Below are 144,179 nucleotides of genomic sequence, written 5' to 3' on the forward strand. Positions count from 1 at the left end.
GTGCAAAAGGTGCTGTGACAAATACGTGAGACTGCAGTTACCCCGCTTGCTCCTGATGACAGAAAGAGGGCAAGTATGATGAGCTCCATGCTTCAGGGACCCAGAGAATTACAAGTGAATTTCCCAAAGGTACAGGATACATAAGCGGCAGAGCCAGGTTCCCAATCTTCACCTCCCAGATTAGAAGATTGATCTCTGTCTGGGAAGTACAAAGGTTATGGACTCCACGGCTCCTGGCTCCTAAACCAGCTTACGGGTGTGGTGTACTATCCTAAGAGAAGGCTGGTACCTCTTTGGCTGCATACCTGGAAACGGAGAGCAGTTCCCCTTTGTCCCTAGCTCCTCCTTCGCCCTGGGTTTTTCAACTACCTCAGCTTCTTAATCAGGGAGAAGGAGGTAGTCCCCTCCTGTCTGAGGTTGGAGGGAAGAGAACTATGAAAGCTTTCTTCCATAAGGGACACCTGAAGGCTGGGTCTGCTCTGGGAGGATTCCGAGAAGGGTAGCACAGGAACCATTATACGTAGTGCTTACTGATTGCCAGCCACTTTCTTTCTAAAAATTTATTTGTTTATTCTCAGAGAGAAGGGGAGGCGGGGAGAAAGAGAGGGAGAGAAACGTTGACGAGAGAGAGATAGATCGATGGGTTGCCTCTCACATGCCCCCAACTGGAGACCTGGCCCACAACGCGGGCACGTGCCCTGACTGGGAATCTAACCAGTGACCTTTTGGTTCGCAGGCTGGTGCTTAATCCACTGAGCCACAGCAGCCAGGGCATGCTAGCCACTTTCTTATGTGTACATTCATTCCGGTAATAAACATTTACTGAGTACCTACTGCTTGCCAGGTGCTGCACCAGATGCTGGCAGTGCAATGGTGAACGAGAACAGAGGGGCTGGGCGCAGATGGCAAACAGGTGATAATGATAAAGAACACATGGTAATGTTCTCATTTTATAGATGAGAAAACTGGGTCTCAGAGAGGGGATTTAAATCGATCACAACAGACTACTGCTGGGATCCAAAATTCAGGTTTGCTGTGTTAAACTTGCTACTCTTTGCAATACACCTTCTGCGTCCTTGAATCTGCTGCCTCAAAATCATTTCCCTCACTTACCTATCTTAACACTCAGGTGACACCCATACAGAGGTATTCTTGTGAGGTAACACTTGTCTGCAAGAATTCCCTATCAACATGTCATGACAGCATACCGGGAAGCCTGAGAATACATAAGCCGCTATTGGCATGTCTCAGTTTATGAGCTTTAATCTAGTAGTCTGCAGCAGAAAGCAGAGGAGAGTGGGTACCAGATTGTGAGTTCCGATGAAGGGCAGAGGATATAGAAGGAAAGGTATAGTAGCTGGAAGGAGACCCGAAATATACAGAAGTAAATATGGGCTAATAGTTTTATAACCTTGGCAGGACAAGACAGAAATAATAAAATGAATGTCGGGAAAATTGACAAAAATAAATAAAAAATATTTTGTATTGTAAAAATTAAAGTCAAAAGACAAAGGACGAACTGGAGACACATCTACAAGATATTTGGCATATGAGGGACTGATGCCTTTAAATATATATATAAATTTTATATGTAAATAATAAAAAGAAAACAATACCTCAGAAAATAATTGAACAAAAGATATGAACCAATAATTTAAAAACAAATATAAATGGCTAACTTAACATGAAAATACGGTCAACTTCGCTAGTAATTAAATAAATGAAAATAAAGACGAAGGGGATTTTTTTGTGTTTGTGGTCTAGCACATTGGCAAAGATTAAAATGACTAATACCCCAGTATTGGTGGGAACAATATCTCTGAAAATCATCTGGCAATATGTACCAAAATTTAAAATTTGCTTACCCTTTGACCTACTGAGGAATAAATGTAGACCAGTGTGCAGAGATACATGCGTAAGTTTATTCATTACAATGCTATTTGTTATTACAAAATTGAAAACAACCCAATAGTCCTTTGACAGCAGAATGGTTAATTAAACTTTGGTACATTCATGCAATGAAATGCTATGCAGCTACTTAAAGTGGTGAAATAGATTTATATCAGTTGACATAAGAAGATGCCCTTCAGAAATACTGAATGAAAAAAGCCGATTATAAATCAGCATGCAGATAATGTAAGTTATGGTGTGCATGTGTGTGTGTGTTTGTGTGATATTCTGGGTTATATTAACATAAATATCATTTCTAGAAGTTCATTTCTATATCGGGCAGAGTTCTCCATGGTCCAGCTTCAGCACGGCCTGTTTACAGGCACAACCACAAGTAATAAATTGGGGTCTGTCCAGAAGGAAGGAAGTAGGCTAGGAGGGAATGGGCTCAACTCAGGGAAACAGTTGAACCTGAAACTAGAAAAAATAAAAATTACAGGAAAACTGATTTAGGCTTAAATAAAATAAGCTCTTTGAATACCCTAGTTCTCTTGTGATTGAGTAGACTGTCTAGCTAGGTATGGAGAGTGAGTTTCTCACCACTAGAGGTGTGTAAGGAGAGGGTCAGCGAGTCAGTTAGATGGCTTCCAAGTCAAATCCCTTCTAGTTTTTCAGAGTCTCAGACTTGACAAATGTGGACTTCCACTACCTGCCTGCCTGGGGCTGATGGGAAAGGTAAGAGCGGCGGACCCTGGGAGTAAAGCCCTGTTGGACCTACGATGAGTTCAAGTAAAGACCACCCCCATCCTCTTGGAGAGATTTCCTCCTTCCCATGCCGGACCTCCTTGCTGCATCAGCCCCTCCATTGTGCCAAAACATCGGACCAGTGGCAACTATAGGACTGCCAGGAAGGAAAATGACACTCCCATAACTCTTCCCTCCTTTTGGGTCAGAGAGTTTAAATTGGCTCTATTATTAGGCTGAGAAGGAAGGCAGTTACCTAGAGGGTGTTATTATGAGGCCACTAGACCAACCCATCTCCCTGTTTTAAGAGACTTCCTCACTGTCTAATTTTTCACCATTAGTGTTTTGTCCTTTGAATCTTGAATGCTTTCCAAAATTCCTTTGCAAAAATGCCAGTAATTCCGGGAAGGGGATCACCTTAAGCTGCCAGGAAAAGGGGAGGGGTGGAGAAGGGCTTCTGCATTCTGCAGAAAGCGTCTTCTAAGTGTCTAGAGGAAGTTTTGTATTCTGGGAGGCTGAGCAAGGCAGAAAGGAGGCTTTGGGGGAGAACATTTTTTATCCAAGGGCCCAACCTATTCTGTGGTTAAAACTTAGAACAGCTACACTCAGTAGTTCCTAGGCCTGGCTGCATAATAGAATTACCCAGAGAGCTTTTCAAAATACTGAGGCCCAGACTTCACTTAAGCCAGAAGATTCTGATTTAATTGGTCTAGGGTGGGGTCCAGACATGGTTATTTTTGCATATCTTCCTAACTGATTCTAATGTGCAGCTAGGGCTGTGAACCACTAAGGCCAAGAGACACCCAGTCAGATGTAATCCTGCCTGGGGGAAAATTAGTTAGCCTCCTGGTCCCCAGTAGGGCAGGACCACAGGGAAAGGATGCTGCTAGCCCACTGCTCCCCAGTTACAGCCCCTAGCCTCAAGAGTATTCAGGGGCAAGAGGGCTAGTTATTTGTGTAGATGACCAAACTTCCTGGTACGCCTGGAACTATTCTGGTTTTAAAACTGAAAGTCCCACATCCTCAGCAAACCGGAAAGGTTGGTCCCCCTACGGAGGGTGACTGCAAATATTTGAACCATAAGTCATTTGAGCACTGATTTGGGACAACCACTTGTTTTTTTTCTCAGTTTTCTCTTCTATAAAACAGGGATAGCCTTTAAATGCGTGTTCTGCTTCTGTTACTGGCTGCTGTAAAATGGAATAACGTTAGTAAAAGGGCCGAGCCATCTGTAAAGCACTGCACACACCACACTACTGGATGGAATGTTATAAATAACAAGCAGTACCTGCCAGGCTGAAAAAGTCACAGGATTCTTGCAGGTAAATCTGTAATGTTTATCGTGATGGTGGGCTGGCTCTCATTTATTCTTTTCTTCTCTCCCATGGGTTCCTTTACTTCTTTCTTCGCATTTAAAAAATCTTAGTATATCAGAGCTGGAAGGGACCACTGACACCTTTTAGTCTTATTTCACCATCAAACAGAGGGAGAGATGGAGGCAGATTTAGAAAGGCCAGCTTATCCACTGAAGATTATAGGGCTCACTAGTGGCAGAGCCGTGACTAAAACTCAGCACACCTCGATGTTCAACCTCTTTATTCCAAAGTTATGTAACATTGCCCAACCATCTCCCTGACTCCCATAAACCCATATGTCCTTTTGGAGGCCATTGCATTATTTATTATTATTATTATTATTTTACTTTAAAAAAAATTCATTTATTTATTTTTAGAGAGAGGGGAAGGGTGGGGGAAAGAGAGGGAGAGAAACATCAATGTGTGGCTGCCTCTCACATGCCCCCAAATGGGGACCTAGCCTGCATCCCAGGCATGTGCCCTGACTGGGAATTGAACCAGCGACCCTTTGGCCAGCACTCAGTCCACTGAGCCACACCAGCCAGGGCTAAAAAAGAAATTATTTTAAATTATAGTTGGCATGCATTATTATATTAGTTTCAGGTATACAACATAGTGATTAGACATTTATATAACTTATGAAGTGATCACCCCAATAAGTCTAGTTATTACAATATTATTGACTATATTCCCTATGCTGTACTTTATATTCCCATGACTGTTTTTTATAACTGGTAATTTGTACACCTTAATCACTTCCCCCTTTTCACCCGATAGGATGCATTGTATTTAATTTCTCCCAGAAACACTGAGTACAAATTAAAAAAGAAGCTCAAGAGACTCTGGGAGCTCAGGGCAGGGGAACCAAATTTAGCTGGGAAAGTGGCGATAGTCAGGGAGGACCTCTTAGGTGAGGTAAGCTGATACTAGAAGAAAAGTAGTGGATTTTCAGGTAAACAGAGGAGGACACCAGCAGGGGAAGGACATTTTAGGCAGTGAGAACAGCATGTCTAATGGAAAGAGGAGTCAGAAAACATGGCTTTTCAGTTTAGTCTACTGTTCGGTGTGAGTGCAGAGCAGGATGATGAATAGCTGGACAGATGAGGGTGGTCACATATGTCCTGTTCAGTGTCAGCCTGTAGGTGTCAGAAAACCACTGAGGAGTTTTAAGCTTGGGTCAAATACATAGTTAAGTCTCTTGAACCAGGTACAACTTCAGGACAAACAGAAAGGAATTAAGAAAAAATATGCACAAGTTAGTTATCCCCAATCTCAGAACAAAGCTTACACTCACTTTCCTGGCCCAAGCTGCCGAGTAATAGAGCTGACTCCTAGCCCTGACTCATCACTAGGAAGCCTAGCTCCTGTGTGGAGGTTCAGCCCCACCCTACCCTATCTGGGCTGAGTCTAGGCTGAGACAGGTAGATTCTGGGCCCAGGCTGGCAGGCCTTCAGGCCATCCTTCCCACAGTGTACATCCCAGGTGGCTCTGGGGCCAGGGGCTCCTCTAACCCTAGAAGGTACTGCCCTTGGCATTGCATCTTCAAGATCTCTTCTTTGGCTCTTGTTCCCATCTGCATAGCAGAAGTTTTCCCCATCTGTCTTTTGTGTTTGGTGTAATTACCCCTCCTACTCTCAGGTCTCCAAAGCACAAGGTTCTCTTTCTTTCTCCCCCATGGACTTTCCCTGTTGCATATTCATTAGCTGACAGTCTAATGGGGAAGGCACACAAAAGTAATTATTGGACAGTGCGAGAGTTAAGTGTCAAAAGCATAGTGGGAAAACAGAGAAGGAAGGGAGTTTTTGTGGGGGTGGGGAGGCTTCCCAGAGAAAATGACATTTGGCTTGGGTTGAATAGAGTTGGTGAGGTAGAGAAGGTTTACAAAAGTGATGAAATAATAGGCTCGGAGGAACAGAACTTTAGACTTACCTGGCGATGATTAGGTGTGGTTCCAATATAGAGGAAATGGTGGGGTGAAGGAGGACAGGAAATGTGGGTGGGAATGTTGAGATGAGACTGCTCAACTGCCTCCTCTCCATTTGAATGATTCATGGTACCTCAGATTCAACATGTCCAAAAATGTCATCATCTTCTTCTTAACCTACAAACTGTTCTTCTTCTAGGACTTCTAATCATTAATTTTATCAATTCTACTTTTTTAATCTCTCTCTAATTTATCCTCTTCTTTCCATTCTTAATACTACCATTCTAGACTTCCATCCAAGACAGAGGTGTAGACAGACGCGCTGCATCTCCCTCCACAACTAAGAAGGAATACAACTACCTCAAAACTAGAAACAACCAGAGGTTCCAGAAAAATCAAACTACGTGGAAGTCCAGCAAACAAAGATATAAAGAAGAAATACTCATCCAGACAGGTAGGAGGAGTGGAGCTGGGGCGGAGAGGATGCAGGACACAGTGTGGTGGTGGCAGCAGCAGCAGCAGCGGCGGCGGGCTGGCGAAAAGCGCAGTCACAGGTTTTAAAGAGTCAGGAGGGACACCTGGGGAGCGTTCCCAGCTCCTCACCGCACCTTGCAGCTCACGGTCCCAGCACCGGGGGAAATCAAGCCTCATTGCTTCTGACTGTGCAGACCAGTAGAGGTTGGGGCGGAGGCAGAAACTGCTGGTCTCAGCAGAGTCTGCTTGTTTAAAGGGACCGAACGGTCCTAGAACATCCGAAGATCCACCAACTCTGGGAACGACAGCCAGGGCAGCAGCTAGAGTCACCAGTCTGGTGCGGAAGTGGGAGAGGTGCCTGGAAAAGGGGTGAGTGCAGTGCTGGCAGCGTTGTTTCCTCTAGGACCCCTCCCCCACATACAGCACCACAAAGTGGTGAAACAGGTCGCCCTGTACTGACGAATCCCTAAGGCTCCGCCCCTTACAACGTAACAGGTGCAACAGCTCTACCTGGGATGCAGAGGCAAACAAACACAGGAGCCCGTCAGAATGAGGAGACAGAGAAGTATGGCCCAAAAGGGGGAACGGGTCAAGTTTCCAGTGGGAGAACTAAGTGACAAGGAGATAGCCAACCTAACAGATGAGGAGATAGACAACCTAACAGATGCAGAATTCAAAACACTGGTGATAAAGATGCTCACAGGCTTGACAGATATGCTTGACTACAGCAAACACATAAAAGAAGAAGTGAAGGCTATGCTGAGTGAAATGAAGGAAAATCCACAGAAAACCAATTGTGAAGGGAAGGAAACCGAGATTCAAATCAATGATTTGGAACATAAGAAAGAAAAAAACAGTCAACTAGTGCAGAATGAGGAAGCAAGAATTGAAAAATATGAGGAAAACTTCCCAAATTTTGTGAAGGAGACGGACATACAGGTTTAGGAAGCACGGAGGGTTCCTGGCGACCTGGACCCAGAGGGGACCACACCACAATGCATCATGACTGAGATGCCAAAGGTGAAAGATAAAGACAGAGTCCTGGGGGCAGCAAGAGAGAGCAGGAGAGTTGCCTACAAGGGGGTGACTATAGGACTATCAGCTGATTTCTCAGAGGACACTTTGCAGGCAGGAAGGGACTGGCAAGCAGTATTCAATGTGATGAAAGGCAACCTACAACCAGGATTACTCTATCCAGCAAAGCTATCATTTGGAATGGAAGAGCAGATGAAGTGCTTCCCAGACAAGGTAAAGCTAAAGGAGTTCATCATCACGAAGTCATTATTATATGACATGTCAAAGGGACTTACTTAAGAAAAAGAAGATCAAAACTATGAACACAAAAATGACAACAAACTGACAACTATCAACAACTGAATCTAAAAAATAAAAACAAAATCCAACTAACCAAAACAGAATAGGAACAGAATCCCAGGTATGGGGATCATCTGGAGGGTTATCAGCTGGGAGGGGGAAGGGGGAGAAATGGGGAAATGGTGCAGAGACTAAGAAGCATAACTGGTTGGTACAAAATAGACACGGGAAAGTCAAGAATAATACAGGAAGGGTGAAGCCAAAGAACTTATATGCATGACCCATGGACATGAACTAAGGGAGGTGGGATTGCTGGAGGGGAGGGGGGTACTGGGCAGAGGGGAGCAAAGGGGGAAAAATTGGGACTACTGTAACAACATAATCAATAAAATACACTTAAAAAAATACCAAGTTTAAAAAAAATAATACTACCATTCTAGTCCAGAACTGAAGAATGAATATACATCTTCCTCTTTACAATGAAAACGATGTGACCAATCATGTCTCCCTTTTCACAGGGACTCCAGGATGACCAGAGCTGAATTCACAGCTCAACTGTGTGAGACCTAGTGGCTTCCATACCTACACTCTATTCCTACTGATATCTCTTTCTCTCTCACCATTATCAACAGGGTTCCTCAGCTTTGACTTTCCTGATGCTAATGTCTGTCATCCTGATCATAAAATTTTATGTATTTATTTTTATAATTTTACTGTGTTTCTATAATTTTACTGTGTTGTTGCTGCGTCAGCAGCAGCAACAACAGCCATCTGCCTTCACCTGTACCAAGTGCGGCAGGGATTGTCACTCCCGAATCGGACTGCACAGCCATTCTCGGCGGTGCAGATAGACTCTCAAGAAGCTACGCCATCGTCTCTCGAGACGGACGGCTGCCGACGACTGTGTTTCTATGGTTAGTAACCTCAGATCATTGATTGAGAGATGGTTGGCCCACAGGAGATAAAGTAGTTCAGATCCTCATTATATTTTCCCGAACTATTACAATGGCTTCCAAACTGAGTTCTATACCTTGCACTTTATCTTATTCCTTCCAGTGTGTATCCTTCTGACCTGCAACATTATCCTTTCTAAAAGCAAAACCTGATTAAGTCACTCAGTTTGGCCCTGGCCATGTAGCTCAGTTGGTTAGAGCATCATCTGGATATGCCAAGGTTGTCAGTTTGATTCCTGGTCGGGGCACATAAAAGAATCAACCAATGAATGCATAAATAAGTGGAACAACAAATTGATATCTCTCTTCCTCTCTCTCTCAAATCAATAAATAAAAATGAAATAAAAATTTTTTAAAAACCATCAGCAGTTCCTCATTGCACTAAGGATAACATTAAAGTTCCCTAGTGTGGGGTGGAGAGCCCTTTGTGAACTTATCACCTCTCACTTATTCATACTTATTGAGTATTAACTATATTATGTAACACTGTGCTAAGTACTGGCACCCACTAGTGATAAAAATTACACTGTTCCTGCCGGTATGGAACTTGCGGTCTACTTGGGGAGACAGACTAATCAATTCAAGACTCAAATAAACATATACTTACAAACTGTGGTAAGTTCTCTAGAGAAAGGTTGGCTAGTTCTCTGAGAATATATATCAGGGAGCCTAAGTTTAGAAAATTGTACAATAATTGACATTTGATCTAACGGAAGGATTGGGTTTATGTTAATTAGGTAAGTTGTAGGGGGTGATAAAGCATGTGTCCCTGCAGAATAAATAGTATACAGCAAGCTTGTTGGATTGGACAAGCATGATACATTTTAGGAACAGAAAGAAGGCTGATGTGGCTAGGATAAAAAGCAACAGGCAGGGTTGGTTTGAGAGGCTGGAGAGATAAGCAGGAGCCAGGGCTTATAGGGCTTATAAATGTCTTGACAAATATTCTGTTCTGCATCATAAGGGCAAAGGGAAGAAGTCATTGAAGAATTTTAAGCTGGGGAGTGAAATGGTTAGATTTCCATATGGAAAAGATTCCTCTGGCTGGTTTGTGGATAATAGACTGGAGGGGAGCCAGAAAGATGTGTGAAGATCAGTTAGAACCTGACCAGGGTAGTGACAGTAAAGATGAAAAGAAATGGTTAGATTTCTTTCTCTCAATGGACTGAAATAGAGGGAATGAGGAAGAAGGAGAGGTGAAAAGAGATTTGAGAAAGAAGATCAAAAGGATTTCTAAAAATATTGAGTTGGTGGCATCTGTGAGGTGGAGCCTCTTTGCCACATGATTTTGTGCTGTAACTTCATCAGAAGTCTCTAATTTCTGTGATCTCTCTTGCTTCTTTGACTTTGTAGGTCCTTCTCCTTCCGTCTGATGCACCATTAACCCTCTCGCCCATCCTCATTTTCCAGGAGGAAGAAGTAGGGAGAGAAAGTGTCTAAGGTGTGAATGTGAAGGGTGTGTGTGTGTAGAATAACTGAGCGGGTAGTTAAAAGTGTGATTCCTCTATCAGAGCATCTGGGCTAATATCCAGTCAACTTCAGGTGCCAATGACTTTCAGTAAGTTACTTCATCTCTCTCAACTTCAACTTCCTCATCTACAATGTGGAGTTAATAATGCCTATGACTTTACGTTCTTATGAGGATTAAGTGAAATACTAATGCATATCAAATACTTAGAAACGTGCCTGACACATAATAAACACTCAATAAATATTGACTATTCACTGTAGTTAATGCAGTTGTGTGTGTGTGTGTGTGTGTGTGTTTGTGGCTGTGGTGGAGGGTGGACATGGGCAATGAAGACACTAGCCTGACTAGAGAAATCCAGCTGTATTTAAAGGGAGAATTGGGGTTGGCTGTGGACTGGGAGGGAGAACCAAAGATCACACTGTCCATATTTGCCAAGTGAGCACTGAAACTTAGGCCGGGACGACAACTCCTGTGATCTTTCTATTCAACTTACTGCTTCCTTTCACCGAGAGGAAAAATGGAGAGAAAATGTTTACTAAAAGGCAGGGTGCATTACTTCAGCAGGAAAAAGTTGAAATGCTCAAGACTTGGTCTAATGGAAGAGATAACATAGGTCCACTGTCACTATTTTGTACATCTGAAACTAATGTAACGTATGTCAATTGAAAAAAAAAAAAAGATAGGTCTATTAAATGGGAGATTGTGTAGAGCAGTGGAGGTAAGTGGCATTAAAAAAAATAAGGCTATTACTGGGTTTGGTGTCTGGAGAGCTGGATCCTAGTTACAGCTCTTATAATGACTGGCTATGTGGTCTTGGGCAGGATTCATACCTTCTCTGAGCCTTTTCATATCAGGGCTAGGAATCTCTACCTTGCCAAAGCAAGAAGTAAATGAGATAAGAAGACGTAAGATGTGGGAAAACAGACCATCACCACCACCATCTACAACATGAGCAAGCTTGTAATGTTGCACATGGCACATGGCAGCTGCTCCACAAAAAGTTCTAGAATGAAAATCAGCATCTGTATATATAAAAATATGAAAACAAACTGTATATTCCTGTGTGAAAAGATAGGTGGCTGATATGGAGCATGAAACCTCCTTTTCTGTTCCCAGGCTTCCAGCTTCTCTCTACTACCAAACGCTGGCTAGGAAGGTATTGGCTTCTTTTGGGCTCAGTCACTTGGATGGAAGGTCACTCCATAATGAGGGGCATTATGAAAGAATGATGTGTAAGGCGTATGCTGTGGCTTCATTTATTTATCTAAATCAACCAATATTAATTGAGATACTATTTTTTGTCAGGCACTATACTTCATGCTGGGCCTGTGATGGTGAGCCAAACATAGTTCCTGCCCTTATCAAAATCATGGTCTAATGGGGAGTGGCATGCTTTTTAATGGCTGCTATAACAAAATTACTACAAACTTAGTGGCTTAAAGCAACACTAATTTATTCTCTTACAGTTCTGGAAATTACAACTGTAAAATGGGTCAGCGGGGCTGCATTCCTTCTGGAGGATGTAGTGGAGAATCTATTTCCTGGCCTTTTCCAATTTGAGGTTATCTGCATTCCTTGGCTGTATTCCCTTCCTTTATATTCAAATTATGTGACCTCCTCTCATGTCTCCCTATTGCACTTATGAAGACCTTTTTTTTTATTAATTGAATTGATTGCTATGACATTGGTTCGCAAACCATGTAGGTTTCAAATGTACAGTTCAATAAAACATCTGCACACAACATAGTGCGGCCATCACTCACAGCAAAGGCTCTTTCTATCCCCATTTACCCCCTTTGCCCACTTCCACCTCCCCCACTCCCTTTACCTCTGGGTGTCACACTGTTGTCTGAGTGTATGTGTTATATGTTTTTGGCTGATCCCTTCACCTTTCATCTAGTTCCCCCACTCCCCTTCCCTCTGACAGCTGTCAGCTTGTTCCCCATATCCATGCCTCTGTTTCTATTTTGTTTGTTAGTTTATTTTGTTCATTGGATCCCACACATAAATGATATCATATGGTATTTGTCTTTCACCACCAGGCTTATTTTACTTAGCATAATGCCCTCCAGGTCCATACATGCTGTCGCAAAAGGTAAGATTTCCTTCCTTTTTATGGCTGCATAATATTCCATTGTGTGAATGTACCACAGCTTTAAAAATATATATTTTATTTATCTACCTTTAGGGAGAGGGAAAGGAAGGTAGAAAGAGAGAGAGAGAAACATTGATGTGTAAGAGAAACATAGATCGTCTGCCTCTTGCACGCCCCCAACTGGGGACCTGGCCCGCAACCCAGGCATGTGAGCTGGCTGGGAATTGAAGCAGCGACCTTTCAGTTTGCAGGCCAGTGCTCAATCCACTGAGCCACAACAACCAGGGGTGTACCACAGCTTTTTTTATCCACTCCTCTACTGATGGGCACTTGAGCCGCTTCCAAATCTTGGCTATTGTAAATAACACTGCAACGAACATAGTGGTGAATATATTCTTTCAAATTATTGTTTCGGGATTCTTAGGATATATTCCAAAATGTGAGATCAATGGGTCTAAAGTAGTTCCATTTTTAAATTTTTGAAGAAACTTCATACTATTTTCCACAGTGGCTGCACCAGTCTGCATTCCCACCAACAGTACACGAGGGTTCCCTTTTCTCCACATCTTTGCCAGCACTTGTTTGTTGACTTATTGATGATAGCCATTCTGAGAGCTGTGTGGTTTTAATTTGCATCTGTCTGATGATTAGTGACATTGAACATTTTTTTCAAGTGTCTATTGACCATCTCTGTATGTCCTCTTTAGAGAAGTGTCTATTCAGGTCTTTTGCCCATTTAGGATTTAACCCTCACCCAAGGATATGTTTATTGATTTTAGAGAGAGAAGAAGGGAGAGGGAGAGAGAAACATTGATGTGAGAAAGAAACATCAATCGGTTGCCTTCTGTATGTGCCCTGACCAGGGATCAAATCTGCAACCTAGCTATGTGCCCTGACTGAGAATCGAACCTGCAACCTTTTGGTGTACAGGGTGATGCTCCAACCAGCTGAACAACTGAGTCAGAGCCTTTTTCCCATTTTTAACTTGGGTTATTTGTCTTTCTGGTGTTGAGTTGTATAAGTTCTTTATGTAACTTTAAAGATTAACCCCTATCAGGTATATCATTGGCAAATATGTTCTCCCATACATTGAGGTTCTTTTTAATTTTGTTGATGGTCTCCTTTGCTGTGCAAAAGCTTTTTAGTTTGATGTAGTCCCATTTGTTTATTTTTTTCCTTTTGTTTCCCTTGCCCTAGGATATATATAGGCAAAAATGTTGCTACCAGGGTAGTCTGAAATTTTAATGCCTATGTTTTCTTGTAAGGTTTTTATGGTTTCACGACTTATATTTAAGTCTTTAATCCATTTTGAGTTTATTCTTGAGTATGGTGTAAGTTCGTGATCTAGTTTCTTTTATTTTCTTTTTTGCGTCTAACTATCCAATTTTCCCAACACCATTTATTGAAGAGACTTTCTTTACTTTATTGTATGCTCTTGCCTCCTTTGTCAAATATTAATTGACCTTAAAGATGTGGGTTTATTTCTGGGCTCTCTGTTCTGTTCTGTTGATCTATGTCTGTTCTTATGCCAATACCAAGCTGTTTTGATTAATATGGCTTATAATACAGTTTGATATTAGGTAGTGTGGTTCTTCCAACTTTGTTCTTCTTTCTCAAGATTACTATTGCTATTTGGGGCCTTTTGTAGTGCCATATAAATTTTTGGCATATTTGTTGTAGATCTGTGAAATATACCATTGACAGTTTAATAAGAATTGCAATGAATCTATAGATTGTTTTGGGTAGTATGGACATTTTAATGACATTAATTATTTCAATCCATGAACATGGTATATGCTTCCACTTATTTGTATCTTCCTAAAATTTTTTTCAGTGTCCTATAGTTTTCTAGGTACAGGTCTTTTACGTCCTTGGTTAAATTTATTCCTCGGTACCTTATTTTGTTGTTGTTATTGTTGCAATAGTAAATGGAATTGTTTCCATAATTTCTCTTCCTGATAGTTCATTATTGGTGTATAGAAATGCCACCAATTTCTGAATATTGTTTGTGTATCTTGTTACTTTACTGAATTCATTTATCATTTCTGGTAGTTTTTTGGTAGAGTCTTTAAGGTTTTCTATATATCATATCATGTCATCTGTGAATGATGACAGTTTTACTTCTTCCTTTCCAATTTGGATGCTTTTTATTTCTTCTTCTTGCCGATTGCTATGGCTAGGATTTCTAGTACTATGTTGAGTAAGAGTGGTGAAAACAGACATCCCTGTCTGTTGACATTGGGGTCAACCAGATAATCCAGGATTATCTCCCCATTTTAAGGTCAGGTGATTAGCAACCTTAATTCCATCTGCAACCGTAGTTCCTCTTTGTCATGTAATATTACATATTCACAGATTCTGGGAATTGTGGCATAGGCATCTTTGGGGGGGGGACGTTATTCTGTTATTCTGCCTGCCACAGGGAGGTAGACATTGAACTAGTAAGTACATAGATAAAATACATTATTGAATACATTATTGCAAACTATAGTAAGTGCTGTGGAGGAAATAAATCTCTGAGACTGAGAATAAGTAATTTCTTAAGAAGGTAGGACAAAGGGGAGTCTATTTTAGAAAGAATGTACAAGGAAATGAGTTATATATTTAAGCTTAAACCTAAAGAAAGGGAAGGAGCCAGCTATGCAAATAGCCAAAGGAAGAGTGTTCCAGGAAGAGTACACCAGGTGAAGGAACAACATCTGCAAAGACCCTAAAGTGAGAAAAAGTATGGTACTGAAGAAGAAGTAGAAGTAGCCCAAGTCTGGCCTTGCCTAGGGAGTAAGAGAGCTCAGATAGGAGCAGAGCACCTTGAAGAGGTAAATGAGATAATAAGTAAGTAAATGCAATGAAGTAAAGGGGTTTCATTATCTTCACCTCCATTCCCTATATAGTCTATGAGTCAGAGCCTTAGAAATGAGAAGCAGTCCCCCACCCAAAACAGCAGGCAACCCCATCATCAAGGGGGTATACTGTGCTGATTCAGCTCCTTAGAAGATGGGAGCAATCAGAATGTGGAACAGCAGAGGGCCAGTGTACTTGTAACTCAAGGACACAGCCAGCCAGTGGGTGGATACAGACAGAATCCTTTGCCCAGGAAGCCTGGATGATCTCATTTATATGGCAAGCATCATTAATCAGGAAGTCTGGAGCTGGGAAATTTTCTGGGAGACGAGGAGAGAATTCAAGCCTCAACGCTTAACTTCAGGAGCTGTTGTTGGAGATCTGGAGCTCACGTGGCAGAAGAAACATGACCGCCCCAGTTTCTAGATCAGCCACTGGACAAGAGAAGCAAACATTTTTATTAAGTCTCAGATCCTGAGCTGAGCAATCATAGCAATCTGTTCAGGCTTGCTCTTGGCATAAAGACCCACAAGCCAGGGTTGTACCTTTATTCTTCTCCTTAAGAACCACTCAGCTTTTATTTTCAGGAGATGTCCCCAGAGCAGCAGAACTAGAGGACCATTTTTTCTTTTTCTTTTTAACTTGATTGATCATTATTGCTCTTGAGTTTGGAGACCCAGCAGAAAGAACACTGGCTGGGAGTCAGGAGAGCTTGATTTTTCCCTGAGCAAGTCCGTTTGCTTCTTTTGGCTTTAGTTTCCTTACATATAAAATGGTGACGTAGAGAGTAGATGATATTAAAGGTGTGTTATTTTAAGATTCTGATTCCTGTTTTCATTACTTAACAAGATATGGGTGAGGTGGGTTAGGCAGTGATGAAGGATCTGTCTAGCTTTAAGACTGGGTGTTTCTATCAGAATAATTGGCTGGATGTCTTTGGACCTGGACATCTGGCAGCACATTTGATGCTTTGTTTATCTGAGGAAAGTAGAGTCAGCCTTCTTGGCCCCTAATCCTAAAGCCTTGGAAAAATTGAGACTGAGGGATTTGGGAGTAATATGTGTGCGAGGGGAAGTGGAGAAAGGCTCTCATTCCCCCGTGGCATTACACCACCCAGGAGCACATCCTCTAAGCCACTGGGGAGGCCCAGGAGCACATGATGTGGCTGGTACTGAGGGGCATATAAAACCTCGTGGAGGGCCCTGCATTTTCCCCACTGAAACAAAACTATCCATGGGTTCTCATCTGTAAGTGCACATGTGACTGGGTTGAACATAACCAAAGTGTTTTTGGGGAGTGGGAAGGAGGTGAAGGGCTCTCAAAATATAATTGGAATATTTCAGATCTGCATTTCTTAGATAAAGGAATATTCTACTATTTTCTGGTCTGAAATTAGGGGTCAAGAAATGTGAAAAAGTGTTTCAGGTAGATGACTCTACGTATCAGCAATTTAAACATAAACATTAGGCCCATGCACACACATGTATGCAAATGGACACACAAACAGGAAGCCGTGGAAGAATACAGAAAACACACACATGGTCAAAAAGAGTCACGTCTGGACCCAGGAAGACTCTGGGAGAAGAAGGAATATTGAGATAAGTACAGGAGGCTCTGTTCCATTAGTTGGTTCTCTCTCCTAACAGGAGATAATGAGGCAATAAAAGGGAAACTAGGGCCCTTCGAGAATCTGGAAAAAATAAAAATTGATAGACCTGCAGGCCGGACAGGAGAACGGCAGATTCTCTGGCCCAACTGAGCAATCCGTCCTGAGCTCCAAAGACAGGCCTGGAAGTGCGCTGGGCTCCTTTGGAGCAGAACAGAAGTGTGATCCCTCTCTGGGAAGCACTACAGCCCAGCCTGGAATGGAAAACAAGGAAAAGAGCAGCCGCTGACAAGACAAAGCGGGACGTAGGAGGAACGTCAGATGAGCACTGAGGAGCTCGGGCACCCCGGAGCTGGGGAAGGAAGAAAGCACAGGACGGCAGGAGAGCCCCGGGGAGGCCTTCGGGCAGAGCCAAGAGCGACCACACCAAACTGTGAATGTGTGGAGGGAGGGACAAGCCCGGCTCCGGGGGGAGGGCTGTGCTCAGGAGCTGTGGGGGGAGGGACAGAATGCCGAAGTTCAGTGTGTGTGCTGGGCAGAAGGGGTCACCTGGTGACTGAGCACGGGTGCCAGGTGCGGTGCTGAACGTTGTCATGGCACCCGTGTGGAGGACGGCCACGTTGATGGCCGGGATGTGGCAGCCTGCAGGCAGGGAGGCCAGGGAGAGTCGGTGAGGGCTGACCTAGGGCGCGGGCCGTGGAGGTGGGAGGGACAGAAGCTGTGACAGAGAGCAGAGCTGGGTGACAAGATGGCAGGAGCCAGGCAGAGGAGGGTTCAGAGGAGGACATGGTGGTGCACACAAGACAGCTGTCACAGCTAAACCGCCAGCAGATACGGAGCCCTGGGACGGAAGAGGGTGAGCACGCCTTGCGGAACCTCACACAGAACGAGGCCCCTCGCAGGCACCTGGTCACTGACGGAGGCCAGCGTCGGGGGACAGATGGATCTGTTTCTTCCAGGGGTAGCCAACCCAGTTTGAACTGTGGGCCGTTCTTGAAGGGCCATGTATTCTGAGGGGGCTGTTTTCTGTCTGTGCTCCATGGGCAGACTGGCCACATATGAGTGGTGTCTGGTCACTGGTCATGGGGGGCAGTGCTGGGGGGCTAGTGACTCTACTGGGAGACCGGGGGACCTCCCCTGCAGGGCTAATTTCATATTCCAACGGGACACTGGCTCAAATGGAATTGACATTGGCCGGCAGGGGGAAGCTCTTGAAAAGCTTCCAGCTTTATGAGAGGAAGAGCCAGAGAGAAACTCTCTTCCCTCTCACTGTGGTCCATTAGTATGATGAATAATAAATATTCCTAGGCACTTGATATTGGCAAGGTGCTGTATCACCGTTGTTTTATTATTGCCCACCCGCTATCTGGAGCTGTCTGGTCTGCCCACTCTGGTGCAGGGGTGATGGGAATCTTAAAATGCATCTCCTTCTTCGGGTCTGTCAGGTCACAGGGGAGGTTTATGAAAAGAAGGTGCACTTTGTACTCACAAGACCTGTGCTCAAATCCCTGCCCCACCATCAACAAGCCACATGACTTTTGGATAAGTCACTTTGCTCCTCCTAGCCTCAATGTCCTCATTTCAACCTCTAAAGATTCTTGTTAAGTTTTGAAATGGCCTCCCCACAGCTCAGCACATGATACATGCTGATGTTATCTTTTGCCCTTTTGTTCAAACCATAGCTTTTGCTTCTAAGAAGGGGGTGGAAGATTGAAGATGATTAAAAGCAAGATTTACCTACTGCTGTTGTTTGTAGTCTCAGCTATATTGTACCAAGAAGACCTCTTCATCTGGGGGAGACAGTGATATATTCTTCTGCCTATTCTCTTGTTTGTGTAAAGGGCACAGCTAGCCTAGGGTTTGGGCTCTTGCCCTGGGGAAAGGAGGAGAGAGAGAGAAGGCCTCAGAGTGTGTGGCCTCAAACTAATGTTTGTCCTCATCTCTTTGCCACATTTCTCTTCTAAGAATGGAAGAGAAGGGTAACATCACTCTTAGTTAATGCCTTCCCCAAGCATCAGAGAAGAGCAATTATACTGAGTGAAGCAGAAGAGGTCTCATTTAGATACAAAGAAGCACTTTCCAACAGTGATGAAAATGAAAAGTAGCTACCAGAAAGTACCTCTCACTAACTGGCCCCAGGCCAGGCACCAGCAGCAGCTGGCCTTGGCCCACAGCTTGGTCATGCCTAGGCACCTATAAGCCCAGCATCCATCTGCAGATTTCTTTGTAGCTCATGCCAAGTGGCCCTGGGCAGAACATGGGCTGCGGTTGACCTTGGTCTACACCTCCAGGAGGCCTGTGTGCATGGTGGAAAGCTTCAGACCATGTTGAAGCACCACCTCTCGACCACCTACACAAGCAACACATTCAAGGGATGGACTCAGCAAGCACCAGAGCTCTGCTCAAGTAAGTCCTGCCTGGTGGGGGTGGGCCCCTGCACAGCTGATCCTCCAAGGTGATCACAGCCAGTCCTTGCAGCTTATTGACCTGGGGGTAAATCCATCCCACTGACCTGCCAACAGCAATTAAGGCTCAACTACAAAAGGAGGGTGTACACAGCCCACACAGGGGAATGCGCACCTTGAGTATCCAGGATGGGTGACTGGGGAGGCTGTGTCACTGGACCCTATGGGACACTACTACATTAGGCCACTCTAAACTTGGGAGACAAAGCAGCTCTTCCTAATACATAGAAACAAACATAGGGAGGATACCAAAATGAGGAGACAAAGAAACATGGCCCATGTGAAAGAACAGAATAGAACTTAAAAAAAAGAACTGAACAAAATGGAGACAAGGAATCTTTTAGATGTTGAGTTCAAAATATTGGTTATAAGGATGTTCAAGGAAATTAGTGAGAACTTCCACAAGAAAAAAAGAACCAGTCAGAAATGAAGGATACCCTAACTGAATTGAAAAATAATTTACAAGGAATGAACACTGGGTAGATGGAGCTGAAAATCAAAATAATAATTTGGGACATAAGGAAGCAAAGAAAAACACCCAAGCAGAAGAGCAAAAACAAAAAAGAATTCCCCCAAGTGAAAATAGTGTAAGGATCCTCTGGAACAATTTCAAGCATACCAACATTTACATCACGGGGGTGCTGGAATGAGAAGAGAAATAGCAAGAAATTGAAAACCTATTTTTTAAAAAATGATAGAAGACTTCCTTAACCTGGTGAAGAAAATAGACATACAAATCTAGGAAGTGCAGTGAGTCCCAAACAAGATGAACGTAAAGAGGCCCACACCAAGACACATCATAATTAAAATGCCAAAGGTTAAAAACAAAGAATCTTAAAAGCAGCAAGAGAAAAGTAGTTAGTTATTTATAAGTGAGCTCTCATAAGACTGTCAGCTGATTCTCAACAGAAACTTTTGTAGGCCAAAAGGGATTGCCAATAAATACTGAAAGTGATGAAAATCAAGTACTTACAACCAAGATTACTTTACCCACCAAAGCTATCATTTAAAATCGAAGGGCACATAAAGAAGTTCACAGACAAAAAAAAGCTAAAGGACTTCACCACCAAAACAGTAATACATGAAATGTTAAATGGTCTTCCTTAAGAAGAAAAGAAAAAAGATAAAAAATATGAACAATAAAAATGGCAATAAATACATGTCTATCAACAATTGAATCTAAAACAAAACAAAACAAACCAACCCCCCCACCCCAAAGAAAATGAACAGGTAGAACAGCCACAGACTCATAGATATAGAGAACATTTTGAAGGTTGCCAGATGGGAGGGAGGATCAGGTGTTGAGTGAAAAGGTGAAGGGATGAAGAAGTACAAATTAGCCCTGGCTGGTGTGGCTCAGTGGACTTAGTGCCAACCTGTGAACCAAAGGGTCATTGGTTCGATTCCCAGTCAGGGTACATGCCTGGGTTGTGGGCGAGGCCCCCAGCCGGGGGTGTGCAAGAAGCAACCAATTGATGTATCTCTCGATTACATAGATATTTTTCTCCCTCTCTTTCTTTCTCCCTTCCTCTCTCTCTCTAAAAATAAATAAATCTTTTTTAAAAAGTACAAATTGATAGTAACAGAAGAGTCATGGGGATGTAAAGTACAGTACAGAGAGTATAGTCACTAATATTCTAATAAATATGTATGGTGTCAAATGGGTATGAGATTTATTGGGGTGATTACTTAATACGTTATATAATGTCTAATCACTGGGTATATACTTGAAACTAATACAATATTGCACGTCCACTGTAGTTTAAAAATAAAATGATTCATGAAAAAAATTGTCACCATTTGGTGGACTGGGGCCAGGTGTTCCCTTATGCAAAGTATTCCTGTGATTCAGGACTGTTCTCTACCCAGTATCTCTCAGGTATTGCCTCTCCTGAACCATGGTGTCCTGTGAAGGAGGAATACCATTTAGAATGCAGAAGCTTCTTCATTGCAGTGAGCTTAGGTCTCAGGTGGGAGGTGATTACAAGTCCAATCTCATTTCTCTCTTGAGCTTGGCATAGACTTTCACATAAATCAGCTTTGTGCAGTTCCTGCTTGCTATTCCCTTGACTTTGACACTTAAACATGCTGTAGCTCCAGAATAGTCCCAGCCCCCTAGGAATTCTGAGCCTTTCCACCTGGACCCCATGCCTGGCCCTAAAGCTCAGGTCAAATTTCCTTTTTCATCGCCTACCCCCTGATTCAGATGACCCCAGCTTTTTTGGACTCCAGCTCCAGAATGTCTCTGTACCACTCTTTGCTCATCCTGGCTCTCATCTAGCTTTGCTGCTTGAAAAATATTTGCCTGTTTCTTTTTGAACTTTCTGAATTCAGCTCTTCTAAAAACCCAGGGGTCTTCATACCTCTTACTTCCCTCACCAAGGGTAGCCAGTGTATGTGGGGATATTTAGCTCTTATTCCCATGTCTTGTCTCTAGAAACACGGGCATAAACCTCATCATATCTAAATGTAATTGTAGAGATTACTCGGGTCCCAGGAAGATTGAGCTAACTCATTTACACGGGATCATAGTAAGGAGTGAGGTGGGGCAAGAGCAGAAGTTCTGGCCATACAGGCATGAAGCACTTTGCAAAGAGGCAGCAAACAAAGGCGTGCTTCTCTGGCCAGCTTGAAGAACAAGACAGCAAGCACCTGAGCTGCCTGTGCTCTGAGATGGGTCCTTCCTAGCCAGAGGTTTTGAAGTCTAACCTTCAAGCAGCATCAGCTACTCGACCATAATCACTATAACCAGCTTATGTTTGGTGAAGTGGGAGGGGAGAAAATTTCTTGCTTGTGTTATTGCAACTGCTTAGCTGAACTCTTCGCCTTCTCTATCACCCCCTGAATCCATTCTCCAGACTGGTAGCCCAGTCTTGGGTGAGTCCTTTCCTCTTTCTGGTTCTCAGTTCTCTTGGCCTTAATGGAGGCTCTGATTATCTATGCTTTCCTTCCTTTCCCCTCCCCAGAAGGCCAATTCTTCTCTCTCAGTCCCTCTTTCCATCAACTTTCCTAGGTTCCCTACCCTCTGACCTCCCTTTCCCAACTAGGACTCTGGTGCCTCCTTTCCCTTTTAATAGTGTTCAGCTGCTTGGTGCTCCCTAATCAGCTCTCCCTTCTCGTCTCTCTCTGCCTCTCTGTCTCTCTCTCTCTGGTGTGTGTGTGTGTGTGTGTGTGTGTCTGTGTGGTGGGGTTGTTGGCATGGGACATGGGGAATGACACATAGGGGGTTTCCACTTCCCAGAATGGATAATGAAAGTTGGAGTCTCCAATCAACTTCCCCTCCCCCTTTAGGCACTTAGCCTAGTTCCAGGCCCTTGTGGGCTCTAGGAGAATATAAATGAGGGAACCAGTGAGTTCTTTGAACTTCTCGGAGGAAAAGGGCCATGAATGCCAAGGAATGTGATTGGCTGCCATTGCTACCCTTGCTGCTGAGGCTTTCTGGGGAGTGCTACTCTTCCTTAGGTCAACTGCTGAACTCAAGGAAATGGTTTGGGCAGGGAATTTGATTTACTCTAGCACACACTAATGAATCTTGGCAGTCATGAGAGACACTGAGGCACATTGACTCATGGACACTGTTGAACTGGGAATGCAAAGAAGCAGGAAATAGGACTGCTGATTCCTGAGTGCAAACACAAGGCCAGTCTTTATGCAACCCTACTAGACTCATCTATTTTCCTAGGGAGTTTACTCCCTTTCTCATTATTTTATAATGTCAGAGTGGGAAAGGACGTTGGAAGCCCAGGAGTGCAGCCCTTTCTTGTTGTAGAAGGGGAAACTCAAGCCCAGAGAAGAGAAGGGACTTACCGCAAGGCCACATGGTGGTCACAGTGAGTTAATGGTAAAGCTATGACTCGAAGCCAGTTGTCCTGACCACCCCTCTGCAATATTCCTTCTGTTGTCCCAAGGTGGCTCATCATCCCTGAGGTATGTGGTGCTCTACTTCACAAAGGATACTCAGAACAGTTGCCAGTGGATAGGAGAAAAAAGGACTATGGCCAGTCATTTTCAAAATAAAACTCAGACAACCAGTTAACTGCTACAGTCTAGAACACTGCCGTCCTGGGATTCTGTGACCTTGGCAAGAAGTGGAGAGGGGCTTGGCAGACACATCTCAAGAGAGTGGACTGCGGGTGCCTCTAACCTTGAGGAATTACAGCCTTATCAGAAAGTGAATTATGTAAATTGGTGAATGCATTTGGGGAGGGGTAAAGGATTAAGGACATTGATTTGAAGACAGTGGAGACCTGGATTTGAAGGAAAGAAAGCAGTAGGGGGCCGATTTTGGGAAAAGAAGCCTAATTCTGATGAAAACGACGATTGAGCAAGGATGGGGAGGAAATATGATGGGAAAAGGGATATAGAACCCTACATCCAAGAGAATGGATGAAGTGTTGGATGAGTCAAGGCGCTGTAGCCAAGAGAGAAAGAGAGTTTCAGAGAGATATGGGATCTTCAGATCTCTGAGGAGTTGTTAGGGACATCATGTAATTTATGTGGCTCCAGGGAGCAGATGTGACATCCACAGGTGGAAGCCACAGAGGAAAGGAGTTCAGTTACCCACAGGAAGAACTTTCTAAGAGTCGGAGCTGTCTTGAGAGGGAATATGCAGTTTTGATAGGTAGCGAGATCCCCATCAGTGGAAAGTTGCAGTCAGGGGCTGCTTAAGTCTTTGCCAGGGTGCGGCCCAGTGTCCGGCCCTCCTTTGGGGTGGGGCCGGATGGCCCGGATACGGAGGGCTAAGAGCTGTAAGGTGGGTGGGAGAGAGCAGGGTGGGTCTGGGTGGGGATGGGTGCCCCCCCCCGGGGGGGCGCCGAGTCCCAGCTCGACCCCCACGTGGCTGGCGTTGCCCACTAGGGCAGGGCTGGGCGGGGCGGGGCAAGGCCGGCGGCCGGCAAGGAGGCGGGCGCGAGGGCGGGGAGCGGCGCGGAAGCCGGGCCACATAAAGGAGCGGGTGGTGCGACAGGGGCGGCTCTTTCCTGGGTGGGGTTTGTGAAGTCGTGGCCCGTTAGCAGGAAGCCGAGCAGTCGCCCCGACGCTAGCGAGGGACCCAATCGGAACCCTCAGCCCCCAGAGTCCGAGCCGTGTGCACTGCGCGTTCAACGCTGTCCGACAGCTCCTAGTCAAACTTCTGCAACTCCGCCGCCTTTGCCGCCACCATGCCAAAGACGGTGAGTGCAGGAGGTGGGCGCTGCCGGCCCCGGGGGCTCCGGCTGACCCTCGTAGCCCGTTGGTGATGGCTGAGGGCTTGGCCAGCCGCCGGGCCGCTCGGGACGCCGCGCCCTCCGCCAAGGCCCGGGGTGGGGAGGGGCGTGAGTGGAGTCCTGGTATGGCGCGCCCTCGAGGGGGGGCGCGGGTGGGTGGGTGGGTGGGTTGAGGTGGTCCCGGGCTAGAAGTGTGGACTGGGCGGGGCAGGCCCGTTTCTCAGATTCCAGTTCCTTGCGTCTGGGATGCGACTGTAGGGAAGGCGTCCTTGGGGGCCCAAGTTCTGCTCTTGTCCCTGACAGGCCATAGGCACAGGGAAGAAGACTCCGGTTTGGAGGAGAGCACGTCCCCCAGTCCCAGGAATTGGCGCCTATTGGGGCAAGGCTCCCACTGTCCAGGAGGGACCTTGGGAACCGAGAAGCAAGGAGGAGGGAGATGTGAAGGGCGGATCCCACAGCCCCACTCATCTTTCCCACACACTCCCCAGGCCGTCTCAGTTGTTTCCCGCTAGGAGGGGAGGAAAGAGTGGTGGAGGGATTCATCGAAGCCTCTTGCTTTTAACCCAGGAGTGCTAAGATTGCACTAGGCACCAGCCTGAGAGGGAGGTCTGCCCTATTCCCTAAGGGAGAACACTGGTTTCTTCCTTTTCTCCACTTGCCAAATCCCTGCCCCTTCACGCCAGTTCTTAATGGCTCTATATCTCTTACTTTCTCCTCTGGACTGTTCCGTGAAGTGTAGATACATTTTCTTCTGTGGGGCCATACTTTTCTAGCGTGGTGGTAGCTTCTAGGATTTGGTCTCCACCCCACTGACTGTTATGAGAAGAGCAAGAAGCCTCTTGGGAGTGGGGCCTAGGGGGGCCGGATGCCCAGGAGGGAGGGGCGGGGGAGGAGTGTGCCTGAATAATGAACCCTGCTTGCTTTTGTGCAAGTCATGCCAAATGGCTGCTAGGGCCCTTCCCTTGCCCAGCGGGGCCTGGTGACCACCCTGGTTTGTGTCCTTTAAGCCAGGCAGCTTGTTGGGCTGGCCTAGAATATGCAGTTCTCCTGGAAGCCCCTCCCTGGGACTGCCTGAGCCTTGTCGAGCTGAGATAGTGACTAGTAGCCTTGAGAAGGGCTGAAGGTCTCTGGATGAGAGAAGTGGGAGAGAGGGGGCAGTTCTTGGGGTGTGTACTACTGAGCTTTGGTTGCCACGTTGCTCTATTCCAGTCTTACTGCCAAGTCATTCTTGCCCTTCCCGAACCCTGTCCTTCAGAAACGCTGCTTTCAACAAGTATGTGGTTCTACCATCTCTGTCTCTTAAATTGCTTTTGGTTTTATGCCATGAGGCTTTTCCACACTTGTCCACCCGCCCCCACCACACACAAAGTGCGAGAAAATGGTTTTGAAAAGAGGGGAAAATACCCCATTGTCTCTGCCAACACACGATTACAGTGAACCTTCCAGGAGCCCCCTCCTTGGGTTTATCTCTCTGTGGTTGACTCCTTGACCCTTAAGGTATGGCTTTTGTCTTAACTAGGTGGGTGGATCTCTGGGAATCCACAGTCCCATGACTTGTCTTCTCTAGTGGCATTTCTCATTTTCAGTTCTGTGATATCTCACATTTAAACACAACTTCATGGGTCTGGATATTGTCTCAAAGTGGCCCTAACCATTCATTTCATCCTTAGTCAAAAGTGGTAAAGAAGATGGCGTGGTGATTCTTTTCCTGGGTGTGGAGAGAGACAAAATGAGCTGTTTGAGGTCAGACCTAGGGTACTGAATACACCTGAATACTGAAGGTGTTTTTTATGCAGATTGACTGAAATTGGAATGAGGTTGGAAGGAGAGGGCTGAATTTTGATGGACAGGAAGATCTGGATATTTTTCTATGCTTTTTGGCTCAAGGAATGGTCAACTTCTAGGAGAAACAACTAAATCATGCCTGTTAAGACCATAGACTCTTAAGTTGGATCTCAGAGACTATTGATCTAATAACATACATACTCTCTCTCTCTCTCTCAACTAATGAGGTTATTTAGTCCTACAGGAAAGGACCTACGTAAGGGCTTATGGTGAGAGAACCAAGATTGGGGTCCAGGCTGTATGATGCTCTCATCACATTGATCCTCTACTCTGACTCAGTGATTGGGTTCTTAAAATTGAGCCCCTCTCTTGCCCAAAGCAAATTGACACCTTTTTTCATGCCTCCCTGGTCCTCAGATAAAAGGAAGTGGATACTTTGAGCAAATTAACCATTATTTGCATTTGTATGGTCTCTTGGTGTGAGTTAGGGCTGTCACAAGGTGCCTCCTGTTTTCTCACTCCTCATCTCAATGTTGAGGTATCCAGGGGCACACTCTAATCCACTGCATACCAGCTAGTAGCTTTAATGAAGGAAGAAAAATCCCCCTGTTCTCTACTCCTTCTTCACAGTGTGCTTTAGGCTATTTCTGGAGTATGACAGATAGGGAAGGGTAGTGGAAAAATCAAATCCATTCATTCATGTGAACCATGTCTACAGTGTTTCCAGGGTTAGTTTCACTTTTGCAGCCAATTGTCTCCCACAGTCAGCCCAGCCTCCCCTAAATCTGTTAAAACATGCCCCTCTGCACCCCCTCCCTGCCAATTCTTGGATTCTGCTTCTAGTTGCCAGGATTCTGCTTTAGTAACCAGAATGGAGAACTTATTAACTGCTATTTACACTTTCTGGTGATGATAAGAAAGTTACAAAAAACAAAAAACAAACAAAAAAACCCCTAAACTTTTTCTCCCTTCCTATGTTCTTTAACTGTGTCAGATCACAAAGTCTTTGGGAGAGTTGAAATACCTAAAAAGAGATTGTTTTGAATTTTCAAGGTGTTCTTGAGTTTTTGGTTTGTTAAGAGTCGAAAAGGTTCCTCACAACTGTCAAATCCAACACTTCTCATTGTATAGGTGGAGAAACTGGGACCTTCAGATGGGGGGGGACTGACATAATGATGCAGCATGTCAGTAGCAGGGCTAGGACTTGAATCTAGGTCTTAGAGGGTCAGTCTTGGTAAAACCACCCCGGTTTGCTGGGTTTTTAGCCCTAGCTCCATAGGTCAGGGCAAAGGTGATCAAGTGATCATCCATGTCAGCAGACGTAAAAGCCCAGCTCCTTAAGTATTTGAAGGCTTCTGGGTTTGCATTCAGCTAAACTTTAACAGGGGCTGTGTGGACTATTTATTCTCCTGCCATTCCTAGCATTGCTTGAGCCACTCGAGTGGCACTAAAGTGGGTACTTGGTAAATAGGAGGAAAAAATCTCAGTCTTTTAACCCTTGAACTAGCTCTGCCTGCAGACTTCAGGGTGGGGCAACGGATCAGGAATGGAGGTTATGTGAGAAAAGGGTGACTCTTTGTTTTTTTCTTTTTTTTAATTTTCTTATTTTTTAAAAAATTATTTTATTTTTGTTAGTTTTGTTTATTTATTTATTTATTTTGAGAGAGAGGGGAAAGGAGAAAGAGGGAGAGAAACATCACTGTGTGGTTGCCTCTCACTCGCGCCCCCAACTGGGGACCTGACGTGAAACCTAGTTATGTGCCCTGACTGGGAATCGAACCAGCGAAGGGGTGACTCTTTGGATCCTGCATCTCTCCAGTTCTTTGATTCTCCAGTTTACTTGGCCCTTCGTGAACATGTAGGTGATAAGAGACAGAGCAGGGACCATCCTGGAGATTTCCTTTAGGCTTCTTCTTGAATAGCCCTCTGGGCAGAGAGAGCCTGGTGGGACAAGACGGTCTTTATGGGATCCTTGAAGATCCCAACTAATCTATACTCTTATTTATGTTAGGCTTGGAGAGGGGAAGGTTGCTTTGTGAGTGGGTGACAGGTGGTATTGACCAGTAGTCTGCTACCTCTCCGTTGTTCCCTAGCTGCCTGTAACAATAGCTTGTTTTCAAGGTGTTCCTACTTTTCACTCTCTTACTCTTTTCAGGGGACTGCTTTACTGAGTGCTGGACCTGGCTGGGACATTTAGAGGTCATCCGGTCTATCTCCCTGACTCCAAATCTAATTCTCTCTAGATGAGCTGATAGCTACATATATTCTGAACTCTGTTCTAATAGTGTTGCTTGACAACAGTGTGTCTGGGTCCCTTCGTGTTTTCCTGAGAGTCCCCCTCACTGGAATTTATAATCTCAAGACCTTCAGAGGGGAGAGGATCCAGTATACCAAACACAACTACGGTCGGGCCTTTCATGGCTAGAGTTGCTGAAAATTGGCATCATTACTGGTTCGGAACAGTCTGTTTCTGATCTTTCAAAGATAGAACTGAGTTTATCATGTACATCTTTCCCAACTCACAATCTTTTCTCCCTGATACTCCACCCCACTATTCCTTCCCCATAGAAAGGAACAATACAAGGGCGGTCTCTTTCGGGGCAGTCTATTGGTCAAGTGAATGAGACGCTCCTGTCATAATTGATTGGCTTTGCTGTTCATCCTCCTCCCATTTCATGCTTGACAGAGCTGAAATACTTTAATTCCAGGTTCTGATTTGTGGTACTTGGAGGATTAGCTCAGGATTCCATTGATTTGGAAGGTGGGTATTGGGAAATGGCAAGTAACGCTGACCTCAGAATTTTTCTATGTAAGGAAAACATCTTCCCCTGTCCTCAGTAAACTGATCCGAATAAATGGGCTTTTAGGCAAGTCCATGCTTGAGGCCCTCTGTCTCTCCAGCTTGTCATGAGGGAACTGCACCAGCAATAGGCATACTCTAGGGACCTTTCCGGTACTGATGTTCTTGAGACATTCTTTCCTCAAAATCTGAGTGCCTTCTCTGTACCAGGCAGTGTATACTGGCAATACAAGGTTGAACAACATGTTCTTGTCCTCCTGTACCTCTGGAGTGCTGTTTCTTCCTGGGTACCACGTTGAGGATGGAGAGTTTCTAGCTTAGGAGTTGGTTTCTTTCATTAGTAGTGCTGACAAGAACGTGGAGGAACAAGAGAGAAACCAATGAGACTCTATTGTGAAGGCTGTGGGTTGACTGAAGGGTCTCCGACAAACACTGAAAACTTCATGGGTTTCCCTTCCTTTCTTCTCACTGCCTGTAAGGAGCATGGACTCCTTGTTGTTCTGCTGACAGGTCAGGAAACTACTAGGTTATATTTCAGATTTCATTTTAACCTCACGAGTGTAGAAGTTTGATAATTTGATAGACAACAAAAAGCTAGTGGGCATACACCAAGCTCCTAAGGTATCTAGCACCAGTGAACTGAGGGCTAGCTGTTCTGCAGTACAGCATTTCAAGTGCCTCTGTACTTAGGATGACCGAGAACTTCCTCAGCCTTCAACTTCCTTTTAGCCAATTGTTCTGGATGGTCTAGGTTTCTCACGGGAGTGTTTTGAACCACAGATCAACCGAGCTGGTGTTAAATATTTTAGCTCAACCTTTTTGTTTTAAATGGGGACACCAAAGCCCAGAAAAGGGAAGTGATTTGAGTGAATTGGTGATAGGGCTGGCACTAAAATCCGACCTGGCCTGGTGTAGGGGAGGAACTTCTAATGTCTGCCTTCTAAATGCAACTCACTGCAGGGTGCTCAATGTTTTCTTCCTCTGTGCTGAAGGTGTCTTGACAATAGTGTTACTATGGTCATGGAAAGAGCAAATCCTTGTTCGTGTGTAGAACTGACCTCAGAAGTTACTTTATATAGAAATGGTTCAGACTCTCACTGTGCCTTTGGGAGTCTTTGTAGCACTTCCCAGGAAGGTAAGTGTTCTGCTTTGACTGTGAAGGGTGATAGAAGGTGGATGTGTGCACTGAAGGGAGATAAGGAGAGGACAGTAGCAACAAACTCCTACTTAAGACTAGACCTCACTGTCCTAAGAGTCTATATAGAGTATAGTTATTTATTTTCCATATTTATACCTAGAGGGACCTCCCAGCTTCTTAGGGATCATATGAAGCTGGTAATAGTCTGGGTAGGAGAACTTGGCTTTCCTGATTCCCAAATCAGTCGTCTCTCACTGGATTCGGTTATGTTGGAAGAATGACTCTTTCCACCCAGGGGACACAGAGTTCCAAAGAACAGGCTCTGTGGTGATTGTATTAACAAGATGGCTGTGGTGGAGTTCCCCTATATAGCTTCTGCAGCAGCAGGTTTCAGTCAGTGAGTGACTCAGTTCTTTCTGGGACCTGAGAGTAACTTTTTGTTCTTCCTTCCTGCCCCTCACCCCAATTCCCCACTTTCCCGTTGCCATTTAAAATGTTGAGCTCTGACCTCTATGTAGTCTTACTCAGTACTTCATCTTAAGGTATTCCTTGAATTAGGAGGATTTTATGGTACTTTCCACTGTGGTGACAATATTTGCTGCTGTAGCAACCATTTGAATATGGACTACAGTCTCCTGGCCTTAACCCTTACTGGTCGCCTTTACAGGTATAAACAGGTAGCTAGCCAAAAAAGTTTTGTCCAAGCCTTTACAGAAAGGGAGCATAAAGTAGTGTGAAAAGCGTAGACACTGCAACCAAACTGCTTGGGCTCAAACTCCCAGCTCTGTGACCAACTGGGTGCATAGCCTTGGGCAAGTTACGTAACTTCTGTGCCTCATTTTCCTCAACTGTAAAGTAAAGATAATAGTACCTATCTCATAGGGTCATTGTGAGTATTAAGTGAGGCAATTCATGCAGAGTGCTTAGGATTGTGCCCAGCATCTAATAAGTGCTATGCAAATCTTAGCTATTATAATTACTTATGAGACTGTTATATGCCCAACCCTTTTCTAGGTAGGGTGGTAAGAAAGAAGGCAGGCAGCTGCATGATCACCATTTATTGAGTGGTTACTAGGTAGCCGGAGTCCCTAAGGCGGTTTGACGTTGTAGTCAACACCGGCAACTCCTGCGGCGCACCTGAACCCAAGCTGTATCGACTCCGTCTTTCCCTTGGACCCTTCAGCTGCGAAGAGAGGGGGGGTCTGCTGCATGGGCAACAGCAGACCCTCCATATTACCCTGCCCAGGCTCTGTAGCTTCAGCGTCATCACAAGATGTCGATTCAACACGGGAGGAGACAGATACCATGTCACTCCCGAGTCGGACTGCACAGCCATTCTCGGCGGTGCAGAGACTCTTAAGAAGCTACACCATCGTCTCTCGAGACGGATGGCTGCCGACGACTAGGTACTATTTACTATAAAGGATACAAATAATTTAGTGAAGGATTCAATTGCTGCCTTTGTAGATCTCCTTCCTTCACGTTTCTGTATGAGCTAAACCAAGGAATAGAGCTTAGTGATTTACTCTATAGGTCCACAGCCTAAAAAAAGCTTTCAGTTCTAATGCCTTTGCTGTGAGATAGGTATTTGGGTTAGGATGGAAATGAGGGGAGAGTTTCTTTAGTGTGTGATTGTGATAGGTTGAGAAGTGTGGCATTCTCTGGCCAGGGCCTGTCTACAGCATCTGGACCTTAAACTTGGAGAAAGAACCCTTTGGGTTATTTTCAAGGCACAGTTCTTTGGCTGTGCATGATGACGAAACTAGATTTGATGCTCCTTTCAGTGGGCTCCTTGTGACATAAAGTGTTGACATAGCTCCTAGGCCACTGGTATGGTGACCTACCACTGTGCTTACTTTGTAGTAATGTTGTGCCAGGTAGCTTCTGTGATTGGTGACTTTGAAGGTTGAAGTTTCTTTTTATCCCTGGTGACCCTTCTACTTTGTGGGAATTTGAGAAGATACTTTGCGTGGTCAGAGTATCAGTCAGGGCCTAATGAAAGAAAAGTTAAGGTGTAGGCATTTGGTGTTACAAAACAAAGTATAATCCTTAGGAATCCTTTCTTGGATATATATTTGGGAGGTCACAGGGGCCAGAGCCTGGGAGGGGGAGCAAGACATGCCTATCAGGCTTGGTCAGCGTTTTGTTCCCTCTCCTTAATCCTGGCCTCCCTTAAATACCTGGGAAGGATTAAGGCTTGTTTTTCTCCAGTGAAGTGTGTTTAGATAAGGTTCCTGACCTTGCTGTCTTCGTATACTTTGCCTCCCCATCCTTGTTCAGAAATCTCAGCCTGAAGATTAGATGAAGTACAACCAGTGGCTCTTACCTGTTGTAATCTTTAACTGGGGGTTGACTAATCTGTGGTATGGAGTTGGAGGGTGGGGGTCAAGGTAACTGCCATTATGGGTGTTTAAGTTGTAAAAATCGTTGCTATCTTTAAGAGTTTTAAGTGAGCTAAATTCCTCTCTAAACCTCCTTGCAGATACTCCTGGGAGATTGACGAACCCCTAGCAGTTTTCGTGCTGAGAACAAACGACACTTAACCTCTTTGCCTTTGATTTTTTTCTCTAACATGAAAATATCAACAGTATGAGAAATATGTACCCATAGTAGATCAAAAGCCCCTTCTTGAGGTGCCTTATTCCTCTTGGCACCTGGGCCATGGCGGACCTAACATACGCTTGGTGAGAATGTTTGCCATTCTGCTTCACGGTTGCACTACTCATTGCTGGTACTTGGAGAGCTGTTCCAGCAGGGCCTGAGGTGGGCCCGGGAGAAATCTAGTCCGGTTACCTTTCACTCTGCCATAGCCTGGGCATTTTCCTAAGGTTGGGAGTTTGCCTCCTGGCCTTAGGCCAGTTGCCAGAGGAAACCAATGACTAAAGGCTTCCTCCCCGTGACGTCAGCTTCTGGAACCTTTCCTGATGATTCCCTACCAGTCAAGTATGCCTTATTTGGCTATTTTCTCCCCCCTCAAATGCCCTTCGCCACCTCAACTAGACGTCTATTCTACTTTGATACAAGGAACGCCTTCCTCAAGTTTAAATAAGTGTCATCTACAAACTTTTCTCCTTGTTTAGGGCCTGTTTAAAGTAGGAGGTGAGACTCTTTGATGGGGGTGGGGAATGAGTGAGAGAGGAGGGAGGAATTTGGGAGAGCTCTGGAATGAGTGATTTCTTTATCCTGCTTTCTTATTTCCCCTTGCCCTCTTGACCCTGCCCTGTCAATCCTCCTCTAGCTTCTTACCTAGATTTTGATTGTTTAGGAGTAGTTCTGCTCGTCCTGAGAAGGCTCAGAATGTGGGGCTGGGGCAGAACAGCATGGAGCAGGGGCTCTCAGCAGCTGAAAGTATTCTTTTGGAGTAGGAAAAGCCTTCCAGTTGGTTAAGTTCTTTGTGTGTGCCCTTTGTATGCCTAGGCTTCTCACTTGGCTTTTCTGAGTGGACTGGATCTAAAGTTCCTCTGCCTCCCACCCCCAGTCCTGAACTGTCTAGCCCTAGGTTGGAAGAGCTGAGCCTTTGACACTTGGAGCTTGGGGCACTTGTCTAGATTTCTTTAAATGCTGTTTAGTAGAAATGTTGCTATGAAAAGAGTAGTGGATCACCAAATCAGGATATCTGGTTTTTGGTCTCTGCCTTTGCATCCTTGGGCAGGTTACTCTTAAGGGCCTTCGTTTTCCTATCTTTAAAATGAGAACATTGGCTTGTTCTGACTTCCTGACTATTTGTGCCCAGTCTTTAAGAAGATAGTAAAGGGTTCTTGGAAAGAGTGTAACAGAACAGAGAGCAGTGAGTATTTGGAGAAGTTGCCCTCTCCTGTTTAAAATGGCATTGAGAGTGGCATTCCGTCCCCCCCCCCCCCGCCCCCAGCTATCAATGTATAAGCATCCTTCTTTATTTCAGTGAGTTCTGCTCAGAGGCATTGGATCTATATACTACAGAGCTCATTGTGGTCATCTAGGCTTGGAGAGACAACTGTTGACTGAGTGTTTTGGGTGGGGCCTTAAGAGTCTAGCCTGAAAACTACAGTTGCTGGCTGTTTTGGGTCATTGACGACTCCAGGAAAAATAGAAAACTCTTGGATTGGTCATTGTTCTAGCAGGGAAGGGGGAGATCCAGAAACAAACCATAACTGAATACGAATTATATTTGACTTCCTCTGCTCACCACCCCCCACAACATCCCTCTCTTTAGGGCTATGAAATCACTTTTGGTGAGTCTTAAATTGCTAAGCTTCTCTCCGCCTTCCTCTGTCTGACTCACTGATGTCTATGTTGCCCTTGGATGGAGAGAGCTAGGTGATACAGGCTTGAGTGGAGTGAAAGGGAGGGATTTCTAGTGAGGGAGATGGCTACATGCCTAGTTCTGCTTTAAAATGATGCTGTATTTTGCGAATATGACTTCTTTTGATGTTAGACTTGTAGATCAAAAGAGAGGGATTTCTGAATTTCCTCTGAGAACCTGGTGGACTAATGGGGCACAGGCACATTCTGGGACATGGTGTACCTTTGGCCGGATCTGTTTTCACCCTTCTTTTTCCTCCTTTGTGACATTTTGTACCATACTTTCTAGTGAATCAAGGATCCCAGGCTGTATCTCCATCAGCTAGGAGTTGGTCATGAACATGATCTTTATCTCTCCTGAGTCCCCTGGAGGGAGAGCAAAATTGAAGTCTTCTTGACACCTGTCTTCCTTCCTTAAGGAAAATTTCCTACGGCAGTTGTCAGAGCAGGCTTAGTCGGGTAGAGCTGGTGATGCTTTTGCATGGAAGATACTTCTCCAGCATTGAGAAGGAATGGTTTCTGGGCCACGTAGGAGCTTGCTGCTGGGAGTAGCTACCTTGGTGGTAGCCTTTTGTCCCATGTGAGGCATCACACGTGGGTTGAGGATTTCAGTTGCAGGTGGTAGATTAGAATGACTGTTAGCGAGGGAGAGTAGGCAAGCAGGTGGAAGTAGGGGAGAAGGGGAGAAGGAAAGAGGAGTCAAGTGAGAGAAGAGTTGTTCTTTATTTTTATATTTCCCCTTTTTATAAAACCCAGCATGGTATATGACAAAGTTTAGCAAATAGAGGAAGAACTCTTCTATAAGCCCACCATTAAAAAAAAAAAAAAGGAATTTATTTATTTATTTTTAGAGAGTGGAAGGAAAGGAGAAAGAGGGAGAGAAACATCCATGTGTAGTTACCTCTTGTGCATCCCCAAGTGGGGACCTGGCCCTCAACCCAGGCATGTGCCCTGGCTGGGAATCGAACCAGTGACCCTTTGGTTTGCAGGCTGGCGCTCAACCCACTGAGCCACACCAGCCAGGGCAGCCCACCATTTTAACATAGAAATAATTATTTATGTGTATTTCTTGTCACATATCATATATGTACCTTAATTTTCCATGGTGCGATTGTGGTGTACATAAAAAATCCTACTCTTTTATCCCTAATTAATTTATCAATAAAAACTTCGGTACATGTGATTTAGTTTTGAAAATTAAGTATTTTTTAAAGATTTTATTTATTTGTTTTCCGAGAGAGGGGAAAGGAGGGATTAAAGAGAGAGGGAGAGAGAGACATCGATGTGAGAGGGAATCACCAATTGGTTGCCTCTCATACGCACCCTGACCAGGGACTGAATCTGCAACCCAGCCCTGTTCCCTGGCTGGGAATCAAACCAGTGACCTTTCACTTTGTGGAACGACGCCCAACCAACTGAACCACACTGGTCAGGGCTAAAAATGAATATTTTAATGGCTTTACAAAATTTCTTCCAACGGCTGTCATAATTTACTTTACCATTTCCCTTTAGGGGGGCATTTATATTAATCCTAGCATTTGCTGGTATTTATAACGCTTCAGTGAATGTGAACAAGAGAAAATCTAAACCCCTTAGTATGGTATATAGGAAAACCCTTCGATGCGTGGCTCTGGCTTAGCTCCTTCTCCACATCCAACTTCCACTTCTCCCTACATGTGTGCTATGCTGTAGCTTTGTGGATCAAGTTCCCTCAAGTAAGCCATACCTCTTGTATCTTTTAGCTCTAGCACATGCTTTTTTCTTTCTTGCTTGAAATGTCAAGTGTCTCTTCTTTACTCCATGCCGCCTGCACTGGCATTTTTCTTTAATACTCCCAGATAGAGTTAAGTTACACCATCTTCTGTGTGCCTGCTGGTACTTTGTAAGAATTCCTGTTATCATACTTATCAAGTGGTATTGCAGCCATCTGGTCTCCCAGGATTTCTCCTTCAGTAAACTTGTGTATTTGCAAGTTTCTAATCCCCCCACTCAAGAAGGGGTTGTTGTCCATGTGAGAGTAGTTAGGGATGGGCAGGCCTTTGAAGAACATGTAATCAGTGACAGACATGGAGAGAATGAAGCAGCAGTAATGCATACAAGGGACCCAGAGGTGTTGGATGAGCACCTGGTAGGACATACTAGGCACTAGTAATAGAGAAGATACGCCTTGGAGAAGGGAAGGGCATGTTGGCACCCAGGTGGAGGAGAGACCTGAGAGAGAGAGGCTTCCTGGCCCTGACCCAGCAGAGGAAACTTCTTAAACCATTTCAGATAGCTGTTTCCCATCTGTGAAATGGAAAGAGTAATAGCACCCTACTTCTTAGGATTATGGTGAAGACTTAGGTGCTAATGCATATGAAAGTGCTCTGTCAGGTGTGGGGCACAAAGGAGGAAGGGTAAGCCCAGGGTATACCCCAGAATTTTTAATTAGTTGGCTTCTTAAAATACTGTCTTACATTTATTTCTTTCCTGTCAAGCCTCTGAGCCCAGAATGCCAGATGCCTTAGTTTCCTGAAACAAGCGTTCCTGTAGGTGCCTCAGAGCCTGGGGCTTTTAGTGGGAAGTATGCAGGGAAGTCCCATGTCCCCACTCACTTGAGCAGCGTGGCTCCAACTGTCTCCAGCACAGCCATACTCAAGAGTGGCCACAAGTGGCTGCAGAGGGAGGTGCCACCTTTTTCTCAGCTCTTTAGCACCAGGTGAGTGGTACTAGAGTAGAGGGTTTCCTAACATCCCTTTGGGTGGAGGTGGAAATATTTATAGAAGCTGCAGTGAAACTGGGCGCTGTTCAGTCCTTCTGACCGCAAGCCTGCCATGCTCTGTTAGAAGGATGTCTCTGTGTCTGTCACTGACTATATGCTCTTCAAAGGCCTGCTCATCCCACTTGTGTTAGGCAAACGTCTCGTGGGGAACATACAAGCCAGAAATAAGATCTTAGGATGGAGATTTTCCTCCATCAGGGGTCCTTTCTTCTCCACACAGTACCCATGGCTTCTTGCTGTTGTCCTGACCATTTTGAAAACCCACAGTCCACCCCAGGATTTTATGTTTTATAAAGGAAACAAATGATCTGAGTATGGAAAGTCTGTTGGTCAACTCTAAGACACAACCAGGGAAAGGGACTTGCTCAAGGTCACTTAGTGAGGGGTAGAAGCAGGTCTTGGATTCAAGACTCTTAGGTGTGTATCCTTTTCATTCTGTCAGCCGAGCCCACTAGAGAATGTAAGCTTCATGAGAACAGGGATAATTTCCCACTACCCGCTGTACCCCAAGTACCTAAGCATAGTGCCTAGTATAGAAGAGGTGTTCAGTAAATGCTCCTTGAATAGTAGTAGTAGGCAGCCGTCCGTCTCGAGAGACGATGGTGTAGCTTCTTAAGAGTCTATCTGCACCGCCGAGAATGGCTGTGCAGTCCGACTCGGGAGTGACACGGTATCTGTCTCCTCCCGTGTTGAATCGACATCTTACGATGACGCTGGAGTGTCCTCTCCAGTGGAGCTGAAGCTACAGAGCCTGGGCAGGGTGATATGGAGGGTCTGCTGTTGCCCATGCAGCAGACCCCCCCTCTCTTCGCAGCTGAAGGGTCCAAGGGAAAGACGGAGTCAATACAGCTTGGCTTCAGGTGCGCCGCAGGAGTTGCCGGTGTTGACTACAACGTCGAACCGCCTTAGGGACTCCGGCTCCGGATTTTCTGTCGGGGTTTACTCCCTTAGCCTTTCCCCTGAAGAGGTATGCCGCAAGGCAGCGGAGGTTTTTTGGAGTCAGAGTTTTCCTTCTCTGGCTCCTTGAATAGATACTACAATAATAGCTATAGACTCTTTTGGCTAGATCTTCTAGAAAACCAAACAGTTCTAGTGGCACATTAGAAATTATGTAATGTGGGCCAAGCTGGGCCTTGGCAGAATGGAGCTGAGTAGTGCCAAGGAATGGGGAGGAGTTGTCCCTCTTTTGCACCTTGGAGAGCCTGTTTACCTGTAATTGGCCAGCTTGTTCACAGCCAATTTCCAGTCCCATTTTCCATGTCTTTACACAATACAGTAGTGTTCACGCCAACGAGCAATATTTGAATCAAACATTTCAGTGGATTCTAACAGGCAACCATGCAAACATTTCTATCTGCCTTTTTGAAGCAACCTAGAGTTTGGCCCTAGAGTACATATTTGAAGCATTACCCAGTTGAAAAATATTTTTTTGTATGTGGACTGCTCATTATGGCATGGGCAGCAGGTGGGGCTGCATTGTGTAACCTAATCCTGAGAGATTTGTGCTGCCTAGGTTCAGGCATTGGGTTGGCTACTATGCCCAGGGATGGGCCGGGCCAGGCACAGATCAGGGGAGGACAGCAGGGAAGTCCTGTCGATGTCAGGTTGGGGCACTCAGAAGCTGTGTTCTTCTGCAGTTGCGGCTGTTGCCACCATCACCCAGATTGTCTCAGGGCCCAGAGCTGCGCATCTTTGCAGATTTGGGCATGTTTTAGTCAAAGTAGGCTAATTTTGGCAGCAATATGAGGTGCTCTTCCTCTCACCTGTTTCCGAGATGGGCGTGGCCAGCATGTCAGACGTATAGGTTTTACGCCTCCTAGACGGGTTCTGTGCCCTAAAATAGCGAGAGCCTCTGAAGGTCATCTTGCCTTTATTTTAATTTATTTTAAAATGTTTTTAAACACATTTTAAATTAGAGCTGACATTCCATATTATATTAGTTTCAGGTGAACAGCATAGTGGTTAGACATTTACATAACTTATGAAATAATCTCTCCCAAAAGTCTAATACCCACCTGTCGCCACATATAGTTATTACAATATTATTGACTGTATTCCTTATGCTATACTTTACATCCCCATGGTGGTCACCTTGTCTTTAAAGGAATTTTTTTTCTGTTCTTACAGTGCTTAGCTAGACCCCATACAAGAAACGTTATGTGCTGTTTGGGAAGGCAGACTTAAATACAGACAGACTTTACTTATTTTATAATTTTCAATTTGTAATTTTTTCATTATGGAACAAATACATAATTTGCTATAAGAAATGAAACAGCACTATAAAATATAAAATATAAAATCCCCTATCTTCTGCCTGTGACTATTCTCCAGGGAGAACCATCACTATTAACCACTATTTGAACTTTTAAATATATTTATAGACATATAACTTTAAACACAATATAAGGCAAATCCATACTATTCTGCAACTTTTTTTTCTACTATGTGGTGGCCATCTTTTTCTGTCAAATAAGATTTTAATGTCTACATTTGCTCATTAATAAGCAAATTATCAAATGAGTGGAACACTTACAATCTGTATAAGTGAAAAGGGCCATATTCTTCATTGAGTGGAAAATAAAGAGGACATTGTCGAGGCTCGCCTGCCTGAAAGAAAAGGCTTTCTGGGGAAGGTGGGAGTTGTGGCCCTTCTGTTGGGATAAAGGATGGGATGATGAAAGCTTTTCACCTTTTGAAGCTCAGTAGGTCCCACATCTAGAGATTGCTTTGATTTCACCTGTGCCTACATGATATTAGTGGAGTGATTGGCCATAGGGTATACAGGAGTCCCTCTCTATATCGTGGTTCATTTATCGCAGCCTCACTGTATTGCAAGATTTTAAAAAATATTATATTTAATTATTTATCGCGGATTTTTCGCTATATCGCAGGATTTTGCGGTGCTGTATACATATGTTGTTAAAGTTACGTAGGTTTAAGAGTGTAGAATAAATGGTTCCTACTTCGCGTTGGGGTCTGGAACGTAACACCCACGATAAGTGAGGGAATACTTTTCTGCTCTTAATGTGGCTCCCTCCCTCTTCTGTGGTTTTGCCAGTCTGGGGTAGTTTGATTCCAAAAAGTGCCTGAGAACCCTGTTCCTCAGAAGATCTCTGGCTGTCGTAGCTGTCTGAGGGTAGAGAAAGAGAGAAACTTGTGTGTGTGTGTGTGTGTGTGTGTGTGTGTGTGTGTGTGTTTTCTTCCGCAAAGAAAAGCAGTGCAGCTGGATTAGATTCCACCCCCTACCATCCTTACCAGGGATCTAGTCCAGGTGGCAGGAAAGTTGAACATTGCAGAATACTCAGCTGTAGTTGAGCTATCCTGTTGCAGAGTTGAGGAAGGTAGAAACTTGTGACATACAATTAACCATAAAATATGTTATGAAGAAAAATTGTAGCCCAGTGGCTGCTCCTTGTCTTAGAAGGCTTGTTAGCTTGAGGATATTGATTGTGTTGAAAGAGCCAGGCCAGGCAAGGAGAAGCAGAATTACCAGAAATGCAGGCTGTCTTCTGCTCTCTCATGGCATGCCCCACCTTTCTCTTGTCTTTCATTTTCAGACTTTCACAGTGGGTGGAGCAGAGCTTCTGCTTACCTAGCCTTTAATCCTGGAGCCTTCAGCACCAGAGGCTGACCTTGACTGCCCCAGGCCTATGGGCCGCAGCAGGCATTATTGCTTTCCCCTTGAGACAAACTTTCAGTGATTGGAGCTTCTGAATCCTTGTTGGGCAGAGAGAGCAAGGCTCTAAGACCAGACTCCAAAAAGGGAAGGGTACAGCATTTTTTTTTGAACCATTTTTAATTTTTCAATTATAGTTGACGTACAATAAATAGTATGTTAGTTTCAGGATGTACACCCCAGTGATTCGACATTATATACTTTACTACGTGACCATCCCAATAAATCTCGTAGCCTTCTGACACCATACATACTTATTAGAATATTATTGACTATATTTCCACTGCTGTACTTTACATTCCCATGACTCTCCTGTTACTACCAATTTGTACTCTTATTCCCTTCATCTTCTTCACCCACCCCTCCCATCTGGCAATCATCAGAATGTTCCCTGTATATGAGTCTGTTTCTGTTCTGCTTGTTCATTTATTTATTTATTTATTTCAGATTCAATTGTTGATAGATATGTATTTATTGTCATTTTATTGTTCATATTTTTTATCTTATTTTTTTAAGATTTTATTTTATTTTTAGAGAAAGGGGAAGGGAGGGAGAAAGAGAGGAGAAAAACATCAATGTGTGAGAGATACATCAATCGATTGCCTCTCGTATGCCTCCAACTAGGGGCCTGGCTTGCAAGGCAGGCATGTGCCCTGACTGGGAATTGAACCAGCGACCCTTTGGTTCACAGGCTAGCGCTCAATCCACTGAGCCACAACAGCCAGGAATGATCTTTTTTTTCTTAAAGAAAGCCCTTTAACATTTCATGTAATACTCGTTTGGTGGTAATGAACTCCTTTAACTTTTTCTTGTCTGGGAAGCACTTTATATGTCCTTAGATTCTAAATGATAGCTTTGCTGGGTAGAGTAATATTGGTTTTAGGTCCCTGCTTTTCATCAGGCTTATTCAGGAGGCCTGGGCCCAAACTATCTCCATGCATTTAGACCAGGATTGTAGGAAGTTCTGTGTTTCAATGCCGATTGACTCTCTGATCTTGGGGAAGTCCCTTAACCTATTTGAGCCTCACGTTTCTCATTGGTAAAGTGGGGATGATAATGTTGACCTCAGAATTGGTGGGAAACTTGGATAAGAGAACATTGGAAAGCCCTCAAATATTAGTTCTGGAGAAAATCAAACAGGGAGGACTCAGGTACTTGGAGAAACTTAAATCATGTTTTAACAGCCTCTGTTGACAAAGCTAGTAGAATGTGTCAGTGGATGAAGGACTTACGCCTCACCATTAAGGATAGTAATGATTCTTAGAAGGTAAGACTTAATTATCAGGAAAAGTTCACTTCTGTGGCACAGCTCACTTACAGACCATTTGGGATCAATTATGCTTTGTTATATAAACAGCTTTCAACTACATATAATAAAATTCTCTTCTCCCAGCTACCTGTGGACAGCCTGTTCTAAGCCGTGTGAGTCCAGGGAATGCAAACTCCCTTGGTTCTTCTGATAGCCCAAACAATATGTAATTAGTTAAATTATTGAAAAAATTTCCAAAATAAAGTGGTGAGATTGCTACAACTGAGTTATCCACAGGTGATGTGGATAATTGACCTTAACCACAGGTAAAATGGTAAACTTTGGTCTCTGGAGCAAGGAAAGTGATGGCTTTTCTATATCCTCACTGATCACCCCTCTAGGTAGGGGTAACACATTTATGAGGCTGGGATTGGGAGGGAGGCAACCCTTCAAAGACTGGAGGCAGAAAAGGCCATGTCTGAGATTACTCTATATGGACTATTATTCCAGGGATGATTTGAACAGTTTTCTTTTCCCCTGACTGCACTGGGGTTCAGCCTTTGTCAGGAAGAGCCAAGACTGAAGAAATCTTGAAAGAGCTATTAGAGACCTCTGTGGGCAAGTTCTTCTGGAGCCTCTAGCTGTTGAACATCCCAGAAAAGGAAATGCTGAGATTAGGAAGGTGGGAGGGAAGTTCAGGGGATGGCTTCCTGCTTTCCAAGTAGTGCCCTTTTTAAAACAACCCTGTCAGATGTGAATTTAAGCAATCCCCTTACAGGTTGTCTGGCATTGCCCTGCAATGATTTTCCAGTGTTTCTAGCTTTTTTAACCCTATGTATGGACCAAAAAAAAAAAAAAAAAGGAGGGGGTGGTACCCAATACAAATACTGATAAGTCTCTATACTTGTGGTATTTGTTATAGTTGTCAAAGTCCTTTTACCCCTACTGTTATGTCATTTGATATTAATTAACTCAACTTGGCAGATTCAGAATTATTATCTTCACTTTTTAATATGGGGAAACTGAGGCTCAAAGTTAAATGACTGCAAAAATTACTCAGCTAATGAATAAGGGAGACAGCACTTCAGTGGGAAACAGAAGACTTTGGTTTTAGACTTTGCATAGGGTGGGGTGTGAAAGGGGAGACAAGTATTTTTTCATAAAGGCCTGGACTTAAGCTCTAATCATAGTTAGGCCAGGGTTCTGAGGCTAGAGAGGAAGTTTCAGCTTTAAACAGTTGGCCCTTCCCCTGTTTTAATAGTTGCCCAACCTCCCTTCAGTTTTCTTCTTAAAAAAAAAAAAAATCACGAGTCAAGAATAAAGTTTAGAGAGAAGTCTAGTAGTTGAGTCTGTGTGCGGATATCATGTTGTTTGTGTTCTGCCTGTTTGGAGCCTGGCCTGACTTGTTTTTGAAGCTGGCTTCATGTGTCACCTTTCTTGCTGGAGTCAGACACTGCTTTAAAGGCTAGATGAGCTTTCCACCTGGTTGAGCCAAGAACCAACTTGGCTTTGCCTTGCTCTTGGACATGTAAATGTAGCTTGTTAGGAAGTGAGAATAGTTTGGGTATTACTTAGACCTAGCTAATGTAGGGTGTTCTTTATACCTTGGTGGGAGCATCAGCATTGGTCCAGTTTGTAGCTGAGTGGAGGAGGTGTTGGAGAATTGTGGAAAGAGCACTCTTCTGATGTTGAAGAGCTGGAGTTTGGGCTCTGCTGCTAGCTTCCTAGGGCCATTTTTGGCCAGTCCCTTTCCCCTTTTGGGGTTGTGGTCTGTTCTATCAGGAGTTGGTTTGGCTGATCTCTGAGGGCCATTTCTGCTCAGAAAGTCTGTGATTTCTTCACAAATGTAACATTCCCCCAACAATGGAGGCTCATCTGCCCCATCTTGTTTGGGAGGTGGTGGTATACATCTCACAAACGTTTTCATTCTGTGGGGAACTGGGCCAAATGACAGCTCCCCAAGCTCCAAGAGGTTGCGAGTTGTCAGCTGTGTGTGGCTTTTGGAGGGGAGACAGGGCCTTCAAATAAATGTTCAGGAGCATAACTGGGTGGAGGTATAGGCAGGTGAGGGTAGCAGGAGTCAGTCCAGGCCTGACCTGAGTGAGGATGGAAGAGGTGCTCTGGGAAGGTAGTTTTTAGGGAACCCAACAGAAATAGGCTATAGGATGACATCATGAGATAGACGGTTTAGTGTAGTTCCTGGCCAAATAGTCCCTGCTTATAAGTAGTTGGTAAGCCCTCAGGAATGTGACACAGTCACATGGGAATGTGTCACTAGAGCAGCCAAAGGTTGTGGAAGCAAGAAAGGCAGTTATTCCTCGTCACCATCCTCTCTGTGGAGGGTGTGAAGTCCTTAAAGTTGGGTCCATAGAGTCCATATGTAGCAGGTGGATAAACACTGTTAATAATGGCAGATAAGCCTGATTCTTTAGAAGAAGGAAAAATCATAATACTTGCTTGATGTCAAAGCATATGAAGTTGAATTTACTAGTGCTGATTAATGTTTTGTTTTGTTTTGTTTTTTCTTGTGGATTTGAAGGAATATTGGGAAAAGGAAGAAATTTGAACTTATGACTCTAGTGACCCTAGGGGTCAGAATGGAGGACAAGCTTAGCTGTTAGAACTGCCTTTCTTATAGTAGGGGACTGAGTTTTGCATTGGGCCAGCTAGGCTTCTTGCCTTCTCATGTACTGGGGAAATCCAGCTTGTCTATGATTGGTCTTGGCCAGCTTGTGGAAGCATGGGTAAGACTAATTGTTCTGGCTTTGGGCATGAGTATTTTTTAAGAGCTCACTAAGATATTCTAATGTTGGACCAGGGTTGATAACTACATTCCCAATTGAAGCCTCTCCATGTTACATGCGGGAAAACTAAGAAAGAGGAGGCCTTATGCCCATAGCAATACAGAATGGTTACACCTGAGCTGAGTCTCTATCCAGGGCTTTTTCTACTCCCCTCTCATAGTCGGAGGTAAAGGTTGCCCTGACAACTCAGTTGGGCAACTTTTAAACTTGGCCATTGGGCTTAGATGAGATATGTACCACCCCAACTCAAGTGCTGGAGAAAGGAGTGGGGTTCAGAGTAACTAACTGGGTACAAGGGAGGTAAGCATTTCTCTTTAGAGCGTAAGTTCACCATCTGGGCATGTGCAGATCAGTGGTGGTAGTGGAGATAGGGCAAGATGGGAGGCAAGTAATGCTGTGGGCATCAAGGCATTTAGTTAGTGGGAATATTACAATGAGTTGGTGAGTAAGAGCCCAGGGACCTGGTGATGGCCTTTCTCAGGTCTCTATGAAGTGCTGGGCTGCAACAACCCTGCCGTATATTCAAGGCAAGGTGCTTGGGAAGTGAAGATTGCTTGTTCTCTGCTTCCTGTTTCAGCTGGATGGCCTTTACACTTGACTAGACCCCAGCCCCTGCCGCTCCTATACATTTCAGAGTAAACCAAGCTCTCCCACAAGCTCTGGCAGCATATCACAGTGTGTTCTTTGATTATTTTTCCACCATTTTACATGTGGCACCCCAATTAGAGGATAAGCTCCTTGTATGGCAGGAAAGGAGACTTTGTTCCAAACTCTCCCAGAGGCATGAGAACATGTTTAATGTGGAGAACCAGGCAGCACCAGGAGGACATCTTGGTTTCTTTCTCCCACCAGCCTCCAAAGGAAATTTTCATTTGGGGAGAAAGATAACTGGGAGTTTTAGGGTAGATAATAGCAGAGACTTCATTCTGTGGGAGCCAGCCATTACATCTGTTCACTACTAGATTGGGAACCCCTTGAAGTAAGGGCTTGGCATAATCTCTGTATTCTCAGTGCCCAGTACCCTGCTCCACAGTTTGCAAGTCCTCTCTCTCTCGGGGGAAGAATCTGGAAGCTAATGGGGAGAAAAGGGCTGCTTCTGAACATTGGCCATCCATGGCGCACCTTCATTCTGTATCCAGAAGTCCATAGTTCTTAGGTAGTAGTTGACTTTTAGGGTATATGTGCTTTTACATGTACATGTTTTTCTTTTCTTGATCTCTACAAGAGAGGCAAGTATGAGGAGCCGGGGCACGGTGTAGAAAGTTAGAAGGTGGGCACTCCTAAATGTTTTTTTTTTTTTTTCTCTTACGACTTCCTTCTGAGAGAAGTGCTATCTGGACCCTGAGTATCCTAGACCTAGTCCAGAGGAGAGAAAGCTTTGTGTGCAGTGTTGGCTGTTAATGGAGGTCTTTAACTTTGGGGCTTTGTGATTGGCATTAGTTTCATTCTTAGCAATCACTACCACTGAGTTTGGTGCCTCCAACTTGATTAATTTCCTTTTATTCTCTAAACCTTTTCTAAGGGGATACGGAGGGAAACAAACCACATATGTCCATCCCTTTATTTCCTGAACACAAGATAGGCCAGCTGGAATGATTCCCTTTTTACTTTTCTTAGTGTATGCTTCTTGCTCTTCAAGGCTGGAGGTTGGAGCCAGAGGCTTAAGGGCCAGGCCCTCAGTGGCTTAGCCACTTGCCTGGGGCCTGCTATTGAGGGGTTGTGGTATCAGTTTGGTACAGGGCATTTCTGGTATGTGAAGGAGCCTTTGTGGAGGATGGTTAGTGATCTAAGCTTACAACCTACTTTTCTCCCCAGTGCCTTTACTTAATTAGGGAGAAGGCTACTGCGTATTATTGTCTGGGCCAGTTATTTGGCTAACTTTCAGGTAAGACCCTCAGTGCGCATCTTCTATGGAAGCAGAATGTGAAGAGAGGTATTAATCTGGGTTCGAGGCCCTGTAGGAAGTGAGTGGAGTTACTAGCCTGCCAATATTTGGTCTAGTCTAACAGTTGGCAAACTTGCTTGCTTAGACCTGTTTTTGTATGCATTGTAAGAATAAGTTTCACATTAAAAAAAAACAGACTTAATTCACTCTGTTTTTCTTGTATAAAATTATGTGTTGGCCACAGCTGGAGCCCAGGTCCTCTGCACAGAAACTCTGGTGTGGGTCTGTTCAAGATGGTCGGTGAATTCCTGATAGGGAGACTTGGTGAACACAGTCTCTTCCCAGAGCTCAGAGGGTGAGACAGCTGTAGGTCTTGGAGATGGCATCAGAGGCGGCCTTGGCAGAGTTGCGCATGGTGGCAGTGTAGCCCCTGGCTGAGGTGTAGCAGTCACTGATACCGGCCATCAGCAATGGCTTCTTGGGCACAGGGGCTGAGACGAAGCCAGTGCCCCTGGGGAAGCGATGAGGCGCACCAGCACAGAGCCACAGCACTCTGTCACCTTGCAAGGGACAGAGTAGGCCTTACCAAGATCTTGTTCCGGTAATAGTTTTGCTGCACAGGGATGACAGAGAGCTTGGCCAGGATGATGGCCGCACAGATGGCAGGCAGTTCACGTACTGCCTTGAAGCACTTAAAACCCAGATGGACATGTCCATTGCAGTCCCTCGAGGACGACAAATGCCTTGAACGCGGGCCTCTGGCCAGCATGGCTTTGCACCAGCATAATTGTCAGTGTCCCCAGGAAAAAAGTGGATGATCTCAGACTCCTTGATGGGCAGGGAGGGAGAAGAGATAGATCTCCTCCAGAGACTTGACCGTCATGCCCTTGACCGGGAGGCCCAGCTTGGTGATGATGATCCACTCCTTTTCCTCTGCCTTGCCTCCCCGTGAACTCAGCAGCATCCTTGGCCTGGCCCCAGCCTCGGCCCAGGTGCTGCTGTCGAGTCCTCCGCAGCAGCCACAGCAGCCTCCAATGCCAGGGCCTCTCAGGCCTCTGGGCCCTCCCGCAGCAACAGTGTCATCCACCATTTGATGCTTTTCTCAGAGAGGTCACATTTTAAAAAGCACTGTTTAAAAAGAAAAAGGAATGTTCCACAGAGATCATACGTGGCACACAGGAACAGTTCAAGCCCTGGTAGCCTTTATACTCTTCAATGTACACCAGTTTCTTATAAGCTAGTGATTCCTTTCTCAGCACCTCTTTTCTGAGCCAGGCACATGTTAGGCCTTTGAATCCTGATTTATGATTGGGCTGCTTGTTGCCAGCCCCTTCCATGTTGGTCACTAAGTAACCAAACTACTCTGTCTCCTCATGTACACTTGGAGTCATAGTCGGGGGGGGGGGGAGTGGTTAAAATTAGAATTGTATCCTTCTTGGAGTGGAAAGAACCTGATTGATGATGCTGTCCTCTAGCTCCCGCCCCCTATGTATGATTTAGCTTTTCATCCCAGATGGCTCCAAATCTGATAAGTATGCAGCTGCTGTTGATAGTAATTAGGGGAGATTTGAAAACAAAAATACAACAGTCCCAAGCTGTACTCAACAGGGGCTTGCAGAACTGGGCCTAGATCTTCCTGTTACTCCGCCCCCACACCCCTACTTCATCCCTGATCTGCTGAGCCACCTAAAATCAAACTTGGCTTTTGGAGAAGGTGCCTTTTTTGTGTTCTTGGGAGACCATGCCTGAACATAAGGAATCCTGGGTGCTTTGAGAGCAAGATACTGAGACTTTTTGGAGTTCTGGGAGGTGGTGGTAGTGGGAGGGGGTGATACCACAATAAGCTTACCCAGACAAGGGAAGCATTCCCAGCTCAATCTGTAGCCCTTACACTCAGTGTAGCTGGGGGAGGGGGCACACCATGTTAGCTGTTATGTGTTTATGTGGGTGCAAGCCTTTTCAGACACCCATGCCATTCATGCCAAGTCTTTAGAAATACTGGAATGGAGAGTGTGGTACCAAGGCTGAGTCACTCTCCTGGAAAGGTCAGGGATTAGGAGGAGTTGCATGAGATTTGCTCTGGAATGCATTCTCATCTTTTTGCAATCCTTCCCCTTCCCCAAACATACCTAGGATTCTAGATGTCCATCCAACTCCAGGCTAGTAGGCATGGGAGACTCCACCCCTGAGCTTTCTGAACAGGAATAAACAGAGCAGAAGGGGGTAAATGGCGCTCACCAGGTTCGCAAAGTGCTGCACCTCTCTCTCACCCCAACAGTGCAGAAGACTTCTTGAATATGCACCAATGTTTCTGACCCTAAGGACTCAAGGATATTTGTGGATAGTCAGTGAGTGTGGGTAGCTTAAAAGGTTTTAAGGTGACAATTGTGAACATGCCGAGTAGAGTTGCCTTAGGTTTTCCCGTGACTATTTTGGGTTGCAGTCTTGTCAGCATTGATCAAGATGACTTGAGAGAAAGGAGGGTATTCCGTCGTCGGCAGCCGTCCGTCTCGAGAGACGATGGTGTAGCTTCTTAAGAGTCTATCTGCACCGCCGAGAATGGCTGTGCAGTCCAACTCGGGAGTGACACGGTATATGTCTCCTCCCGTGTTGAATCGACATCTTGCAATGACGCTGGAGTGTCCTCTCCAGTGAAGCTGAAGCTACAGAGCCTGGGCAGGGTGATATGGAGGATCTGCTGTTGCCCATGCAGCAGACCCCCCTCTCTTCGCAGCTGAAGGATCCAAGGGAAAGACGGAGTCAATACAGCTTGGCTTCAGGTGCGCCGCAGGAGTTGCCGGTGTTGACTACAACGTCAAACCGCCTTAGGGACTCCGGCTCCGGATTTTCTGTCGGGGTTTACTCCCTTAGCCTTTCCCCTGAAGAGGTATGCCGCAAGGCAGCGGAGGTTTTTTGGAATCAGAGTTTTCCTTCTCTGATGTGCCCTGACTGGAAGATCGAACCAGCGACACTTAGCTCGCAGGCCGACGCTCAATCCACTGAGCCAAACCAGCCAGGGTTAAGGAGGGTATTAGCCATAAGATAAATGAAGTAGGCCAGTTAGGTAGGATCATTTTTCGAACATTATTTATAGCATTATTTATAGCTTCATGACCTTGGGTAAGGCATTTAACTTTTCTGAACCTTAGCTTTCCATCTTTAAAATGGGGATAATAATACCAACTTTCTTGGCACTTATAAGAGAGAAATGAGCTCTTGATTGTAAAGGTACACTTAGAAGGTTGCCTGGCATATTGAAGGTACTTGGTAAATGCCACATTTCTCTTAATTTCTTTCATCATATTGTTTTCCTTTGTAAATATTTGAGATCGAAGAATTTTAAGACCCTAGTTAGGCTTTGCTTCTAATTTGTAAATGTGCTCCCTATACTGCAATATCTCTGTTGCGATTTTTTTTTTTTTTTAATAGACGAGGAAACTGATATTTGAAACAGTGATGCCAATGACTGGCCTAAGCTTGTGGCAAACTCTACTGTGCCTTTTGCTGCAGTTAGTTGGGGACAGACAGTCTGAGAATCTGCGTGGGTGTGTCTGCTGCTTTGTGAAGAGGAACCCCAGCTCCAGGGAGCCTTGCCATAGGACGAGGGAATGGGAAAAAGTAGAAGAGGTGTGTGAGATGCAGGTTGGACAACAGCCTGGTTACTGGGAGCGAAGCATAGAGGATGTGCAGAGGAGAAAATGATTAGAGGAACCTTTACTCAAGAGGGCAAAACAGTTTGTGAAATTAGTGGGCCCACGCCTCTTTGCAGAAGCCAGGCAGCAACTGGCTGAGACCCACCCCGAGCCCTTGCTGTGCTGGTAGCTTTCACTTCCTCTTTGTGTTTGTGTGGTGGGGTGTGGGTGCAAGGGGGCTCTTAGTCTGGTCGCCCTTCCAGGTCTATCTGTAGGTAGATAGGTTTTCCATATGGACTAGAGGTAGGTTGTGGTAGACTCCCTTGAGGTCTGGAGAGTGGTTCCCCCAAGGTTTGTGGGAGCTAAAGGGTAGGGAGTGTTCATTAAGTTAAGCTGGTGCCTTCTTACCTCTATTTTGTACGAGACCATCTTGTCTGCGTTTGTCTTCAGGGGGTTCTGTCTCTGTCTGTGACACACCTCTTCCCCATATCTGATGAGCTAGTGCCAATACTGTGCTGGTGGAAAGGCCTCAGATTCATTCTCTTCTGATAACTCTGGTGAAAGGGTCAGGGAGCTGGCAGAGGGAGGCCTTGGTTCTTAACTTTGTGCCTTTGCAAAGGTTTGCGAATACTGTGTATTTCCCTGTGTGGCATTTGGAGGGCATACATTGTTTCCCGCTTCTGTGTTTCTGTACATGCTCTTTCTCTCCCCTGAGCTTCCCTTTCCCTTTAACACCTTTCTCCTGTGGCAAACTTACTTTTCCTTCAGGACAGTTCTTCCTCTGGCAGTCGTCTGCCTTCCCACCTTTTCCATTATGGCCTGGGTCTCCCTTTATGTTTCCACAGTCCCCTCTGATTACCTCTGTCACAGCCCTTGCTCCACGGAATGGTTAATTCCCCAGTAATTTGTCTGCTTGTTGCCCCCTGCAAGCAAAAACATTTTCCACACATTTACTTACTCGATTTTACACATGCACATGTATAAGCAATCATCTCAAGGCCTACTCTATATTGTGTGTCTGCTAACTTGGCAGTATATGAACCAGCACATGTGTATATTTACATGTGACCGTGTCGGGGTCCTTTCTAAAACACCTGAGGTAGGTAAGAGGTGGCCCTACTTGCTTTTCTTACTAGAATTGTAGGTGAAACTGTAGGGCTTGCTTCGGATTATGGAGCAATATCTCTTGCCTAGGCCATTAGGGAGGCTGCTGAGTAATTTCTGTAGAGATTTGGTGTGCCTCTTTCCTGCTGCTATCTGATACGTGTATATGTGTGTGTGGGGAGGTGAGTGGTTTCATACATACCTCAGCATTAAGGGGTGAGAAGATTGTGTTTTTGTGGTAGGGGGTGCTAAAACCCTGGTATTGTTGGCTGGATAGGTTAAACGATTTTTGCCAGTCTCAGTAAATTGGTAGCTGAACTTGTGGCTAGAAGGGCAAGATGCGGCTTCATCAACTCAAAATATGTGAATCCATTTTTTAGAGAAGTCATAGCAACGTAAGTAGGGATCAGAGCTAATAAGCTGGGTGTTGTGTCCCTGTTTTCTTACTGCCGCACACCAGGACTTTTCCAAAACAATCATAGATCCGCAGGAGTTCAAGGGCATTATCTGGGCTCTCTATAGCTCTGTTTCTAGGAAGGTGACCCTGATAAAAATGAAGACTGAGCTAGTAGCTATGAACAGAGATAATTAGGGCAGATATAAGGCCACTCTTCAGCCTTCAGCAATCCACCCAAAGCAGGTGCTGAGAGTCAGTATTCTATTAAGGCCTATGTAATAAACCTTGGTCCTTGGTGGGCTGCAAGGTTAGGTGTGGGAAACCATCAGGCTGAGTGGGACTGGGGTCATCCTGTTTCAGGGTGGTGGGCCAAGGCGATCTGTACAAGCCTAGCCAAATGTCTGCTGCATTGGAGGTCTGCACTTTAGTGCGGCAGTGCTGCGGCATGACATCTGCCTTCTGACTTCTCACCCTGGACGACTGAGAAGGCCCTCCCTGAATATTCAGATTAATGTTCAAGTCACATTCTTTGCTGCTTATAGTCTTGGAAGGGAAAACAAGGGGAGGGACAGGGAGTCAGCTGGTAAGAGAGGAGTGAAGGGAAATTGAACAATGCGTGGGTTCAGGCTGTGGTACCACCTCACCATCCCTTCCTCTGAGTTCACTGGGGGAGCTGTTCACATGGGTCTGAAGTAATTTTCTTTTCCCGCGTAGCCAAAGCCACTCTAGGCCCATCAAAACGCTGCAAATCAAGCTGCTTTAGCAGAAATGCTGATATTGGCATCTAAAAACCATGTGTAGTGAGACTTGTGATGTTTGGGAAACTTTTTGTTTTGTTTTCTTATCCTCACCCGAGGATATATTTTTATTGATTTTAGAGAGACAGGAAGGGAGGGCGGAGGGGAGGGGAGGGGGAGAGAGAGGGAGGGGGGGGGAGGAGAGAGAGATGAGAGAGAGAGAGAGAGAGAGAAATAGGTCTCCCATACATGTCCTGACTGGGATTCGAACCCGCAACCTAGGTATGTGTCCTGATCTGGGATCAAACTCACAACCTTTTGGTATACAGGATGACAGTCCAACTAACTGAGCCACCTGGCCAGGGCTGAGAACCTTTTAAAAAAATACGTTTATTGTATGTTTGCATCTCCTGCTTCATTAATCAAGGAAGAGCATCAGCATGTTGTTGTCTTCCAGTTTCCAAATGTAGGAGAAGTTGCCAATTTGTGTTTTTCCAGAAAATTCATTTTTTCGGAAGTACTTTGGATGATCACCCTCTGTCTCTATGCCTGGATTCTCCGATTGTGGAAGGTGCTCTCAGTGCTAACTGGTCACCTTTCCATCCCTGTCTGTGCAACTGGGAGATTTACAGCAGATTATTCAGCCTGATCAGGCAGAGAACGCCAGCCCCCCTCCCCAGTCAACCAAAACCTTCTTCAGGGAGGGGAAGTGTGGTAAATGACAATATCTTTCCCCAGGCAGTCACGTGTTCTCTGAGAACAGGATGTGGGGAGGGCTGGGCCCCAGTCACAGGGTACGGGGGCGGGGGCGGGAAAGTGGGCTACTGGTGTGGCCATGTGAGTTGGTGCCTGTCTCCTTGGCTTTGAGAGGCACGAAGAGCCCCTGTATTCTCCAGTGTTCACTTATGTGTACAGTCACCCATGTCTGTGTTATTACCCTTAGAACGAACTGTAAATACTTGTGATTGAGGCCCAGCTCTTCGGGCTGCAGAAACAGTGCAACGAGTGGGCGGGCCCAGGTTGTCCACTGTACCAGCCTATGCCTTGTGACTTCCGAGGCCATACGCCATTTTGGCTAGGCTTTGTCCTGGGAGCTGGGCCCCAGTAGAGAATGGGGCTACTTTGTTACTGTTTCCCAGAGCGCTAGACATTCGCCTCCCCCTCACATGGCTTCTTAGCACACCGAGGTGATTTGCATGTTCAGTTTCCTTTTAGGCCCCATCCTCTTCTTCTCCCTGCCCCCACTACTTCTGCTGGGGACCTTTGGAGATGTTCTGCCTGGGGTGGGGAAAAGAGGATGTAGCTAGCTTCCTGTGCAACGGAGGGTGTGGCGCCCGCCTTCCTGCCTGTCTGCCCACCCGCCCGCCATTTACCCAGCACTTGAGGAACTGCTGAAAGGGTTCAGTTCAGTCACTAGAGGCTGAGGGGTTCTCTGGGGGTTAGGGGTGGGGCTCTGCTTTTGTTGGTCTCTCTTCACAGTTCTCCACCCTGAGGATTGCCAGGATCCCTTTTTCTGGAATTACAAAGCTGATTGGTCCAGGCACCTCAGATTACAGGTGGGGAAACAGAGGTCCAGAGAGTCCTTTAAGGAAATCAGTGGCACAATTCAGATGAGTCGAATTCTGTAAAGTTAGACCTGGATCTTTCCCCCTTTCCCCAAGCTGCTAGTCCAGTGATTTGCAAACTGTATTTGACTTAGCTACGTGGGGAGCTTCAGCCTCCTCCCTTCAACCAGAGCAATTCTACTTTTATATATTCCATATATTTTTTATTTTTTTTAAACGATTTTATTTATTTATTTATTTTTAGAGAAAGGGCAAGGGACGGAGAAGGAGAGGGTACGAAACACCGATGTGTGAGAGATACATCCATCAGTTGTCTCTCGCACACCCCCAGCTGGGGATCTGGCCCACAACCTAGGCATGTGCCCTGACTAGGAATCGAACCGGCAATCCTTTGGTTTGCAGGCCGGCACTCAATCCACTGAGCCACACCAGCCAGGGCTGTATACTCCATATTTTGAAGTGCCATGCAATTTTTGGTTCCGCACAGTGAAGAGGTAGGAAGGTGCTGGAAAAGTAACAAAAAATTTGAAATCACTGAGCGAGACGGTACAGTTGGAAACACTCTGACCTAGGTTACTGGGACCAGACTCAGAACAAATTTCTTGGTTGGTTGCTCCCAGCCAGTGATGTGGGACCCTCCGCTATAAGAAAGACTATCTCGACCCTGTGCTGCCTTGATCTATCCCAAGGAGAGCCCCTCTTGTAGCATCCTGAAACAGAGCTAGAAGGCAAAGGCCACTAGATTTATTGAATGAAATTAATAGTTAACGCCTTTAGAAGGAACCTCTTGTAAGCTTAATAAGGGAAACCCAGAAGGGCAAAGAACAGTGTACTTATAGCTGGGGAGACTGGGGTTCTAGTCTTGTCTCCTTCACACTTGAGCAATCTGTTGTTTACCTCATTGAGCCTCTATTTGTCCCTTCTATAAAATGGTGCTTGTCTCTGCCTTGCCTTTCACACAGAGTTGAAGTCAGTGGGACAATGCATGTGCACAAATGCCTTTTGGACCGTGAGGAACAGTGCACATGACGCTAGGACTATTATTCTGTAAGGGTAAGCCAGAGGTCCTGGAGGCATCCGCGTTGGATAATGAGGTTGCAAGAGACAAGAACGAAAACTTAACAGACATCTAATGCATGCTAGGTTCCAAGCTAGATCCTTTGCTATAATTAAAGCCAAGGTTGTCCTCACGTTTACTTACTCCCATTGTACTTGTATGGAAACTAAGGCTTCAAGAGAGCTAGGGCTTGGAATATGCCAGGATTTCCCTCCAGAGCCCGCACTCTCTGTCAGATATTTGTGAAGAGACCTTAAGAATGTATTGGGGCTTCCACTGGGGCTTTCCAAACCATTCCTTGCCCGACTTCAGCCTCTCTCTGCTGATGGGGATGTTGCCTTCATGTTTCAGTTCAGGGCTCTTTAGCCTCAGCTTCCCTTGGTGGTGCCCTTGTTTTGTCTTTAGTTGATGGAGGAGCCCTTTGGGTCAGCCACTTTTTCCTTGACAAGAGGGGCTTCCTACTCCCCTGTAGAGCTCATACCGAGAGCCAGGGATTTGTTGCTGGTCACACAGATGTGGCTCTTGGCCAAGGTCATGCACTTGCTTCTCTTTATTGAAACTCAGTCTTCTCATTTGTAAAATGGGCCTAAGGATGCTTACTGCACATGTGTCTCATGTACTGGTAAATGGTTAACAACAAACTCTCCGGTGAAGCCATGGTTTATACTGTTTACCCATTGATCCCTGTGGTGTCAATACCCTCATCATGGCCGATTTCAAGCTACAAGTACATCTTTGAAGGAGGAGTCGTGAAGAGGTGCGTGCGATCACCCCAGTGTGAATTGGTTCCTGTGCACCATTATTAATCACAGCTATAGGCTCCCACACTCACCCCCACCCCAGCCTGCTCACACACCTGTGTACAAATGCAGGACCCTCTCGCCACGTCTCTTCCCTAAGTTCCTAGAGCATCCAGGAAATGAGAGTGTCATTTAAATTCTTCTCCCTCTGCCGCTTGCAGAATCCACTCTTCTGGGTCCTAATCTCAAGGTCCTTGTAATGAGGATCTCTGGGCCAGAAACCCTTTCAGAGCACCAGACCTCTGGCCCTACCCCTTATCTCAACAGCGTCTGTGCCAGATGATGTTTCTTTAAACTTCCCAGAGGATAAGAATCATCTGGGGCAAAACTACTAGTTCCCAAGCTCCTCCTCCGGAAAGCCTGTTTCAGTAACTGGCATGGGGTTCAGGAATCTGCGTCTTTAAACTAATGCCCCAAATGATTGTTAAGTTTGGGAAACACTTCATTAGCGCTGCACAACGTTCTGCCACGTGAGCATCATTATGCCCACTTTATAGGTGGGAAAGTCAGGAGATCGTGGCTTGTTGTGAAGCTGGACCTTGCATTCAGGCTTTCAGAATACAAAGTTATGTTTTTCCTACAACAAACACAGTGCTGCAGTGCACAGTAATAACTGTGGTGGTGGGAGTGATGATGCTAGGTAGGGAGCGACAAGGATAATCCTTGCCCTGCTTTACAAATAGAGAGACTAGCTGCACAGGGGTTTGAGGGATGTAGCAGAACCGATTGCATGCATGATCTTCTGTGGAGGTCGACTGTGTTCAACTTTGGAGAGCTGTTTTCCCAGGCCCAGCAGCCCAGATGTCTCTGTAGTTGCTCTCTACTCTCTGTGTTTCCCTTCTGAGAAGCACCCCTTTAGCCATATGAATGCCAGCCCAAGAGAGGCTGGTTGGTTCAGGGAGCTGCATTCTGTGGCAGAGGTTCCCAAATCTAGCTGGGCTTTAGGATTATCTGAGGCTCTTAACTTCTGATGCCTGAGCCCTGTTTCTCATATAATAAATCAGAATCTCTGTGGGTGAGGCCAGGGAATCTGTATTTAAAAAATTTCCCAGGGTGAATCTGATACATCAGTTTGCAGACCCAGTTTGTGATTTTTTTTGGATACCAGCTGAAGGAGTTTGGAGGTCGTGGTAGGTTGTGTTGAGGGGGTGGGGACTTGTGTATATTGCTAAGACATGATTGGAGAAAAAAAGGCAAGGCAGAGCCCAGAATAAGTAAAGATCAGGCACCTTTGAAAAAGGACAAGGTAGCATAGGCGCTCTGTTGCATTCTGCCTCCCCTCAGGGCTCTGCTTCTTGGGGGGAAATCCCTTTCCCCTTCAAGAGAGCACACATGAAAAATACTGCAAGCGTATGTGTGTGTCTATTTGAAGTGCATGGTTTCGAATGGTCTAATCAACTAGAATTCCAATCACATTTTAGAGTTTGCCCTCACAGTGAGAGTCCTTTATACTAGAAGGACTCTCTGGAGGTTTTCTTGGGCAGCCCCTAGTCCCCTCTGCCATTCAACAGGTCTTTGTTTAAAATCATTCCTGAGAGGTAGAGTATTTGTAATAATAAGGCTGAAAAAGGAGGGGTTAGTAATCATCACATTCTACTAATGATGTGCCAAGTACTTTCATGTCTGTTATTTTAACTTAAATTTCCCCATAAGCCTGTTGTAAGGTTGATATTATTAGACCCATTTTACAGATTAAGAAACTGTGTTTCAGAAAGAGGAAGGTCAAAGAGGCTCCAAAGACTCTTTACCATGCTCTGGCCCTCAAAGAGCAGACATCATTATTTCTGGGACGAGAGCTCCAATTTTGTGACTTCCTTGGATACTGGGTTTGGCTGTGGGCTGACCAGCGAGGTTGGCAGGAAGCTGGCATTAGCCTAGCTCTGCGTGAAGACAGAGCTTCTTGACTTGGTGTGGAAGCCTCCCCCTGCCCCAGCATACTTGATTGATCATGGCTTCAGTGATTTTAATGCCTAGGAGCACAGGACAGAGCCGAAATCCCACGAACAGCGGATGGAACCCAAGCTGAGGCTTGTATCCACTGCAATTTGCTTCAGAGCTGTGATGCTGGAGGTTGCTGGAATGTGTTACTGAGCAGAGAGAATAGAGCCCTCTTCTGGTGTTCTAGGCAGAACGGGCACCTTCAGGCAGCTATAAATGGTCTGTTTCCACTCTACAAGTACTTCCTGTGAAACTTAGAGGCAGGAAGCTGGGTCAACCAGGAAACTGGTGCGAGAGACTGAAGCCCAGCTGGGTGTGGCCCCTGAGAGGTTTAACCCATTTGGGAGACTGACTTTTAATGATAGGCCCTCTTCCCTTTTATTTCATCAGCTTCAAATTTTTATGAGAATTGAAGACTTTGTTATTCTTGGCTACCTGGTTATAAATCTGCTCCTCAGATCCCCTGCTTCTCTCCTTGCTGGTGCACTCCCCTCTCCTGCCTCCTCTGCTCCTGGCTTCCTCAGCCTCTAGCTTGAGTCTTAGCTATGCCTTCTACCAGGGACCTTCCCAATCAGTTGCTACCCAAGTTTCGGCTAAAGAAGCTGTCCTAGAAACAAGAGATATTTGAGTTTCTTTCCATGTTGTTATAAAAGTTTTAGTTTCCCTAGAACGGGTGGTGGTGAATGTCTCAGAGCCTGAAAGTTAGGCCTGCTTTTTGTTGAAAGGTAGATTTCCAAGCATGGTTACCTTGGAGTTTTTCATGGAAGGAAGTTGAACCAGCCTCCTCCACATAGTCTTCCCAGATCAACAGTAGTTAGCCTGAAGACTCTACTGTTTTCTAAGTTTCAGGGTGAGTCTATGGTTTTATTAAATACGATAGTTGATCAAGAGCCAAGTTTTTCATTACTGTCCTTACTCTGCCTAGCAGCTGTGTGACCTTAAGATAGTGCCTATCCTTCTCTGGACCTTAGTTTCTCCTGCAATGTATTGCGGAGTTTGAATCAAATGATCTATGAAGTCCCTTCCAGATCTGACCGTTTGGGATTCTGGACTGTTTATTCTCTTGGACAAGAGGGATGAGAAGTTCAGAAGGGTATTATTCTGGAGGAGCAAGATGAAAGTCTAGAATGAGTGCGCTGAAACCTTGAGGAGCCATAAAGAGGAGAAATGACTTTCTAAGGAGGTGGTGGGGCAGCCCCCATGCCTAGGATGGAGAGAAGGGGAGTGGATTTATTTGCTCCTTGGGTATGGTTTGGCTGAGCTGATTTTGAAAGTAAGTCCTGGAGTTCGACACAAATGGGGAGAAACTAGTTTCTTTCTCGACCTTCATGTGTGGGGAAGAAGGGGGGTCTTATCTTGGCCTGAGATCGAGCAAAAAGGCTGTGCAATTAAGGCTGGGTTAATGGGAAAGCTACAGCTTGCTAAGGTAATGCCAGTGTTTCCTACCTTTTCCGCTTCGACTTCTGCTGTGAGCTCCTTTCCCATGGTGACAATGTAGTTATGTTCTCGTTACTAAAAGGGGTTAGTTAGGTTTGGGGTTACCCAGTCTCCATTGTGCCATTGTGTCAGAGTTGAAATGGTTTTCAGAGAGCTTTTAGAGGGCAGGACTGGGCCAAAGCGAGTGAAAGGGGGCCCTTGTCTCCCATGTCCTTTGCAGCAGTTGGAGTGGTTGAAGATATTGCTGACCCATTAAGGTATAGGTGTACCTTGGGTTGGGTGTGGTTCTCTTTTCTAGAAACCACTGGGAAGAGGCACAGGCCGAGGAAGGGTTAACCCTAGGCAGGTCTTGCTAGTTGTAACGTTGCAACAGTCTGGAAATGGGTAGGAAGAGGTCAGAACAGATAACTGTTGTACCAGGTACCACTTCCAAGTCAAAGGAAGAGGCTGAGTCGCTGTGAATTGAGTGAGTCAGTGGAGGAGGAGGAGAGAGAGGGGGAGAAGAGAATGTGTCCTAGGCCAGAGATTCAAAGCAACCCTTGTTTTCCTCCTTATGGAAAACAGCTGCTCGAGGCAGTGCTGTCATCCCAAGCAGCAAGACAGACCAGGCCCTGCCCTGCTCTTGCCCCAGTTCTGGTAGCAGGAAATGGTGGGTGCTGGAGCCTGAATAATTGGGATAGGCAGTTTGGATAATGCTGTGGTGACTACTCTCTGAGCAGTGAAGAGACTGAAGTTCTGGGATTGCTCTGGTAGGGCTTGTCCTACCTCTCTCCCGCTCCCCCACTTACCTTTGCTTTCTCCATGCCAGTAGCTCCACTTGAAAGCCCAGAGCCGGTGGGCCCTAACGGAGGTTGGGGAGGTGGCAGATTTGGGGGGCGGTGAGGTCATTGAGCTCAAGCCCAAATGGCTGACTCATAAGCTCTGCTCTGGTGAGGGTGCCTTCCCAAGCAGTACTTCCCAGATGTGCCCAGGCTTCCTGTGTCAAAGTGTTTGGGCCTTGGCCAAATTAGTTGCCAAGGCGGTGTCTGAAGACAGCAGTGAAATCAGCATGACCAGAGAGGTGAGTGGAGTCATGAAAGGAGCTCTGGGAATGTCCAGAAAACCGTCTTCATACTTGCTGGTTGAGTAATTGTGGCTTTAGTGATGTTAAGTGAGACAATGGGTGATGGAGCTTGGCGCATAGTTGGTATTCAGTAACTGTTCATTTCCATCCTTCTATCAACTGCCTGTATGTGCTTCAATTTTCTCACCCATGAAGTGGCGCCAGTAAGGCCACTTCTTTTTGGCTTACAGGTCTGTGCTTCAGGCAAGTTACTTGTGATTATTCAGCTCTCTCTGCTTTCTCCTCTGTCTCACTCAAACTCCTGTCCAGGAAAGAGCCATCCTGATGTTCAGGGGCAAGTGAGGGAGCACATTGCCCTGATCTTCTCACTGTGGCCTGGCTACTGCTCACCAGGGTGTTCCTAGCTCTGGGGACAGAGAGGGTCCATTATTTGAAGCTGTCCAGGCCCATGGACCAAAGTACGCGAGGTGCTGTAGCCAAGGCAGAGGTAGCATGTGGCCTGGATTTTTAAAACATATTTTATTTATTTATTTTTAGAGAGATGGGAAGGGAGGGAGAAAGACAGAGAAAAACGTCGATGAGAGAAACATTGATTGGTTTCCTCTCACAGGCACCCAATGGGGGACCTGGCCCACAACCCAGGCATGTGCCCTGACTGGGAATCAAACCAGCGACCTTTTGGTTTGTTGGATAATGCTCAACCCACTGAGCCACAACAGCCAGGGCCCTGGTTATTTTTGTTTCTTAGGCCAGCCAACTGGGGATGGATACAGGGGAGATCCCAGTTTGTTGAGAACTTTGTATGGCAGATCACTGTGATGGACTTGTTAGTCCAGTGAAGGGCTTGGTGTGGGAAGTGTCTTTGTTCAATTGTTCAATAAATAACACTGGATTTATTGTTCTTGGGCTGGGGACGGGAGGGTTAATTGTCTTTGGGAGAGTGACACCCCTGATGACCACACCCAGACTTTATTTTTTGTTCCTTAAACCCTTAACATTCTCCAGAGATAGTCTTTAACCTCAGCCTGTGCCTAAATCTTCAGGGCCAGGCTTAGTCAGGGATTAAATTCTGTGATGGGAACCATCTTGAAATGCTACCCCACCCAGTCCAGCTCCTCCACTCTTAGCAAGCTGACTTCTTAGCAAACTTCTGACTTCAGGGGCTTTATTTTCAGGTTTTTGCTCCTCAAACTAGACCACCCACTTCTCCTTAAGATTGCAGAGGCCAGGCCCAAAAGGTTAGAAGTTCCCCACTATGGTGAGCACCCACTGGGCACTGTGTGGCTTGCAGTTCCTCATACACACTTGGGTCCCAGATGAGTCTAAGGGAGAGAGACCAAGAAGTCTTGCTTGACCAAGATTTCTTCTTTACCTGTCACCTTCAGGTTCCAGTTGTGTTATTAGCTTGCTCCTCCCTACTCTGACACACAGAAGACAGGGAGCACAGATGCATGACCCTATCCTCATGACTCACATTTTCTCCTGAGTTAAGTGGTGGTAAGAATAGAAATCCCTTTGTGCTTCCTTTTCTTTCTATTTTTTTTAAAAAATTAAAGACTATTTTTCTCCACAGTGAGATTCAGGAGACCTCAGGCTGCCCTCCTTGTAGAAGCAGCCACAGTGGAATGGCAGAAACCCTGAGCAGGGATTCTGGGGAAGTAGGTTCCAGTTTGGTTTCAGCTGGACATCTTCAGATTTAGTTCTCTGCTGAGAACTTGAGAAGAGTCCTTGTTCTGAGGAAGGACACGTGGACGACAGTAGCCTCTCTGGCATGTTGATTTCGAACCTAGGCTGTGTGATTTTTCTATTCATTGATTATTAAAAAAAAAACATTTCTTTTTATTACTGTATATTTTTCAATTACAATTGACTTTCAGTATTATATTAGTTTCAGGGGTACTGCATAGTGGGTAGACATTAATGTAACTTACACACTTGGACTAATCTGGGACCCAAGGTGAACTCCCCCATAAGTCTAGTACCCACCTGGCACCATATGTACAATTGTTACAATACAGTTATTACAATATTATTGACTTTATTCCCTGTGTTGTACTTTACATCCCTGTGATGGTTTTGTACCTGCCAATTTGTACTTTTTAACCCTTTTCTGTAACAAACATTTGAGTTCAATATTTGGGCTTATGGGCTAAGCCCTGAAGATGCTAAATTGACATAACCTGTGATTGACATGCTATGCAAGAGACACTGGCTTATTTCCTTTGAAAAAAAAAAAATCTTCCCAATAGTGTGAATTAAAGGGAACTCCTAGGCTGTAGAATGTGGTCCTGGAGTCTCACCCCTTTCCTCAGTTTCCTCCCTGGGTGCTTTCTTCCAAAAAGCTTTGTTCAGATTCTGCCCTACCCTGCTCAGAACCTGGTCCAAGCTGGCTGTCCACTGTTGACAGGATTAAGGCCAAGCTTTCTAGCATAGCCTTCAAGGCCCTCCACTTACCTTCCCAGCTTCTTGCCCCCTGTTCCCTCTGCTGACCTCACGCACCCTGGAGTAGGCCTACATGCTTGCTTCTCAGCAATCTGTCTTCATCTCTGTCTCCACTGGGCCATCACACATCTCTATCTAGGACATTTGAGTGCTCTTTACCCCCATTCCCACAGTCCCTTTTTCAAAATCTAACTGATCCTTAGAGATCAGTGCAAATTCCACTGAACTGCATTTTTTAAGTTTTCACCGAAGGCTTTTTCTGTTCCGTCATGGCACTTCTCGGGATATCTCCTTTATATTACAGTTTTCTGTTACTCAGTAAGTGCCTTGGGGTCAGGGACTGGTTCTACAACTCTATTCTAACCATAGTTCCTTAAACACAGTGTTCCATTAATATTCAGTGTGAAATTTATAGGAAATTCCTTAACTTGGAGTCCCTGGGCCTCCGTCGAATCCATGGATATATTTAGAAGTGTGAAGGATACACTTGGACGGAGGAAAATTACATATTGGTTTTCACTAACCTCTTACTGAAATTTAGCCCTTCTTTCAGTTATGAATGTAGGTTAAAAAAAGTAGTAGTAATGGCAACATCTGTGACTTTGTCACCAATGGAAGTCAAAGGTACTTTTATATCACATTTAGTTAATATAGATTTCTCAAAATATTATTTATGCTCAACACAAAGTTGAAATTACAGCAGTAATAGCTAATAAGATCCAGTGCTAGGTAATTACTTACAATGATAATAAAGAAGTACACATTAAATTTTGATAACTATTTCAATATAACTGCCTTCTTTTTATCTACTTTATTTCACACATTTGCAAATATTCTGAGGAGTCCATAGATTTCATCAGACTTCCCAGAAGGGTCCATGACACAAGATGTAAAATGTTCCCACTTTTCAATCTGTGCTATGCTATCTGTTTCTTATCCCCTTGCTTAGTACTGTTCATTTAGTCACCATCTTGTGTGTATCCACTGAGTCTTGGGTATTGGCGTGGTAACTCTTAAGTAAGAGAAACCTTGAGGTAAGAATGAAGTCCAAAGTACTAAAAGACCCACTGTCCCTTTTCCACTCTTTCCTATCCCCTCAGTCACTGGTGTTTTGAAGTCTCTCCTGACCCAGCTCAAGGGTGGATGGTTTGAAGCTAGATGATGTGGCCAAATTCCAGCCCATGGGCCTCATTCTGCCTACCTTATGAGGCCCTATTCTATGGAGGTCACTGGATTGGTCATTGGATTCGTGGAAAGCCAATTCACAGTGAGGGTGAAGAAGTAAATGTCTGTCTAAATCCAGTAACACCAAGTCTAGGTGGCTAACCTTGCCCATCACCTCCCACTGGTGCACTTGCCTTACTTGTTCCTGCCTTCAGGGCCTTTCCTGTCCCATTGTCAATCCTGAAATAGATTTCCTCCCTGACTCCCTGGTGAGATTTATTTACAAAGTTGTTCCCCAGGCCTGGTCCTCAGCGGAATTGTTAAGCTAGCAAAATGGCTGTCTGTCCTCCTCTTCCCCGCTATCTGACCCCTGTGCTCAGGAAAGGCCCAGAGGTGTCAAAGACTGATAAGGCTTAATGTTTTACCCATTCCATGGGGATTTGCATATTTGACAATTCTATTTTTAGCCACCCCCCCTCAGTAGTATAAGTAGTATGTGAGCATCCTAGAAAAATGTAGGATATACTCATAAGACCACCACCCCGAAACCAAGCCTAACTAACACTTGGACATGATTCCAGTCTCCTCTCTGTGCATAGTTTGTACAAAATTGAGCTCATACAATCTTGTTGTTTACTCTTCCTCACTTAATATTACTGAGGTATTTTTCCTGAGCAGGAAATACTCTTCATAAATATTTGATTTATCTATGTATTTTATATTTTGCCTCTTTTATTGTTGTTCTTTTACAGTTGTCCCAGTTTTTCCTGTTGCTCTCCGCTGCCCCACCCACCCCACCCCCACTCCCACAGTCAATTCACACCCTCTAGACACAAATATTTTATATGATCATATAAGAAGCCATCTTGTGGCCATACCATATAGGTTACTTAAGTAAAATGTCCAACAATTTGTAAGTCTTTGATTTCTTTTTTTCAAAGGCTTTATTTATTTTTAGAGAGAAAGTAAGGGAGGGAGAAAGAGAAGGAGAGAAACATCGATATGAGAGAGAAACATCGATTGGTTGCCTCTTGTATGCGCCCTGGCTGGTGACCGAACCAGCAACCCAGGCTTGTGCCCTGACTGGGAATCGAACCAATGACCTTTTATTTTGCAGAACAAGACCCAACCCACTGAGCCACCCCGGTCAGGGGTGATTTCTTTTAATGGAAGACATTTTACACTTTGATATAAGAGGTGTTTAGCATATTAAATTTGAGGTTTGAACTTAGATGTAAATTCAAACCATGTCTTTCCCACTTAACTAGTGATGTAACTTTAGACAGATACCTAGTTCTTTACCCTTACTGTGGAGATGATACTCTCTACTTCATGAGGTGAGTGTTGATATTAAATTGGGGGGTACATACTGAGTACTAAGACTCCATACATGAAAGCTGCTGCTTATTGTTGCTCCTATTATTACCACCTGAAAACTACCAAGTTTTCAGCCAAAGGAACAAATCTCTACTGAAGAAATTTCAGCTGTCATTGACTTGGGCTAGGGGATCTATTCATTAAGGTAGAGGATACTTTTGTTAGTGCTTATGAAATCATGTGTGTGGCTACCTGCTTTTTTCCCCCTTAAATCTGGACCTCTCGCCCTGGCTGGTGTGGCTCAGTGGATTGACCACTGCCCTGCGAACCAAAGGGTCGCTGGTTCGATTCCCAGCCAGGGCACATGCCTGGGTTGCGGGCTAGGCCTGCAGTTGCAGGCACACAAGAGGCAACCACACATTATTGTTTCTCTCTCTGTCTTTCTCCTTCCCTTCCTCTCTCTCTAAAAATAAATAAATGAAATATTTTTTTAAAAATCTGGACCTCTCTTTGTTCCTTTTTCCTCTGCTGATTTGGCTTTGGTAGCACCTCTGTGATACCCACACCTACTTTTGCTGAAACTTCTTTCCTCTCTTGTGCCTAAGGAGACCAATGAGGCATAAATACGTGAAACATGAATAATGCAAGTTAGTACATAGGACCATAGATGTCAGTACCAAAATGGTCCTTGGATATCACTTAGTGTAACTGACCCACCCCCACCTCCATCCCTACTCTGGAACAGATGAGGGGAACTAAGGTTCAGGCGGCGAATAAGACTTATCCAAGGTTGTAGACAGAGCCCCTTAAGGGTGCTAGGCTTGGAACCCAGTGTTCTTTATCCTTTCCTCAAGTTGGCTCTGCAAAGACCAGTGCTGCAGATAATCCAGGCTGTACATCAGAGGTGGGAGAGAATGTTGTGGGCTTCGGCTGGCTGGAGTAGGTGGGGAAGGCTTCCTGGAAGAGGTATAGTCAGCACTCTCTTTCTCTTGATATAGTAAGCTGATTTCCATTCGTTTTGGTTGTCCCTTGGTAACCATTGCTCTGTTGCTGTGTCTTTTATCTTCAGTAGTAAGCTCGTTGGAAACAGAGGCTGAGTTATTCTCCCTTCCTTACCACCAATATCAAAGTTGCTCAGGTTCTTAGCATCGTTGGTCCCCCTTCTGTGGTTGAGCAGAGACACTTGTCCCAGACTGCTGAGCACAGAGTCAGACAACTAACTTGCTTCCTTTGATCTCATCCTAGATCAATGTGCGTGTGACCACCATGGATGCGGAGCTGGAGTTTGCCATCCAGCCCAACACCACCGGCAAGCAGTTGTTTGACCAGGTAAGGGGTAGACTCTTTGCCCCTTAGCATCTTTCACTTTTCCCAGTTGCTCTCACCACAATCCCTGCTTCTTGGGAATTTCTTTTCCTACTTGATCCTCTAAGGTAGGTCTTAATAACAAAGGAGTCAAAGTTTAACCATGGCAACCTGTGCCTTGGATGGCTCCAATGAATTATGTCCTTGGTCATGAACATGGCAGAAAAGAGGAGCAAGTTGGGTATGAATCTGTGCTAGGTGCTCTAAACAAGGGAGGGGTTTTGGGGGGGGCTGGGTGAAAAAAGTGAAGGGATGAAGGGGTAGAAATTGGTAGTCACAAAATAGTCATGAGGATGTGAAGTGCAGTCAATAGGATTGTAAAAACTATGTGTGATGCCAACTGGGTACTGGAAATATCAGGGGAGCATTTTGTAAAGTTTATGATTATAGAGCCACTATGTTATGTACCTGGAACTAATACAGAAAAATATTGAATGTAAACTGTAATTGAAAAATAAGATAAAAAAATAAAAATGTTAGCACACGGAGCCTTCCTCTCAACTGAAAGATATAAGTGAGCTCTTCTCCATGTTAATGATAAGGCTCAGAAATTAAATAACTTAATTGCATCCTGCTGGTATTTGGCTGGGATTTTAAACCTCACATTCTTGTCACTGTGCCACATGCCCTCTGTCACATTTATGTTGTTGTTTTCTAGTACACAGAAACTGACTTATTGTCCCTGGGGTCATGTGCTTTATGTACATTTTCCTCAAAGGAATATTAGGATTTAGGACACCCCTGAGGATGATGAATGCAGTAGGAGGGTGTTTCATCTCCTGCAGTCATGCCACGGAGGTGATATTGATGTGGTTATTCCTGTCTCCAACCCAAGGGGTATCCCTTTGCTGCAAATCATTATTATCAGGAGGGATATGCTATATAATAGCCAGTTGGGGGCCACAGAATCTTTCGGCATTCAAAGTCTCTACAGGGGCCAAGGGCATGTGCTGTGTGTGACCGGAATTTCAGAAGTGAAACTGTGGCTGAGATTCCTCCAGATGGGCCATTCTGACATTGTCCAGGATGTTAGGACCATATATTACCTTGTTGGATTTTCCAGGCATTCTTGCTTTCCTTTCTCCTTTGCCCTCAGAGTCCCTCTGTAGTCTGAGAACTTCCCTAAAATTGGGAAGGGGAAGGAAGATAGACAAAAGAGGTTATATTCAAATGAAATGATTCTCTTCCTATGAATACCCCTGACTGGTGAGGGGAAAGAGAAGGAGAGGATAGGGATGGTAAAGAGCTGTTTTCTATCCAGCTCTCCCTGTAAAAGGAAAATTTGGTTGGGCATGTCCCTCTGAATCCCTGATATCACATGGTAGACTGAAAAATTGTTTATGGCTAATACTGATGGGAGTTAACATTTGTCCAGGACTTACTGCATGCCAGCTACTATGACAGGCATTTTGTGTACCCTATCATTTGACTACCACAAGGTCCTTTGAGTGTAGAAATTATTACTGGCTCCATTTTACAGATGAGGATACAGAATCTTCATTTTCCTAGATAGGCCTTGTGAAAACTGTTGAACCTCTCCTGGTTGGCATTTTCATTAAAAATAATAATAATAAAATAAATTAAAAAAAAAAAAGTCGGTCTAATACTTACCTCCAAGGCTTTTGGTGAGGTTATGAGAGAGTATATTATTTATATCTCACTTGTTAACCCCCCAAAAAACTTGTTACAGTGGTTTATAAGGATACATAAAATTCACAAAGATAAATTAGAAATAGGTGAGAAAGACAATAAGAACATACAAATAGGAAAGGAAGTGTTACATGAAGCATCCAGCATGTAATAGATATGTAATAAATGATAGCACCCAAATGCCATGGTACTTCTTGTCTTGTTAATTGGATAGAGTCAGGAGATAGGCTTGAGGATCCTCAGAGTACCTAACTTTGAATTTAGCTGGAACTTCTTCTCTGAGGGTTTTTTTTTTTTCTTTCCCTAATAGTAAAGGGTAATCATTAATATTTAATTTGTGAAAGTACAAACTAGTCAGAGGAACATTTAAGCACACATTTACTACAATGAAAGTAATATGCTGACATTCACATAGCTCGCTAGTCTGGAATGAGTGCATTTTGATTATATGAGGGCTCTGCATTCTCTCTTTATATGCGGGTTTTATTTTTTAGATTTTATTTAAGTTATTTTTAAAAGATTTTATTTATTTTTAGAGAGAGGGGATGGGAGAGATAAAAAGAGGGAGAGAAACATCGATGTGAGAGAGAAACATGAATCAGTTGCGTCTCGCATGCCCCCAACCAGGAATCTGGCTTGGGACCCAGGCATGTGCTTGTGCACCAGCCAGGAATCTAGCCAGTGATCTTTTGGGTGGTGTGATAGCACTGACACACTGAACCACACTAGTCTGGGCTTATATGCAGGTTTTCTATTGGAGAGCTTTTAAACGAGCAGCCTTGTAAGACTGAAAGGGCACTGGATAGAAAGTTAGAAATCTTGGGCCCTGGGACTGGCTCAACTGCTAACTCTTCTGATACCTTACACAAGCCTTTTCTTTCTTTGGGTCTCAGTTTACCCATCTGTACGATGTCTAATTGACCTCTCAAGTCTGGTTATCTTTCTTTTTCATTGCATTTATTAGGGTGACACTAGTTAACAAAATCATACAGGTTTTAGTTGCACGATTCTGCAACACATCATCTGTATGTCCACTGTATTGTGTGTTCACCACCCCAAGTCAGGTCTTCGTCCATTTACCATTTATGGTTATCTTTCAAAAATTTATCTCCAGCATTTCTCCTGCATTCTGTACGTCTTTCTCATTTCTAACTCCACTGTTTGGAGTTCACATGACCCCCTTCTATAAAAAGGAGGGAAACGCCTCACTTAAGTATGATTAACAGCTGGCATATTTGTGGGGGAGGGGGAGCTACCTGGCATGTAGGACATCTCCTGCTGGACAGGCTTCTTAATGTCTCTGGGACAAAAGGGAGAAGGTGTCCATACGCTACGAAGGTTGTTTGGCCCTTTGCTTCAGAAAGCAATATCCTTCTGGGCAGCAGCTATAGAGGGGCGAGTATCAGCCAGTGTGGGTTTTATGATGCAACTGGGAACCAGAGGCTTCTTCGGACTCTACCCAGACTCCTTCCCAGAGCCCTGGTTTTACACCCTACCCCTCTCAGGACAAATGACGCCATCCCCTGCACTCAACACTGGGGGCTTTGTTTGTTAGCATTGGAGGACGATAGCTGTGGAGGGTGAGGAAGGCATAATTTACAGCCCAGGGCAGAAAAATCCTTGAACAAAGAAGTTTATTAATTTTGAAAAGCCCCAAGGCCTAGTAATTCTTTGTTAGAGTTGGTTTGGTTTGCGTACTGTGGGTGTGGTTCTGAGGGAAGCCCAGATGGTATGGATCTCTGGCCAGACTGGTATGCTAGTTCTGAAAGTTACTGCGTCCCCAAAAGAAAGCCCTTGAGAAACTTGCATCTTTCATACTGGTGGAGGAAAGGAAAAGGAGAAAACCAGAAAGTTCCTGACTTTCCATCCTGAAGATCAGTGCTATTTTGAGAAATATCACTTATTGAGTACCTACTATGGAGTAGCCCTGGCTCAGTGCTTTAATTCTGACAACTGTCCTTTCTCCGTGAGGTGAAAGAACACACCCTGGGTTATGTAGTTAGTAAGTTGCGATATGGAGTTCCAAAAATAAAGCCCCCCCCGCCTCCACTGTACTACTCTGTTTAAGTGAATAAAGCTGTTGGGCTTGGAGAACACTCCAGAGGAGATGTGCCCTGGCCAGGTAGCTCAGTTGGTTAGAGTGTCCTCCTGATAGGACAAGGTTGTGGGTTCGACCTCTGGTCAGGGCACATACAAGAATCAACCAATGAGTGCATAAATAAGTGGACAAATACATTGATTCTCTCTCTTGAAAATAAATTTAAAAAAGAGGAGGAGATGTGTTCTCTGTGTTGGAATCACTGAGGTGCTGCCTTAGGAAAGAGAGGGCAGTTTTTCTGTGAGATCAGAAGGGGCAGATCTGGGACCCCATAGGTTAAAACTACAAGGAAAGAAGATTTGAACTCAAAGAAGGAATTGAACATCTGGCACTTTGGGGGCCAAGGACAGGAATCCACAGAAGTATGTGTTCATAGGCTGCTGGGGGCTATAATCTCTTCCAACTGAATTGAGGCATAAAGGAGGAGGTTCATTCTGTCTCGCCTTTGAGACTTGTCATTCAAGAAGGCCCTCCTGAGGGAACTGGGCCTAAGAGGAAGGAGCTAAATTCCTTTGGAGGAGTTGATTAAAGCTCTGGGGCCATCCTTGAGCCTAGCAATTACCTGGCTGATGACCAGAGACGAAGCACCCTCATTGGTACCAGCAGTAAATAACAGGCAACAATGGGAAGCCATAGCTTGAGAAGGCCCGAGCACTGGTGGGAAACGGAATTGAGGCCCCTAGTTCCTCCATTTTACCTTTGTTTCTTATGAGTGTGCTCAACAGGTAGGGAGGGGAGAGAACACGTTTTGCAACAGTGTTCTGTCACCTCCACTTCAAAAGCCAGAGGTTCTTCAGAGGACCCTTGATTACCTAGGTGACACTAGGGGGCAGTGCCGTCACAATGAATTCCACTTTTAAAAACCTCTACTTGGCTCCTGTCCAGCCAGGGGCTCTAGCTCTAGTCTAACCTTACCTGCCCCCTTCCTTCAGGGTTTTGAGCTCTTAGAAAGGACATGGAATCTCAGAGCATCCCTTCATTTATCTGTTCATTGACTGATTCGATACTGACTGAAGGAAGGCCTTCTGTGTCCCAGGGAGGATCTGTAGATCCATTAGATACTATCTCTGCCCTTAAAGAAAGTACATGCAACTCTCCTACATAAAATGAAAAACAAAACACAAGAAAGCACCTTTGAGGCTCCGGTTGTGTATAGAATGGTATAGAGAGCATGGGATTTGGTGTTGCCCTTGGGTTCAAACTCTCTCCCTCTATGTCAGCAATTTTCAACCTTTTTCATCTCATAGCACATAAAAGCTAATTACTAAAATTCTTTGCCACTCCAAAAAATATATTTTTGCCAGTCTGACAAAAAAAATTGGTATAATTTTGATTCATTCACACCAAATGGCTATCGTATTGGCTATTGTTGTTGTTTTTTTTTTTTTTTAATTTGACAATCTAAGGGGAGAGAGGTCAGTGCCCCTGACTAAATAGTTAGGTATTGCATGTCTTGAAAGTTCTTGGGGCACACCTGTTGAAAATCCCTGCTCTGTTCAGCTCTGTAAGCTTGGATGGTGCATGTAACCTCTTAGGACTTTACTTTCCTCAGTAAAATGGTAATCATACTAATCTCAGACATTTTTGTGGTTTTATTTAATCCCCAAAGACGTAAAGTACCTGGTACAAAGCAGGCATTCTAATGTCGGTTGTTCTTATTAAGCACTAAATAATTAGGTGGAAATTGCTGTGGAAGTTCAGATAAGGGGGCCGTGAAAGTAGGAAGCTTTTCTGGCTCAGTAAAGTCCTTAAGATTTGTGGACTCTGCATTAAAGGCAGCAGCCCTTTCTTCGTTTTCTTGCTCTTGATTTTATAAAATAACTTATATCTTATTATAATTGTAGTGTTTCCATTTTACAAATGAGGAACTGAGACTTTGAGAGGGGAAAAGACCCGTTTAAGGTCAGATAGCTAAGAAATAGTATAGTACTTTGAACCAGCCATATACTATTTCCAGTTTTGCTTTATTTTTTTTGTCAGCTGTGTGCTTTGGGACCTCCTTTTTCTTTGCCTGTTCCCATTGTGAGTAGAGGCAACTTTGGTCCCTAAACTTAAGAGCTCTAGCTCAGTGTGTTCTGTGCTATAGAGCAGGCGGCCACCTGAGCATAGCCAGTGTGGAGTGGCAGAAGTAGCAAAGGTGGCAGCCCCTCCTGGAACTTTACAGCTGTGCGTTGACTTGCTTTTAGGTGGGTGGCTGATGTTCCTGCTGTGAAGCCTGTAATGGGATCTCAATGGGCCTCAGGTGTTTGGCCATTGACGCAGTTTTGCACATAATTTCTCGTGCCCTTTTCCTCAGGGCTTCAGTGTTTTTCCCTGATCCTTTTCTGGGCTTCTGAAGTGGCAGATTACGTCACTAATTTGTTTACTCAGATAGATGCATGGCATATATAGGGAGGGGGTGTTCTGGGCTCCAGAATTGAGCTGATCGCCCCCTTCCCTCCACAGACTTCAGATACAGGCAGACTTCACATGCGAAAGAGATGCACAATGGGGTTCTTTCTTACATCCAGATGCTTCTGCTAATTAGGGAGGATTTTCTCAGAGACAAATCTCTTCCCCTCACTGGCTCCCAGTTTTCAAATTTATGCCGCTTGGGCCCTATAGGGCTCCACGGTCTGTTTTGGGGGTTTGTGTTATGGGGCTGAATAGAATCCACAGGCAGTTTCTTACACACTGAAGCCCTAGTCCCTCTAGGTGTATGTGGCAGTTCTAAGAGGTACATAGGGCTGTGAAATGGATGGGATTTAGTATCTTGGGACATCAGTTTTCCTTGTAGATGCTACCTATTTCGTAATTAAAACATAGTGATTTAAGGAGTAGAATGTAAAATTTGCACAAATGATTAAGACTAAACCCGAGGCTTCAAAGATTTTCTGGCTTGCAACCATCTACTTGTATTACCGCCCCTTGCTCCCTCCTTGTGGCCCCTGGGTACATGCATCCATTATTTTATGCTGCTTAAGGTTTGCTTCCATGGCAGCTTCGAGAAATACGAGCTCAGGCCAGATGAGCTGGCTGTCTGGGGTAAAAGGGAGCCAAGAAAGAATTTTTTATCCCTCAGGGGTGGAGCCATTTCTCAGAATAGAAGGATAGGATCCTAGTCACTGGAGCCACAGATGTTGTTCCTGGAACTGGGATCTGGATATGCTCTCCCACTAGAAAATGAGGTTCCTCATTTCTCTGCAGGGGCGTCTCACCTGGAAGCAAAGCTGGAAGCAAGCAAAGCTTGGCCTCTTTTCCCAAGTCTTGAGATTTCCTTGTAGCCTAGGGTCCAGGGGTCATCTGTTTTAGCCTTTGTTCTTTTTCAGTCTCAATTCTGATTTCAGACCATATTTCCTTCCCTCCACACCCTTACTTCCTCACTTTAGGACTTAAGGAGGCTAAGAGACTGCTCATCTCTTCAAGTGCTGGAGCCTAAGGGAGTGGAAAATTTAAATGCATCTGATTTCTCTAGGTTCATAAGGGAAGACACAGTGCTTAGAGAAATGAAAATGCCCTACTGATTCTGAAATCTGTTTTTTGGGGTGGGTAGCACTTTAGCTGTTACTTTGTCCAACTTTTCCTCAGAGAAACGCCATATCCTGGAACTATTTTGGCACCTATAATCCTTTTCTTATCACGCTTTTACCAATCTCACTAGTGAAGCAGGCAACGTGGTACAAAAAGAGGCTAAGGAGCTCACTCCGGGGACCTCTGGGATTGGTTGTGCAGGCTGTGCCTGCTGTACTCCTTTTTTTTAGTGCTGGGACCTCTGAGCCTCTACAATGGGGCTGTTGACACAGGCAAAGGTCACTTGTTGCTCTACCAGCTCTGTTCCCAGTCTGCTCCCCGCTACCCTTACTTCCCGACCTAGCGAGCGTCCTGGCCCTATTTGTTGATCTTTAGCTTCTTTGCTGGGTCTCTTTCTGTCCTGGAACTTACTTCTTCTCATTGATTGCATCTGGACGCAATTCTTCTGCAACCCTGTGGAAAACCATTAGAACTGTTCATCGGTTCACATCTTATACCTAGGATGAGATAAGAGGTAGTTTAAACAATCTCTCCTGTCTACACACTCCCCCTCTATGCTCCGTAAAAAAAAAAAAAAACAAAAAACAAACCAATACCCGATTTCAACATTTAACGTTATGTATTCTCCATCTGAAACCTGCTGGCAATTCTTACTGCTTATTGACTTAGACTCAAGGGTTCACGGTGCCATTGAATCCTGGAAGTCTTTTGATCTTTCCTCACACCCCTACCCGCAATTCATCTTTTCTAAACATGTTCCTGGTTTTACACAAGTCAGCAAGAGGTAGATGGGAAATGGGATGATATGTCTTAGTCGTTTACAAAAACCTAATTAATAGAATGATAGAGCTTGGGAGAAAAGAGAGGCAGTTTATGCCACACCACTTGTAGTAGATAGGAAAGCCGAGTTCCAGAGAGGGAAATGTGCGGTCTTGAGGTCACACAGAAAAGTGGAGGCAGAAGGGAGACTTTCAGGTTTCTTGATACCTGCTCTAAGATATGAAAGGTAAGGTCATCAGTCTTTGCTGCCCCAGGGAGCGGTGAAGGTTGATGACTTGGAAATGTGGCTTCTTCCCAAAATGTTTGCTGACTGAGCCTAGTAGGAAAGCCAGAAACCATATCTAGATGCAAAGGTGGTCAAATTTCATTACCGGGCTGGGATATCTGGACTAAAAGTGAGGCAAAGCAGTTAGTCAGTTGAGAACCCTGGTGCTCCTCAGCTGCTGTGTGCTTCTGGCATTAGGAGAAAGCATGCTCGAGAAGAAATGGTACAGGTTTTAGAGTCATGCACATCAGGAGGCTGGTCAATGGTACTAGAAAGAGTGCCTCTCTACACCTCACCTTCCTCATTTATAAAATGGAGATGTAGTAGCTACCTCGGGGTATCTCAGTGTTCACTACCTGGCATATATAATAGGTACTTAATATATGTGAGCTACTTTTTCGTTGGGGCCTCTGAAGTTCTAGAGTGGAAGCTCTGAGAGTGACTATGGGTCCTGGCTTTGGATGCACAGTAGAAACTTTGTGGATACAGTGGAGGGGTATGTGTGTGTGTTTTGAGGGGAGGTAGTGATTTATTCACAGGGAAGGATGTCAGCAACGCTGTGTTCTTGTTATCTCCAGGTAAATTTCTTCATCTCACCCCTCCGCCTCTACTGCCTTCTACCCTCCCCCTGCCCCTGCCCCCACCCCAAAAATAGAAGATAAAGAAGATTGTCTGATGCCAGATGCCAGCATGACCTCATTTGGGATGTGGCTCAGCTTCATTGCCTTCATCCCCAGTGGTAGGCATGCTGGGTTTCAGCCGCCAGCCAGAACTATTAACATGCTAATGTCAGGGACTGGAAAACAGATCCCATCTGTCTTCTTCTGGCTGGCCTCCCTTTCCTTCCCACTGCTCAGCCAAGAGGCCCAGAACATCAGGGGGCCCCTCAGCTACTACACTGAGGTACTCACCATGTTTCCACCCTCATTCCCACTTTTAAACTGAGTGATTGCTAAAGGGGATCATGACTGGGCTCTAATCAGGGCTGGAAAGAAGCATCTCAGCCCCCAGACGCCGCTCAACTTTCAGGTATATAGATACCACAGTCCCTGCTCTGTCTGCTCAAATATTCTGTCTTGGGGCACTGTAAATGGGACTCGGTCTGGAGATTGTGGGCATTATTTACAGTTGCTAAAGATAGAGGAGCAACCCAGGGGAACAATATGCAGGAGTCAAGCCAACCATCTCCACCTCCAACCTTCAATCCATCCTGAAAGTAGGAAGCTACATGGCATAATAGAGGGAGGAAAGTGTCAGAAAACACTGGATTTGAATAGGTTTGGAGTCAAACAGATCTGAGTCTGCTACTAACTGAACCTTTACTTTTCTGAACCTTACTTTCACTATCTGTAAAATGGGCCTAATTGTAATTACATCATAGAACTCTTTTGAAAATTAAAGGAGATAATAGATATAAAGTTATTGGTGTGTGGTAGGACTCATAAATAATAGATCCATTCCCTACCTCAGAAGTACTTTGTGCAAAGAGATGCTGACACCACTTGTATTTTCCTTGTAGACCCTGGACACCTTATGTCCTTTAAGGTTAGGGACCAAGTGGGCTCCACATTTGTATCCTCTGTGCCTGGCACAAGCTATGCATTCCATCAGTGATTGTTTTGTGTTTTCTCTTTCAGGTGGTGAAAACTATTGGCCTGAGAGAAGTTTGGTTCTTTGGTCTGCAATACCAGGACACTAAGGGTTTCTCCACTTGGCTGAAACTCAATAAGAAGGTAACTGATTACCCTACTCTCGGGTTTGGAATTCAGTCCTCTTCCAGGTCTTGCTCAGGAGGGTAACATGTGCTAGCTGGCAAATCTGGGGCACCTAGGGCTGTGTTTTTCACTGGGCCATCTGTTGACCACTGGACTGGAATAAGGGCAGAGGACTCAGCCAAGGCAAATCTCTTGTACCCTTTCTATTTTGACATCTCACAGCAAGAATGGCCAGGGTCCAAGGAGGAAGGTATCTTTCCATTCCTACTGGAAGCTCTGGCTTGAACTTGAACTTATCTTAGACCATAGCCATTAGTGGTTCTTCAGGAGGAGATTGGTATCCTTTTTATTTTGTTTTTCAAACTCAGGGGCTTTAGGAAACTTGTTAAAAAGAGAGTCACTTATTCTTGAACTGGAATCTCAAAAGTTTCATAATCTTATTTTGTCTCTTTCCCAACCTGTCAACTGATGCCTGAATCCCATACATCTGTTCTTTCTTCATTTTCTATCTCAATTGATCTCCAAAGGGGATGATATGAATATAGGTACATTCAAGCCCTGCACCTCCAAGTAGCATCTGTGCAGGAACATGGCAGTCCTTCATCTCAATACCCTCAAATGGGTTGCCTTTGTCCTCAGAGGTCTCCATTCTGTCCTGTGGTTTGTTTTGCTGATTGTGTCTAGCGGATAAGTGCCTCACCTGCTGGCATAGTCTTGTTTTCCCTGAAAGTGGAGACTTTTGCTGGAGAAATGTAGAACTGTTAAGGACCCAATTTCAGGCTTTAAAAGGCAACCTGCTTTGTTCTCTAACCTAGCCAATTCCCAGGCTTTAGTCATGCATCCTGGTCTTTACTTTGCTAATTTATGGAGTTGTGGGAGCCTTAAAAGAGTAACTCTTTAAAGCCTCGCCTTAGAATTTGCAGGCACTTGGATATACGAGGTCTGTCCAGAAGGTATCCAGCCGTGTACTATTTATTGAAGAAGATACAAGAAACATTGTACATGGGACAATGACGCCTCATGCCTCAGTCCCCTTCGAAGTAGGCACCTTGGGACCTCACACAGTTCTCCTAATCACCATCAGCTGCCACGTCGTATTTTCCTGAATCTCACTGATGGTCTGAAATCTTTTCCCTTTCAAAGGTGATTTTAGTTTTGGGAAAAGCCAGAAGTCGCAGGGCCCCAAATCACGACTGTAAAGGGGCTGAGTCACCTGGGTGATTTGATGTTTTGCCAAAAAAAACCTCTGCATGAAACATGATGCGTTATTTTCATTGGGTCATCAATGAAAATAACGTGTCTCCTTTCTGATACTATGAGAGTTGCCCCCTGGCTCTTTGGGATTACCCAAATTGATGAACTTTCAGTGTCTTTTCCCTACCCTACAGCCAATCTCCCACCCCAAAGTCTAATTTTTGAGAACCCATAATTATTTGCTGCTCCCAGGTGACAGCCCAGGATGTGCGGAAGGAAAGCCCCCTGCTCTTCAAGTTTCAGGCCAAGTTCTGCCCTGAGGTGACTTGGTGCATTGTAGTGATGAAGTTGCCAATCACCAGTAGCCCAGAGCTGTGGTCTTCCGAATCATCCAAATAGTTTCCATGGAGGAATGTTCAAGCTTAACACAAAATCTGATGCAGATTCATTGCTCTACTGCCTCAGTTATTTTGAATGTGACAGCCACAGAGTACACATGTTTACTCAACTGTGTCTAGCATCCCCACCGACTAGTACAGTGAAGTCGTCATTGTTCATGTAGGCACATTCCAGTCCAATCTCCTTGGCTGCCAGGTTACATCGATGTTGTGCAAACCGTTCTCGTTATATTAACAATGCTGGATTTTTTTTCAGACAGACTTTGTATTGTCAGATGATGGCGATTTTGGTGCTTATGACAATGTTCATTTCAGGAACAAATCCTCAACGGAAAGAAATTATGGACATGAGAGATTGAGTCCCCAATGAAAATAATGTGTCTCTTTTCATCAGAAAAGTTGCCCCCTGACTCTTTGGGATTACCCAAATTGATGAACTTTCAGTGTCTTTTCCCTATCCTACAGCCAGTCTCCCACCCCCAAAGTCTATTTTTTGAGAACCCATGATTCCTTGCTGCTCCCAGGTGACTGCTCAGGATGTGAGGAAAGAAAGCCCCCTGCTCTTCAAGTTCCGGGCCAAGTTCTACCCTGAGGATGTATCTGAGGAATTGATCCAGGATATCACACAGCGTCTGTTCTTCCTGCAAGTGAAAGAGGGCATTCTCAATGATGATATTTACTGCCCGCCTGAGACGGCTGTGCTGCTGGCGTCCTATGCTGTCCAGTCGAAGTATGGTGACTTCAATAAGGAAGTTCACAAGTCTGGCTACTTGGCAGGGGACAAGTTGCTTCCACAGAGGTAAGGTTGTGCCTGGCTGTCTGCCCTGGCCAGAGGGCCTATGGCCCAAGGCTGACCAACTCCTATTACGCAGAGGCTGCCAGATCTGTCCCTCCCCACTAGGGTCTGTCTGAAGATCACGTTATTATGGTAGTCAGAGAGGCGCATTTGCATATGGCACCATACCCTGTTGTTTCCTCAGCTCTCAAAGTAAAAAGCTGCCCCCCATCCCGTCTGCCTTATTACAGCGCTTTATTACCCTGGAAAGAAGTTCTTATACTGAACCAGAGATTAATTGATTTTCCTATTCTCCGTGGTTCCATTTTTCTCAATACTTTTCACTGACTTAGAGCTCTTACATCAGAGGTTCACAGGGGATAGGGAGATACGCAAGCCATGGGCATGGATAGCTGAAGCAGTCCTTTAATATTGGTAACCAGTGGCCAGGACTTCTGCTTTTGTAAACTTCAAAGCTGGATGCTCCAAACACTCATTATTTTTGTTTTAGCATCAGAACAACACACAAAATCAATAAGGCAGGCATTATCCTTATTTCCTGACTAAGGAAACAGAGGTACAGAGGCGCTCTTATTCTGACAGAGCCAGGCCTGGAACCCTAGTCTCTTAATTTTTTAACTGGGTGTTTTGCCACTGCGTTCAATGGCCATTTTCATTGGCTTTTTTTATTTTTGGGATTGGAAGGAAAAGTTCTGCTTCTTTCTGGGAGCTTCCATCCCATTGGAGCTGTGGCACATGCACAACTCACCTGAAGGTATTGGGGATAGTGGTTGTGCCTGGACTCCATCTGAGTTGCTGCCATGATGTCTGAGATGGTATATTTGAAAACAACCCTTGTTTATGATCTAGTAGATCTGAGAGATTGAGCCTGTTATAATAGATTTTCCCAAAGCCCTTTGGGCTCAGTTCTGTGTTCTATAGCCACAGTCTATAGTCTCACCCTTGAGCAATATTCTCACAACCACATCCTGTTGGTCCCACAAGGATCTAGAAGAGAGTGTGTGTGCCTCTTTGAGGCCCATCTCAATTCTTAGCCACACAAGTCAGTACAGATTCTTGATACATTACTGCTCTACTTGGGGACCACAGCACATTACTGGATTTTCTGGTTAAAGGGATGAAGGAAGTTGTTCCCATTGTTTTGCCTGGTCACTTGTTCTTGTTTCTTTTCTACCTCTCAGGCAGTTCCCTATGTCTAATTAATAACCCCCTTCTGTAATTTCAGTCTGCTTCCAGTTTGACCTCAGTGGGCTGACGACAGCCTCTTTGCATCAAACACTTTAGAGAGATGAGTAGGCTTTCCTTCACCCCTGCAGTTTGGGCTTTGGGCTTTAAACTAACCCATTGTCTTTCCAGGGTGCTGGAGCAACACAAGCTCAACAAGGACCAGTGGGAGGAACGGATCCAGGTGTGGCATGAGGAGCATCGGGGCATGCTCAGGTAAGCCTGCCCTAGTGACTGTGGGCTTCCACTGCCTGTGCAGGAAGAATGAGAGTTGGTTCTGGGGGTATAACAGGCAGAGGACTAAGAACGTTGGAGGATGTAGGAGAGAGAGAGAGAGAGAGAGAGAGAGAGAGAGAGGAATGCACTATACAGGGGGATTTAGAGATAGAAAAATAATCAGAACCATTATAAAGCTGTATTTTTTGTGTGAATGATGGCAACTGATAGCCCCAGTTGTTTTGACTATAACAAAATGGAGGGTCCCTTAGGATCCACAGGGAGCTTCTGGGACACTACAGGCTCCTCCCCAAGAAAGTAGTAAGGAATGCGTTCTCTCATGGCAAGCCATTTGGGGGCTGTCTGGTTGAGGAGCACGTCATGTCGTTTTGCTATCCCCACCCCACGTAGCCTCTCTTAAGAACGTGCCTGTGTGAGACTTCTGTGACAGCTAACACACCAGAGGATAAGCAAGGTTCAGCTCAGCCTTACTTCCCTCGGGAACTGCAGACCTCATGCTTTATCTTGCGCTTTGTTCACTTATCATCTGCTTAACTCCCATCCCCTTTCCCACCCCCGATGGCAAGATACTTGTCAGAAGTGCAGACCCGATAGGCTTGCTTTCTCCCTAGGTCTGATTCACAGGCTCCCCTCCGTAATCTCTGACTCTGTTGCTTAGGGAGGATGCTGTCCTGGAGTATCTGAAGATTGCCCAGGATCTGGAGATGTATGGTGTAAACTACTTCAGCATCAAAAACAAGAAAGGCTCAGAGCTGTGGCTCGGGGTGGATGCTCTGGGTCTCAACATCTATGAACAGAATGACAGGTATATCTCAGAGGTCTCTTAGATTATTTGGGCCACTGTGACACTTAGGGCTCATCACAGAGTAAGACTGGTACCTCCTGGGTCCCACCTGGGGAGTTGTTTTTCTACCTGGTTTAGACCAGCCCAGATAGTTGCATAACCTTGTTCAGACCTCTAAATCTTGCACTGACTAGACTTGTACTATTCATGATGGTAGCACTGGCTACATGTGGCTGCTGAGCCCTTGAAATGTGGCTACTCCAGACTGAGAGGTACTGAAAGTATAAACTACACACAAGAATTTGAAGACTTCATGTGAAAAGCAGAATGTAAAATGTATCATTAATATTTTTTGAAATACTGATTTGCATGTGTAAATGATAGTATTTTGGATGTACTGGGTTATAACAGTTAATTTCACCTATTTCTGCTTACTTGTTTTTATGTGGCTATTAGAAAATTCAAAATTACATGTGTGACTTATATTTTTACTGGACAACACTGGGATAGAACCTACTGTGTCAGGATTTGTAATTAATCCCACTCCTATATGATGATTAAGTGCCTTTTGGCCTATAATCTGTCTCACTACAGCCTTAACTTATTTGCTTGTTTTTTTCCCCTTGGTCTGTTGTTCGTGAAGATGCAGAACAATAGATTATTGTTCATGTAACTTCTGAATTTGGAGCTCATTATTTCCTTTCTCCCTAACTTTTACAATCTCGGGTGGAAGAGTCCCGGTAAATAAGACTGGGGAGTCTTATGAGAGAATGTTACAAGGTGCATGCCACACAAAAATAATAATAAAACAAATCTCAGAGATTGGAAGAAAGAGTAACATGTTGGTTATAATATTAGGAGGTCCTTTGTGCAGCCTCAGAGATGGCAAACTGACCTGGTAGCATATGATGACGCTGGCTGAACTGGCAATAAATCTACCTCCTGGAAGGAGAAGTTGGGGGTGGGGGGCAAGGCACTAACCCTCTTGTTTTGCCCTTTGTCCTGATGTTCTTGCTCTCCATTTCTTCAGACTGACTCCTAAGATAGGCTTCCCTTGGAGTGAAATCAGAAACATCTCTTTCAATGACAAGAAATTTGTCATCAAGCCCATTGACAAAAAAGCCCCGGTAAGTGATTCCTCCCACTGGCCAAGACAAGTACTTGCCAAGGCCTGGATAATGCTAAAAGCAATCATGTAATTGTAGTTTTCTATTCCCTTTCCGGTGTGTGTGTGTGTGTGTGTGTGTGTGTGTGTGTGTGTGTGTGTAAAGGAGGCACAAAAGGAGATTGGTGATGGAAAGGGATGTTGAGGCCAAGAACCACAGACAGTCTAAATGCTGCCTCTTAGCCACTGTCTTCTGTTGCCCTGAGGCTCTGGGGTGAAAACAGAGTATCTCTTATCTTTTAAAGCTTCTAGGCCCCAGAAAGTAGAAACTGTTCATATATAGGTGGGGCAAAAGTAGGATTACAGTTGTTCATGTGAAAAATAACACAATAATTAAAATAATTCAAGGCCAAACTCTGTGTAGGCCCTGGCTGGGTAGCTCAGTTGGTCAGAGCATCGTCCCAATACGCTAAGGTTATGGGTTTGATCCCTGGTCATGGCATGTACAAGAATCAACCAGTGAATCCATCAACACATGGAATAACAAATTGATGGTATTCCAAAGAGGATTTAAGGGGCTGGGTTGGGTATGCTTCTAGAGGATTACAGAAACAGTCCAGCCACGCATGCTGCACTCATCAGAGTATTATGTGGGATTATTGAGCCTCAAAGAGTGGCCCCTGAGATCCAGAAGGATACCTAATGAGCAGATAAAATCAGTTCCTAACTTTCAACTGGATTGAGGGTATTTTAAGATGCAAAGGTTGAAAGCAATTGTGGTTCGATCCAAAGAACACTGATTTCAGAGTCAAGCCTGGATTCTAGTCCTGGGACTGCCCCTAATCTGTTTGACCTTGGCCAAGTAACTTCATCACTCTGATAACTAGCCTCCCTATCTGTAATACGAAATTCAGTTAAATGATCTTTTCCAGTTCTTTTGGACTTAAGAGAAGTTCACCTTCATCTGTCCCTCCAGACTTTTTCTTTTTCCTTTTTTTTTTCAGTTGATCTTTATTGTATTTCCCATTACCAGTTAGTCCCCTTATACCCACCTCTCCCCAGCAATCATCACACTGTTGTCTATATCCATGAGTCCTTTTTACATTTTGCTAGATCCCTCCGCCCCCTAACCTCCCCACCCCGCAACTGTCATCCTGCTCTCCATCTATGAGCCTCTCCCCATTTTCCTTGTTAGTTCCAAACTTGTTCTGATTGCTGGTTTCCTTCCAGGACTTTGTCTTCTATGCCCCCCGGCTGCGGATCAACAAGCGGATCTTGGCGCTGTGCATGGGGAACCATGAGCTATACATGCGCCGTCGCAAGCCAGACACCATTGAGGTGCAGCAGATGAAGGCACAGGCCCGAGAGGAGAAGCACCAGAAGCAGATGGAGCGGTAGGTGATGTGAAGCTTGAGTGGGGACCAAGGCCAGGGCAAGGAAACTGCTCCAAGTTGCCGAGTCTGCTAGAAGCATGACATGAAGTCATCCTGAGACTGGGGGCAGGGGAGGGGGAGAGAAACAGCACGAGCACGCTGTACAGCGATGAGACCCCCTCCAGGAAGCAGGCACCAGAAGCTTAGGATTTCAGAGGCTCAGAGGAGGGAGGGTCATTTCATAGTTAACCATTGTTTATGATCCTCATGCTGTTGCTCTCCTAGGCACGCTGTGGGCTGGTCCAGGCTATGTGGCCAGTATAGCGGCAATAGCAGAAGGCTCCGTGCACGTTTAAACTTAGACTCTAGGGTTTGTTTTTTGTTTGTTTTTGTTTTGTTTTGTTTTTTTTTGAGAGGAATTGGGCAGAGCCACCAGAATTTTCCTTAAAAAGCCCCTATGCACTGAAGGTCCTTGCTACTCGAAGTACAGCAAGCCTCAGCAACATCAGCATCAACTTGGAAACTTGTGAGAAAGGCATAATCTGAGACATTATCTCAGATCAATTGATTCAGAATTTACATCTTAAGATTCTAGTAACCATTTCTCCAGCGAAGATATCCTAATGGCCAATAGGTACATGAAACACCTTTAGTCATTAGGGAATTGTGAGGTACCACTCCATGCTCATTAATATGGATATAATAAATAAAAACAAAATAACAGCCATTGGCAAGGATGTAGAGAATTGGAACTCATGTTTGTTGCTGGTGGGGACGTAAAATGGTTCAGCTGCTCTGAAAAAGAGTTTGGTGGTTTCTCAGTAAGTTAAACACAATTCTACTCCTAGGTATATACTCCAAAGAATTGAAAACAGGTGTTCAAACAACTACATGTACACATATATTCATAGTTGTGTTATTTCCAATAGCCAAAAGGTGGAAACAGCCCAAATGTCCATCAGTGGGTGAATGGATAAACAAATTATGTATCCATACAATGGAAAGTTAGCCGTAAAAGGCATGAAGTACTGGTACATACTACAATATAGATGAATCTCTGAAACATTATGCTAAGTGAAAGAAACCAGACACAAAAAGTCACATATTGTATGATTCCATTTATATGAAATATCCAGAATGGTTAACTCTATAGAGACAGAATGTAGATTGGTGATCGTCAGGGGCCAGGGGATGGGAGGTAGAGAGAAACTGCTTAATGGATGTGGGTTTTTACTTTGTAGTGATGAAAACATTTTGGAACTAGATTGCATTGTGAATCTACTAAATGGCACTGAATTGTTTGCTTTAAAATGGTTAATTTTATATTAATTTCACCTTAATAGTTTATTTAAAAATAAGATGCCAGGTGATTCCTATGCATCTCATAAAGAGCTTGGAACTTCAGGAGGCTTCTAATCCAGTAGGTTGAAAAATGACGCCATGTGTGAGAAATTAAACACCAAGGTTCACATTTATTCAGGAAAAATCTTACTGAGATTGGAGGCAGTTTACAGAGCTGGATCTGGCAGAAATCTGCCCTCAGGGACCTCACAGTCTAATAGGAGAAAGAGGTACAAATGCTGTGTGCTTTGTTCACTCGACAAATATTTTATTCAGCAGTGAAAAAAAAAAAAAAAAGGACAAAAATCCCTGCTCTCATGAAGCTGTCATTCTAGCGGGAAGAGACAGATAGAACAAATAAGGAAATGATACAGTATGTGGAATGGAAAGTCTGACCTTAAATAGACAGCCAGATGTCTCTCCAGCAAAATAGGTTTATTTGGGAACAACAAAGAATTGAAATTTAGGACATGCAGTCCAATGGTGAAGCATATGCAAGTCCAGAGAAAAGAAGAGGCCTAGTTATGGCGGTCTCCATTGGCTGAACTGTTCATGGGCAAGGAGGAATCTTTCCTTCCTTCTGCTGAGGTAGTAAAGTAGTATCACTTTCTGTGGGAGATGCAAGGTAGTCTCTTCCTCCTGGGGCCAGTGTTGAAGGATATGTGCATGAGAGTTCTCTCTCTTCTAGCCTCCTGACTCAACTTTAAATGAGGTTTCTATTTATTAATTTTCACAGTACAAAGTGCTATGGGGAAAAATAAAAGGGAGGAGGAATGGGAAGAAGGATAGTCCAAGTATTCTGAGGGCTCAGAGAGAGAAAAGACATCTAGCCAAGGGAGAAAGGTCTCCTGGAAGAGGTGTGGGAGCAAGAAAAAGAAAATACTTATTCTAGATTTTCCAAAAATTCTAGGGAAAAGGAGTACAGAGTTGGGCTTCAGAACACAGGCAGAGTTAGGCCCGAGGACTGATGTCCTAGCCATAGAGATCACCAGACCGGAAGCATAGTATCCCAGCACAGAGTCAAAACTTTTCTCCATATAACTCCACAAGGTTTCCAAGGCAGAACTTAATAGGCCATTTTACGGATAGGTGTACTGGGAACAAGTGCAAAGAAGTGACATAGCTAACATCATCCACTTAGCTGGAAGAGCTGGAAGTGCAGGTTGGATCTCCTGAGTCTTGGACAAACTGATTGAGCCTTGAGGGCACCAGCCTATGTGGTACTAAGATGTAAGGACAAGGATGTGGGGGTAAGGAAGAGTGATCCCAACTCACAAGTTCTGGGTGTGTTATACAGGTGGGGACTGAGGGGCCAGGGTCAGGGAGCCTTGGCGATCCCTATTTTTCCGTGCGGCCTTGCTATCTTATTTAATCCCTTCTTTTCCCTTTCCCAGTGCTCTCCTGGAAAATGAGAAGAAGAAGCGTGAGATGGCAGAAAAGGAGAAGGAGAAGATTGAACGAGAGAAGGAGGAACTCATGGAGAAGCTGAAGCAGATTGAAGAACAGACTAAGAAAGCTCAGCAGGGTGAGGCTTGATGTCACTTTGGAGAGTGAGTTTTTCCAGATCCTAACTCTATGAGCTGGAGACCCTCCGCCTGAACTGCAGCCTCAGGCCACATAGTCCAGATGTGGCTTCAGAATAGATAAATGGATGGGACAAGAAGAATGCTCAGAGCTTTTTGCCAGCTGTGCCCTGGTGTGAAAGATTTCTAGGAAGGACCTTAGCTGTCTTCTTTATCTCTGCACCCTTCACCTCCTTTTCCCCACCTTCTCTTCCCAGAACTGGAAGAACAGACCCGTAGGGCTATGGAACTTGAACAGGAGCGGAAACGTGCCCAGAGTGAGGCTGAAAAACTGGCCAAAGAACGTAAAGAAGCTGAAGAGGCCAAGGAGGCTCTGTTGCAGGCTTCTCGGGATCAGAAGAAGACCCAAGAACAGCTGGTAAAGCTCCCAAATGGGCTGGGATTGAAGGACCTGAGTTCTCTTCCCTTTCTGCCTACCTATTTACATCTACTTCTGCCCGTAAGGCTGGTTCCTTCCAGCAGGGCCTCCGCGGATAGTTCATGCAGAAGCAAGCTGAGGAGTCACTGGTTTGGCTGAGAAACCTTTGCATTCTTCCTTAACCCTTACTTTTACTGTATTTTCTTGGCCTTTGGAGAGCTGAGCTGAGGACATGACAGAGGAAAGGGAGGGAGGAAGAATTTAAGGGATCCACATTTGATCACCTACTGTGTGTTACAAACTATGCTAACAACTTACCCCTTTTCCTTACTTTCTTATTTCCTCTTCCATAGAAGTCTATGGCATTATACCATATTGGAATATATGTCTAGATAAGGAAATTAGGGCTCAGAAAGGTTTACAAGACTTACCAAAGGTCACACAGTTGTTACTGAGTAAGGATGAGAACCCATTTCTACCTCTGAAGGGCTTGCTCTCTAAAGCCATATATAAAACTATGTGCCTATGGACTTTTCAGGGAAGGAAGGTGAGCATCCATACTTTCATCATTATAATTTCAAAGGGTTCTGTGGCTCAGAAGTTAGGAATCTGTGACCCAAATTCCTTGATATATGTTCTTCCCCGTACTATTTGCAGTGGGAGTGCAGGGAACTAAGACATAATTTTCAGGGGGAAGTTTTCTCTAGGAGTTTTGCCAAAGGTGTGAGAGTTTGCAGAAGCTTTTTTTCCCGTGTTCAGATCACCTTGTGACACTTGAGTGTCTTTCTTATACTTGTCCTGAGAAGAGTCTTAGTAGAGCCCTGAGCATTCTAGGGTGACAAGGAAGGTTCCGCCACTTCAGGCAGTGACACATAGATCTCCAAAGCTCTAAATGCACGGTGCAGTGGGCGATACTGAGAGGGGAAAGTGCTGAGGGATGAGGATGAAGTGAGTGCTGGAGAGGTGAGGAGGAGACAGAGATGATGTGCTATTTATTTGTATTTAAGAAGTCTGAGCTCTGGCTGCTGTGGCTCAGTGGACTGAGCGTCAGACTGCGAACCAAGTGTCACTGGTTCAATTCCCAGTCAGGGCACATGACTAGGTTGCACGTCAGGTCCCCAGTTGAGGACTTGAGTGAGAGGCAACCACACAGTGATGTTTCTCTCCCTCTCTTTCTCCTTTTCCCTCTCTCTAAAAATAAATAAACAAACAAAGAAACAAATAAATAAATATATATATTTTTAAAAGAAGTCTGTAGTCTAGGTGGGGAGCGCTGACTGATAAGGAAATGGTTTGCAGTTAATACGGTACTATAGTAGACTGGGAGTAGGAGTGGTCCTCTGGGATCCCTGGAGAAGGTGTGGTAAAAAGAGCCTCCAGCACAGCAATCAAGTGAAGCAGCACATTTCCCCACCTGGACCCTGAGCATCAGAAGGCCGAGCTCTCACATGCTTTCAATTTACCCGTAGGCCTTGGAAATGGCCGAGTTGACAGCTCGGATCTCCCAGCTGGAAGTTGCCCGACAGAAGAAAGAGAGTGAGGCTGTAGAATGGCAACACAAGGTAAGACACAGTGCCCAGAGCAAAGCATTGTGGGAAGGGGTACCGTATGCATAGGTTCCAGTTCCGAAGATGCCTTAGGTTTGGGTTCCATCCCATTTTGATCATTCCTTGAAAGCAGGCATCACGGGAGAAGGAGCCCAAGGCTTTCTCAAATAACTTCCTAAGATTCTTTAATACTCCAGGGGAATAGGTACAATTGCTCCTCTTATGTAGCTGAGGAAACTAAGGATCAGGCAGATGAAGTGACTTGGTCTGCCTGGTGCCTGCCTTCTGCTGGGCTATTCTAGGCCTGTGTAGGAGGCTGCAAGTTAGCCTACTCTGACTGCTTGTCCTTCTCTCCCTCTGCTACCGGATAGGCTCAAATGGTACAAGAAGACTTGGAGAAGACTCGTGCTGAGCTGAAGACTGCCATGAGTACTCCTCACGTGGCAGAACCTGCCGAAAATGAGCAGGATGAGCAGGATGAGAATGGAGCAGAGGCTAGCGCGGAGCTGCGGGCCGATGCCATGGCCAAGGACCGTAGTGAAGAGGACCGTACCACTGAAGCGGAGAAGAACGAGCGTGTGCAGAAGCACCTGAAGGTATCCAGGCAGGGCCAAAGGCTTAAGGAGACCATGTGCATTGGTTTTAGTAGCGCATGGTCTTCCTTAGATCATCATGCGAGAGTAAGCGGAGGAGCCTCAACCTCTCTCAAGTGAAAACTTTTGTGAGACTCACCTCTTATTTGTTAATCAGAGCCCGAGCCACCTCTTCCTTTTCTAAATTTGTCTTTGCCACACCATCCACCCATACTGCATTTGTCTCTTAATATTCAAGAAGTACTTAGCTGACACAATTTCTACCTGAATCTTTAGTACCTTGGTCTGCTCTCAGGGACTGCTTTTCATCAACTGCAATTGGCCTAAGTTTGTGGTTTCATTATTTCATTCTTGGCCCACTGAAGCCCTAAGAGTGCTGGAAAAAGCTCTGAAAAGTGTGTGTGGTGGCGGCACAAGGAGGAATGACAGGAGCCTGAGGGAGGGGGGATTTGGGGGAGGGGGAAAGAAAAGAGGAGAGGGGAAAGAAGGGGAAAAACTGGTTAAATAAGGGGAAGTAAAATGAGAGGGAGCCATTAACCCACCATGCCCTTGCATCCTCACAGGCCCTCACTTCAGAGCTGGCCAATGCCCTTGATGAGTCCAAGAAGACTGCCAATGACATGATCCACGCTGAGAACATGCGGCTGGGCCGAGACAAATACAAGACCCTGCGCCAGATCAGGCAGGGCAACACCAAGCAGCGCATTGATGAGTTTGAGTCCATGTAATCGGCACCCAGCCCCTAGGGACCCCTCTTCCCTTCTTCCTCGTCCCCTGTACTCCTATACTCTCGCCTAACTCACACTGTGCTGGAGCCACTAACTAGAGCAGTCCTGAAGTCATGCCAAGTTGTTCATTGTAGCCATGGGACCAAACCTAGCCCCTCGGCCCTCATTCACTTCCTTGGGCAGAGAAATGGCTCACTTTGGTGCCAATGGGACCCACTTTTTCCCCTCTGTCTCGTTCAGTACAGCCTGCTAGAATAGACCACTTCTAAAGTTCAGAAGCACTTCCCGCTTGATTTGGGAAACAACCCCACATTTACTGTTGTTCTGTAGGTATCAAGTGTGGAGTAGGTTGAAAACTAACCCCCCACCACCACTTCCTCTTCAGGGTCCTGTGATTTGAAGAATTGGAGCATCACAGGGAGGTAGGGCCCTGGCTATGTGCTCTAGGATGCCAACTGAGCTAAGATTAGGCCTCCCAATGCCCATTACTTCTAGAGTTCTTTAGGCTTTATAGTGATTGGAGGCTAACAAGATGTTCGGTCATTCTCTCTACCTCCCAGATTGGGCCTGTTATGAACTCAGTCCCAATAAGCTTTGTCTTTGACTTCAGGGACTCAGTTTCTCCCCAGGTTGAGATGGGGAAGACAGTGCCTTCAAGAGGCTTTACCAACACCCTAGAAGGCCCTTTGCCCTTCTATCCAGGCAAGGCTGGGTAGAAGATCCTCCCCTCAGTGCCGTATGGGAGCCTAGGCCTGTTTCAAGTGAGCTCTATGGGCAGAAGTAGCTATTATTCTGAGTTCCTCCTCCCTTCCTAGGATTTACTCCTCCTCATTCCAATCCCCAAATCCTCTCCTGCTAGAACAATAGGGATGGTGACCCAAAAATCCAGCCCCCGCCCCATCCAGGACTCTTGCCAGAGGGAGGAAAATGTTCACACCTGGTTTCTATATTTTCCCTGCCATGGGTCCCAGGCCACTTCTCTTATCAGAGCTACTTGGGCCACAGCTCCTGCTTCAGGGTCATCCAGGCCTTGGTATGGTGAACCCTGGATCTTGATGCCAGTTGGCTCAACTGGTGGATGGAAGGAAGAAGCTGAGTGTGGTGAGAGAAGTCTATGGCCTGGATCCCACAGTTTACTTGACTCCATCATGTGCCTAATAGCCCCTTTCCGTCACCTACCTCCAAGCTGGTGACTGGGCCCTGCCTACGTTTGACAGATGTCTAACCCAGATCTTGCCACCAGCTGTGCTGTCCCTTGGAGCTGTAAACCAGAGAACTGTTGGGGGCTCCGGCCTGGTCCCTTCCACAGCCCCACTACCCCTTGCTCTTAACCCAGGAGTAGCCTCTTCCTGCTCTCTGTTGCATGTGTGTTCTTTTTTTTTTTTTTCTACCAGTATTATATATTCTAGTGGCATCTAACGAAATATTGATTTCTGCATGTCTTGCTAATGCACCCTTAGGAGATATTAGTCTTGGAGCAGAGTCATTTTGGCCAAATTCCCTTACCACTCCCATACCTGGGAAAGCATATACTATATTATAAAAGAATATTTTGCCAGAAACATTCATGTAAGAAGCTTTCAGTATTAGTGATATTACCTGTCACTATAGGTCATACAGTTCATTCTTAAAGTACTTGGTATTTGGTTTTATTGTTCCTTTTATGCCTTCTCCCCAGAGTTCAGTCCACGAGGGGTTATACTGTTCCTGCATGCAGTGCCCCTAGCCCAGAGCCCATGGCTTTGATCCCTCCCCCCCCTTCTTCCCTACCCCCGCCTGACCTTGGGGAGTTTTATGTGCATTGCTGTGAATTATATTGACCCCCTCTTGGTGATCTGCCCTATATTAGCTAAATTTAAACCTGGAATTGTGGGGCAATCTAACTGCCTTAAGAGCAGTAACCCACCCCCAGGGAGTCTGGGGAGAAAAGTTAGATTTTGTATTCAGGGTTTTTTTGTGTGTGTGTATTTTTGGGGTTTTTAAAAATTGTTTTTTTGGAGGGGTTTATGCTCAACCCATGTTCTATTTCAGTGCCAATAAAATGTAGGAAGACTTCACTGTGACTTGATGTTTCTTTCTGGCATGGGTGGGTGGCTGTATAATACTGCACTGTAATTTTCACTCTATAGACCCCCATCCCCGGTCTCATTTCATTCTCACCTCAGTCCTAAGGGAAGTGATTGTGACTATCCTCATGTTATAGAGGCGGGAATGGACATGATAAAGTACAGTTACTGTCCAAGGGCACAGGACTATCTGACTTAATACCCTATGTCCTTTTCACAGCTCCACACCAACTAGGTGGGCCCTGCACATGGTCAGTGTGATGCTCCTGGGTTCACTTAGCACTGGGGCTTCGGGGCTTCTTGTGAGGGGTGGTTTGTATCTGAACTTTTGGTATGGTCAAGCCCTGTCCTGCCTCCTTGTCAGCAAGGCCTCCAGGATTGCCCACCCCCTACTTCCCTCATTTATTTCAGTGCCAATGAAAGTCAGATCAATTACCTTGAGCGCTGTTGAAAAACACAGTGGAGGATGAGGTGTCAAGTGAGGGAGAATCGTGTTTTTATGTACAATACCTGCTGGGCAGTATTTATGGTTTATAAAACATGTCCATTTTGTAGCCGAGATACGGCTGTCCCAATTTTACAGATGAGGAAACTGAGATTCAGATAAGCTTTCCAGGTTCTTTTGAACCTGGCACATTCTTACCAGCTCCCTTTTTAGTGGGCCAATACTTGCAAGGAAAAGTAAGTTCCATATTCTGTGGGCCTTAAATTCTTACAATAAGCCTTTGAGGCAGTGGCTCCAAAAATTGTCTGCACATTAGAATCTTAAAGATTCCAAAGCCCAGATTATGTCCTCAAATCAAATTATAACGTCTAATGATGGCACACGGGCATCAGTAAAGTTTTTGATGATTACAATGTGCAGACAAACTTGGGAACCATTGCTCTGAATACTGTTTTATACCACTTTACAGATGGGGAAATTGATGCCCAATAAGATGAATTAATTTTTCCAAGGTCACAGATTAGAAGTAGTAGAGTCAGGAGATGAACACAGGCAATCTAGTTCAACAGCCTGTGCTCTTAACCACTGTATCTCTCCCTACCATTCCCACCAGAGGATTGGGGAGGATGGGCATGTGCTGGGAAGAGGATATACTCAATTCTAAAGTAGCAAATAGAATTCTAGGGCCCTAGGACATCAGTGTAGAAGGGGGGCTTAGGAATTTCTGCTAATGATGGTCCCAGCTGTTGTTGCCTTGGAGAACGAAAGAGCTCTAGGTTCCCTCCAACTTTAACCAGAACACTTCTTAAAAAAATGATTTTAGGGTGAAAGAGAGAGGAATATAGACTTGTTCCACTTATAGTTATGCGTTTATTGGTTAATTCTTATATGTGCCCTGACCAGGGGTCAAACCTGCAACCTTGGCATATCAAAATGACACTAATCAGCTGAGCTTACTTGGCCAGGGCCAGAGGGTGATTTTTTGTATGCTTTGTATGTTGGGCTTTATATGTGTAATTAATTATTTTTTAAAGGGGACGACAGAGGTACTTTCTGCTTCCAGGAAGATGCATGTGATAAGCAAGATAATGGCACCTCAAGAGGTGTACATGTTCTAATTCATGGAACCTGCAAATATATTGCTTTATGTGACAAAAGGGACTTGGGGATGTGTTAAGGATTTTAAGATAGGGAGGTGTGCTGGATTATCTAGGGGTCTTTAAATGATGAGAGAGGGTCAGAATCAAGAGTTGAAGATGCTATACTGCTGGCTTTGAAGATGAAGAAAGAGACCACAAGCCAAGGAATGCAGGTTACCTTTACCAACTGGGAAAGACCAGGGAACAGATTCTCCCCTAGAATCTCCAGAAGGAACACAGCACTGCCAACATCTTTGTTTAAGCCCAAATTAAACCCAATTGGGACATCTATCTGACTTCTAGAATTGTAACCAATAAACTTGTGTTTAAGTCACTATAACATTGTTATCCATTTCTCAAAATTCTCCATTTTTGAAATGCCAATGTTATCAAAATGGAAATCAGAACAGGTTGCCAGTAGTTAAGGAAAGGGGGTGGGATGTGAAAAGTAGGTGTGGCTATGAAAGAACAACATGAGACATGCTTGCTGTTATATTCTATCTTGACTGTATCATTGTCAATACCTTGTTTGTGATATTGTACTATAGTTTGCAGGTGCTACCATTGAAGGAAGCTGAGTAAAGGGTACATGAAATTTCTCTGTATTCTTATAACTTCATATGAATCTATTGTACAAGGATCTAAAAATTAAAAAAAAAAAAAGAATTAAAAAGTGGGTGTGTTCCTGGGTATATATCCAAGAGCAGTGAGTGCCTCTGTGCACCAAAAGAAATAGCAGAATACCCAACAACTAGAGAATGGACAGAACTACAGTATATTCATACAATGGTATATTGCTGAGCAATAGAAATAAATGAACTACTGATGCATACAACAAAATTATGGATGAATCTCATAGGTAACATGTTGTGCAAAAAAGGGCAGACACAAAAGAGAACATTGTATAATTCCAGTTACATAAAATTCTAGAGCACACCTGGTTGTCTGGAGCTGGGGTGAGAGGAATTGACTGGAACTGGATAAAAGGAAACCTTCTGGGGTCATGGAAATAGTCTTGGTTTGTGTGGTGATTACAGGGTATAAACATGTAAAAAATTATCTACTTGTATGTAAATTACAACTCAATTAAAAAAATGGGTGTCCTCCTTGCTGCAAAAGTTTGAAAATATCTAGAACAATGGTTCTCAAACTTTAGAGTATGTCGGAATTACTGAGGACTTCTTAAAACACATTACTGGGCCCCACCTCCTGAGTCTCTGATTCAGTTGGCTTGAAGAGGAGCCTGAGAATTTGCATGCCCAGGGGGTAGTGATGCTGCTGTTCCAGCAACCACACTTGGAAAGCCACTAGAGTATAGAGTAGACCAAAACTTCCCTGGTGCAGATGGAGTCTCAGGGAAAGGAAGGACTTGTGTAAGGTCACACAAGCAGGTGGGCAGATATGGGTCTAGAAATCGCTTCCTGGCTTTTCATGGGCCTTCTCTGCGATCCAGGAGTAGTGCTCCATTGCCTGCTTTCTTATACCCCTTAATTATAAGGCCTGAACAGGAAGGACTCAAGATTCCCGGTTCTAATCCTTTCTCATTTTATAGAGTGAGAAATTGAGACGCTTGAATTAAAGGCACTTGTCCACAGTCGCAATGGCAGGACTCGACCCTGAATTATTTCCTGCCTCTGCTCGAGACCTTTACACAGTCTACCATGGGCACCGTTAGTGTTTCAGGCGCTTTGCCTCTAATTCCCTTCCTAAAAAACGCTCCCACCCCACCATTTACATATATGTGTACAGATGTTTCTTGAAGCTTTTAGTTAAGATCCTAAGGAAACAGGCCATGCTACTTCTATATCCCTTTCTAGAGCTGAAGTGGAGGGTTCCAAGTCTGTTGCACTCTGAGAACATACATTCCCTTCTTGAGCCTAAAAAGCATTTATGGCTCTTCCCAATTTGCCTTGTCATATTTTTCACGTTTCATTCTTGTCTGTCACCCTCAGCACTTTACATACATACAGGTATAGCAGACCCTTGCCAGCTCCTCAACATCTCACACTTGCTTATGCCTACATGTACTAAGTGGTTATTGTATGCTAGACACTAGACAGCATGCTTTACAGTTATGTCATGTTATCTTTAGAACACTTCTGAGGCCAGGACAATTATTACAGATGAGGAAACCAAGGCCCAGAGAGGATAAGTAACTTGCCCAAGGAGTTACAGAGGCAAGATTTGACTGTTTCTTGGTGTCTCAAACTCATTAAGCCAAATAAGCAAATATATCCTCTATCTCACCCTACCTACACATCTTATGTCCCTCTCTCACGTGGCACTCTTTTTCCCAAAATAAGAACGTGTGTATTTTTTCCTGGCAACTCCCTCCCTCCTCACTGTCCCTGTTCCCAATCCTCCTGCCTTCCTTTCTGCTTCCTATATAGCTTTTTAATGCCACATGTACTTATTCCTCCTCTGCTGCTAAGACCATTTCCATGTCCTCCTAGATCACTTGGCCTGTCTTTCTACTCTCTGCTGCTAGTCACCTGCCAGAAAACCCTACACCTTTCTCAGCTTTTCTCAGCTTTTCCTACCAGGTCAGTCCTGGTTCTTATTTCCGTTCCATTAATACTCCATGTTCATTCTGGTATCAGGACCTTTAATTGTCCCACTGTCTGGAATGGTCTTTCCAGAAGAATTCCAATGGCTGGCTTCTCATCATTCAGTCCCAACTCATAAAGGCCTTCCCTTACCATTCTATCTAATGTAGTTCCAGTTCTGTGACTTTGGATCCTCCTTTTCTATCTCCTGCTCCAACAAGGCCCCAAGTTAAAGGGTTATAACCTCTGAAGCTTGTGGAGAAGGTAATATAATGAAAGGGAGGGGATCATGTTCTCATGGAGTCTTTTTTTTTTTTCTTAATAAAAGTTTTATTTAAAAAATAAAAAATAAAGTACTTCCTACCTCCCAACATACACATACATACCTATAATAACTAACACTTATGGCTTTTTGTGTGCCACATACTATTCTTAGTCCTTTATATATTAAATCTCCCTCACTATACTTCTATGAGGTAAATACTGTTATTATTCCATATTATAGATGAGGAAGGAAACTAAGACATAGAGAAGTGAAGCGACTTTCCTAAAGCTGCACAACTAATAAGTGGCTGAGCATTGATTTGAATCTATTCTCTGTATCATTTGTCCTGTTGTAATTCTTTCTAACATAGCTTACTAACTGAAATGTTCTAATCTATTTCTTGATGACTAGTTTATTACCTGTCTCATCCAACTAGAACATGAGCTTCACAAAGGCAGAGACTCTGTTCACAGCTACATCCTCTGATATTGCCTGGCACATAGAAGGTATTCTCAATGTTTGTTGAATAGCTTTAGGGCTCCTCCCTGGAAAGTGAAGCTTTCTGTACTTGGAATGATATCCCCTTTTCTTTCTGAATTCTGGAGGGGAAGAAAAAGTTTCACCTGACCTTATTAGGGTTCCTGGATGGTTCTAAAAATTAAACTGGCAGACAGATTAACAGGAGAAAAGCATACCGATTTATTGTTGTTTTTTTTTAGATGTGCATAGGAGCCTTCACAAGAGAATGAAGACATTAAGACGTGAAAACTTTCATATCTTTTAGACAAAGAAACAATACACTTGTGAAGGACTGACAAGACACAGGGGCTTGACCAGGGGTAATAACTGGTGAAGAAGTAACCAGGAAGATAAGGGGTAGTTTAACAAGGTTTGTTTCTACAGATTTCTGGGCCCAAGCTTCCCTGTCTCTGGTGATAAGAATGGTACAGGAAGGGTACCTTTCACTTGGCAGTTATATAACTTCTTTCAGGGAAGAAGGGGAGATTAGAGTGAATTAGCTGCCATTTAAAACATTCTTTCAGTTTAATATATTTAATATACCAAGGTTCACATTTTGGAATAGAATGCCCTGAACCCCATAAATTTCGACATCTAATCATCCAGGACCAGCTTCAGTTTCACTTTTCTCCAGAAACCTCCTGCCTACCCTCCTCCTGTCACTCGTGTACTGATATTGTCTGCTCCTCCCATGACTTCAGCTCTGTTGTTATACTTAATGGCCCTTGTTTATATGTGTACCCGTGTTGTGTCTTACCAGCTTGATTGTACAATGCCTCCAGACAGGGGCTGTGTCTTTCTCATCTTGAAACCCCCATTGCTAGACTAAGCTTAGTACATAGTATCTACATAAATACTTGCTGCATGAATTAGCAATTCAATTTTACTAAATGCATTACCTGGCTCTTCAGAGCACTTATAGCCATGCAAACAAAATTATAGACTCATGCTCTGTAAATGTAAACAGACTAAGGAGCTTCTGGGACAACTTCAAATGTACCAACATTTGAATCATAGGGGTGCCAGAAGGAGAAAAGAAAGAGCAAGAAATTGAAAATTTATTTGAAAAAATAATAAAAAAGACTTCAGGCCAAGATGGAGGTGTAGGCAGACACGCTTTGCCTCCTTCCACAACCATAAGAAGGATTACATCTACCTCAAACAACAACAATAACAACAACAACCAAACAAACCACCAGAACTACCAGAAAATCAAACTGCATGAAAGTCTAACAAACAAAGATATAAAGAAGTAATATCGAGATGAGTAGGAGGGGCGGAGACAGGGAGCTGCGGCAGAGAGGATGCTGTGTGGCTGCAGCCAGCTGGTGGAAAGATCAGCCACACATTATAAAAGCCTGGACGGACACCTGGGGAGGAATCCCAGTCCCAGGCCAGACCGCGCAGCTCACAGTTCCACCACTGGGAAAATAAAGCTACATTGCTTCTGACTGTAAAACGAGTGGGAGTTGGGGAAGTGGAAGAAACTGCTGGTTTTTTAGGAGAGTCCCTTTAGAGGGCCCCCATGGTCTTAGAACATAGACAAAGCCACTTATTCTGGGAACCATCACTAGGGCAACAGCTAGAGGGGCACCAGTTGCATAAGGGAAGCAGGTGAAGTGACCTGAAAAGGGGTGAGTGCTGAGCTAGTGGCATTGTTCCCTCTCAGACCCCTCCCCCACACACAGCACCACATGGTGATGAAACGGGTCACCCAGCACTGATGAATACCTAAGGTTCCACACCTTAAACATAACAGGTGTGACAGCTCTACCAAATACCCAGAGGCAAACACAGGAGGCTGTCAAGATGAGGAGACAGAGAAGTATGGACCAAAAGAGAGAGAAGATCAAGGTTCCAGAGGGAAAGCTAAGCAAGGAAGAGATAGCCAACCTAACAGTTGCAGAGATAAAAACACTGGTGATAACGATGCTCACAGAAATGACTGAACTGGCAAATGCATAAGGGAAAAAGTGAAGGCTATACTAAGTGAAATGAAAAGTCCACACAAAATCAATGGTGAAGGGAAGGAAGCTGGGATTCAAATTAATGATTTGGAACATAAGGAAGAAATAAACAGTCAACCAGTACAGAATGAAGAAACAAGAATTGAAAATAATGAAAAGAGGCTTAGGAACCTCTGGGACAACTCTAAATGTGCCAACATCCAAATCATAGGGGTGCCAGAAGGAGAAGAGAAAGAGCAAGAAATTGAAAATTTATGTGAAACAATAACGGACAACTTCCCTAATATGGTGAAAGAAATAGACATATAAATCCAGAAAGCACAGAGTCCCAAACAAGCTAAACCCAAAAAGGACCACAGCAAGACACATCATAATTAAAATGCTAAAGGTTAAAGATAAAGAGAGAATCTTAAAAAGCAGTAAGGAAAAAGAAGAGAGTTACCTACAAAAGGGTTCCCATAAGTCTGTCAGCTGACTTCTCAAAAGAAACTTTGCAGGTAAGAAGGGACTGGCAAGGAGTATTCAAAGTGATGAAAAGCAGGGACCTACAATCAAGATTGCTCTATCCAGCAAAACTATCATTTAGAATGGAAGGGCAAATAAAGTGCTTCCCAGACAGGGTAAAACTAAAGGAGTTCATCATCATCAAATTCTTATATGAAATGTTCAAGGGACTTATTTAAGAAAAAGATAAAAACTATGAACAATGAAATGGCAACAAACTCACAGCTATAAACAACTGAATCTAAAAAATAAACTAAGCAAAGAAGCAAAAAAGAAGCAGAATCATAGACATGGAGATTATTTGTAGAGTTATCAGTTGAGGGGGGAGGGAGAGAATGGGGGAAAAGGTGCAGAGATTAGGAAGTGCAAATTGATAGGTACAGAATAGACAGGGTGATGTTAAGAACAGTATAGGAAACAGAGGAGCCCAAAAATTTATATGCATGACCTATGGACATGCACTAAGGGAGGGGATTGCTGGAGGGAATTGGGCTACCAGGTGGAGGAGGGCAAAGGGGGAAGAATTGGGACAACTTTAATAGCATAATCAATAAAATATATATTTTTTAAAAAGCTAAAGTAGTTCATCACCGCTCAACCAGTACTACATGAAATGTTAAAGGGTTTTCTTTAAGAAGGAAAACAAAGATAAAAATATGAATAATAAAATGGCAATAAATACAGATCTATCAATAGTTGCTTTAACTTTAAATGGTTAAATGCTCTATTCAAAAGATATATGGTGATTGAATGGGTAATGAGACAAGACCCTTCCTTACCTATGCTTTCTACAAAAAAACTCACTTCAGGTTGAAAGACATGCACAGACCTAAAGTAAAGGAATGGAAAATGATATTTCATGAAAATGGAAATAAAACAAAACAAAAGTTGGGGTAGCAATACTTAGACAAGACAAAATAGACTTTAAAACAAAGGCTATAATAAGAGACAAAGAAGGACTCAGCAACTCCACTTCTGGGTATTTATCTGAAGAAACCCAAAACACTAATTTGAAAAGACATATGCATTCAGATGTTTATTGCAGCATTATTTACAATAGACAAGATATGGAAGCATCCTAAGTGTCCATCGATAGATGAGTGGATAAAGAAGTGGTGCATATACTCATATACAATGGAATATGACTTAGTCATAAAAAAGAATAAAACTTTGCCATCTGCAACAGCATGGATGGACCTAGAGGGTATTATCCTGGGTGAAATAGGCCAGATGGAAAAGGACAAATACCAGATGATTTTATTTATAGGTGGAATCTAAAAAACAAACAAACAAACAACAACAAAAATCCAAAAAGTAAACAAGCAGAATAGAAACAGACTCATAGATAGAGAATATTTTGATGGTTGCTTGATGGGAGGGGAGCTGGGGGACTGGGTGAACGAGGTAAAGGAATTAAGAAGTAATATTGTAGTAACTGTGTGTGGTGTCAGAATGGGACTAGGTTTATTGGGGTGATCACTTCATAAGTTATATAAATGTCTAACCATGGGGTTGTACATCTGAAACTAATATAATATTGTATGCCAACTGTAATTAAATATATATATATATTAGGCACATATGTGTTGGGCACTGTGTTAAGCACTTTACATACACTTGTTCATTTGTTTCTTACAACTATCTTATGTGACAGGTATTATTATTAGTTCTGTTTTATAGATAAGAAAATAGAATGAGAAAGAATGATATGATTCAAACCCAGGCTCTTTGACATCACAACCCACACTCTTAACTGTTGTGCTCCTCTGCCCCTGAAATAATTGTCTAATTAGGATATATGAGAGAGCACCCTCCAAAAAAAACCAGAATTACCTTCTGGAAGGTGGACCCCTTGCAGTACAGGCTTCCCTGGCTAGGTGGGTGTTCTAGGGACCCGTCTAAATCAGTGTACCAGCTGGTGGTGTTGTGAGAGGCTGAGTTCAGCTTCAGTGAATTTTTTTTGAAGACTCTTTCAATGTGTTTGTCCATTCCATGATGGGTGATTTATGAGCATACCTGCTCACACCACACTGAGTGTTAAGCAGTTTTGTACCAAAAACAGCCTGATCCCCATGCCTCTCCCTCCCTACTCACCCACTCTTGCTTTGAGCAACTTTTTTTTTTTGTTTCCCAGAATGAAAAAAGTCCTCAAAAGGAAATGTTTTGCCAATGTGGAAAAGATGAAACAAAAAAACATTAGAAGCACTAAAAGGCATCAATTTTGATGAGTTCAAAAACTTTTGAGCAGTGGAAAAAAGTCTCAATAGGTGTATTGCATCAGATGGAGGGTACTTTGAAGGTAACTGAAGTCTAAACATACAAGAATAAATAAGTAAATTCTGTTTTTGGAGGGTCCTCCCTCATATATAAATATATTTAGGGAATAGTGTAAGGAAAAGGTCAGGTGCTAAAAGATGTAGTTTGGCAGGATAAACACCAAATGCCTTCTGTTCTACTTATAGGTTTGGGGAGGATAAAATAAATTTAAAATAGCATTCCCTTTATCTTAAAACAAACATAGCTACATCAAAGAAAACAAAAAATTGCATGAGCTCTGGCTGGTGTGGCTCGTGTGTCGGACATCATCCTGGAAACCAAAATGTCACTAGTTCGGTTCCCAGTCAGGGAAGAAGTGTGGGTTGTTTGAGGGCCTGGTCCCCGGCTGCGGGTGTGCAAGCAGCCAATCGAAGTTTCTCTCACACATTGATGTTCCCCTCTCTCTTTCTCCCTGCCTTCCTCTCTCTCTAAAGATAAATAAAATCTTTAAAAACAAATTGCATGAATATTTAATACACGACATAAAATTTCCAAGTAATTTTAGCTTGCAGTTAGGTCTCTTGGGTTGCAGTCCCAGGAACCCCCTGAAAGACGGAACATTTCCCTCAGCTTCTTGGGGTATTAAGAGTAACATTGGCTTAGAGGGCTATGGCAAGATAGATAGTGGATGTCAATGGTGAAGGGCATGAGTGATGTAATGGTGCACTGAAATGGTGGCAATTAAAGTGACATCTCGGGGAACAGCAATGACAGTTCTGACAATGATGACGCCAGCAGTGATTGTGTTGGGGTGACAGGTGAGATTAGAATGGTGAAGATGAACAGTGCTAGTCACATAATCACAGTAGCTATGATTAATCATGGTACAGCTTCTTGCCAAACTCTGGCCCACCTTCAAAATCAAACTGAATTGAGAGTGATTACTTGCTCTTCCCCCATCCACATTGCGGGACCCCATTTAAGAAGCCTTAGTCATTTTGCAAACTCCTGCCATTTCTCATGAATACATGCTTAGGACCCATAAAGTTCCCTCAATCTGGATTGCCTACCCTCTTTACACCCACTCCTCCAACCTCATTCATTTACGAAGTTCCTTTATTTTTCAAGACCAAGCTTTAGAATCTTCTCCCACAGCCCCTCCCAACCAGGTGAACCCAAGCACACCTTCCTGTTTCCATAGCATTCTCTATTTGAATATTTGTCAAACATTGGATGTAGACTTTATCTTTTACCATAAAGCATCAATTTTTATTGCATTTTGCGTTCCATCAGCCGTGGAATGTGGAAGAGAATGAGGGTGGATCAATAGGAGATTCTTCTTCCCACTGTAATACTGCAATTTGGCCCCAAAGTCACTGAACAAACAGGTGGTTATACTGAAGACTCAGAATCCTATGGGATGGCTTAGAGTTTCTTGAGAGGTAGGTTGATAGGTTCAGATGATCTTTAAGGTACTGTTTCAGCCCAAGAGCTTGCGGTAGTCATGATTATGCTGGGATGGTCATTCATCTACTCAATGCATACTTATTGAGTCTTCAGTAACTCCAAGGCTATGCTTGGTCCTGCAAATACAAAAGGAGTTAGTTTACTCCTCTCTAGCATCTGCCAATGTATCAGTCAGAGAACAACTATTAAATGCTCACTTGGTGTCAAGGAAGACATTAGCCCTTTTCTGTATGGCACCATGGGGTAGAATTTAAAACTACAGGGAAGCAGATATCAGCTTAACACAAGGAAGTACTTTCTGATAGTTAAAAGCTGGTTATGATTCGAATAAGCTGTCTAAGGAGGAAAGCAGTTACTCATTATTGGAGGTGTGCAAACAGGAGCTGGGGCCTTAAACTAAATATCTAAGATCCATCTGAACTCTATGTTTTGTTCCCAGAAAGAGCTCTAAGTCAATCCCACCTGCACCCTCACTGCTACTCTCAAATATATATTGGCCCCTGGAGAGACATCCAGCCCTAAGTGTTTCCTTGGTTTACTGTTTTCCTACCCCTTCATTTACCGTTTCCAACTTTTTCTCTTCTTTCCATTCTACTCCCATGCCTCAATCTTGAGTCAGGAGTGAGAACAGGTGGCAAAAATCACTTCCTTTATGTGGCTGCAAAACTCTTGACTCTCTTTACCATTTGGAATGAAGCCTTACAGTTTGCAAAAGCACTATCCCATGTATGAATCTGTTCAAGAGACATTTTATTGAGCCCTCTGTGTTACGTACATGATCTATGGCATCGTTACAACAACCCTGTGAGGTAGGCTGAGGGGGCCCACGGCCTAGCTAGGGACCCTGGACTCAGGGCACTTGGCTTGTGAGCAGCATCAGAGAAGATTGGGCCTGCAACTCTTGGCTCTCTCCAGTCTTATCAGATGGCTCCCAAATCTATCCCTAAAGGGTCAGTGCTTCTCGCAAAAGGAATGGCAAAAAATTAGACAGGTTTAGAGACAAACTGGTTCAAAACCCCACCCCATCCCAGTTGTTCTTCTGTTCCTAGAAAGAACTCTAGGTCTCTCCTATATGTACCCCTGCCCCACCACCTTCAAATGCATATTGGTCCTTGGGGAGTCACCTTGCTGAAGGTAGGATGGCTTCTGCCAAAAGAGCAATCAAGAAACCTGTGTGGTTAGCTTCCAGCTTTGTGTCCTGGATAATGAGGGTGAATTTGGAGTCTTGTCCTTGGGCACAGGATCAGAGGCCAGAATGGTTTGTGACCAGCAAAGAAGCAGGCCCTCAAACCACTTGCACTACAAGAGAAATTTCCTCCAGAAATGGAGGGGGCCCAGTCCTTACTCTGCAGTTGGGGAAAGAAGAAACTGCCCACTGTCTGTCAGAGCTTTGCCCTGGCTGTCCCTAATTCCTACCCTACTCCCTTAATCCCCACATCTCCCGTCATCCTGAAATCAACTGAAAAGAAAAAAAAAATTAAAAAATCATATGCAGCACAGGGCAGGTGGCTGAATTTTAATTGGTGATCAAACTCAGGAGGGAAAGCTAGCCATATTTTACTGATGTTTATACTTTCCTCCTTCTGTTCCATTTTCCTTCTTCTTATTTTTAGTGGCACCAGAGACAGTACTTGTGCTAACTTTCATATTTCAGTTACAGCCATGTGCCCCTTAATGACAGGGACACATTCTGATAAAGGCATTGTTAGGCGAGTTCATCATTGTGGGAACAACAGAGTGCACTTACACTAACCTAGATGTTTTAGTATAGTACATACCATGTAGCCTATTGTCCCTAAGCTACAAACCTGTACAGAATCTTGCTGTATTGAATACTGTAGGCAATTGTAACACAATGGTAACTATCTGTGTATTTAAATATATCTAAACATAGAAAAAGTACATTAAAAATACAGTATAAGAGATAAAAAAGGCACACCTGTGTAGGGCACTTACCATGAATGGAGCCTGCAGGACTGGAAGTTGCTCTGGGTGAGTCAGTGAGTGACAGTGAGTGAATCTGAAGACCTAGGACATTACTGGACACTACTGTAAACTTTATAAACATTGTACACCTAAGCTACACTAAATTCATAAAACAACACACGATTAAATCAGGCCCAAGAGAAAACGACGCAAACAAGAGATGGAGTTAAACATGAAATGTGTGAGGGGGTTGTTGGCGCAACACAGCATGCTGTTTTACAGCAAACATTTTTTTTTTTTAAGTAGAAAGAGTACACTCAAAAATAAGGATAAAAAGTATAATATAGTAAACAAACCAGTAACTTAAGAAAAAAAAAAAACTGTCAGCAGATAAAAGGAAAAAGATGGAGGGAGTAGAAGCTCTGGGGGCATGGTCCTGAAGAAGGGTCCTCACCACCAGAAGGAAGCAAGCAGAAAGGACTGACATCATTCCATGTACGCTTGTGTAGAAATCCAAGCGTACTGGGATGATGCCAATTCTTCCTGCTCTGAACTTGGTGGAGATTGGGCTTTTCAGACTCAAAGTAATTTTACCAACCAGTCTACCTACCTATAACCCACCCATCCTGGTCACTGACAAGAGCTGCCCTGAGGCCAAGGAAGAAGCGGAACAGGGGACATGAAAGCAAGTAGAGGGCATAGTTCTTGGCCTCCACAGAACAAGCGCTATATACTGATCCCGTACTGTCAAGTATTGTGTTGGATATTTCACCTCCCCGACTCCCAAACTATGGGAAAAAGGAAGGACAGGGTCATAATCCAAAATTTACAAATGGGGAAAAAGGACTTGGAGAGTTGAAGAGATATGCCAAAGCTCAGACAGTAAGTTGCTCTAAGAGCCAAAACAAAAACTAAGCTTCCTAAGCATCCAGTTGGCTCCAAGCATTTTCAAGGATCTAGTCTCTAATCTTAGAATTAGTTTCTATTCCAAGAGCCACCACGTCAAGTAAATAGCTGTAGTGTCCCTACAATATCCTCTCTAGTGACGCCACCGCCGCTGCTGTGTGTGCATGAGTGTGTCTGCAAGACTGATGTGCTCACAGACTAGTATTTAGAGAAATTAGAATAAACAAATGTTGTTCCATATCATTTTAGTTCTTGGAAGTTTTAATTCATGCCAATGTTAACCAGCAATGTAAACTATACTAGTTTTAGCTGAAATCTGAACACACAAATTTGTACAACTGACCTTTGAAACTTACCACACTCATATTTATATCCATGAACACACGCACTGCCGCTCACTGGCATAATTTATATAGAAGTCACAACATAGCAATAAAAGTATTTGCCTCTTTCTGGCTGTTCCTAGGATAAAAGATTGTCAAGATGACATGCACACTGAACCGGAACTCAGGACCTAGAGGTGATTCTGAAAAATCAGTATCTATAAATAGATCTCCTATGAACGTACCAGCCCTGCTCCCCTTAAAAAAACTCAGAAATTTTAAAGATTTATTACTTATTTCTTTGTCCAGCTCCTAGACCTTGTGAGAAAGGCTATGTGGACAGCCCACAGTACCATAATCCTAGAGAAAAAGGAACTGTTTTTTCCAGGAAGAAAATGCGAGGCCAAGGAAAGTGATAAAGTAGAAACTTGTTGAAAACCCCGGTTTCCATAATAAAAGCTTCAGATAACCATGGGTGGTCTGGGGCTACTAAGTGGTACAGGATGAATAAAATAGGAGTGTTTACCTTGGCTTTTTATCCTTTCACTCTTGTTTGAAGTCTCTGTCTTAGGGCTGCCTTTGGGAGGAGGGTTTTTTGGGGGAGGGGTGATACAGAGTGAACTGCCTGTGAAGGGGAGGGGTCAAACAAGAGCTGAAAGGAATTTGTAAATATGAGTCAAAATGAAGATTTTGTCCATGTTCTTTTTCCTTGGACCACCCTTCCACCTTGCCCCACCTCACTCGGCCTATTATTGTTATCTGATACCCTAGATGGTATGTTGCTTGGTTCCTTACTTTGGTTAAGGATATCCCTCTCCTGAGGTCCTCTTTTTACGGGTAATCCACCTGGAATGAATGGGCCCAACACCGTGGAGGCCTCAGATGTGTGGCGGGGTGGGGAGGCAATAGTAATGCTGGTTCTACACCCGACTCTGCCAGTAACAGTGTAACTGAGAAAATCTCTTCTTCTCGAGTCTCAGTTTCACACCTATAAAATGAAGACAGTCTTGTTCCTTTCCGGCTTTGACATCAATGAAGGTATTGTGTTTGGACTCACTCTAACTAAATGTAGGGTGGGTAGGGGAAAGTTGAACACTAAATGTTAATTATTCCCTCCCGTTAGGCTGGGTGGGCTCTACTTTACCCTAGTGGTGTTTTCCTTGGGAGGGAAGGGCAGGGAGAGGGATGGTTTATTTTCTACCCCTCCCATTAACCTTTGCATAGAGCAGGGACTCCTCATTTCAACTGAGGGTTTGGGAAGCAGAGAGTTACTTGGGATAGAAAGGTTTTACTCTGTTTGGCCTTGTTTGGAGCTGAGAAGACACAGGGGACATATTCACAGGGCAGTGTGGGCATTTTGTTATTAGTGGCTAAAGACTGTGCCTAGGGACTAGTCAAGCTCGGAATGTCCATAATTTACACAGGGTACTTACCATAAACTATATAGCAGCGCCAGTCTTAAAATGTTACCCACATAATTCCTAGACTTTTAGGTTCCCCAAGAAAATCCATCAACAAACCATAGTGCTGGGTCTCTCTGCCTGGGTTTGTGTCGGCAGCAGCAATCCAGTTTCCCAGAGGGGCTCTTACGCCTTGGCTGATACCACCAAATGCAGAGATTCTGGTTAAGTTAGCAAAAGAACAAGGGTAGATAGAATTTCCCCATTATCCTCTGGAAACAATTATGGCTGAGTTGACCTTTTTAAAAAAAAAAAATCAGGATTCCTGTGGGACGGGAGCAACTGAGAGAGGTGGCTTTGGTTTTTTTTTTTTTTTGCATACTGATTGAAGATTCTTGGAATTCTTCTTGGGCTTTACTTAAAGGTACTTGGCTATGAGCTCAAGATTGGAGATAATACGGTGCCCAATGACCCCCAGAGTCTGCCTCTCGAACACATGGTATTTCTTCTGAGCGGTGATCAGCAGGCATAAGCAATCAAACTGTCACTTGTTTCACTCACTGACTTAATACAGGGTGTGATACTAGTGACGGTCAGACCTCCAAGCCCAATAAGCAAGCAGACTTTTCTTCCATCTGTGCCAAACCTTGGATTTCCAGACGTCCCTGGTGGCCCAGGCAGGACTGCCGGTGTTATTTGACAATGAGACTACCTAGGGAACTCTTGGGACTCCACTGGAGGGAATAGGCTGCCCTGATTGTGCCTTGACTCTTCTAATTGAAACCCTGAGGTGGATGAGTAAATGTGCAGCCCAGAAATTGGTTTATAGAAACACAGAATGACATAGAGTACTTCAGATGAAGAAACTGAGGCCCAGGTGGGGAAAGCTGAATTCTTCCAGCATACCCAAATTCAACACAGGACTAGAAAATATGACATTTGAAAAACATTCTCTTATTACATAACACACTTCTCTTAGTAGATTTATGGCTTAAGTAGTCTGCTGACGACAGTGATTGTAATGATAATAATGATAATTAGTGAAATAATGAAAGCAGAAATAAAATGAGCCTTAAATGAAAAGTTAAAAACACACAAACAAACAACCTCAGGCTAAGCAGCAGAAACCTGGGGGGCGGGGGGGGGGAGGTCCTTATGCTAAAATATCACTTAAACCATAGTGGTCTATAAGCCCTTTAAGATTAAAGCCAGGATGTGTGCCTGAGATAAGGGAAACGGTGATGGTAGGGAAGGTTTTAATGAAGACCCTGAAATGGGGGTGGTGGCCTAGCCCAATTCCACTCCCCTCTTGAGGATTCCCTTCTGTCAATCTTAAACACAGATATGTCAACTCAGTGTACTGGGGAACAAAAAAGGTAAAAGATGGAGGTCAGGTTCAAGTTTCAGCCTTCTCTTGGGGTGATATTCTTTCCCTAAAAGCTCCTTCTTTAATAGCCACACTGTTCTAGGATATCTCCATGCCTATGTCTCCAGGGACACTTCTCTCTTGATTGCCTAAGGATCCACATTTTATTATGAGCACTGATCTCTCTCTTAAAGTTGCTTTCTTCCTCAAGTACCTGATACCCACATTTTTATGAGGTACCTTCTCTTGTCCTGAGTCTCTTAAGCTCTATGAGCACTATGTCTTTTACGTGTTTACCCCTACTTTTTTTTTTAGAATACCTTTAACCAATCTCCAGCCCTGTAGCTATTTTCTGAAGTTCTATAACTACCTTAAAGTCATGGTCCTCAAGTTTCTGGGCTTCATCCTCCCAACTGATGTTTCATTCCTAAATTACCTGGGTTTCAACTAGCATTAAAAAGTGGTGCTGTAATCAATCTAATTGAAAGTAACCTCGGAGGGTGATTTGATCATGAATCACCAACCGGGCAGGTCATGATGGGTAGTCATATCCCAGGCAAGTAACTTCTTCCTTGAAAACATAGCTTTGCCTTAAGCAAGCCATGCCCATTGTTTCTGTGCACCTTAGTTAATGTGCGTTTGAAAAGCCTTTTTCAGACTTCTCAGAAGTGAAACTACCCTCCAGAGAGCACAAAAGATCATCTTGTTAACTATCTTATAATACTATCCCTGCCTTGCTTTCTCCCACTTTCACGTAGTCTTTCTTACATTCCCACCTTAATTCCAAATGCATCAAAGAAACTAACTGCAAGCTGTCGTCCTCAGGATTCGAGATCTTGCTTTCTGGCAATGTTGTCAGTTTGGCTCAAACAAACTTGCAAAAATTCTCTACAGGTTTGAACTTTTCTTCCGTGGACACAACTGTTCTTGGAATTTCTATCTTTTTCCTAGGGTCTCCTTCCTGCAGGCTTGGGATTCCCCTACTTTTAGGCAGTTTTGTTTCTTGCCTAGAAATCCCTGCTTCCATCACTGCGCATTCATCCTTTTTCTGTAGTCCTTTCTTCAACTAACTTGCCCCAAATGACTAGACTTACCCCTTTTTTATGTCCCACCATTTCCCAGGGCACATTTTTCTTGGGTCTTATATCCCTCCTGGTGTTTCCTCACTCTATATCTAGAGCCATCCATTTTGTGAGTCCAAAAATCTTTCTGTTGCTCTCCTTCCCATGTCCTGAAGTTAGTCAACCCTTCCTTTCTTTTTTTGAAGATTTTTATTTATTTTTAGAGAAATGGGAAGGGAGAGAGAAAGAGAGGGAGAGAAACATCAGTGTGTGAGAGATACACTGGCTCAGTCACCTCTCGCGTGCCCCCAACTGGGGACCTGGCCCACAACACAGGCATGTGCCCTGACTGGGAATCGAATCAGCGACCTCCTGGTTTGCAGTCTGGCGCTCAATCCACTGAGCCACACCAGCAGGGCTCTTTCATTCTTTCTCTTTCTTCTGTCTCTATGTACACACACGCACACACAGAGATACATATATACATACATATATGTATATACACATATATAATATCTCAATTGAGATATCATTTAGAGTCCATAAAATTAACCCACTTGAAGCATACACTTCAGTCACCTACCACCATAGCTGACTGTAACGGGGTCTCACCTCACAGGCTTTGAAGCTTGGGGAAGGCATCCCGGGCAGGTCGTCGCATTGGGGCAGGAGTGCACTGTAGCCCAGCCACAGCTGTGGTGAGGTGGCTGTTGGTGGCAGGCTCACAACAGCAACTGTCAAAGAGGCAGGAGGAGAAAGACGTGAGGACTGTGGTCCACATGAGTGACGCACCAGAGAGGCTAAATAAACAAGGAAAACACGGCAGGTGGCGGTGGTGTCGTGATTTGGGTCACCCTAGAAGCAGTCCATGGGAAGGGACTTGGGCTGAGTTGCTCTTGGGGAGGTGAAGGAAAGCATCCTTAGAGGGACAGGGAAGGGAGGGGGGCAGGGAAGGCTGCTGCCAACACAGTGTCACCCAGCCTGTGTGGGGGTGGGAGCTCAATGGCCGGAGAGTCAGGAGAGGGTAGCATTAGGCACCCTGGGGGAGGACAGCCCCTAGCCTGCCTCACCTGCGGGTGGAGTGACCTTCTACAGCAGCAGAAAAAAGCCTTGGGCGGGGAGATGAGTTGACGGCAGCTGGAGCTCCCTGACGTGGGAGGTCTGGGGCTGCAGGCACAGTACCCGCAGGGACTGCTCCAGGGGGGCGGGGAGAAGGGAGAGCCTTGCTTCGTGAGAAGAGTGGCACCCTGCTCCTCATGTCTCAGGTTCTCTGCTGACGCCTCCAGTGTGCCTCCACAGCAACCTCAGCAGCCATACCAAATTTAAAAACAAAATAAAATAAAATATAAAATATAAAATAAAATAAAGTATACACTTCAATGTTCTTCAACATAGTCACAGAAATGTGTAACCACCACTGTAATAATCACTTGTAGGAGTCTCATCACCCTCAAAATAGACCCCATATTTATTAGCAGTTATCTGCTTCTTCTATAAAGTCTGAACTTTTCCCTGGGATTTGCTTTCTGTGTATCATGTGGCTTTAACTTATCTGTCCCTTGGGGACTCCTTATCTCTTTCCTGGAAATGCTTAACCTTATGTATCTGAAGCTGTACCTGGTGTCCCAGTCTTGTCTTCCTCAGGCTTTCCACATCTTGGGGCTATATCACGTTTCTGGTGTCCCCTCCCTACATGTCTGCAGTTCCATTCCTTTTCATTGGTCCTTTCTTCTGGCATCTCTAACTCAAAGTTCTCAATCTACTTCCCTTATCTTGTGTACCTCCAGTGTAAAGGCCACTCTATTGAAAGGTCCTATCTCAGTCCTTGACCACTTTACCCTTTATATTTATAGTCCTATCTCTTTCAGTGTCCTAATTTTACCTGGGCTTCCGCTCCTTCATCTTTCTTCAGGATTTCCTCCTTTTTTTTTTTTTTTTCTAGAGAATTCTCTCTCCTAGGGACCACCTAGATCTGTATCTCTCCTTATAAAAAAAAAACACTTTAATTATTTTATTTGTTTTTAGAGAGAGGGGAAAGGAGAAAGAGAGGGAGAGAAACATCACTATGTGGTTGCCTCTCACTCGCGCCCTCAACTGGGGACCTGACGTGCAACCCAGGCATGAGCCCTGACTGGGAATCGAACCAGCGACACTTGGTTCACAGGCTGATGCTCAATCCACTGAGCCACAGCAGCCAGGGCTTTAGATTTGTATCTCTTGACTTTTCTCTTTCTTGTGTTCTCTTCCCTAAATCCATGGCACTATGTCCCTCTACTGTTCTTTCACAGTGTTTCTCCCTTTTAAGGAACCCATTCTCTCTCTCTGCTTGACTTTACCTCTTTTCTGTAGTTGTTTCTTACAGACCCTTCCCTTCATCACTGGGGCCCCTCCTCTTTCTGCACACCCATCTCTCTCCTGTTCTCCTGGTTTTCTGAGGTTTCTCCGTCCCCTATATCTCTGTGGCACAACCCCCCCAACATCTTCTCTAATTCCCTAAGGGTTCACTTTTTTCCCCTGGTATCTCATATTTCCTGGGGTCCCCTTGTTCAAATTCCTAAGACCCCCACCTCTTTCTCAGGTTCTACCTCCTTGCTGGCACCTCCTCCCACTTTCCCAGCAATTCTTCTCCTTGTATTGGTTTAGTAACATGAATTTACCCTCTCCCTGGCAAATGTTTGTTTTATTCTGGACATTTCCTGCCCATCCCCACTGGTTTCTCCAGCCCCTGTCTCTGAGATAATTAATTCAGCTTGATTTGTACCTGCACGCTCAAAAATCTGACCCCACATGACCTGCCTGCTGTGTGGCTCAGTGGATTAAGAGTCGGCCTGTGAACCAAGTGTCGCTGGTTCGATTCCCAGTCAGGGCACGTGATTTGGTTGCACGCCAGGTCCCCAGTTGGGGGTGCGAGTGAGAGGCAACCACACAGTGATGTTTCTCTCCCTCTCTCCTTTTCCCTCTCTCTAAAAATAAATAAATAAACTAACAAATAAATAAATAAGTTATATTAAAACAAATCTGACCCCCACAAGAAATATCCTGGATTTCAATCACGTAAAAGTTGAAGGGTCAAGAGAAAAGAAGTAAAACCGAGTGGCTACTCCGAGTCAAGAGCTGTGCTGTGCTCTTGCATATACATTACCTCCTGTTATCCTCACAGCAGGGCTCCCAGTGGTCTTTGTTAGCCCCATTTAACAGATGAATAGACTGCAGCTTAGTGAAAACAAAGCTTCCGGAGTTGGATGGAGCAAAGCAGTCACATTCCCACCCCCTCTGAGTGCTGGGTTGGGGGTGGGGAATCAACATCCGCAGTGCGGGAGGGCGGCTTGCCTTTGCTCACGGTGCACTGTTGCACCGCTGCTTACCCAACCCCCAGAGCCCCCCTGAACTTTACCCCTGCAGGGTCTGCCACCCCAGCGGGTAATCGTGGCAGGTCAGGGAAGAAGGAAGTGGAGCTCGTGTCCATACCTTCAAGTTTGAGGTGGGAGAGCAGGGCTTTGGCACAAAGTCAAAGTCACCAGAGGTGGAGTCAGCAAGAGTTGGGGAGCTCCATTCCTCAGCCCTGAACCCCCAGCACACCCCCGCATGCGAGCCTGGCCACGCTTAGAACACAATTGGCCACCTGTTCTTTCTCTTGCTGCCCCAATACTTACCATGCTTGCTGTGATCCTGCTGCTTGGCGCCCAGGCTCAGAGGATGTCGGACGGACAAAGACTGGCTGGATCTATCATGTGGGTGGCCTGCGGCGGGGCTTGTCTTTTCACTGCCTTCACCTAAGGGATGGAAGAACAGGGCATGGGCCTTAGGGTTGCAGTCCTAGGCTGTGCGAAGCCCATCACTGGCCGGGGCATCGGGAGGCGGGAAGGGGGTGCAGCAGCAGTGAAGCTGTCTTTGGCAATACACTGTCCACCTCCCCGGTGCCCCCCGACGGGTAGGAACAGAAAGAGGGCTGAGGAGTGAGACTGGAGGGGAGGGAGGGGGGGAGGGGGAGAGAGAGAGAGAGAGAGAGATCATTCAGGGATGGAACACGGCCCCTCTGGTTCGAAGAGACAGAAAGAGAGAGAGAGAGAGAGAGAGAGAGAGAGAGAGAGAGAGAGAGAGATCATTCAGGGATAGAACACGGCCCCTCTGGTTCGAAGGGCTTGGAGCAGCCCAGTGAGCAGAGACTGTGTGGTCTTCCAGCTGGCTCTGCGGGAGGGTTTCGAACCTCCTGGTAGCCACCCAACTAGGCTCCTCCTTGCCTGCTAAATAAGGGCATTACTCACCGGGCGAGTGGGACCAAACTGGAATGGATTGGATGGGGCTGGGCTGGGAAGAGCCTCTGGCCCTAACACAGCCCTGGGAGGGGCTACAGGAGAGCTGCGAAGGGGAGGGGAGGAGTCGGGTGTAGATCCTACAGCTCAGTGACTGGGGTGTGGTGGGGGTGGGGGCTGCAGAAAAAGCTCTACAGAATTGGGCTGCAAAGTAGTGTTAGGGGGGCAGCCAGTAAAGAGGGAGGCGGTGTTGGGGCCCTTGTAGAGACATAGAAAGGCCGGCATTGGGGCACCCAGGGAAGACAGGAGCTAGGGATCCTGAGAAGAAAGGAGAGGCCAAGGCAAGGCAAGACCTCTGGCTGAGTGATTGTGAAAGGAGTAGGGAATGAAGGGAGGAGGTCACTGAAAGATAAGGGCATGAGTTGGCAACTTTGAGGAGAATTTCTGGCTAATCTGCAGGGATAGGGACTATGGTCCAAGGACATGGGGAAGGGCAAGAAGCAATGATTGGGATTTAGAGCCTAGTGCCATTTTCATGCACTGAGAAACATCACTGGATCTTCTCAAGCTTCAAGATCTTGCAGTGACTGCTATGGGGAATCCACACGTGCCAAAAGCACAGAGAGCCCCTGTTCTGAAGGAGTTAGTGGAAATATTACACCACACACACACACACATGAGTTTACTTAAGGGTATAAGCCAGCAAGGCTGAGGGGCGTCAGTGGAGGGAGAGTACTTTGGGATGAGAGAGCAAAGGCAAAGAATTCAGGACACTCCAGATCTATATCCTGCCAAATGCTGATAAGGCCTGGAGAAGAATGTGTAAAAGCCAGATGTTCCCTCTGCAAAAGCTCAGGCAAGTCCTGGAAGGACTTGGTAGGGGATAAGGAAGTTCTGGAGATGCTGAAACAGAGGTAACTGATGGTAGAGCTTGGCAGGAAGAGGACTGGAATCAATCCCTACTGTGTCCCTGGAAGAGAGAGCAAGACACAATGAGGTAGGCTCCCTATTCAAATGGGGCCAGAAGAAACTGGCTGCTAAATCATGGTCCTGCTCTAGCAGACCCCTGGACATACTTTTGGGCTTTCCTTCTTGTTGCCATGAAACAAGTCCCAATTTGGACAGCCCCCTGAGCCTGAATCTCGTCTGAGGTAGCTGTGAAGTCCTCTCCCCATTCCCACTTCCTCCAGTGGGGGTTTTCTTTCTGCCTCCTCCACCTGAGCCCCATCTTCTTGCCTTATTGACTAGGCCTCTGTATTTAGACCACTCAGGCTCTTAAAAAATCCCCAGTCTTACCACCTCATATCATCATCACACATGCCCTTCCCTCAATGTACAATGCTTTTCTTCCCCTTCTCCACCAGGTCAACTATTTAATATTTAAGATCCTACTCAAGTGTTACCTCTTATGTAAAGCTTTCCTTTCGATTTTCCCCCTCAACAACCACAACAGAAATCCCACATTTATTCCCTTTTTATGTTTCTACAGACTTTCATTGCTTCTAACTTACCACTTGTCAGGGTTTATTTTTACATTTATTTTTCATCTGTGTTCCTTAGCTAGATGGTGCGGCCCTTAAGAGCAAAGTTACTGTTTTCTCTGTGTCTTGATGACTACTCCAGTGTACAAGCTATCAAAAGAGCTCATTAAAGAGGGGAGTGTTTGGTACAGGATATATCAGAGGAGTGAGAGGAGGCAGGAAGAACAGTTATTACAATAATCCAGGTCACTGATAATAAGAGCTTTTACTTGGGCATTAGAGTTAAAAAGGCACACACTAATCTCAGCTCTGATGCAGTGAAAGGACTGACAGTGTTCTGTAACTGATTTGATGTGGGGGAGGGCAAAGAGAGAGAACCCTGGGATGATTTCAAAACTTAGAATCTTGGGATAGGATAGTAGAGAGACAATCAATAGAAACAAAAAGATCACATTGAATTTGAAATGGAGGTAGATATTTGTATTTGGAAGATAGGAGGGAGTGGGACATAGTAGTGAGCCTCCTTACTTTGATTATTAACACCCAGAATCTTGCATGAGATCCTGCCAATTCCCTCATTTCCTCAGATAGACCCATTGCAGAAGCGAAAGCTGATCAAATTTTTGGGGATTGTGGAGCAGGATTTATTGCCAGCCAATGGAGGGGAGTGAGATCTATTTGAGAGAAGTCTCATCGTTGGAAAGGAGTAAACAAGAATATGGTGACCGAAGTATATATATATATATATATATATATATATATATATATATATATATATATATATATATATCTACACTAGGCTGGGATTCTTCCAGACGCTAGCTAGCTTCATATATGTTGAGTAGCAATCTAGACAGCATCTTTCTTTAGAACATACGTTTATTTTTTCCCTCACCAAAACGCATGTGTTTTATGTCCTCAGGATCCTGCTGTTTTCCAGATAACTCAGTGAAAGCCTCTTCCACTTCTCTTTTCCTTTCCATTTTCACCATCGCTTGCCTAGTATGGACTCTCATTCCATGTAACCAATTCCAATCGCTTTCTAGCTGATGCCTCCACCCCACAATTTTCCTCCAATTCATTCTGCATATGCCACCAACTATCTTCTGAATTCAGTTAATAAATGTAAATTGTTTGGCGCAGAGGTTGGCAAAGAATAAGTGCTCCACAAATTGCAGCTATTATTCTTCCTCTACATGTCCATAAAGTGAATGGTATGGGCGAAAAGCACTGAAATGGAAACCAGAACAGTTCTGCCACTGTGTGACTTTGGCTTTGGTCTTTTTTCTTTTTAAAATGGGGGTAATGAGTCATGATCTGGCTACCCTACAGGGCTATTGTGAGATGCAAACTTAATGAAATCTTGGGCCCAGGACCAAGCACAGGCAACAATAAGTTGCATATGTGGCTGATTGTGATAGGTAACGAAGAAAGTGAGTGAAAAGGTGAACGGCATGCGTACAATATTGGGGCCTATTCTGGTTGGGACAATCCCCGGAAAGGATGTGGCCAGTATCCGTATACTCGCATGTGGAGGTGGAATAGGAGGAGCAGTTTCTCTTCGGACAGTGATGCTGCATGGTACGTACATTTGACTTAATGGACATTTAGTTGTATGTTGTTTGGCAAAGGGAGAAAGGTGCTTTATTTACTGTCACCCCTCCCCCAATGTAAACTGGTTTCCGCTGACACCAGGAGGGAAGAGAGGCCACAGCTGAAACATACAGTGAAACAAACAAGCCAGCGGAAGTCTTGACTTGAAGCTTCTAAGTGCCCACCTACGTCTTGGTGATTAAAGGAATTTTTAAGGGAGATTTTGACCAATCTCAGCTTTTCCTTTACATGCTAACTCTAGAATTCAAATTTTGTCTAATCTACATAGCATGCACCTGCACTGTTTTTCTCCAGTTCATCATGTGATTCTGATGCACTGCCCGTTGAAGATCATTGACCCTATATGTTACAGAAACAGGGGAGTCCAAAAATCCCCGGAGTTTGCGGCTGGGGGATGGGGAGGAGGAAGCAGCTTTCAGAATGCCTCCACATGCCTGAGGCTGGTGGCTAGTGTCTTTCATTCTGCAAAATTGCTTGGATGCTTCCAAGGCCTCAGGTGGATGGGAGGGGACTTGAACCAGGGGACGGTATGGAAAGCACACAGAGCCTTCGTGGGGTTCTGTGAATGGTCAGAACTGTTGGCAACACCCACGGCGTCAGAGGACATAGTCAGGGATTTAAAAATAAGCGGCAGACATTTTAACTGAGGCTGACTGCGGATTTAACTGGGGACAGGCTGACCATGTGAATTTAGCTGGGACTGACGAAGCAGTTTTAAGGAAGGGACATACCTTGCTGCTTTGAAAAGGAACAGACTGACCATGTGGATTACAAAAGGACTAACTATACAGTTTACAAGGAGGCTGAGAATCCAGGAGGTTCTGGATTAAAAGCTGGTGGACCCCATAACACAGACGAGGTCTCCCCAATCAGGATGGAATGATTGGCAGCTACTGGTAAAATTGAACTGTGTTTGGAAAGTAGGGAAAGGGTTTCTCTAACTTTACTAAAACTAGCCTGGTTTGGTAGGAGGGGGAGGCAAGGATATGTGTTTATGGGTGTTTTAAAGAACTTAAGACTTAACAACAGAAATCCGCAAATAACTAAATCTATATAACTGTTAAATAAACAATTCTTTTTCTTTTCACCAAACTCTGGTATTGAGAGTTATAATTCTGGCCGTGGGCAATCGGGCCCCTAACTAAACAGCCCGTGGGTTCTGTTTCAATTGGAGCAGCCCAGGGGTTCTGTAACATATACTCTGTTCCCACCAGCTCCCTCCTCTCATTGCTGGGAATATGATGAATCCCCTTACATGTGTTGAAGATTCTGTGAGAATCCCTGACTAGATGGTTTCTATGCACCTTTGCAGCCTGTACATTCTAAATTCTGTGATATTCTTATTGCTTTTGAGAACTTCTCACCTATAAAGTCTTGTGGCTTGAGGTCTTAGATAGTAGTGACAAGTTGGTTACTCCCACCTGACAAAAAAGGACCACAAAAAAGGGTCCTTGCCAGACTCCCCTGGGGTATCCCACTTCTTCTCACAACACTTTTAGCTTCTACTACACTGTTTCCTGCCTCCAGGATGCTGAGCACCCTCCTCATCTGTGTCCCTCTGTGACTCCCTTTAAACCTCACAACCCCTATTTATGCCATTTAACTACCCAGTATCAATGTTACTTGACTTTACATTTCTGCATAACATTTTACTCTACTTGCAATATCTTACATTTAAGGTTTATCGTCGTCTGTTTCTCCCCATGGATGCGCCACAAAGATATAGTGATGAACAAGATAGATAAGATCCTGGTAACATGGACCTTATGTTTTCACGGGAGTAGCATACAAAGAGTAAGTAAACAAATAATTAAATAAAATAACTACAGACTATAACATTTATGAAAAAACTGAACAACTTGGCATAGAGAATAATAAGGTGGGATTCTAATCAGGGAATAAGGTATGTTTTCTTTGATGAGGTGATAATTAAGGCAATTATGAGAAGAGCAGGAGGGGCTGGGTGAAATGGAAGGAAGGAGAAGGATGTGTGAAAGATTTTCAGAGAAACTGATGTTGAATCAAATTTCCTGAAGAAGGCTTTATTTATTTTTAATCATTTTTTTAATTTAAATTTTAAATATTTTTCCATTACAGTTTATATTCAATAATTTCAATTGTACAGCATAGTGATTAGACCATCATATACTTTACAAAGTGTTCCCCCTGATATTTCCAGTACTCAGCTGGATGGACCTAAAGGGCATTATACTAAGTGAAATAAGTCAGACAGACAAAGACAAATACCATATAATTTTGTTTACATGTGGAATCTAAAGGACAATATAAATGAACAAACAAAATAAAAACAAACTCAAAGATACAGAGGACAGACTGATGGTTGCCAGAGGGGAGGGCAGTTGGGAGACTTCGTGAAAAAGATGAAGGGATCGAGAAGTACAGATTGGTGGTTACAGAATAGGCATGGGGGGTAAAGTAGAGCGCAAGAAATATAGTAAGAAGGCTTTATTAATGTGGGTAAAATTTGCAAATATTTCTTCCTAGAAAGAGAGGGATGGTTTAGATAATTCCAGTCACCATTTCAGTTTGAGGTGTCTACTTATTAGTTGTGTGAGTAATTTATTCAATATTTTCTGAGTATTTACTATGCCTCAGGCTGTGTGCTCCGTGCTGGGGATAAGACAGTGAATAACAAGATTAAAGAAGTTCAATGTGTTTTGTCCTCAGACAGCTCAAAGTTTAGTGAGAGATGTAATCACAAGCAAATGTATAATTTGTGATAATTGCTGTAAAAGAAAATAAGGTGTTAAAAGAAAACACAGTATAGACAGATTTTAATGATGTTAATGCTTTTAAAGTGCATCAAAAATTGATGAAATAGAAAACTGATTTCTATTAGATTTTATCTAGATAAGTACAAAAATTATATAGAATACAGAAATATATTTCAAATAAAATACTAATTGAAAAACACAAAATTGTTTATAAACCATTATGAAAACAAGAATGCTCACAGATGTGTACTGAGAAGACAAAAAACTGAAAACAAATTGATGAAATACAGTGGACTTCCCTAATAGATTTGTTGTTATGAGGATTAAATGAGTTAACAGATGCAAATATTAGAGAACACATCCAGAACCATAGTAAGTACTCAATGAACATTAGCTATTATTATTCTCATTAGCTAGGGTTGTTTAGAGGAGTTAATACAATAAAGTTGCTTAGTGTGCCTGGTATAAGAATTTAGTACCAGTGGAAAGCCCATGCGTGTGAAAGGTATTAGGTGTGTGTAGGTGTAAATTCATGGCTCAACTGTGTCAATCGAGGCTTTGTGGTTTATGTCGGATAATCTGGACAGAACCGGAGGAGGAAACATTGCTGAGGGAACTGTTGCCATGCGTTTATTTTATTGTAGAAAAAAAGCAATTTAGCTCTTGCTACCTTACTGGGCTCTTCCCGGTTCTTTCTCGACTTCGTTGTGGGTAAGTTCATGAAGCTGAGACACCACTGGCCATAGGCCCAGACCCAGGACTTTATCTCAGGGACTCTAGGCAGACTGGGGAGTCCAAGGGAGCTTGTCAGTTTTGAGGCTTTCTTTCTTCTCCAAGAAGTAGTAGGCAAGAGCCAGAGAAGAGTAGAAGATTTTAATGACATAAAGTGTGGTGACTAAGGGGGAGGACTAGAACCAACTCAGGCTGTACTGATGTGTCTCAGAATGTGGTTTCCTTTAAATAAAAATATAATTAATTCAGCAATTCTCTGAGCTACTTTGCTGGCTTTGGTACATTTTCAGCCCCAATCTGAAGCATTTTTTTTTTTTTTTTGAAATCATAGTTCACAACTTTGCTGGGTTGGCCATTCAGTGTTCCTAAGGTTTTATCCTGTTCTGCTATCACTAGTGCCCTAAAATAGAGTGATCTAAGTGTACCTACAAGAGACAGTACTGGACATGGTATCAGAAGTCTTGGGTTCCAGTTCCAGCTCTGACATTTGCTGAGGTGTGACCTTTGGTAAATCACTTGAGTTCATAGAACTTCAGTTTCATCATCTGTTTTACCTGGAGGCAAAAATATCTGGACCTCATGAAGCCCATAAGAGAATTAAATATAATAATGAAGGTTCTAGCAGGGGCAGCTATTCAAGTCTTTGGCAAAATAATGGTCCTGTTCTATGTGAGAAAGTCATCCTCTTCAACCAAGGAAGAGTGACACACAGGGGATGGTGAGTAATAAATAGGAGTCAACCTTGGGAAAGCGGTCAATGGTGTGACAGATACTGTATCTGCAAGTACCTCATCCAGAATGAGGTAATGTATGAGAAAGTGTAAAAGAAGCATGGGGCTGATGTACTAGGTCCTTAAGAAGTGCTAGTTTTCTTCCTTTCGCCCCCTTTATTTTTTTCAGGGAAAAATAACTATTTTAGAACTTCTTTCTTCCTGCTATTTTCCCTTGGGAAGTTCAGATAAAGCCATTAAGCCGCTTTATTAGTATATCGAGTCGGACTGCACAGCCATTCTCGGCGGTGCAGATAGACTCTTAAGAAGCTACACCATCGTCTCTCGAGACAGACGGCTGCCGACGAGTAGATTAACTCAGTTGATTGGCGCACCTCATTATTGTGGCCAACAGGCCCAATTCAGCTCCCCCATGGGTCTTTTAGTTCTAGTTCACCATGGACCACAAAGAGGAGCATTTCAACTTATTTGAAAGAAAATGCATATCAGGGATGGAAATATACATGCTATGTACATGTGGGGTGGGCCGTTTTGGCATTCTTCTTTCTCGTTGCTGTTTGAACACCAAAACTAACCTCAGAATGAAGGGGTAGTGATGAGACAGTATTGACTCAGAAAACATCAAGTTCAGACGCATCTCAGGGATCACCCTGTTCAATTCAGTCTCCTCTTATTTGTCAGATGGGGAGACCCATGCCCAAAGAGAGTCTGAACTTCCACAGATTGTCAATATCAGATCTGAGACTCCTAGTTAACTACTCTTCTCACAGGCCCATGGTGCCCTTTGAAATTAAGTTCAGTTTTCAAAATGACCCTAGTTATGCTCTAAGAGTCTTTTGAGAGCAGGAGCCAGTCCTTGGCAACCAATGAGGGGTGTTCTTGATGTGGGTGTCACTTCTGTCTCCTTGGACCCCTTTTGGGCCTTCTTAATAGTTCCAGTGGAATAAAAATGTAAAAGAATTTAGTAACTGAAATTTAAAAAATGTTTTTTCTTATTAAAAACTATATTAAATAAAATGAAAAATAGTAGGAGTTTTCTGGGCAACTGCCCTGGGTTAGACTTTCCATGCCCACTTGGGGAGTACCCCCTGGTGTTCACTTCTTTCTCTGTTTCTCTTTATATGGGGAGGTGGCAACAGACATGAGAAATCAACTACACACTCTGATAACAGAACCAAATATTTCAGTATGGAAAAATCTATGATCTAGAATCTTATTTATGAGATGTCCTGGGCCCTGATTATATTGAGGTAGGAAATGATAGGTGAAACCCAGTCCAGGACAAGGCAGCCAGAGACAGACACTAATGGGATAAAGAATATTTCTAGAATATGGAGGGAACTGACTATAATTTTGGCACTTATTGACTCAATCTGGCCTGGGAAAGCTGTACCAACATTAATGTATCTGGCTAAGAATTAGAGTTTCTTCTACAGAGAAAAAGGAAGAAGACTGAATGGGGCATGAAGGCACAGGTGAACAGATGACTAAAATGGTGAGTAACTAGACAAATTAAAAACTAAAATAATCTGTAAAAATGTCCACAAGGCCAAGAATCTTAGATCCATCCACTTTGTTTCCAGAATAATATCCTAAAGCACAAAGCCAATCATGTTGTTACTACTGTGTGGGTTCTTGACTTTGTGTAGGAGACTGCACAACGTGAGTCCAGGTGATCTGAGAGTACATTTGTTAAAGCTGGGGACAGTGAAACAAAGAAAGGCCTTAGGGTACAAGAAGCAACAGGAAAGAGCCTAGGCAGTGCTCTGCTTTGGGTCCCTAGACACCTTATAGGAAAGGAGTGAGCCAAGGCGGGGCTGCTATTAGCTCACTGGGAAGTGAAGGTCACAGACACAGAAGTGAGCCACAGCAGGGAAGTTAGAGAAAAGGGGGCCTTGGAGACAGGATGGGTGGGGGTGGGGGTGGCGGGGGTGGGCGAGCCCAGGTCAAGCTGCCACTGGCCACTGCTCCCTTGTCTGCAAGTCTTATGGGGACCCTTAGAGTTTAGAAGTAAAAAGTCCGTGCTCAGGAAAGGGCATGGCCATGCTTTAGGGCGAGCCCACACTGAGTCTTTCTTTGTCTTGACGTTTTTTTAAAATATCTTTTTCTGCGGGTGAGAATCTTAGGGGAGGGTTTCAGCAGAATATTTATCAGCATTCCACATGTATTTTTAATATACTGATGTGTCAAAATGAGCACACAGGGGGCTTGGGAATGTTCTTTGGTCTGCTATACTGTTTTACTTTTATCTTGGGTTGGTCTGGCTTTAATGGGGTTTTTGTTATTTGTTCCTCTGACTTCATCTGTCCTTGGATTCAGCTGGAACAAATGGCATTAATTGGGTCTTTGTTCTCTATTTTCCCAGACCATGGAGACTTAAGCCATGTATTCTCTGGTTAGGGAGGAGAGGTATGAACTATTCACTTCTGAGTGAGTGTCCTTGGTTGGGGGAGATAAGGTCTTGTGATTCACCAGCTGTCTTTAAGTTGTTCAAACTATTTGGCCTTGTTTAACATTTTCTTGTCTCAGTTTCCCCATTCCACTTGTCTAGGAATTTTCCTCGCTTCTTACTATCCTGCATAATATAATCAATCATTATAAAGGCCCAAACGTGGTATTCAGTAATCTTCAGGAAAACACCATTCTACTACATTCTCTCACAAAACCTATGCCACGGATATGTTCTTTACCAGTCATCCTTCTTAAAACATGTCCTTTGTATCTATGCTTCTATACTTAGTAGGAGTGGTAGAACGAGGACTTGAACTCAGATCTACTAACTCCAGACCAGTGCCCTTCCTACTATATTATGCTTCTTGACTAATTTAATTCTGCTTTATGGTCATTCTCCATTATATCAATGAATAACAATAATATACAATTGTTAATGTTCATAGAGGACTAACTATATTCAAAAGTCTTGATCCATGCATTGTCTCATTTAATCTTCACAACATCCCAAAGAAATAGGTGCTATTTTCCAGATGAGGAAACTGAGGCTCAGAGATGTTATATAATTCACACAAGAGTTCACAGATAGCAAGCTGTGGAAACAGGATTAAAATCCAGATGTCTGACTAAGTTCAGAACCTGTGCTTATAATTACTACTTGTTTTTCTGTTAAAGAATTGCTTTATTAATGCAAACTATTAATACATACACACAAACTGTAAAGCACTAAGTAACTTAAATCTCTATGTCATAGCACACAGGTGGCAGCAATTCAACATCCAGAGTCGACAGAACGCTTGAGAGAGACGGCAACGGATCAGACTCACACAGAGGAGAGGTGAGAGGGGGCCAAGGTGTAACAGCCTTTCAAGCTTCCTCTCCTCAGCAAGGATCATGAGAGGCACTCCATTCAAGGGGAACTGGGAAACCTGGTGTTCTTCAGGCAGGTGGAAACTCTCAAAGTCTAGAGGATTGAAGGGAAAATTTTTTCTATTTCTGGATAGGTGTCATCTGAGGCAGGAGCAGAGCGTTTTTCCTTTAACAGTCTTCTCTGTCACCTTTTTAGTAGGGAAGGTTGTCTGTTTCTGTTTGAGAGGTCCATTAGTCTTTACTGACTTTTCTGTAGCTCTGTTGACAGTTCCCAAAGCCTTTCTGGGAGCTTTAGGTAAGGCTGGTGAAGCATCAGATATTTTGCCAACATGTGTTATTGAAACATGAGATCTCCCATCTACAGCTTTAACTGAAGGCTGGGGTCCCAGCTTCAGCTGGTCCTTAGGAGTAACACGGGTGCCTGGTTCTCCATTTTCCTTATCCACAAAGATCACAGTAGCCATTCTGGATTAAGTGAGGATCAACAGCCAAAATCACCCACAGCTCAGTCTCCAGCAGTAGTACCCCGTCCCTATAATTACTACTTTTTGCTATCTCTCAAAGCATTCTTTTGACCCACTATGCATAGAGCATATCATTTGACTTGCATCCCAAGGGATGGACTACATAAGCAGCAGTGCATTATGATTTATGGCGAACAACTTAGAAATAGATGCATGGAGAGAAGTGCAGTGAATGTTTGGGGAACCAAATTCTCTCTGTTGGAATCTACCTGTTTCCTAGGAAGATATAATCCATTCTCTGGTCTCAATAATCTGCATCCTACTCCTAACTCAGAACACATGCCTCAGAAAACATTTCTGGAATTAATGGCCACCTGCTGCAGAAACTAGAGATTCCAAGTAGTGAGGGAGTGCAATGTTATACATCGCCCTTAGGGCGCTTAAGATCAGTTTGTGAAGGTAGAAATACCACAGACTCCAAATACAGAAAATTCTACCCATTCACCATTAGTAGGTTCTTGTTGCTTTATGAATTCAAAATGAATGGTACAGAACTGACTGGTGTGGCTCAGTTTGTTGGGTGTTGTGATCCTGAGGGTTGCCTTTACAGCTAACTTATCCCTCCAGATTTGCAAACCCTGTGCATGGGTGCAGAGCTAGCCTGTTCTATGTCTCTGCCCTTCAATCAGTCTCAAGGTGGTTTCTTCCTTATGTCCTTGTTTATAAGACTTCTGTTCAGCTAGTCTTCAGTTGGTTATTCAGGTTGATTATTCCATAATTAGTTGTAATTTTGATTTGATCCTGGGAGGAGGTGAATGCCATTGAGCATCCTTATAACCAGTGTTTTGAACTCTGCACCTGGTAGATTGCTTGTCTCCATTTTGTTTAGTTCTTTTTCTGGAGTTTTGTTCTGTTCTTTGATTTGGGACATATTTTTTGTCTCCTCATTTTGGCAGCCTCCTTGTGTTCGTTTCTATGTATTAGGTAGAGCTGCTACTTGTCCCAGTCATGGTAGAGTGCCCTTATGTAGTAGGTGTCCTGTGGAGTTCACTGGAACAGTGTTCCTTGTCACATCAGTTAGGTGCTCCAGGTGTGCCTCTGTATGGATTCTGTGTGCCCTCCTGTTGTTGAGCCTTGGTTGCTATTGATACTTCAATGGGAAGAACTGACCCTCCTGAGGTCAGCTGACACTAGTGCTGGGCTTCAGGCTGCTTAGAAAGAAGTACAGCGCACACTGAAGCCAGCTGCTACTTGTTGGGAGTTTGTGAACTGTTAAGATATTTTAGGAAAGTTTGAAGCATACGCTAAGACAAGTTGTTTATATGGAAATTCTGTTGGAAGCTGCTTGGGAGGGCCTGTAAGTTGGGTAGGGTGGGGTCTCAGAAAATCACCAGGGTAGGGTGAATGGTGTTAGCCAAGTTGATGGAGACTCAGATGTGGTACCTGACTGTGCCAGCAGGGGGAGAACTCAGCAAAGGAACAATGCCCTCTGCTAGCACCTCTGTCTGGGAGAAAGCTTCCTCTCCAGCCCTTGCCTTGAAGCTGGACAAATTCATTTCCTCCTTGTATGTCCCTGGCACCTTTTAAGCTGCTGCCCCAGTGCTGGAGTTCAAAGTGAGTAAGTCCATGCAGGAGCCCTTTACGAAGAATGCCTTGGGACTCCAGAAGCCCTCCATCTCACTCAGCCACAGTCTCTGCTGGTTTTCACATCCAGATGTTATGGGGACTCCTCTTCCTGGCATTGGAACCCTGGGCTGGGGGACCTGGTGTGGAACTGGGATCTCTCACTCCACTGGATGGGAGGTCTAAAGCCAAGATAGCCTTTTAAATTTTTAACCACCTCACATGTGTGTGGGACAAGAGCATTCCATGTCTCTGCCCCTCCTACCAGGCTTGACATGACTTCTATATATCCTTAGTTATAGAACTTCCATTTAGCTAGGTTTCAAGTTGGTCTCATTGATTGTTGTTATATAGTTTAATTGTAATTTCGATATTCTTGTGAAAGGAGGCAAGTACAGCATTTACTTACTCTGCAGTCTTGATGAGAAGTGTCTTGAATTTTTTAAAAAGTATCACTTTTCCTTTTTTTAAAAGCCAAAGTATACCTATAAAGTGACTTGAAACCCAAATCAGTATGCTTGTATGGCTTACCCATGATTGTACGAAGCATTACCAACGGCAGTGCAAAAGCTGCATCCCCCCCAGATCCAGAATTACTCCCAGAGATATCCAAAGAAAGACTTGGATAATTTCTATGGGAGCTAGCCACAGCTGGTAGGATGCTAGCTGTAAATGAGGTGCAACCCACATTTCTGTTAAGCCATATTTGTACCCCATCCCTGATAGCTGAGCTGCCAGCACACATAAGAACTTTACAACTGTGTGCCCTCAGAGTCAGAAAGACACGAAATGAGACAAACAGGAAAGCAATATGTGTCACAAGGGGGAAAGGGTAGATAATAACTGGAAACTTTAAAACACATTTACAAGAGTCTGAATTTGAAAAGGAAGGGTTAATATAGAATTTTACACTCCTCTTTTGACAGGGCACTACAGAAAGAGATCAAGGAGAGCTGACTGCGTTAAGAATTTTTGCCCTTTACCAGCTTCTGCCAGTTTTCTCAGAATTCCGTGCAGGCCCCAAAGCAAGTAGAATGTGTCCTAGCAGACCCCATATGAGCTGCCAGAAACTGGAGGGAAGAAATTATTTTTTCTTTTACCCTTCTGAGTTCTTGGCTGAGACCTGTTTTTCTCTAGGGTATCTTGTAAGTGGACAAATTTATCTAGGTTAAAAGCTTTTCAGCATGGCCACTGTCATTCCCACCAAAAATCTTTAGAAAGGTTAACTCACTTTATTCAAACAAATATAGGTTCAGGAGCTGTAATTTTTATTCATACGGGTAGCCAGAATCCCAAATAGAGGCGGCCCAGACTCTTTGGACTTAGAAAAGCCCACTTTGTCTTTTTTTCCCTTAAACAAATTTATTTACCTCAGTGCTTACACTGAACCCAGTCCAGTTTAAACCAGACTTAGTTTAACCCCAGGCTCAGACTGACTCTGGACCTACTTTGATATAAAGAAATGCTCAAATAACACCTGAGTACACATAATTCAAAAGCTGCGGAGCTCAGATATCTGAAAGGGACTTACTTGAGACCTCCAGATGCTGCGAGAAAGCAATAAGCAAAATGTACTCCAAGTGTATCTACCACACCTGCTCACTGCTCATTGCTCCTGGCAACCATTGGGAATTTTCTTCAGATCCTCTTTTTGACACCAAAACTGTTAAAAAGAGAAACTGAGGCATATTAAAAAATTTTAAAGAGTTTATTTGCGCACAAATCAAGTTGAATCAAGGAGTGGTTAGGAGCATTCCATCAACAGAAACTAGGAGAAAGACCATTATAGTAAAGAGGTGGAAGCAAAGCAAGGAAATTGTTTAATTGGCTCTAGCTTAAATGGTTGATTTATTTGAAAAAGTCTTGTTGGCTGTTTGTGATGTGCTGTAATTAGGTTTTGATTTTTTAGCCATGAAGAATTTCAGGCTTAGATTTTTGTTTGCCTGCATAGGCTACTAAGGCATTACAGCCACCTCAGTCTAATAGCCTCGTTTTAAAAATAATTTAACAGAAGCCAGGTTGCCTAACTTGTATTTTGAAAGGGCCTATAGCATCCTATACATCAATTATCCTGATCTCTTTAATAATGCTAATGTTGCCCTGGCTGGCCTGGCTAGGTGGATTGAGGGAAAGGTGGCTGGTTCAATTTCCGGTCAGGGCACATGCCTGGGTTGTGGGCCTCAGCCGTCAATTTTTCTCTTCCTCTCTTTCTCCCTCCCTTCCCGTCTCTAAAAATAAATAAATAAAATATTTAAAAAAATAATGCTAATGTTATGAAAGACCAAAAAAAGTGGAATGGAGGGCCTAATAGATTGAAGAAGACTGAAGAGACATGATAAATGCAATTTGTAAACCTTAATGGGCTCCCTGATTGAAAACAAAGAAGGAAATCTAAAAGAGGCATTTTTATAACTGGGGAAATTAAAATGTATATTATTTTACACTAAATCAACATTTACTTCCTTGTGTGTGATGATGCTGTGGTGGTTACATAGAAAACTTCACATTTCAAAGGTACAGGCTAAAGTATTTATGGGTAAAGTTTCATGTCTGTAGCTAAACCATTTAAAAGTTGACTTTTTAAATGGTTTAGCTAAAAGTGTTTGTGTGTCTGTGTGTGTGTGTGTAGGTAGGTAAATGAAATATGGATGTCAAATGTGCTATTTTTAAAAAATAATTTATTTGTTTTTTTGTTTATTTATTTATTTTTAGAGAGAGGGAAAAGGAGAAGGAGAGGGAGAGAAACATCACTGTGTGGTTGTCTCTCACTCGCGCCCCCAACTGGGGACTTGGCCTGCAACCTAGTCATGTGCCCTGACTGGGAATCGAACCAGCGACACTTGGCTCACAGGCCGATGCTCAATCCACTGAGCCACAGCAGCCAGGGCTTAAATGTGCTATTTTTAAAGTTTGCTGTTAGTTTGAAAAATTTCAGAATTAAATGTTGGGGTGGGGGAAAGACTTGCAAGTTGGTTCCATAGTGCTTAGCATATAATAGCTGATCAAACAATATCTGGGGGTGGGGGTGGGGAAAGGTTGTAAAGCTAGTTTGGCTGTGGCTGACATTGGAGTGCCAGCATAACCTGCCACTGCTTATTTTTTCAAAGGATTTTACTTATTTATTTTTAGAGAGGAAGGAAGGAAGAGAGAGAAACATCGATGTGTGACATTGATCGGTTGCCTCTCACACACCCCAAACTGGGGACCTGTCCTGCAAGCCATGCATGTGCCCCGACTGGGAATTGAACTGGCGACCCTTTGTTTGCAGGCAGGCACTCAATCCACTGAGCCACACCAGCCAGGGCCCATGGCTTATTCTTTATAGTTATTTTAGAAGTGATAATCTCTCTGAGCATTTTCTTTATTTGTAAAATGAGAGTGTTAACCTTCATCTTTCTTTCAGAGTGGTTGAGAAGCTGTTCCAAAAGTAGTAAATCCTTTCTAGGTACAGGCACACCTTGAAAATATCGCGGGTTTGGTTTCACACCACTACAACAACGTGAACATCTCAGAGTGAGTCACTTCTTTTGCTTCCCAGTGTGTATAAAAGTTGTGTTTATACTATACTGTAGTCTATTAAGTGTGTGAGAGTATTATGTCTAAAAAAAACTGAGCATACCTTAATGAAAAAACACTTCATTGTTAAAAATGCTAACCATAATCTGAGCCTCTGGCAAGTCATAATCTTTTTTTGCTGGTGGAAGGTTTTACATCCAATTTGTGAACAATGCAGTATCTGCAAAGAACAATAAAGCGAAGCTCGATGAAATGAGGTATGCCTGTTTAAAGCATAGTTACTGGACATTCCACATGCTGACCTCACAGACATCGCCATCTACCTAATGAGCGCAACTGCATCCCTGAGCTTCAAAGTAGAGCATCTATGTCTCCTTGGTGGGCAGGAGAAATAAACAAAATGTTAGTTGTCCAATGTTCTGGGGGTCAGAGAAGACAATAGAGCTGTTGCTAACAAAGCACTGACATCAAGCCCCTCTCTCAACTGGAAACGGTGTAATAGTCTTGTGTCTTTTAATATATGGTAGGTCCCCTATTAACACAGGGCTCCAAGGCCAACTACATTCAACTATTTTGAATTCTCACCAATCAGTCACCCTGCCCCTGCTTGAATACAACCAGGATTGGAGAACTCAATTTCTGTCAAAAAAATCAGTTTAAGGAACTCCGACTTTAAGAAAGTTCTACCTTTTGCTGAAGTAGAACATGTTTTCATTTGTCTGCTTTCTCTGATCCAAGGAAACCTCTCATAAATGTGAAGACGGTGGCCTCATTCTCCTGTGGCTCCTCTGAACCAAGTTGAACAACTCCTACTTACTCCTCAGACTCTTTTGTTTGGGGCCTGAGCTCCTTTTCCAGTCTGCTCAATCTCTTACGGCCATTCCTAGTGCATCTATAACATACTAAAGAGTCCTGAAATGAACTCAAAATCTCTGGCAAGTTTCATCACCTCACTCCAGTTCAGAATCTGGATATTTCTAAGAATTTATTTTTTTAAGATTTTACTTATTTATTTTTAGAGAGAGGGGAAGGGAGGGAGAGAGAGGGAGAGAAACATCAATATGTGGTTGCCTTTCGCTCGCCCCCAACTGGGGACTTGGCCCGCAACTCAGGCACGTGGGAATCAAACGAGCGACCCTTTGGTTTGCATGCCGGCACTCGGTCCACTGAGCCAGCCCAGCCAGGGCTATTTGTAAGAATTTCAATGTAGAGGGCCAGGCCCCGTTCTCTGATGCTTCCAATACCCATAGCTGAGAAAACAGAACATCATTTGGCTTCTTGGAAACTGACAAAATGTGTGGAACCCAAGACCTAACTGGAGAACTGACTGTATCTAAACGGGGGCTACAAGCTGCATCAATAAAGTATGTGCCCTTTGCCCGCCTCCTTCCTACAGGCCCAGCGTCTATAAACAGGAAGCAGTGTTGACATGGCAGCTGCGTCCCTCACAGCTGCCCGAAAGCGCTGCAGCTCCACCCACCAGCCGAGCAACACTTCCCGGGTAGGTCTGCCACACTGGCAGCTGGGCAGCAGTCTCCTTCCTGTCTGTTGGGCAGGCGGGAGGGGCCAGAACCGTATGCAAGTGAGCAGCCTATGAGTGCATTGCAGCAGGGGCTGACTTCCTCATAGTGTGTGAATTCCTGCTGCTTTCTCCCCACGGGGCTCGCTTCCCTTAGCGGTTTCCTTCCTTGTTGTTGTGCCTTTTGTAGCGCTATTCATGCTGAAAAGAGAGGGAGGAGAGGCAGAAATGTTACTCCACTTTCCCAGCCTGGCACATAATCCTCTGGTTAATAAGAGAAGAATCAACTTCATTTAGGAAGAGACAGTTGTAGGCTGGCTTCTGTACTTTTTCTCTTTGAGTTGTCACACCAATTAATGCAGTTAATGTATGGAGCATCTGAAAGAAGAGAGCTATAAAGGACACTTGTTTTTTATTTGAAACAGTCCACAGTCAAATATAGAAGGACTGGGGAAAGTACCAGATATGCTCATTTATTATAGATAATACAATATAATTAATGTTATTAAAGGCAGATTAAATTTAGAAGGTAGCAGAAATTTAACTTTGAAAAGTTGGGGAAGACCTGGCTGCTGTGGCTCAGTGGATTGAGCATCGGCCTGCGAGCCAAATGTCGCTGGTTCGATTCCCAGTCGGGGCACATGACTAGTTTGCACATCAGGTCCCCTGCTGGAGGCGTGAGTGAGAGGCAACCACACAGTGATGTTTCTCTCCTCTCTTTCTCCTTTCTCCTCTCTCTCAAAATAAATAAATAAATAAACAAAAAAAAGTTGGGGAAGATTTCACATTTACAATATTTGCAGTGGTTTTTGAAACTGCGCTTGCCAGGGATATAGAAGCAGGAATAGAACACAGTGGTATATTTAGGAAACATGTGCAAAGATGCAGATAAATGAAAGGACATAGCAAATGCATAGTAATTTGTAATTGCCAGGGATTAGGGTACGTGTTAGAGGAAGGATGGAGGAGAGTAGAAGGAGTAAATATGGGTAAGTTGTCTGAGATTCAAAATTGATGCTTCACTAAGTAATTGGCTTTATCCTATTGATGATTGGAAATCGTTAAATTTTTATTAGAAAAGTGATGTGAACAGAATTAATTATCAGACAGAAGCATAGAAGATGAACGGAAAGTTGTAGTTGAAGCTCTGTAAGGGACTTTTGTTAAATAAGAAGATTAAGTACAGGCTTCAGAGATATTTTGGGTTTTGTTCTAGACTCTGCAATAGCATGAGTATCTCAATACAGTCACATGAATTCTCTGGTTTCCCAGTGCAGTTAAAGTTATGTTTACATTATACTGTAGCCTATTAAGTGTGCGATAGCATTATGTCTAAACGTCCATGTATGTACCTTAATTAAAATACATTATTTTGAAAAAATGCTAACCATCATCTGAGCCTTCAGTGAGTCATAATCTCCTTTGCTGATGAAGGGTCTTGCCTCAATGTTGATGTCTGCTGACTGATCAGATAATGGTTGCTGAAGGTTGGGGTGGCTGTGGTAATTCTTAAAATAAGACGACGACAAAGTTTGCCACCTTGATTGACATTTTACAAGTGATTTCTCTGTGGGATGTAATACTACTTTAAATTATGCTTTTAAAATTAGAGTCAATTCCTCTTAAATCCTACTGCTGTTTTATGAACAAAGTTTATGTAATATTCTAAATCTTTTGCTGTCCTTTCAACAATCTTCACGGCATCTACACCTGGAATAGATTATATCTCAATAAACTACTTTCATTGCGCAGCCATGAGAAAAACTCCTCATTCATTAAGGTTTTATGACATTACAGCAATTCAGTCACGTCTTCAGGCTTCATTTCTAGTTCTAGGTCTCTTGCTGTTTCCACCGTATCTGCAGTTACTTCCTCCAGTGAAGTCTTGAACTTCTCAAAGTCATCCATGAGGGTTGGAACCAACTTCTTACAAAGTCCTATTAATGTTGATATTCTTGACTCTTCCCATGAACCATGAACGTTCTTAATTGTTAATCCTTTTGAGAAGACTTTTTAAAAATTTGCTATGCTCAACTATAATAGAAAAGCAATAAAAAATAAACTTAAAAAATTTACTCTGCTCAGATTCATTAGACAAATCACAGTCTATGGCAGCTATAATCTTATGCAACGTATTTCTTAAATAATAAGACCTAAAATAAAAATTACTCCTTGATGTGTGGACTGCAGATCGGACGTTGTCTTAGCAGGCATGAAAACAACATTAATTTCATTGGCATCACCATCAGAGCTCTTGGGTGAACAGGTACATTTTCAATGAACAGTAATATTCTGAAAAAAAATTTTTTTTCTAAGCAGTAGGGCTCAACAGTGGCCTTAAAGTATTCAGTAAGCCATGTTGTAAACAGAGGTGTGGTCATCTAGGCGTTGTTATTTCATTTATAGAGCTCAGACAGAGTAGGCTTAGCATAATTCTTAAGGATCCTAAAATTTGGAGCATGATAAATGAGCATTGGCTTCAATTTAAAGTCACCAGCTTCATTATCTATCCCTTAACTAGAGAGTCATCCTGCTCATTGAAGTTTTAAAGCCAAGCATTATCTTCTTTCTAGCTATGAAAATTTTAGATGGCATACTCTTGCAGTATAAGGCTTTTAAAATCTACATTGAATATCTGTTTGTTTGTTTTTTGTCATAGCTACCTTTATTAATTATCCTCAGCTTCTACATCAGAACTTGGTACTTTATTTTGCATTTTTACGCTACGAAGATGGTTTCTTTCCTTAAACCTTAAGAACCAAACTCCATTAGCTTCAAACCTTCATTCTGTAGTTTCCTCGCCTCACTCTGGATTAGGCTTTGACTTAAGGGAATGTTGTGACTGGAGTGATGTAAAGCTAGAGGTAGACATTTGGGACTTTTTTGAATACAAGTGGAAATGAATACTGCAGTGATAATTAAGGACCAGGAAGAGTTTGGAGAAAAGAAGAGGACCAAGGAAAGACCTTTGAGATGTGCCTGCATTAAAAAAAAAAAAAAAAAAAAGTTGCCCTGGCTGGTGTGGCTCAGTGGATTGAGCGTCGGCCTGCGAGCCAAGTGTTGCTGGTTCGATTCCCAGTCAGGGCACATGACTCGGTTGCACGTCAGGTCCCCAGTTGGGGGCGCATGAGAGGCAACCACACAGTGATTTTTCTCTCCCTCTCTTTCTCCTTTCCCCTCTCTCTAAAAACAGATAAATAAAATAAAATAAAAATAAAAAATATAATAACCTTGTTAAAAAATAAATTAATTAATAAAAAAAAATAGTTAAGTCAGTAAAATATAGAAGGTACTGTCCAGAAAACTGATGAGTAAGGGGAGAGAAATAAACTTTTCTTGGAATCTGTTATGTACTTGGGATTTTTATCCTTCTATCAACCCCATGAGATAGGCCTTTATTTGGCATATTTTGGCGAAATGGAAACTGAAGTACAGAGAGTTTAAGTGATTTATCTCACACCACACAGTAAATAGTAGGAATTCAATACCCTGAACTTATTTATCTACCTAATGACCTGAACTTTTGGCCTGATGGTAGAAAGAAAATGATCTGTCTGGCTATAAGAGGTTGGTAAGAGACCCCAAAACTTCATCGACTTTCTGTCACATTCAGTTCATTTCCTTGTGTCCTTAGGCGTTTACACTATGAGGCCCATGACTCAGGAAGCCTTATCTATGGTGCCAAGGGAATGCTATAGACTTAATTCCTGAATCTTACCTGGGGGTCATAAGATAAAATTTTATTTTTTCAACTACTCTGGAAATCGTCCTTCAGATCAGCACACATATATTTGTGTGCATGTGTATGCGTGTGCATCGTGAGGAAGTCCAGAAAGTCACAAGGATAATCATCTATACCAGACAAATACGGAAATCTGTAAGACAAGGAAAGAAAACAGGAAAGACATGCTAGAGTAAGGAATTTCCAGGCCCACAAACGTCTCTCTACCCAGAGCGTTTAGGGCCAAAGCAAGAATGTTCCACAGCACTTGGTGTTATGGGAGAGCGCTCAGCTTGGAATCCAAATTTTAGTATCTTCTCTGCAACATAATAGTAACCGCTTGGGTACATCTTGTTACCACTCTCACCTTCAGCTTCATGCCTATAAATGGGGCAGGACAACTGATTTCCAAGGTTCCTTATAAATTGAACTTTGTGTGCTTTTAGAGCTACCACATCTACCAGATCAGAAGGACCCTGCTTATAAGTGTTACTCACATTTTATTTACTTTTAGAGACCATGGAGAGGTTTTATCACCTTGCCCGGAATAACTCAGCCTTTGGTGCTTGTGTCAAACTGTGAAGAGAATTTGGTTTAGATTTGCTTTTTAAAAATGTATCTTTAGTTCCAGGGCCTTGTATAGCACCTGGTGTCCAAAACCCTGTCCTTTGAAATAGTTCAATTTCTACTCCAGCCCAGTGTCTGAACATCCTGGCCTAGTAGGTCCTTGTGCCCAGCTCAGCCTCAATGCTCTCTAATCCCATAACTTGTGAATAACAGCCTTTCAACTTCCACAAAAAAAAAAAAAAAAACAAACCACTGTCTGGAAATTATTATATATGTTTTCTTTTCTTTTTTCCCTTTGGCGGTAGTAGGGAAGAAGGAGAAGAGCCAAGCAGAGGGAGGGAGGAAAATTTGCTCCGGGTAGTTACAAATTGTTTAGAAATCTTAGAGCAGCTCATTGGTTATTATGCTTGTTGCTAAGGCAAATGTTCCAGGCTATGAGAAGACTTTTGCAAAAGTATACATGTTCGAGATTAAGACTAAATGACAAATGATGTCAATTGGGGGCCTGTTTATTCTCTAAAATGAAGGGTAATCACTTGTTAGCTGATGTAAGACATGATGCCTTGATTACAGGGAATTTGTTCAATTACACTCGACAAATATCTAATGAGTTCTGGCCCCAGGTCTGGCAGCAGATCTGTGATCTTGAGCCAGTCCTTTCTCCTCTATGGGTCTCAGTCTCCCCATGTATACAATGAGATCTGGATCTTCCTTAGTGTTCCATGCTAGAGATATGTGTCAGATCTTTGCTCAGCTGCAACGAGGACTGTTGAATGTTTTGAAATATGAGATGTCGAGGAGTGAAAAGAGCACTGAACTTTGAGTTTCTGTTTTTAAATTTTACACTGATAAACTGGATGACACTGACCAAGTCGCTTCATTTCTTAGTTTCCTTTTCCTCATTTGTAGAATGAAAGCCTAGACATTCCATAAGGTGCCTTCTAACACTGGAACACTACAGATGCCAAAAGTTCCAGTGATAAATAACCTCCTGCAGGTGGTGCGAAGCATAACTGTATACAGCATAATGCTTGCTCCCAAACAATTTCACATCTAGTAGGGGAAATGAGTGTTTACTGTACATTATCCTCCTCACCTCATCTGGAATCCTTGGCCTAACTCACAGATCCTCTGCCCTCTCTCCAACTCAAAATTCTTTCAAATGACCCACTTTATATTGGATTGAGTGATCTACCAAATACATGTTGACATGCTACATAGTTGAAGAACATTAATCCAAAGAAACACTCTCTGTCTTCATATCTTAGCTCTTTTATCTGGCATCCCAGGCTGGCTCTAACCTCGCTTTCTCAGTCCTTTTGTGTACCCTTGTCCCTTTGTTACCACACAACATGTACACAACTAATATGGTGTGATATGTCTGTCATTCTCCATGTGGACACTTAGTTCCTGGAGGGGCATGACAAATCCTTGGCAATTTCTGAGCTTTTTATGTGGTACCTGGCAGGTAATAAATGCTCAACCAGTACATTTTAAGCAAAAGAATAAATGAATAAGATAATGAACACAAACCCAGTATAAGTCAGAAGTTTATATAAATCACAGGCAAGTCTCGAGCTTCTGGTAACTTGTGGCTTGTGGAATTAAGGAAGCTTCTATGGGAAAAGTGTTATGTAACTGTGTCGTTAAAGATTACTGAGTTTCATCTTGTGGGAGATTCCAAAGAAGGAAGCCAAGTCAAGCCAATAGAGCTATACAGGGAAGGGGGTATGTTCAGACACTAGGGAGCAGTCCAGCTTGGCCATTTCATGGAGGTTGATGCAAGGATGAGGAGCAAGACAAGTGAAGGTGCTTTGGGAGCAGATTATAGTAAACCTTGACTACTAGCCTAAGGCTTTTTAACTTTCTTCTGTAGACAGTGAAAGGTTATGGTGATTTCTGATCAGGTAAGTACTGTAAGCTAAGGTGTGCGTTATGGAAGAATTATGGGATTGGCACTGAAGAGGGACTGAGTGTTTGGGCAGTGATGTGGGACAGCCTCAGAGACAGGAAGACAAATCCTGGCCCCTGGTGTGAGATGGTAGAACGGTGACATTCAAGCCTGTTGGTGAGAACTCAAACGCATTGTAATTTAGTGATAGAAACCAACAGTCTCATGAAGAGTGGACTTACTTCTAACAAATAAATGATGAATCATTTTTTTCCAGCTGCAAACACTAGGCAGTTGTGATGCATATATGTGGTGTCGATCACCTGGGATACGATGTACCAAACTTAACAGGAAACTGTAAATTCTGACTGAGCTTCCCAGCAGTACTGTCTCCTATGTGACTTGGCCCAGCCAGCTGTGGCTGTTTCCTGTTATTGGGGGAAATTTTCCCTGCTGTAACACTGTCCTCTAGTGGTCATTATTCTCCCTACAACCAAGGCTACACTTAACCACAACCTTAAACTGATCCCCTCCTCACAAATGGTAGTTTTCTTTTATGTCTCTCTCTGTTCTTTTTTTTGTTTTTTTTCTGACTGTACCTCCTCTTTTTTCTCCCTTCCTTATTCCATGGTGGAATAAATGAGTGAATCAGATGGGACTAGAGATAATTAGCTCCATATTACAGATAAGGAAACTGAGGCTTAAAAGGGTGAAGTACTTTGTTCTATATCACTGAGTTACAAAGTGGTTGTATTGGAATTCAAACCTTATCACTTGACTTGGAACTCTGGGTTCTTTCTAGACAGCTTTCCTTCCTCCCTACTCTCTTTCCTCTTTTTTCTTTCCACAAGTGCCAAGTGACTACTCTGTGCTGTAGACAGTGTTAACACCTGGATATGACTAGTTACTGACTTGGAGGGTGCTCCCAGTCCCTCTCTTTCAGTACAGACAAACATATGATAACTATAACTTAATGTTATTAGAGCATTGCTACTCATATTGAAATTGCTGGGTTACCAAGGATATAGGTTAATTTACTTGTCAGAGAAGGAGGAAAAGGAGAGATGGTTTCAGGCCAAGGTACAGCAAGTATTAAGACACAGATTTGGGGAAAGGATATGGCATTTTCAGAGAAAGGATAAGGTGTGCAGGAGGGAGTGAGGCCTGAGTCAAGATTGTAGCAGCCTTTGTGTGCCAGGCAGAGTACTTTGGACTTTAACCTCTCTATTTACACATTATCATCGCCTCTCTACCCCCTTCCCCCACTAACTAAGCTGTTTAGTTTATTTGTCAGGCAGGACAAAAAATAACAAAAAAAATTATTTTTAAACTTGCCCAGATGCACAATGTAAACCCAAGCTGAACGGGGCCCTAACTCTGGTCTCCTGCCTTCTAGATCTCTTGATGTTGATTAAAATGGAGGGGAAGGGACTGATGTGGAGAAAGTAACTAAAAAATGAGACGGATTCCAGACATCTGGACCAGCCTCAGGTAAATCAATATGCAGACTATGTCCTGTTTGCTTTGGCTTTTATTTTAGCTCCAGGCCTAGAGATTGGGTGGGAAGAAAATGTTTGTTCACCAAAGCATATTTATCCACTGACCTCCAGAATATTTTCAGAGATGGTTGCAGTTCCATTGAAAACATGCAGGCCACAACACATTAGCCTCAAACCACACAAGAATTTTCATATTTATTCCAAATAGTACTCTTTTTGCTCCCTTGTTTTATCTGGGTGAATGCATTAATAATTATCAGCCTCCCAACTTTACTTCCTCACATGGGGCTTCCCATGAACAAAGTCCTCTCACAACCATTGGGATCTTCAACAACCTTTGGAGGGAAGTTATGAGGTGAATTCAGTTCCTTGTTTTGCAGAAGAGGAAACAAAGGTTCAGAGATGGACCCCCCCCCCCACCGCAGCTAAGGGAAGAATGCAGAGCAGGACTCCCAAGTTCAATAGTGTTGCCACCCATCCAGTTCCTGTGAGCAAATGTAATCAAAGGAAAATGAAAGCCTCAAGCTTTTGAAGACTCATTAACAACACTTTCATTAAAAATACCAGGTAGTTAATTTTCCTTTCCTTTTTAAAAAAGATTTTATTGACTTATTTTCAGAGATTGGGGAAGGGAGAGGGAAAGAGAGGTTAGAGAAACATTGATATGCAAGAGAAACAACCCCCCAACTGGAGACCCAGGCATGTGCCCTGACAGGGAATTAAACCGGCGACCTTTTGGTTCACAGGCCAGTGCTCAATCCACTGAGCCACAGCAGCCAGGGCTGATTTTCATTTCTGGAACATTTTCTTCAGACTCAGGGTACTAAAACCCAGAGGATCCACACTGAACTCAGAGAAGTGTGACATGTTTACACTCTGAGCCAAAATGTCAACAAAGGTCATTCTTACTCAGCAGAATAGGGCTTCAGGGAAAGAGAGCCCTCTCAGAAGTACAAGGCCAGTCAAGCAGCATTTATGCCTAGGGCTCCAGGAACTGGAAATGTACCAAATAATTGATTTACTTTCCCTCACCAGTTTAAACAAGCCTTGCAAGCCTGAGTTGTTCAATGACATTAAAGTATTCTTCTGCCTTTAGCTACTTCTCTTTGATAACTGATTTTTTTTTTGTTTGTGTCTCTCAACCTCACCAGTGAGGCTTCAAAGATCTGCTACTGTTCTTCTCTAAATGCTCTTTCTCTGTGTCTTATGTGTCTATCATTTTCTGTGTATATTTCTGTCTCTGGGAGATCTCATCTCCTCTGTGCTGCTGAAACTCCTTATGTGGTACAAAGACATATATATATTCTCTTTAGATTATCACAAAACACCATTAGCTTTATTATCTTTTTTTAACAAGTAGAAAAACTGAGGCCCAGAGGGATTATTTGTCCAAAGCCAAACTGTAGTAGGCAGTTAGGCATTAGCAGAGCAAGGATAATAGGCTAGTTACTGAAGGTCACCCAGGGTGGAAAGCCCTGGATACCCAGCAAGGGACAGTGTAAGGTGGGACCTTGCCCCCAGGGTGACCTTTTCTCCCCTACATATTGCTGGTAATGCTATTTAGACCCCCCTGGTCTTTCATATTGCTGCCCATGCAGTTGAGATCCTCCCCTGACCTTTCCTCTCCCGACATATTGCTAGTCATGTGGTAGACCCCCTTAGAGGAGGGAAAACGGGGCCAGAGAATAGCTACATACAAGCCCTTGCACAACCACTCCAATTATTAATCCATTAAGACAATGAGGTTCTGAAACACATTAAATAGCTTAGGAACAAAGCTTCAGGTCTATTGGCCACAGAGACAGAGTTCTGGTCAAACTAGAGATAACATCTAGGCCTCAGTTGTGGTTCAGCTCCATGCCAGAAAAGCATCAAAACCAGACAAGTGATGCCATGGCTGACGTCAGGACCAGCTGCGTTGACTAATGACCCCTATCCTGATGTCAACCAATCAGTGAATAACAGGAGCCTGAAAGGACCACACCTAAGATCCCTTCCTTTAGAGAAGACCCAGTGGCTCTTTCCTCCTCTCTCTCTCTCTCTCTCTCTCTCTCTCTCTCTCTCTCTCTCTCTCTCTCTCTCTCTCTTTGTCTCTCCCCCCCCCCCTCTCTCTCACACACACACCAGCATGCTCCCACTTCTTTTCCCAGCGTGGGCTCTCTCTGAAACATATTGAAACCTTTCCCCCTCAACTTCCCCCAGGTGTGTGTATATACTTCCTTTCTTTCTCCTAAGTTCCAAGGACCTTCTTTTGCCTCTGTAGCTTATTTCCTGAGCCCATACAGTCCAGCTGGCTCACTTCTTCCATGGCTCCCTTCTTCTACCCCTGTGACTTTCTAAAAAACTTTTGTTTGTATTTGAGTCTTGGATCTGAATTCTTTCTTAGCCAGAATTCAAGTACTTTCGTTGCTGAACCGAGGTCCAATAGCAGGTAACATTCTGGTACTGTTCGCCAGCAAACAAAACTGTGTGCGAAGTGCTAAATTTGAAGCCAAGTAGTCCAGTCCTAGAGCCTGTGCACTAAAGAACCATCCATTTTTTTCTTACTTTTAATTTCAACAACTGTCACACTCAGTTATCCTAATGTTCTAAGTTTATTCCAACCTTTATGTCATGGTTTATACTGCTCTCCCCCCACCATTCTCTTTCTATTTTTCTGTACCTATACCGATATTTAGAGGTTTAATTCAAAGTCCTATGTTTTTCCCAAAAAGTTCCGTAAACACCCATGGGTATGTAACAATTTGAATGCAGTTAACATGGAATATTAGAAACCAATGTCATTTCATTGGTCTCTTAGTTTTCAGGGATAGATATAATCTCAACTCTATTTAAACATTTTCAAGGGCAAATACACTTCTTTGGTAGCACTCACATAGCTTTATCATACCTAGGTGCATACTTCTTGTGAACTAATTTTCCAAACCTGAATACATACTGGTTGACAATAGGTCAAATTACTTGAATCTGGAGTGAGTAATCTCAGTCCACAGGGTACACTTTAACTTGTGCAATAAATAATTGAACCAGCGTTCAATGAAGTAATCAATTACCTTATCAGTTAGTCACCCCATGTTTATCAGAATGTTATCAGCAGATTGAACATGTATTGTAGTAGGCAGCTCAGAATGACTTCCAATTTAGAATGAGCTAATCCTTATGATTTGCAAGCAAAAGCAGTTACTTGTCAAGCCGCTTCCCATGGAGGTGGGTCTCAAGAGGATCAGCCTTTTTTTTTTTTTAAAGATTTTATTTATTTCTAGAGAGAGGGGAAGAGAGGAAAAGAAACATCCATGTGTGGTTGCCTCTCACGCACCTCCAAGTGGGACCTGGCCTGCAACCCAGGCATGTGCCCTGACTGGGAATTGAATTGGTGATCCTTTGGTTCACAGGCCGGCCCTCAATCCACTGAGCCACACCAGCCAGGGCTCAAGAGGATCAATCTTTGGTGAGAGCTCTCCAAAGTAGGGCAGGATTGAATTATCTCAGTGTAGAAGTGAAAGAATTTTGAGCCCATCTCTTCGTAAATAGCTACAGACTAAACTGGTTCCTTATTATAAATTAGAACAAAAGTAGAATGAGAGCCATAGGGAAATCTATTTAATGTGAAACGAGCAAAAGCCTTGAGTTTTTAAATAAGTTGTTTTATAGCCAGTTAACTAGCTAGCTATAAGGATATGGATTTATATTTATATACTTATTTAGGGATATATACTTACACCCTTTGACTCAATATTTCCACTTCTAAGATTGTATCCTAAGGAAATAATCAGAGATCCTGACAAAGATGTGTGTACAAGGATATTCATTGCTACAGAGGTTACGTTTTTGCCGATTTAGCAGGCTGGAGGCTGGAAATAAAAGCTGAGTTATAAAAAATAAACATGCTTCTGTGCATGCATGCTTATGGGTTTACTGACATTTATAGCTGTTATAGATAAATATGTAAATATAGATTGATATAGATATAAAGAAATATATGGATAAATATGTATAGGTATAGATACCAATAATGGATCACATTATATGTTCCAAAGTGTGCCTAAATACATATGATATAAGTGTAATAGATAACTGTGTAGCCATTCACAGTTATAATTTCAAAGAATATTTAGCAACATGGGAAAATGTCAATTTTATGGTGTTAAATGAATAATGAAGGGCACACCACACAGTATGAAGAATATGATCCCAATTAAGAAAAACAAGCAGAATACACATAGAAGCACACAACACATGCACACACACACTCAGAAAAAAGACAGTAAAAATGCACCAAAATGTTAAGTGTGGTGTCTCTTGGTTGTAGCATTATGGATTTTTTTCTTTTACATATATCTTGTT

General features: G+C 43.9%; 1 protein-coding gene and 1 pseudogene across 1 annotated transcript; one reads left to right on the forward strand and one right to left on the reverse strand.

Moving 5' to 3' along the window:
- The first annotated feature begins 24,089 nt into the window (after positions 1–24,089).
- MSN (moesin) lies at positions 24,090–92,069 on the forward strand. Its single transcript, XM_090265356.1, has 13 exons — positions 24,090–24,303; positions 66,614–66,697; positions 76,674–76,769; positions 78,868–79,142; positions 80,496–80,579; positions 81,259–81,405; positions 82,415–82,511; positions 83,720–83,883; positions 86,598–86,728; positions 86,984–87,144; positions 88,614–88,706; positions 89,063–89,287; positions 89,848–92,069. The coding sequence occupies exons 1-13, from the start codon at positions 24,292–24,294 to the stop codon at positions 90,010–90,012; spliced, it is 1,734 nt and encodes a 577-aa protein (XP_090121482.1). The 5' UTR covers positions 24,090–24,291; the 3' UTR covers positions 90,013–92,069.
- A 32,831-nt stretch (positions 92,070–124,900) lies between these two features.
- On the reverse strand, positions 124,901–125,499 carry LOC149990447 (securin pseudogene; annotated as a pseudogene).
- Positions 125,500–144,179: the final 18,680 nt, after the last annotated feature.

Source organism: Furipterus horrens, unplaced genomic scaffold (genome assembly GCF_987537825.1).
Source record: "Furipterus horrens unplaced genomic scaffold, mFurHor1.1.pri manual_scaffold_17, whole genome shotgun sequence".
In the NCBI taxonomy this organism is placed as follows: domain Eukaryota; kingdom Metazoa; phylum Chordata; class Mammalia; order Chiroptera; family Furipteridae; genus Furipterus; species Furipterus horrens.

Excerpts from the sequence above, each read along its gene's own strand:
- MSN (XM_090265356.1), top strand. Across the intron at positions 76,770-78,867 it reads GGCTGAAACTCAATAAGAAG|GTGACTGCTCAGGATGTGAG; the intron begins GTAACTGATTAC and ends TGCTGCTCCCAG. Across the intron at positions 81,406-82,414 it reads ATCTATGAACAGAATGACAG|ACTGACTCCTAAGATAGGCT; the intron begins GTATATCTCAGA and ends CCATTTCTTCAG.